Source organism: Triturus cristatus, chromosome 6 (assembly GCF_964204655.1).
Source record: "Triturus cristatus chromosome 6, aTriCri1.1, whole genome shotgun sequence".
NCBI classification, from domain to species: Eukaryota; Metazoa; Chordata; class Amphibia; order Caudata; family Salamandridae; genus Triturus; species Triturus cristatus.
The window spans coordinates 1,250,138,506-1,250,282,684 of record NC_140589.1 but is presented as its reverse complement, the minus strand read 5'-3'; positions in this window follow the sequence as shown (position 1 = coordinate 1,250,282,684).

Genomic DNA, 144,179 nt, shown 5'->3' with positions numbered 1-144,179 from the left:
ATGACATTTTGAATCAATTTTTCTACAGTCCCAAAAATCAATTTTCTGATGAAAATCGATGACTCGTGACCTGTCGAAATTTCTCCAGATGGTCAGAAATGGAATTTTTTTAATGTTTAACTTTTTGACTGCAAATGACGATTCCATGTAAATTATCACTTTTGGAACAAAAAAAGGTGTGTTTAGAGTCACTTTAATGCCTGAAATTGGTCGAAATAGAAGCTTCTGAATAGGAGAAAAAGTGTGTAATAATGGCAATTTTGGTCACATTGAGGCCTTAAAATGTAGTTATTCAACATGAGGCACAATCCAAATGAAATTTTGAATCAATTTTTCTACAGTCCCAAAAATCAATTTTCTGATGAAAATCGATGACCCGTGACCTGTCGAAATTTCTCCAGATGGTCAGAAATAGAAATTTTTTAATGTTTAATTTTTTGACTGCAAATGACTATTCCATGTAAATTATCACTTTTGGAACAAAAATAAGTGTGTTTAGAGTCACTTTAATGCCTGAAATTGTTCGAAATAGAAGCTTCTGAATAGGAGAAAAAGTGTGTAATAATGGCAATTTTGGTCACATTGAGGCTTTAAAAAGTAGCTATTCAACATGAGGCACATTCCAACTGACATTTTTAATCAATTTTTCTACGTCCAAAAAATCAATTTTCTGATGAAAAGCGATGACCCGTGACCTGTCGACATTTCTCCAGATGGTCAGAAATGGAAATTTTTTAATGTTTAATTTTTTGACTGCAAATGACTATTCCATGTAAATTATCACTTTTGGAACAAAAATAAGTGTGTTTAGAGTCACTTTAATGCCTGAAAAAGGTCGGAATAGAAGCTTCTGAATAGGAGAAAAAGTCTGTCATAATGGCAATTTTTGGTCACATTGAGGCTTTAAAAAGTAGTTATTCAACATGAGGCACAATCCAACTGACATTTTTAATCAATTTTTCTACAGTCCAAAAAATCAATTTTCTGATGAAAATCGATGACCCGTGACCTGTCGAAATTTCTCCAGATGGTCAGAAATGGAAATTTTTTAAAGTTTAATTTTTTTTACTGTAAATGACTATTCCATGTAAATTATCACTTTTGGAACAAAAATAAGTGTGTTTAGAGTCACTTTAATGCCTGAAAAAGGTCGGAATAGAAGCTTCTGAATAGGAGAAAAAGTCTGTCATAATGGCAATTTTTGGTCACATTGAGGCTTTAAAAAGTAGTTTTTCAACATGAGGCACAATCCAACTGACATTTTTAATCAATTTTTCTACAGTCCAAAAAATCAATTTTCTGATGAAAATCGATGACCCGTGACCTGTCGAAATTTCTCCAGATGGTCAGAAATGGAAATTTTTTAATGTTTAATTTTTTTACTGCAAATGACTATTCCATGTAAATTATCACTTTTGGAACAAAAACAAGTGTGTTTAGAGTCACTTTAATGCCTGAAATTGGTCGAAATAGAAGCTTCTGAATAGGAAAAAAAGTGTGTAATAATGGCAATTTTGGTCACATTGAGGTTTTAAAAAGTAGGTTTTCAACATGAGGCACATTCCAACTGACATTTTTAATCAATTTTTCTACAGTCCAAAAAAATCAATTTTCTGATGAAAATCGATGACCCGTGACCTGTCGAAACTTCTCCAGATGGTCAGAAATGGAAATTTTTTTAAGTTACATTTTGTGACTGCAAATGACTATTCCATGTAAATTATCACTTTTGGGACAAAAACAAGTGTGTTTAGAGTCACTTTAATGCCTGAAATTGGTCGAAATAGAAGCTTCTGAATAGGAGAAAAAGTGTGTAATAATGGCAATTTTGGTCAAATTGAGGCCTTAAAATGTAGTTATTCAACATGAGGCACAATCCAAATGAAATTTTGAATCAATTTTTCTACAGTCCCAAAAATCAATTTTCTGATGAAAATCGATGACCCGTGACCTGTCGAAATTTCTCCAGATGGTCAGAAATGGAAATTTTTTAATGTTTAATTTTTTGACTGCAAACGACTATCCCATGTAAATTATCACTTTTGGATCAAAAATAAGTGTGTTTAGAGTCACTTTAATGCCTGAAATTGGTCGAAATAGAAGCTTCTGAATAGGAGAAAAAGTGTGTAATAATGGCAATTTTGGTCACATTGAGGCCTTAAAATGTAGTTATTCAACATGAGGCACAATCCAAATGAAATTTTGAATCAATTTTTCTACAGTCCCAAAAATCAATTTTCTGATGAAAATCGATGACCCGTGACCTGTCGAAATGTCTCCAGATGGTCAGAAATAGAAATTTTTTAATGTTTAATTTTTTGACTGCAAATGACTATTCCATGTAAATTATCACTTTTGGAACAAAAATAAGTGTGTTTAGAGTCACTTTAATGCCTGAAATTGTTCGAAATAGAAGCTTCTGAATAGGAGAAAAAGTGTGTAATAATGGCAATTTTGTTCACATTGAGGCTTTAAAAAGTAGTTATTCAACATGAGGCACATTCCAAATGACATTTTGAATCAATTTTTCTACAGTCCCAAAAATCAATTTTCTGATGAAAATCGATGACTCGTGACCTGTCGAAATTTCTCCAGATGGTCAGAAATGGAATTTTTTTAATGTTTAACTTTTTGACTGCAAATGACGATTCCATGTAAATTATCACTTTTGGAACAAAAAAAGGTGTGTTTAGAGTCACTTTAATGCCTGAAATTGGTCGAAATAGAAGCTTCTGAATAGGAGAAAAAGTGTGTAATAATGGCAATTTTGGTCACATTGAGGCCTTAAAATGTAGTTATTCAACATGAGGCACAATCCAAATGAAATTTTGAATCAATTTTTCTACAGTCCCAAAAATCAATTTTCTGATGAAAATCGATGACCCGTGACCTGTCGAAATTTCTCCAGATGGTCAGAAATAGAAATTTTTTAATGTTTAATTTTTTGACTGCAAATGACTATTCCATGTAAATTATCACTTTTGGAACAAAAATAAGTGTGTTTAGAGTCACTTTAATGCCTGAAATTGTTCGAAATAGAAGCTTCTGAATAGGAGAAAAAGTGTGTAATAATGGCAATTTTGGTCACATTGAGGCTTTAAAAAGTAGCTATTCAACATGAGGCACATTCCAACTGACATTTTTAATCAATTTTTCTACGTCCAAAAAATCAATTTTCTGATGAAAAGCGATGACCCGTGACCTGTCGACATTTCTCCAGATGGTCAGAAATGGAAATTTTTTAATGTTTAATTTTTTGACTGCAAATGACTATTCCATGTAAATTATCACTTTTGGAACAAAAATAAGTGTGTTTAGAGTCACTTTAATGCCTGAAAAAGGTCGGAATAGAAGCTTCTGAATAGGAGAAAAAGTCTGTCATAATGGCAATTTTTGGTCACATTGAGGCTTTAAAAAGTAGTTATTCAACATGAGGCACAATCCAACTGACATTTTTAATCAATTTTTCTACAGTCCAAAAAATCAATTTTCTGATGAAAATCGATGACCCGTGACCTGTCGAAATTTCTCCAGATGGTCAGAAATGGAAATTTTTTAAAGTTTAATTTTTTTTACTGTAAATGACTATTCCATGTAAATTATCACTTTTGGAACAAAAATAAGTGTGTTTAGAGTCACTTTAATGCCTGAAAAAGGTCGGAATAGAAGCTTCTGAATAGGAGAAAAAGTCTGTCATAATGGCAATTTTTGGTCACATTGAGGCTTTAAAAAGTAGTTTTTCAACATGAGGCACAATCCAACTGACATTTTTAATCAATTTTTCTACAGTCCAAAAAATCAATTTTCTGATGAAAATCGATGACCCGTGACCTGTCGAAATTTCTCCAGATGGTCAGAAATGGAAATTTTTTAATGTTTAATTTTTTTACTGCAAATGACTATTCCATGTAAATTATCACTTTTGGAACAAAAACAAGTGTGTTTAGAGTCACTTTAATGCCTGAAATTGGTCGAAATAGAAGCTTCTGAATAGGAAAAAAAGTGTGTAATAATGGCAATTTTGGTCACATTGAGGTTTTAAAAAGTAGGTTTTCAACATGAGGCACATTCCAACTGACATTTTTAATCAATTTTTCTACAGTCCAAAAAAATCAATTTTCTGATGAAAATCGATGACCCGTGACCTGTCGAAACTTCTCCAGATGGTCAGAAATGGAAATTTTTTAATGTTTAAGTTTTTTGACTGCAAATGACTATTCCATGTAAATTATCTCTTTTGGAACAAAAATAAGTGTGTTTAGAGTCACTTTAATGCCTGAAATTGGTTGAAATAGAAGCTTCTGAATTGGAGAAAAAGTCTGTAATAATGGCAATTTTGGTCACATTGAGGCTTTAAAAAGTAGTTATTCAACATGAGGCATATTCCAAATGACATTTTGAATCAATTTTTCTACAGTCCAAAAAATCAATTTTCTGATGAAAAACGATGACCCGTGACTTGTCGAAATTTCTCCAGATGGTCAGAAATGGAATTTTTTTAATGTTTAATTTTTTGACTGCTAATTACTATTCCATGTAAATTATCACTTTTGGAACAAAAATAAGTGTGTTTAGAGTCACTTTAATGCCTGAAATAGAAGCTTCTGAATAGGAGAAAAAGTGTGTAATAATGGCAATTTTGGTCACATTGAGGCTTTAAAAAGTAGTTATTCAACATGAGGCACATTCCAACTGACATTTTTAATCAATTTTTCTACAGTCCAAAAAATCAATTTTCTGATGAAAATCAATGACCCGTGACCTGTCGAAACTTCTCCAGATGGTCAGAAATGGAAATTTTTTAAAGTTAAATTTTGTGACTGCAAATGACTATTCCATGTAAATTATCTCTTTTGGAACAAAAATAGGTGTGTTTAGAGTCACTTTAATGCCTGAAATTGGTCGACATAGAAGCTTCTGAATAGGAGAAAAAGTTTGCAATAATGGCAGTTTTGGTCACATTGAGGCTTCAAAACGTAGTTATTCAACATGAGGCATATTCCACATGACATTTTGAGTGAATTTTTCTACAGTCCAAAAAAATCAATTTTCTGATGAAATTCGATGACCCGTGACCTGTCGAAACTTCTCCAGATGGTCAGAAATGGAAATTTTTTAATGTTTAAGTTTTTTGACTGCAAATGACTATTCCATGTAAATTATCTCTTTTGGAACAAAAATAAGTGTGTTTAGAGTCACTTTAATGCCTGAAATTGGTTGAAATAGAAGCTTCTGAATTGGAGAAAAAGTCTGTAATAATGGCAATTTTGGTCACATTGAGGCTTTAAAAAGTAGTTATTCAACATGAGGCACATTCCAAATGACATTTTGAATAAAGTTTTTTTACAGTTCAAAAAATCAATTTTCTGATGAAAAACGATGACCCGTGACCTGTCGAAATTTCTCCAGATGGTCCGAAATGCAAATTTTTTAATGTTTAATTTTTTTACTGCAAATCACTATTCCATGTAAATTATCACTTTTGGAACAAAAACAAGTGTGTTTAGAGTCACTTTAATGCCTGAAATTGGTCGAAATAGAAGCTTCTGAATAGGAGAAAAAGTGTGTAATAATGGCAATTTTGGTCACATTGAGGCTTTAAAAAGTAGTTATTCAACATGAGGCACATTCCAACTGACATTTTTAATCAATTTTTCTACAGTCCAAAAAAATCAATTTTCTGATGAAAATCGATGACCCGTGACCTGTCGAAACTTCTCCAGATGGTCAGAAATGGAAATTTTTAAAGTTACATTTTGTGACTGCAAATGACTATTCCATGTAAATTATCACTTTTGGGACAAAAACAAGTGTGTTTAGAGTCACTTTAATGCCTGAAATTGGTCAAAATAGAAGCTTCTGAATAGGAGAAAAAGTGTGTTATAACGGCAATTTTGGTCACATTGAGGCTTTAAAAAGTAGCTATTCAACATGAGGCACATACCAACTGACATTTTTAATCAATTTTTCTACAGTCCAAAAAATCAATTTTCTGATGAAAAACGATGACCCGTGACCTGTCGAAATTTCTCCAGATGGTCAGAAATGGAAATTTTTTAATGTTTAATTTTTTTACTGCAAATGACTATTCCATGTAAATTATCACTTTTGGAACAAAAACAAGTGTGTTTAGGTCACTTTAATGCCTGAAATTGGTCGAAATAGAAGCTTCTGAATAGGAGAAAAAGTGTGTAATAATGGCAATTTTGGTCACATTGAGGCTTTAAAAAGTAGGTTTTCAACATGAGGCACATTCCAACTGACATTTTTAATCAATTTTTCTACAGTCCAAAAAAATCAATTTTCTGATGAAAATCGATGACCCGTGACCTGTCGAAACTTCTCCAGATGGTCAGAAATGGAAATTTTTTTAAGTTACATTTTGTGACTGCAAATGACTATTCCATGTAAATTATCACTTTTGGGACAAAAACAAGTGTGTTTAGAGTCACTTTAATGCCTGAAATTGGTCGAAATAGAAGCTTCTGAATAGGAGAAAAAGTGTGTAATAATGGCAATTTTGGTCACATTGAGGCCTTAAAATGTAGTTATTCAACATGAGGCACAATCCAAATGAAATTTTGAATCAATTTTTCTACAGTCCCAAAAATCAATTTTCTGATGAAAATCGATGACTCGTGACCTGTCGAAATTTCTCCAGATGGTCAGAAATGGAATTTTTTTAATGTTTAACTTTTTGACTGCAAATGACGATTCCATGTAAATTATCACTTTTGGAACAAAAAAAGGTGTGTTTAGAGTCACTTTAATGCCTGAAATTGGTCGAAATAGAAGCTTCTGAATAGGAGAAAAAGTGTGTAATAATGGCAATTTTGGTCACATTGAGGCCTTAAAATGTAGTTATTCAACATGAGGCACAATCCAAATGAAATTTTGAATCAATTTTTCTACAGTCCCAAAAATCAATTTTCTGATGAAAATCGATGACCCGTGACCTGTCGAAATTTCTCCAGATGGTCAGAAATAGAAATTTTTTAATGTTTAATTTTTTGACTGCAAATGACTATTCCATGTAAATTATCACTTTTGGAACAAAAATAAGTGTGTTTAGAGTCACTTTAATGCCTGAAATTGTTCGAAATAGAAGCTTCTGAATAGGAGAAAAAGTGTGTAATAATGGCAATTTTGGTCACATTGAGGCTTTAAAAAGTAGTTATTCAACATGAGGCACATTCCAAATGACATTTTGAATCAATTTTTCTACAGTCCAAAAAATCAATTTTCTGATGACAAACATTGACCCGTGACCTGTCGAAATTTCTCCAGATGGTCAGAAATTGAATTTTTTTAATGTTTAATTTTTTGACTGCAAATGACGATTCCATGTAAATTATCACTTTTGGAACAAAAATAAGTGTGTTTAGAGTCACTATAATGACAGAAATTGGTCAAAATAGAAACTTCTGAATAGGAGAAAAAGTCTGTAATTATGGCAATTTTGTACACATTGAGGCTTTAAAAAGTAGTTATTCAACATGAGGCACATTCCAAATGACATTTTGAATCAATTTTTCTACAGTCCAAAAAATCAATTTTCTGATGAAAAACTATGACTCGCGACCTGTCGAAATTTCTCCAGATGGTCAGAAATGGAAATTTTTTAATGTTTATTTTTTTGACTGCTAATGACTATTCCATGTAAATTATCACGTTTGGAACAAAAATAAGTGTGTTTAGAGTCACTTTAATGCCTGAAATTGGTCAAAATAGAAGCTTCTGAATAGGAGAAAAAGTGTGTAATAACGGCAATTTTGGTCACATTGAGGCTTTAAAAAGTAGTTATTCAACATGAGGCACATTCCAACTGACATTTTTAATCAATTTTTCTACAGTCCAAAAAATCAATTTTCTGATGAAAAACGATGACCCGTGACCTGTCAAAATTTCTCCAGATGGTCAGAAATGGAAATTTTTTAAAGTTACATTTTGTGACTGCAAATGACTATTCCATGTAAATTATCACTTTTGGGACAAAAACAAGTGTGTTTAGAGTCACTTTAATGCCTGAAATTGGTCGAAATAGAAGCTTCTGAATAGGAGAAAAAGTGTTTAATAATGGCAATTTTGGTCACATTGAGGCCTTAAAATGTCGTTATTCAACATGAGGCACAATCCAAATGAAATTTTGAATCAATTTTTCTACAGTCCCAAAAATCAATTTTCTGATGAAAATCGATGACCCGTGACCTGTCGAAATTTCTCCAGATGGTCAGAAATGGAAATTTTTTAATGTTTAATTTTTTGACTGCAAATGACGATTCCATGTAAATTATCACTTTTGGAACAAAAAAATGTGTGTTTAGAGTCACTTTAATGCCTGAAATTGGTCGAAATAGAAGCTTCTGAATAGGAGAAAAAGTGTGTAATAATGGCAATTTTGGTCACATTGAGGCCTTAAAATGTAGTTATTCAACATGAGGCACAATCCAAATGAAATTTTGAATCAATTTTTCTACAGTCCCAAAAATCAATTTTCTGATGAAAATCGATGACCCGTGACCTGTCGAAATGTCTCCAGATGGTCAGAAATAGAAATTTTTTAATGTTTAATTTTTTGACTGCAAATGACTATTCCATGTAAATTATCACTTTTGGAACAAAAATAAGTGTGTTTAGAGTCACTTTAATGCCTGAAATTGTTCGAAATAGAAGCTTCTGAATAGGAGAAAAAGTGTGTAATAATGGCAATTTTGTTCACATTGAGGCTTTAAAAAGTAGTTATTCAACATGAGGCACATTCCAAATGACATTTTGAATCAATTTTTCTACAGTCCCAAAAATCAATTTTCTGATGAAAATCGATGACTCGTGACCTGTCGAAATTTCTCCAGATGGTCAGAAATGGAATTTTTTTAATGTTTAACTTTTTGACTGCAAATGACGATTCCATGTAAATTATCACTTTTGGAACAAAAAAAGGTGTGTTTAGAGTCACTTTAATGCCTGAAATTGGTCGAAATAGAAGCTTCTGAATAGGAGAAAAAGTGTGTAATAATGGCAATTTTGGTCACATTGAGGCCTTAAAATGTAGTTATTCAACATGAGGCACAATCCAAATGAAATTTTGAATCAATTTTTCTACAGTCCCAAAAATCAATTTTCTGATGAAAATCGATGACCCGTGACCTGTCGAAATTTCTCCAGATGGTCAGAAATAGAAATTTTTTAATGTTTAATTTTTTGACTGCAAATGACTATTCCATGTAAATTATCACTTTTGGAACAAAAATAAGTGTGTTTAGAGTCACTTTAATGCCTGAAATTGTTCGAAATAGAAGCTTCTGAATAGGAGAAAAAGTGTGTAATAATGGCAATTTTGGTCACATTGAGGCTTTAAAAAGTAGCTATTCAACATGAGGCACATTCCAACTGACATTTTTAATCAATTTTTCTACGTCCAAAAAATCAATTTTCTGACGAAAAGCGATGACCCGTGACCTGTCGACATTTCTCCAGATGGTCAGAAATGGAAATTTTTTAATGTTTAATTTTTTGACTGCAAATGACTATTCCATGTAAATTATCACTTTTGGAACAAAAATAAGTGTGTTTAGAGTCACTTTAATGCCTGAAAAAGGTCGGAATAGAAGCTTCTGAATAGGAGAAAAAGTCTGTCATAATGGCAATTTTTGGTCACATTGAGGCTTTAAAAAGTAGTTATTCAACATGAGGCACAATCCAACTGACATTTTTAATCAATTTTTCTACAGTCCAAAAAATCAATTTTCTGATGAAAATCGATGACCCGTGACCTGTCGAAATTTCTCCAGATGGTCAGAAATGGAAATTTTTTAAAGTTTAATTTTTTTTACTGTAAATGACTATTCCATGTAAATTATCACTTTTGGAACAAAAATAAGTGTGTTTAGAGTCACTTTAATGCCTGAAAAAGGTCGGAATAGAAGCTTCTGAATAGGAGAAAAAGTCTGTCATAATGGCAATTTTTGGTCACATTGAGGCTTTAAAAAGTAGTTTTTCAACATGAGGCACAATCCAACTGACATTTTTAATCAATTTTTCTACAGTCCAAAAAATCAATTTTCTGATGAAAATCGATGACCCGTGACCTGTCGAAATTTCTCCAGATGGTCAGAAATGGAAATTTTTTAATGTTTAATTTTTTTACTGCAAATGACTATTCCATGTAAATTATCACTTTTGGAACAAAAACAAGTGTGTTTAGAGTCACTTTAATGCCTGAAATTGGTCGAAATAGAAGCTTCTGAATAGGAAAAAAAGTGTGTAATAATGGCAATTTTGGTCACATTGAGGTTTTAAAAAGTAGGTTTTCAACATGAGGCACATTCCAACTGACATTTTTAATCAATTTTTCTACAGTCCAAAAAAATCAATTTTCTGATGAAAATCGATGACCCGTGACCTATCGAAACTTCTCCAGATGGTCAGAAATGGAAATTTTTTTAAGTTACATTTTGTGACTGCAAATGACTATTCCATGTAAATTATCACTTTTGGGACAAAAACAAGTGTGTTTAGAGTCACTTTAATGCCTGAAATTGGTCGAAATAGAAGCTTCTGAATAGGAGAAAAAGTGTGTAATAATGGCAATTTTGGTCAAATTGAGGCCTTAAAATGTAGTTATTCAACATGAGGCACAATCCAAATGAAATTTTGAATCAATTTTTCTACAGTCCCAAAAATCAATTTTCTGATGAAAATCGATGACCCGTGACCTGTCGAAATTTCTCCAGATGGTCAGAAATGGAAATTTTTTAATGTTTAATTTTTTGACTGCAAATGACTATCCCATGTAAATTATCACTTTTGGATCAAAAATAAGTGTGTTTAGAGTCACTTTAATGCCTGAAATTGGTCGAAATAGAAGCTTCTGAATAGGAGAAAAAGTGTGTAATAATGGCAATTTTGGTCACATTGAGGCCTTAAAATGTAGTTATTCAACATGAGGCACAATCCAAATGAAATTTTGAATCAATTTTTCTACAGTCCCGAAAATCAATTTTCTGATGAAAATCGATGACCCGTGACCTGTCGAAATGTCTCCAGATGGTCAGAAATAGAAATTTTTTAATGTTTAATTTTTTGACTGCAAATGACTATTCCATGTAAATTATCACTTTTGGAACAAAAATAAGTGTGTTTAGAGTCACTTTAATGCCTGAAATTGTTCGAAATAGAAGCTTCTGAATAGGAGAAAAAGTGTGTAATAATGGCAATTTTGTTCACATTGAGGCTTTAAAAAGTAGTTATTCAACATGAGGCACATTCCAAATGACATTTTGAATCAATTTTTCTACAGTCCCAAAAATCAATTTTCTGATGAAAATCGATGACTCGTGACCTGTCGAAATTTCTCCAGATGGTCAGAAATGGAATTTTTTTAATGTTTAACTTTTTGACTGCAAATGACGATTCCATGTAAATTATCACTTTTGGAACAAAAAAAGGTGTGTTTAGAGTCACTTTAATGCCTGAAATTGGTCGAAATAGAAGCTTCTGAATAGGAGAAAAAGTGTGTAATAATGGCAATTTTGGTCACATTGAGGCCTTAAAATGTAGTTATTCAACATGAGGCACAATCCAAATGAAATTTTGAATCAATTTTTCTACAGTCCCAAAAATCAATTTTCTGATGAAAATCGATGACCCGTGACCTGTCGAAATTTCTCCAGATGGTCAGAAATAGAAATTTTTTAATGTTTAATTTTTTGACTGCAAATGACTATTCCATGTAAATTATCACTTTTGGAACAAAAATAAGTGTGTTTAGAGTCACTTTAATGCCTGAAATTGTTCGAAATAGAAGCTTCTGAATAGGAGAAAAAGTGTGTAATAATGGCAATTTTGGTCACATTGAGGCTTTAAAAAGTAGCTATTCAACATGAGGCACATTCCAACTGACATTTTTAATCAATTTTTCTACGTCCAAAAAATCAATTTTCTGATGAAAAGCGATGACCCGTGACCTGTCGACATTTCTCCAGATGGTCAGAAATGGCAATTTTTTAATGTTTAATTTTTTGACTGCAAATGACTATTCCATGTAAATTATCACTTTTGGAACAAAAATAAGTGTGTTTAGAGTCACTTTAATGCCTGAAAAAGGTCGGAATAGAAGCTTCTGAATAGGAGAAAAAGTCTGTCATAATGGCAATTTTTGGTCACATTGAGGCTTTAAAAAGTAGTTATTCAACATGAGGCACAATCCAACTGACATTTTTAATCAATTTTTCTACAGTCCAAAAAATCAATTTTCTGATGAAAATCGATGACCCGTGACCTGTCGAAATTTCTCCAGATGGTCAGAAATGGAAATTTTTTAAAGTTTAATTTTTTTTACTGTAAATGACTATTCCATGTAAATTATCACTTTTGGAACAAAAATAAGTGTGTTTAGAGTCACTTTAATGCCTGAAAAAGGTCGGAATAGAAGCTTCTGAATAGGAGAAAAAGTCTGTCATAATGGCAATTTTTGGTCACATTGAGGCTTTAAAAAGTAGTTTTTCAACATGAGGCACAATCCAACTGACATTTTTAATCAATTTTTCTACAGTCCAAAAAATCAATTTTCTGATGAAAATCGATGACCCGTGACCTGTCGAAATTTCTCCAGATGGTCAGAAATGGAAATTTTTTAATGTTTAATTTTTTTACTGCAAATGACTATTCCATGTAAATTATCACTTTTGGAACAAAAACAAGTGTGTTTAGAGTCACTTTAATGCCTGAAATTGGTCGAAATAGAAGCTTCTGAATAGGAAAAAAAGTGTGTAATAACGGCAATTTTGGTCACATTGAGGTTTTAAAAAGTAGGTTTTCAACATGAGGCACATTCCAACTGACATTTTTAATCAATTTTTCTACAGTCCAAAAAAATCAATTTTCTGATGAAAATCGATGACCCGTGACCTGTCGAAACTTCTCCAGATGGTCAGAAATGGAAATTTTTTAATGTTTAAGTTTTTTGACTGCAAATGACTATTCCATGTAAATTATCTCTTTTGGAACAAAAATAAGTGTGTTTAGAGTCACTTTAATGCCTGAAATTGGTTGAAATAGAAGCTTCTGAATTGGAGAAAAAGTCTGTAATAATGGCAATTTTGGTCACATTGAGGCTTTAAAAAGTAGTTATTCAACATGAGGCATATTCCAAATGACATTTTGAATCAATTTTTCTACAGTCCAAAAAATCAATTTTCTGATGAAAAACGATGACCCGTGACTTGTCGAAATTTCTCCAGATGGTCAGAAATGGAATTTTTTTAATGTTTAATTTTTTGACTGCTAATTACTATTCCATGTAAATTATCACTTTTGGAACAAAAATAAGTGTGTTTAGAGTCACTTTAATGCCTGAAATAGAAGCTTCTGAATAGGAGAAAAAGTGTGTAATAATGGCAATTTTGGTCACATTGAGGCTTTAAAAAGTAGTTATTCAACATGAGGCACATTCCAACTGACATTTTTAATCAATTTTTCTACAGTCCAAAAAATCAATTTTCTGATGAAAATCAATGACCCGTGACCTGTCGAAACTTCTCCAGATGGTCAGAAATGGAAATTTTTTAAAGTTAAATTTTGTGACTGCAAATGACTATTCCATGTAAATTATCTCTTTTGGAACAAAAATAGGTGTGTTTAGAGTCACTTTAATGCCTGAAATTGGTGAACATAGAAGCTTCTGAATAGGAGAAAAAGTTTGCAATAATGGCAGTTTTGGTCACATTGAGGCTTCAAAACGTAGTTATTCAACATGAGGCACATTCCAAATGACATTTTGAATAAAGTTTTTTTACAGTTCAAAAAATCAATTTTCTGATGAAAAACGATGACCCGACCTGTCGAAATTTCTCCAGATGGTCCGAAATGCAAATTTTTTAATGTTTAATTTTTTTACTGCAAATCACTATTCCATGTAAATTATCACTTTTGGAACAAAAACAAGTGTGTTTAGAGTCACTTTAATGTCTGAAATTGGTCGAAATAGAAGCTTCTGAATAGGAGAAAAAGTGTGTAATAATGGCAATTTTGGTCACATTGAGGCTTTAAAAAGTAGTTATTCAACATGAGGCACATTCCAACTGACATTTTTAATCAATTTTTCTACAGTCCAAAAAAATCAATTTTCTGATGAAAATCGATGACCCGTGACCTGTCGAAACTTCTCCAGATGGTCAGAAATGGAAATTTTTAAAGTTACATTTTGTGACTGCAAATGACTATTCCATGTAAATTATCACTTTTGGGACAAAAACAAGTGTGTTTAGAGTCACTTTAATGCCTGAAATTGGTCAAAATAGAAGCTTCTGAATAGGAGAAAAAGTGTGTTATAACGGCAATTTTGGTCACATTGAGGCTTTAAAAAGTAGCTATTCAACATGAGGCACATACCAACTGACATTTTTAATCAATTTTTCTACAGTCCAAAAAATCAATTTTCTGATGAAAAACGATGACCCGTGACCTGTCGAAATTTCTCCAGATGGTCAGAAATGGAAATTTTTTAATGTTTAATTTTTTTACTGCAAATGACTATTCCATGTAAATTATCACTTTTGGAACAAAAACAAGTGTGTTTAGAGTCACTTTAATGCCTGAAATTGGTCGAAATAGAAGCTTCTGAATAGGAAAAAAAGTGTGTAATAATGGCAATTTTGGTCACATTGAGGTTTTAAAAAGTAGGTTTTCAACATGAGGCACATTCCAACTGACATTTTTAATCAATTTTTCTACAGTCCAAAAAAATCAATTTTCTGATGAAAATCGATGACCCGTGACCTATCGAAACTTCTCCAGATGGTCAGAAATGGAAATTTTTTTAAGTTACATTTTGTGACTGCAAATGACTATTCCATGTAAATTATCACTTTTGGGACAAAAACAAGTGTGTTTAGAGTCACTTTAATGCCTGAAATTGGTCGAAATAGAAGCTTCTGAATAGGAGAAAAAGTGTGTAATAATGGCAATTTTGGTCAAATTGAGGCCTTAAAATGTAGTTATTCAACATGAGGCACAATCCAAATGAAATTTTGAATCAATTTTTCTACAGTCCCAAAAATCAATTTTCTGATGAAAATCGATGACCCGTGACCTGTCGAAATTTCTCCAGATGGTCAGAAATGGAAATTTTTTAATGTTTAATTTTTTGACTGCAAATGACTATCCCATGTAAATTATCACTTTTGGATCAAAAATAAGTGTGTTTAGAGTCACTTTAATGCCTGAAATTGGTCGAAATAGAAGCTTCTGAATAGGAGAAAAAGTGTGTAATAATGGCAATTTTGGTCACATTGAGGCCTTAAAATGTAGTTATTCAACATGAGGCACAATCCAAATGAAATTTTGAATCAATTTTTCTACAGTCCCGAAAATCAATTTTCTGATGAAAATCGATGACCCGTGACCTGTCGAAATGTCTCCAGATGGTCAGAAATAGAAATTTTTTAATGTTTAATTTTTTGACTGCAAATGACTATTCCATGTAAATTATCACTTTTGGAACAAAAATAAGTGTGTTTAGAGTCACTTTAATGCCTGAAATTGTTCGAAATAGAAGCTTCTGAATAGGAGAAAAAGTGTGTAATAATGGCAATTTTGTTCACATTGAGGCTTTAAAAAGTAGTTATTCAACATGAGGCACATTCCAAATGACATTTTGAATCAATTTTTCTACAGTCCCAAAAATCAATTTTCTGATGAAAATCGATGACTCGTGACCTGTCGAAATTTCTCCAGATGGTCAGAAATGGAATTTTTTTAATGTTTAACTTTTTGACTGCAAATGACGATTCCATGTAAATTATCACTTTTGGAACAAAAAAAGGTGTGTTTAGAGTCACTTTAATGCCTGAAATTGGTCGAAATAGAAGCTTCTGAATAGGAGAAAAAGTGTGTAATAATGGCAATTTTGGTCACATTGAGGCCTTAAAATGTAGTTATTCAACATGAGGCACAATCCAAATGAAACTTTGAATCAATTTTTCTACAGTCCCAAAAATCAATTTTCTGATGAAAATCGATGACCCGTGACCTGTCGAAATTTCTCCAGATGGTCAGAAATAGAAATTTTTTAATGTTTAATTTTTTGACTGCAAATGACTATTCCATGTAAATTATCACTTTTGGAACAAAAATAAGTGTGTTTAGAGTCACTTTAATGCCTGAAATTGTTCGAAATAGAAGCTTCTGAATAGGAGAAAAAGTGTGTAATAATGGCAATTTTGGTCACATTGAGGCTTTAAAAAGTAGCTATTCAACATGAGGCACATTCCAACTGACATTTTTAATCAATTTTTCTACGTCCAAAAAATCAATTTTCTGATGAAAAGCGATGACCCGTGACCTGTCGACATTTCTCCAGATGGTCAGAAATGGCAATTTTTTAATGTTTAATTTTTTGACTGCAAATGACTATTCCATGTAAATTATCACTTTTGGAACAAAAATAAGTGTGTTTAGAGTCACTTTAATGCCTGAAAAAGGTCGGAATAGAAGCTTCTGAATAGGAGAAAAAGTCTGTCATAATGGCAATTTTTGGTCACATTGAGGCTTTAAAAAGTAGTTATTCAACATGAGGCACAATCCAACTGACATTTTTAATCAATTTTTCTACAGTCCAAAAAATCAATTTTCTGATGAAAATCGATGACCCGTGACCTGTCGAAATTTCTCCAGATGGTCAGAAATGGAAATTTTTTAAAGTTTAATTTTTTTTACTGTAAATGACTATTCCATGTAAATTATCACTTTTGGAACAAAAATAAGTGTGTTTAGAGTCACTTTAATGCCTGAAAAAGGTCGGAATAGAAGCTTCTGAATAGGAGAAAAAGTCTGTCATAATGGCAATTTTTGGTCACATTGAGGCTTTAAAAAGTAGTTTTTCAACATGAGGCACAATCCAACTGACATTTTTAATCAATTTTTCTACAGTCCAAAAAATCAATTTTCTGATGAAAATCGATGACCCGTGACCTGTCGAAATTTCTCCAGATGGTCAGAAATGGAAATTTTTTAATGTTTAATTTTTTTACTGCAAATGACTATTCCATGTAAATTATCACTTTTGGAACAAAAACAAGTGTGTTTAGAGTCACTTTAATGCCTGAAATTGGTCGAAATAGAAGCTTCTGAATAGGAAAAAAAGTGTGTAATAACGGCAATTTTGGTCACATTGAGGTTTTAAAAAGTAGGTTTTCAACATGAGGCACATTCCAACTGACATTTTTAATCAATTTTTCTACAGTCCAAAAAAATCAATTTTCTGATGAAAATCGATGACCCGTGACCTGTCGAAACTTCTCCAGATGGTCAGAAATGGAAATTTTTTAATGTTTAAGTTTTTTGACTGCAAATGACTATTCCATGTAAATTATCTCTTTTGGAACAAAAATAAGTGTGTTTAGAGTCACTTTAATGCCTGAAATTGGTTGAAATAGAAGCTTCTGAATTGGAGAAAAAGTCTGTAATAATGGCAATTTTGGTCACATTGAGGCTTTAAAAAGTAGTTATTCAACATGAGGCATATTCCAAATGACATTTTGAATCAATTTTTCTACAGTCCAAAAAATCAATTTTCTGATGAAAAACGATGACCCGTGACTTGTCGAAATTTCTCCAGATGGTCAGAAATGGAATTTTTTTAATGTTTAATTTTTTGACTGCTAATTACTATTCCATGTAAATTATCACTTTTGGAACAAAAATAAGTGTGTTTAGAGTCACTTTAATGCCTGAAATAGAAGCTTCTGAATAGGAGAAAAAGTGTGTAATAATGGCAATTTTGGTCACATTGAGGCTTTAAAAAGTAGTTATTCAACATGAGGCACATTCCAACTGACATTTTTAATCAATTTTTCTACAGTCCAAAAAATCAATTTTCTGATGAAAATCAATGACCCGTGACCTGTCGAAACTTCTCCAGATGGTCAGAAATGGAAATTTTTTAAAGTTAAATTTTGTGACTGCAAATGACTATTCCATGTAAATTATCTCTTTTGGAACAAAAATAGGTGTGTTTAGAGTCACTTTAATGCCTGAAATTGGTGAACATAGAAGCTTCTGAATAGGAGAAAAAGTTTGCAATAATGGCAGTTTTGGTCACATTGAGGCTTCAAAACGTAGTTATTCAACATGAGGCACATTCCAAATGACATTTTGAATAAAGTTTTTTTACAGTTCAAAAAATCAATTTTCTGATGAAAAACGATGACCCGTGACCTGTCGAAATTTCTCCAGATGGTCCGAAATGCAAATTTTTTAATGTTTAATTTTTTTACTGCAAATCACTATTCCATGTAAATTATCACTTTTGGAACAAAAACAAGTGTGTTTAGAGTCACTTTAATGCCTGAAATTGGTCGAAATAGAAGCTTCTGAATAGGAGAAAAAGTGTGTAATAATGGCAATTTTGGTCACATTGAGGCTTTAAAAAGTAGTTATTCAACATGAGGCACATTCCAACTGACATTTTTAATCAATTTTTCTACAGTTCAAAAAAATCAATTTTCTGATGAAAATCGATGACCCGTGACCTGTCGAAACTTCTCCAGATGGTCAGAAATGGAAATTTTTTAAAGTTACATTTTGTGACTGCAAATGACTATTCCATGTAAATTATCAATTTTGGGACAAAAACAAGTGTGTTTAGAGTCACTTTAATGCCTGAAATTTTTCGAAATAGAAGCTTCTGAATAGGAGAAAAAGTCTGTAATAATGGCAATTTTGGTCACATTGAGGCTTTAAAAACTAGTTATTCAACATGAGGCACAATCCAAATGAAATTTTGAATCAATTTTTCTACAGTCCCAAAAATCAATTTTCTGATGAAAATCGATGACCCGTGACCTGTCGAAATTTCTCCAGATGGTCAGAAATAGAAATTTTTTAATGTTTAATTTTTTGACTGCAAATGACTATTCCATGTAAATTATCACTTTTGGAACAAAAATAAGTGTGTTTAGAGTCACTTTAATGCCTGAAATTGGTCAAAATAGAAGCTTCTGAATAGGAGAAAAAGTGTGTAATAACGGCAATTTTGGTCACATTGAGGCTTTAAAAAGTAGTTATTCAACATGAGGCACATTCCAACTGACATTTTTAATCAATTTTTCTACAGTCCAAAAAATCAATTTTCTGATGAAAAACGATGACCCGTGACCTGTCAAAATTTCTCCAGATGGTCAGAAATGGAAATTTTTTAAAGTTACATTTTGTGACTGCAAATGACTATTCCATGTAAATTATCACTTTTGGGACAAAAACAAGTGTGTTTAGAGTCACTTTAATGCCTGAAATTGGTCGAAATAGAAGCTTCTGAATAGGAAAAAAAGTGTGTAATAATGGCAATTTTGGTCACATTGAGGTTTTAAAAAGTAGGTTTTCAACATGAGGCACATTCCAACTGACATTTTTAATCAATTTTTCTACAGTCCAAAAAAATCAATTTTCTGATGAAAATCGATGACCCGTGACCTATCGAAACTTCTCCAGATGGTCAGAAATGGAAATTTTTTTAAGTTACATTTTGTGACTGCAAATGACTATTCCATGTAAATTATCACTTTTGGGACAAAAACAAGTGTGTTTAGAGTCACTTTAATGCCTGAAATTGGTCGAAATAGAAGCTTCTGAATAGGAGAAAAAGTGTGTAATAATGGCAATTTTGGTCAAATTGAGGCCTTAAAATGTAGTTATTCAACATGAGGCACAATCCAAATGAAATTTTGAATCAATTTTTCTACAGTCCCAAAAATCAATTTTCTGATGAAAATCGATGACCCGTGACCTGTCGAAATTTCTCCAGATGGTCAGAAATGGAAATTTTTTAATGTTTAATTTTTTGACTGCAAATGACTATCCCATGTAAATTATCACTTTTGGATCAAAAATAAGTGTGTTTAGAGTCACTTTAATGCCTGAAATTGGTCGAAATAGAAGCTTCTGAATAGGAGAAAAAGTGTGTAATAATGGCAATTTTGGTCACATTGAGGCCTTAAAATGTAGTTATTCAACATGAGGCACAATCCAAATGAAATTTTGAATCAATTTTTCTACAGTCCCGAAAATCAATTTTCTGATGAAAATCGATGACCCGTGACCTGTCGAAATGTCTCCAGATGGTCAGAAATAGAAATTTTTTAATGTTTAATTTTTTGACTGCAAATGACTATTCCATGTAAATTATCACTTTTGGAACAAAAATAAGTGTGTTTAGAGTCACTTTAATGCCTGAAATTGTTCGAAATAGAAGCTTCTGAATAGGAGAAAAAGTGTGTAATAATGGCAATTTTGTTCACATTGAGGCTTTAAAAAGTAGTTATTCAACATGAGGCACATTCCAAATGACATTTTGAATCAATTTTTCTACAGTCCCAAAAATCAATTTTCTGATGAAAATCGATGACTCGTGACCTGTCGAAATTTCTCCAGATGGTCAGAAATGGAATTTTTTTAATGTTTAACTTTTTGACTGCAAATGACGATTCCATGTAAATTATCACTTTTGGAACAAAAAAAGGTGTGTTTAGAGTCACTTTAATGCCTGAAATTGGTCGAAATAGAAGCTTCTGAATAGGAGAAAAAGTGTGTAATAATGGCAATTTTGGTCACATTGAGGCCTTAAAATGTAGTTATTCAACATGAGGCACAATCCAAATGAAACTTTGAATCAATTTTTCTACAGTCCCAAAAATCAATTTTCTGATGAAAATCGATGACCCGTGACCTGTCGAAATTTCTCCAGATGGTCAGAAATAGAAATTTTTTAATGTTTAATTTTTTGACTGCAAATGACTATTCCATGTAAATTATCACTTTTGGAACAAAAATAAGTGTGTTTAGAGTCACTTTAATGCCTGAAATTGTTCGAAATAGAAGCTTCTGAATAGGAGAAAAAGTGTGTAATAATGGCAATTTTGGTCACATTGAGGCTTTAAAAAGTAGCTATTCAACATGAGGCACATTCCAACTGACATTTTTAATCAATTTTTCTACGTCCAAAAAATCAATTTTCTGATGAAAAGCGATGACCCGTGACCTGTCGACATTTCTCCAGATGGTCAGAAATGGCAATTTTTTAATGTTTAATTTTTTGACTGCAAATGACTATTCCATGTAAATTATCACTTTTGGAACAAAAATAAGTGTGTTTAGAGTCACTTTAATGCCTGAAAAAGGTCGGAATAGAAGCTTCTGAATAGGAGAAAAAGTCTGTCATAATGGCAATTTTTGGTCACATTGAGGCTTTAAAAAGTAGTTATTCAACATGAGGCACAATCCAACTGACATTTTTAATCAATTTTTCTACAGTCCAAAAAATCAATTTTCTGATGAAAATCGATGACCCGTGACCTGTCGAAATTTCTCCAGATGGTCAGAAATGGAAATTTTTTAAAGTTTAATTTTTTTTACTGTAAATGACTATTCCATGTAAATTATCACTTTTGGAACAAAAATAAGTGTGTTTAGAGTCACTTTAATGCCTGAAAAAGGTCGGAATAGAAGCTTCTGAATAGGAGAAAAAGTCTGTCATAATGGCAATTTTTGGTCACATTGAGGCTTTAAAAAGTAGTTTTTCAACATGAGGCACAATCCAACTGACATTTTTAATCAATTTTTCTACAGTCCAAAAAATCAATTTTCTGATGAAAATCGATGACCCGTGACCTGTCGAAATTTCTCCAGATGGTCAGAAATGGAAATTTTTTAATGTTTAATTTTTTTACTGCAAATGACTATTCCATGTAAATTATCACTTTTGGAACAAAAACAAGTGTGTTTAGAGTCACTTTAATGCCTGAAATTGGTCGAAATAGAAGCTTCTGAATAGGAAAAAAAGTGTGTAATAACGGCAATTTTGGTCACATTGAGGTTTTAAAAAGTAGGTTTTCAACATGAGGCACATTCCAACTGACATTTTTAATCAATTTTTCTACAGTCCAAAAAAATCAATTTTCTGATGAAAATCGATGACCCGTGACCTGTCGAAACTTCTCCAGATGGTCAGAAATGGAAATTTTTTAATGTTTAAGTTTTTTGACTGCAAATGACTATTCCATGTAAATTATCTCTTTTGGAACAAAAATAAGTGTGTTTAGAGTCACTTTAATGCCTGAAATTGGTTGAAATAGAAGCTTCTGAATTGGAGAAAAAGTCTGTAATAATGGCAATTTTGGTCACATTGAGGCTTTAAAAAGTAGTTATTCAACATGAGGCATATTCCAAATGACATTTTGAATCAATTTTTCTACAGTCCAAAAAATCAATTTTCTGATGAAAAACGATGACCCGTGACTTGTCGAAATTTCTCCAGATGGTCAGAAATGGAATTTTTTTAATGTTTAATTTTTTGACTGCTAATTACTATTCCATGTAAATTATCACTTTTGGAACAAAAATAAGTGTGTTTAGAGTCACTTTAATGCCTGAAATAGAAGCTTCTGAATAGGAGAAAAAGTGTGTAATAATGGCAATTTTGGTCACATTGAGGCTTTAAAAAGTAGTTATTCAACATGAGGCACATTCCAACTGACATTTTTAATCAATTTTTCTACAGTCCAAAAAATCAATTTTCTGATGAAAATCAATGACCCGTGACCTGTCGAAACTTCTCCAGATGGTCAGAAATGGAAATTTTTTAAAGTTAAATTTTGTGACTGCAAATGACTATTCCATGTAAATTATCTCTTTTGGAACAAAAATAGGTGTGTTTAGAGTCACTTTAATGCCTGAAATTGGTGAACATAGAAGCTTCTGAATAGGAGAAAAAGTTTGCAATAATGGCAGTTTTGGTCACATTGAGGCTTCAAAACGTAGTTATTCAACATGAGGCACATTCCAAATGACATTTTGAATAAAGTTTTTTTACAGTTCAAAAAATCAATTTTCTGATGAAAAACGATGACCCGTGACCTGTCGAAATTTCTCCAGATGGTCCGAAATGCAAATTTTTTAATGTTTAATTTTTTTACTGCAAATCACTATTCCATGTAAATTATCACTTTTGGAACAAAAACAAGTGTGTTTAGAGTCACTTTAATGCCTGAAATTGGTCGAAATAGAAGCTTCTGAATAGGAGAAAAAGTGTGTAATAATGGCAATTTTGGTCACATTGAGGCTTTAAAAAGTAGTTATTCAACATGAGGCACATTCCAACTGACATTTTTAATCAATTTTTCTACAGTCCAAAAAAATCAATTTTCTGATGAAAATCGATGACCCGTGACCTGTCGAAACTTCTCCAGATGGTCAGAAATGGAAATTTTTAAAGTTACATTTTGTGACTGCAAATGACTATTCCATGTAAATTATCACTTTTGGGACAAAAACAAGTGTGTTTAGAGTCACTTTAATGCCTGAAATTGGTCAAAATAGAAGCTTCTGAATAGGAGAAAAAGTGTGTTATAACGGCAATTTTGGTCACATTGAGGCTTTAAAAAGTAGCTATTCAACATGAGGCACATACCAACTGACATTTTTAATCAATTTTTCTACAGTCCAAAAAATCAATTTTCTGATGAAAAACGATGACCCGTGACCTGTCGAAATTTCTCCAGATGGTCAGAAATGGAAATTTTTTAATGTTTAATTTTTTTACTGCAAATGACTATTCCATGTAAATTATCACTTTTGGAACAAAAACAAGTGTGTTTAGAGTCACTTTAATGCCTGAAATTGGTCGAAATAGAAGCTTCTGAATAGGAGAAAAAGTGTGTAATAATGGCAATTTTGGTCACATTGAGGCTTTAAAAAGTAGGTTTTCAACATGAGGCACATTCCAACTGACATTTTTAATCAATTTTTCTACAGTCCAAAAAAATCAATTTTCTGATGAAAATCGATGACCCGTGACCTGTCGAAACTTCTCCAGATGGTCAGAAATGGAAATTTTTTAAAGTTACATTTTGTGACTGCAAATGACTATTCCATGTAAATTATCACTTTTGGGACAAAAACAAGTGTGTTTAGAGTCACTTTAATGCCTGAAATTGGTCGAAATAGAAGCTTCTGAATAGGAGAAAAAGTGTGTAATAATGGCAATTTTGGTCACATTGAGGCCTTAAAATGTAGTTATTCAACATGAGGCACAATCCAAATGAAATTTTGAATCAATTTTTCTACAGTCCCAAAAATCAATTTTCTGATGAAAATCGATGACTCGTGACCTGTCGAAATTTCTCCAGATGGTCAGAAATGGAATTTTTTTAATGTTTAACTTTTTGACTGCAAATGACGATTCCATGTAAATTATCACTTTTGGAACAAAAAAAGGTGTGTTTAGAGTCACTTTAATGCCTGAAATTGGTCGAAATAGAAGCTTCTGAATAGGAGAAAAAGTGTGTAATAATGGCAATTTTGGTCACATTGAGGCCTTAAAATGTAGTTATTCAACATGAGGCACAATCCAAATGAAATTTTGAATCAATTTTTCTACAGTCCCAAAAATCAATTTTCTGATGAAAATCGATGACCCGTGACCTGTCGAAATTTCTCCAGATGGTCAGAAATAGAAATTTTTTAATGTTTAATTTTTTGACTGCAAATGACTATTCCATGTAAATTATCACTTTTGGAACAAAAATAAGTGTGTTTAGAGTCACTTTAATGCCTGAAATTGTTCGAAATAGAAGCTTCTGAATAGGAGAAAAAGTGTGTAATAATGGCAATTTTGGTCACATTGAGGCTTTAAAAAGTAGTTATTCAACATGAGGCACATTCCAAATGACATTTTGAATCAATTTTTCTACAGTCCAAAAAATCAATTTTCTGATGACAAACATTGACCCGTGACCTGTCGAAATTTCTCCAGATGGTCAGAAATTGAATTTTTTTAATGTTTAATTTTTTGACTGCAAATGACGATTCCATGTAAATTATCACTTTTGGAACAAAAATAAGTGTGTTTAGAGTCACTATAATGACAGAAATTGGTCAAAATAGAAACTTCTGAATAGGAGAAAAAGTCTGTAATTATGGCAATTTTGTACACATTGAGGCTTTAAAAAGTAGTTATTCAACATGAGGCACATTCCAAATGACATTTTGAATCAATTTTTCTACAGTCCAAAAAATCAATTTTCTGATGAAAAACTATGACTCGCGACCTGTCGAAATTTCTCCAGATGGTCAGAAATGGAAATTTTTTAATGTTTATTTTTTTGACTGCTAATGACTATTCCATGTAAATTATCACGTTTGGAACAAAAATAAGTGTGTTTAGAGTCACTTTAATGCCTGAAATTGGTCAAAATAGAAGCTTCTGAATAGGAGAAAAAGTGTGTAATAACGGCAATTTTGGTCACATTGAGGCTTTAAAAAGTAGTTATTCAACATGAGGCACATTCCAACTGACATTTTTAATCAATTTTTCTACAGTCCAAAAAATCAATTTTCTGATGAAAAACGATGACCCGTGACCTGTCAAAATTTCTCCAGATGGTCAGAAATGGAAATTTTTTAAAGTTACATTTTGTGACTGCAAATGACTATTCCATGTAAATTATCACTTTTGGGACAAAAACAAGTGTGTTTAGAGTCACTTTAATGCCTGAAATTGGTCGAAATAGAAGCTTCTGAATAGGAGAAAAAGTGTGTAATAATGGCAATTTTGGTCACATTGAGGCCTTAAAATGTCGTTATTCAACATGAGGCACAATCCAAATGAAATTTTGAATTAATTTTTCTACAGTCCCAAAAATCAATTTTCTGATGAAAATCGATGACCCGTGACCTGTCGAAATTTCTCCAGATGGTCAGAAATGGAAATTTTTTAATGTTTAATTTTTTGACTGCAAATGACGATTCCATGTAAATTATCACTTTTGGAACAAAAAAATGTGTGTTTAGAGTCACTTTAATGCCTGAAATTGGTCGAAATAGAAGCTTCTGAATAGGAGAAAAAGTGTGTAATAATGGCAATTTTGGTCACATTGAGGCCTTAAAATGTAGTTATTCAACATGAGGCACAATCCAAATGAAATTTTGAATCAATTTTTCTACAGTCCCAAAAATCAATTTTCTGATGAAAATCGATGACCCGTGACCTGTCGAAATGTCTCCAGATGGTCAGAAATAGAAATTTTTTAATGTTTAATTTTTTGACTGCAAATGACTATTCCATGTAAATTATCACTTTTGGAACAAAAATAAGTGTGTTTAGAGTCACTTTAATGCCTGAAATTGTTCGAAATAGAAGCTTCTGAATAGGAGAAAAAGTGTGTAATAATGGCAATTTTGTTCACATTGAGGCTTTAAAAAGTAGTTATTCAACATGAGGCACATTCCAAATGACATTTTGAATCAATTTTTCTACAGTCCCAAAAATCAATTTTCTGATGAAAATCGATGACTCGTGACCTGTCGAAATTTCTCCAGATGGTCAGAAATGGAATTTTTTTAATGTTTAACTTTTTGACTGCAAATGACGATTCCATGTAAATTATCACTTTTGGAACAAAAAAAGGTGTGTTTAGAGTCACTTTAATGCCTGAAATTGGTCGAAATAGAAGCTTCTGAATAGGAGAAAAAGTGTGTAATAATGGCAATTTTGGTCACATTGAGGCCTTAAAATGTAGTTATTCAACATGAGGCACAATCCAAATGAAATTTTGAATCAATTTTTCTACAGTCCCAAAAATCAATTTTCTGATGAAAATCGATGACCCGTGACCTGTCGAAATTTCTCCAGATGGTCAGAAATAGAAATTTTTTAATGTTTAATTTTTTGACTGCAAATGACTATTCCATGTAAATTATCACTTTTGGAACAAAAATAAGTGTGTTTAGAGTCACTTTAATGCCTGAAATTGTTCGAAATAGAAGCTTCTGAATAGGAGAAAAAGTGTGTAATAATGGCAATTTTGGTCACATTGAGGCTTTAAAAAGTAGCTATTCAACATGAGGCACATTCCAACTGACATTTTTAATCAATTTTTCTACGTCCAAAAAATCAATTTTCTGATGAAAAGCGATGACCCGTGACCTGTCGACATTTCTCCAGATGGTCAGAAATGGAAATTTTTTAATGTTTAATTTTTTGACTGCAAATGACTATTCCATGTAAATTATCACTTTTGGAACAAAAATAAGTGTGTTTAGAGTCACTTTAATGCCTGAAAAAGGTCGGAATAGAAGCTTCTGAATAGGAGAAAAAGTCTGTCATAATGGCAATTTTTGGTCACATTGAGGCTTTAAAAAGTAGTTATTCAACATGAGGCACAATCCAACTGACATTTTTAATCAATTTTTCTACAGTCCAAAAAATCAATTTTCTGATGAAAATCGATGACCCGTGACCTGTCGAAATTTCTCCAGATGGTCAGAAATGGAAATTTTTTAAAGTTTAATTTTTTTTACTGTAAATGACTATTCCATGTAAATTATCACTTTTGGAACAAAAATAAGTGTGTTTAGAGTCACTTTAATGCCTGAAAAAGGTCGGAATAGAAGCTTCTGAATAGGAGAAAAAGTCTGTCATAATGGCAATTTTTGGTCACATTGAGGCTTTAAAAAGTAGTTTTTCAACATGAGGCACAATCCAACTGACATTTTTAATCAATTTTTCTACAGTCCAAAAAATCAATTTTCTGATGAAAATCGATGACCCGTGACCTGTCGAAATTTCTCCAGATGGTCAGAAATGGAAATTTTTTAATGTTTAATTTTTTTACTGCAAATGACTATTCCATGTAAATTATCACTTTTGGAACAAAAACAAGTGTGTTTAGAGTCACTTTAATGCCTGAAATTGGTCGAAATAGAAGCTTCTGAATAGGAAAAAAAGTGTGTAATAATGGCAATTTTGGTCACATTGAGGTTTTAAAAAGTAGGTTTTCAACATGAGGCACATTCCAACTGACATTTTTAATCAATTTTTCTACAGTCCAAAAAAATCAATTTTCTGATGAAAATCGATGACCCGTGACCTGTCGAAACTTCTCCAGATGGTCAGAAATGGAAATTTTTTAATGTTTAAGTTTTTTGACTGCAAATGACTATTCCATGTAAATTATCTCTTTTGGAACAAAAATAAGTGTGTTTAGAGTCACTTTAATGCCTGAAATTGGTTGAAATAGAAGCTTCTGAATTGGAGAAAAAGTCTGTAATAATGGCAATTTTGGTCACATTGAGGCTTTAAAAAGTAGTTATTCAACATGAGGCATATTCCAAATGACATTTTGAATCAATTTTTCTACAGTCCAAAAAATCAATTTTCTGATGAAAAACGATGACCCGTGACTTGTCGAAATTTCTCCAGATGGTCAGAAATGGAATTTTTTTAATGTTTAATTTTTTGACTGCTAATTACTATTCCATGTAAATTATCACTTTTGGAACAAAAATAAGTGTGTTTAGAGTCACTTTAATGCCTGAAATAGAAGCTTCTGAATAGGAGAAAAAGTGTGTAATAATGGCAATTTTGGTCACATTGAGGCTTTAAAAAGTAGTTATTCAACATGAGGCACATTCCAACTGACATTTTTAATCAATTTTTCTACAGTCCAAAAAATCAATTTTCTGATGAAAATCAATGACCCGTGACCTGTCGAAACTTCTCCAGATGGTCAGAAATGGAAATTTTTTAAAGTTAAATTTTGTGACTGCAAATGACTATTCCATGTAAATTATCTCTTTTGGAACAAAAATAGGTGTGTTTAGAGTCACTTTAATGCCTGAAATTGGTGAACATAGAAGCTTCTGAATAGGAGAAAAAGTTTGCAATAATGGCAGTTTTGGTCACATTGAGGCTTCAAAACGTAGTTATTCAACATGAGGCACATTCCAAATGACATTTTGAATAAAGTTTTTTTACAGTTCAAAAAATCAATTTTCTGATGAAAAACGATGACCCGTGACCTGTCGAAATTTCTCCAGATGGTCCGAAATGCAAATTTTTTAATGTTTAATTTTTTTACTGCAAATCACTATTCCATGTAAATTATCACTTTTGGAACAAAAACAAGTGTGTTTAGAGTCACTTTAATGTCTGAAATTGGTCGAAATAGAAGCTTCTGAATAGGAGAAAAAGTGTGTAATAATGGCAATTTTGGTCACATTGAGGCTTTAAAAAGTAGTTATTCAACATGAGGCACATTCCAACTGACATTTTTAATCAATTTTTCTACAGTCCAAAAAAATCAATTTTCTGATGAAAATCGATGACCCGTGACCTGTCGAAACTTCTCCAGATGGTCAGAAATGGAAATTTTTAAAGTTACATTTTGTGACTGCAAATGACTATTCCATGTAAATTATCACTTTTGGGACAAAAACAAGTGTGTTTAGAGTCACTTTAATGCCTGAAATTGGTCAAAATAGAAGCTTCTGAATAGGAGAAAAAGTGTGTTATAACGGCAATTTTGGTCACATTGAGGCTTTAAAAAGTAGCTATTCAACATGAGGCACATACCAACTGACATTTTTAATCAATTTTTCTACAGTCCAAAAAATCAATTTTCTGATGAAAAACGATGACCCGTGACCTGTCGAAATTTCTCCAGATGGTCAGAAATGGAAATTTTTTAATGTTTAATTTTTTTACTGCAAATGACTATTCCATGTAAATTATCACTTTTGGAACAAAAACAAGTGTGTTTAGAGTCACTTTAATGCCTGAAATTGGTCGAAATAGAAGCTTCTGAATAGGAAAAAAAGTGTGTAATAATGGCAATTTTGGTCACATTGAGGTTTTAAAAAGTAGGTTTTCAACATGAGGCACATTCCAACTGACATTTTTAATCAATTTTTCTACAGTCCAAAAAAATCAATTTTCTGATGAAAATCGATGACCCGTGACCTATCGAAACTTCTCCAGATGGTCAGAAATGGAAATTTTTTTAAGTTACATTTTGTGACTGCAAATGACTATTCCATGTAAATTATCACTTTTGGGACAAAAACAAGTGTGTTTAGAGTCACTTTAATGCCTGAAATTGGTCGAAATAGAAGCTTCTGAATAGGAGAAAAAGTGTGTAATAATGGCAATTTTGGTCAAATTGAGGCCTTAAAATGTAGTTATTCAACATGAGGCACAATCCAAATGAAATTTTGAATCAATTTTTCTACAGTCCCAAAAATCAATTTTCTGATGAAAATCGATGACCCGTGACCTGTCGAAATTTCTCCAGATGGTCAGAAATGGAAATTTTTTAATGTTTAATTTTTTGACTGCAAATGACTATCCCATGTAAATTATCACTTTTGGATCAAAAATAAGTGTGTTTAGAGTCACTTTAATGCCTGAAATTGGTCGAAATAGAAGCTTCTGAATAGGAGAAAAAGTGTGTAATAATGGCAATTTTGGTCACATTGAGGCCTTAAAATGTAGTTATTCAACATGAGGCACAATCCAAATGAAATTTTGAATCAATTTTTCTACAGTCCCGAAAATCAATTTTCTGATGAAAATCGATGACCCGTGACCTGTCGAAATGTCTCCAGATGGTCAGAAATAGAAATTTTTTAATGTTTAATTTTTTGACTGCAAATGACTATTCCATGTAAATTATCACTTTTGGAACAAAAATAAGTGTGTTTAGAGTCACTTTAATGCCTGAAATTGTTCGAAATAGAAGCTTCTGAATAGGAGAAAAAGTGTGTAATAATGGCAATTTTGTTCACATTGAGGCTTTAAAAAGTAGTTATTCAACATGAGGCACATTCCAAATGACATTTTGAATCAATTTTTCTACAGTCCCAAAAATCAATTTTCTGATGAAAATCGATGACTCGTGACCTGTCGAAATTTCTCCAGATGGTCAGAAATGGAATTTTTTTAATGTTTAACTTTTTGACTGCAAATGACGATTCCATGTAAATTATCACTTTTGGAACAAAAAAAGGTGTGTTTAGAGTCACTTTAATGCCTGAAATTGGTCGAAATAGAAGCTTCTGAATAGGAGAAAAAGTGTGTAATAATGGCAATTTTGGTCACATTGAGGCCTTAAAATGTAGTTATTCAACATGAGGCACAATCCAAATGAAACTTTGAATCAATTTTTCTACAGTCCCAAAAATCAATTTTCTGATGAAAATCGATGACCCGTGACCTGTCGAAATTTCTCCAGATGGTCAGAAATAGAAATTTTTTAATGTTTAATTTTTTGACTGCAAATGACTATTCCATGTAAATTATCACTTTTGGAACAAAAATAAGTGTGTTTAGAGTCACTTTAATGCCTGAAATTGTTCGAAATAGAAGCTTCTGAATAGGAGAAAAAGTGTGTAATAATGGCAATTTTGGTCACATTGAGGCTTTAAAAAGTAGCTATTCAACATGAGGCACATTCCAACTGACATTTTTAATCAATTTTTCTACGTCCAAAAAATCAATTTTCTGATGAAAAGCGATGACCCGTGACCTGTCGACATTTCTCCAGATGGTCAGAAATGGCAATTTTTTAATGTTTAATTTTTTGACTGCAAATGACTATTCCATGTAAATTATCACTTTTGGAACAAAAATAAGTGTGTTTAGAGTCACTTTAATGCCTGAAAAAGGTCGGAATAGAAGCTTCTGAATAGGAGAAAAAGTCTGTCATAATGGCAATTTTTGGTCACATTGAGGCTTTAAAAAGTAGTTATTCAACATGAGGCACAATCCAACTGACATTTTTAATCAATTTTTCTACAGTCCAAAAAATCAATTTTCTGATGAAAATCGATGACCCGTGACCTGTCGAAATTTCTCCAGATGGTCAGAAATGGAAATTTTTTAAAGTTTAATTTTTTTTACTGTAAATGACTATTCCATGTAAATTATCACTTTTGGAACAAAAATAAGTGTGTTTAGAGTCACTTTAATGCCTGAAAAAGGTCGGAATAGAAGCTTCTGAATAGGAGAAAAAGTCTGTCATAATGGCAATTTTTGGTCACATTGAGGCTTTAAAAAGTAGTTTTTCAACATGAGGCACAATCCAACTGACATTTTTAATCAATTTTTCTACAGTCCAAAAAATCAATTTTCTGATGAAAATCGATGACCCGTGACCTGTCGAAATTTCTCCAGATGGTCAGAAATGGAAATTTTTTAATGTTTAATTTTTTTACTGCAAATGACTATTCCATGTAAATTATCACTTTTGGAACAAAAACAAGTGTGTTTAGAGTCACTTTAATGCCTGAAATTGGTCGAAATAGAAGCTTCTGAATAGGAAAAAAAGTGTGTAATAACGGCAATTTTGGTCACATTGAGGTTTTAAAAAGTAGGTTTTCAACATGAGGCACATTCCAACTGACATTTTTAATCAATTTTTCTACAGTCCAAAAAAATCAATTTTCTGATGAAAATCGATGACCCGTGACCTGTCGAAACTTCTCCAGATGGTCAGAAATGGAAATTTTTTAATGTTTAAGTTTTTTGACTGCAAATGACTATTCCATGTAAATTATCTCTTTTGGAACAAAAATAAGTGTGTTTAGAGTCACTTTAATGCCTGAAATTGGTTGAAATAGAAGCTTCTGAATTGGAGAAAAAGTCTGTAATAATGGCAATTTTGGTCACATTGAGGCTTTAAAAAGTAGTTATTCAACATGAGGCATATTCCAAATGACATTTTGAATCAATTTTTCTACAGTCCAAAAAATCAATTTTCTGATGAAAAACGATGACCCGTGACTTGTCGAAATTTCTCCAGATGGTCAGAAATGGAATTTTTTTAATGTTTAATTTTTTGACTGCTAATTACTATTCCATGTAAATTATCACTTTTGGAACAAAAATAAGTGTGTTTAGAGTCACTTTAATGCCTGAAATAGAAGCTTCTGAATAGGAGAAAAAGTGTGTAATAATGGCAATTTTGGTCACATTGAGGCTTTAAAAAGTAGTTATTCAACATGAGGCACATTCCAACTGACATTTTTAATCAATTTTTCTACAGTCCAAAAAATCAATTTTCTGATGAAAATCAATGACCCGTGACCTGTCGAAACTTCTCCAGATGGTCAGAAATGGAAATTTTTTAAAGTTAAATTTTGTGACTGCAAATGACTATTCCATGTAAATTATCTCTTTTGGAACAAAAATAGGTGTGTTTAGAGTCACTTTAATGCCTGAAATTGGTGAACATAGAAGCTTCTGAATAGGAGAAAAAGTTTGCAATAATGGCAGTTTTGGTCACATTGAGGCTTCAAAACGTAGTTATTCAACATGAGGCACATTCCAAATGACATTTTGAATAAAGTTTTTTTACAGTTCAAAAAATCAATTTTCTGATGAAAAACGATGACCCGTGACCTGTCGAAATTTCTCCAGATGGTCCGAAATGCAAATTTTTTAATGTTTAATTTTTTTACTGCAAATCACTATTCCATGTAAATTATCACTTTTGGAACAAAAACAAGTGTGTTTAGAGTCACTTTAATGCCTGAAATTGGTCGAAATAGAAGCTTCTGAATAGGAGAAAAAGTGTGTAATAATGGCAATTTTGGTCACATTGAGGCTTTAAAAAGTAGTTATTCAACATGAGGCACATTCCAACTGACATTTTTAATCAATTTTTCTACAGTCCAAAAAAATCAATTTTCTGATGAAAATCGATGACCCGTGACCTGTCGAAACTTCTCCAGATGGTCAGAAATGGAAATTTTTAAAGTTACATTTTGTGACTGCAAATGACTATTCCATGTAAATTATCACTTTTGGGACAAAAACAAGTGTGTTTAGAGTCACTTTAATGCCTGAAATTGGTCAAAATAGAAGCTTCTGAATAGGAGAAAAAGTGTGTTATAACGGCAATTTTGGTCACATTGAGGCTTTAAAAAGTAGCTATTCAACATGAGGCACATACCAACTGACATTTTTAATCAATTTTTCTACAGTCCAAAAAATCAATTTTCTGATGAAAAACGATGACCCGTGACCTGTCGAAATTTCTCCAGATGGTCAGAAATGGAAATTTTTTAATGTTTAATTTTTTTACTGCAAATGACTATTCCATGTAAATTATCACTTTTGGAACAAAAACAAGTGTGTTTAGAGTCACTTTAATGCCTGAAATTGGTCGAAATAGAAGCTTCTGAATAGGAGAAAAAGTGTGTAATAATGGCAATTTTGGTCACATTGAGGCTTTAAAAAGTAGGTTTTCAACATGAGGCACATTCCAACTGACATTTTTAATCAATTTTTCTACAGTCCAAAAAAATCAATTTTCTGATGAAAATCGATGACCCGTGACCTGTCGAAACTTCTCCAGATGGTCAGAAATGGAAATTTTTTAAAGTTACATTTTGTGACTGCAAATGACTATTCCATGTAAATTATCACTTTTGGGACAAAAACAAGTGTGTTTAGAGTCACTTTAATGCCTGAAATTGGTCGAAATAGAAGCTTCTGAATAGGAGAAAAAGTGTGTAATAATGGCAATTTTGGTCACATTGAGGCCTTAAAATGTAGTTATTCAACATGAGGCACAATCCAAATGAAATTTTGAATCAATTTTTCTACAGTCCCAAAAATCAATTTTCTGATGAAAATCGATGACTCGTGACCTGTCGAAATTTCTCCAGATGGTCAGAAATGGAATTTTTTTAATGTTTAACTTTTTGACTGCAAATGACGATTCCATGTAAATTATCACTTTTGGAACAAAAAAAGGTGTGTTTAGAGTCACTTTAATGCCTGAAATTGGTCGAAATAGAAGCTTCTGAATAGGAGAAAAAGTGTGTAATAATGGCAATTTTGGTCACATTGAGGCCTTAAAATGTAGTTATTCAACATGAGGCACAATCCAAATGAAATTTTGAATCAATTTTTCTACAGTCCCAAAAATCAATTTTCTGATGAAAATCGATGACCCGTGACCTGTCGAAATTTCTCCAGATGGTCAGAAATAGAAATTTTTTAATGTTTAATTTTTTGACTGCAAATGACTATTCCATGTAAATTATCACTTTTGGAACAAAAATAAGTGTGTTTAGAGTCACTTTAATGCCTGAAATTGTTCGAAATAGAAGCTTCTGAATAGGAGAAAAAGTGTGTAATAATGGCAATTTTGGTCACATTGAGGCTTTAAAAAGTAGTTATTCAACATGAGGCACATTCCAAATGACATTTTGAATCAATTTTTCTACAGTCCAAAAAATCAATTTTCTGATGACAAACATTGACCCGTGACCTGTCGAAATTTCTCCAGATGGTCAGAAATTGAATTTTTTTAATGTTTAATTTTTTGACTGCAAATGACGATTCCATGTAAATTATCACTTTTGGAACAAAAATAAGTGTGTTTAGAGTCACTATAATGACAGAAATTGGTCAAAATAGAAACTTCTGAATAGGAGAAAAAGTCTGTAATTATGGCAATTTTGTACACATTGAGGCTTTAAAAAGTAGTTATTCAACATGAGGCACATTCCAAATGACATTTTGAATCAATTTTTCTACAGTCCAAAAAATCAATTTTCTGATGAAAAACTATGACTCGCGACCTGTCGAAATTTCTCCAGATGGTCAGAAATGGAAATTTTTTAATGTTTATTTTTTTGACTGCTAATGACTATTCCATGTAAATTATCACGTTTGGAACAAAAATAAGTGTGTTTAGAGTCACTTTAATGCCTGAAATTGGTCAAAATAGAAGCTTCTGAATAGGAGAAAAAGTGTGTAATAACGGCAATTTTGGTCACATTGAGGCTTTAAAAAGTAGTTATTCAACATGAGGCACATTCCAACTGACATTTTTAATCAATTTTTCTACAGTCCAAAAAATCAATTTTCTGATGAAAAACGATGACCCGTGACCTGTCAAAATTTCTCCAGATGGTCAGAAATGGAAATTTTTTAAAGTTACATTTTGTGACTGCAAATGACTATTCCATGTAAATTATCACTTTTGGGACAAAAACAAGTGTGTTTAGAGTCACTTTAATGCCTGAAATTGGTCGAAATAGAAGCTTCTGAATAGGAGAAAAAGTGTGTAATAATGGCAATTTTGGTCACATTGAGGCCTTAAAATGTCGTTATTCAACATGAGGCACAATCCAAATGAAATTTTGAATTAATTTTTCTACAGTCCCAAAAATCAATTTTCTGATGAAAATCGATGACCCGTGACCTGTCGAAATTTCTCCAGATGGTCAGAAATGGAAATTTTTTAATGTTTAATTTTTTGACTGCAAATGACGATTCCATGTAAATTATCACTTTTGGAACAAAAAAATGTGTGTTTAGAGTCACTTTAATGCCTGAAATTGGTCGAAATAGAAGCTTCTGAATAGGAGAAAAAGTGTGTAATAATGGCAATTTTGGTCACATTGAGGCCTTAAAATGTAGTTATTCAACATGAGGCACAATCCAAATGAAATTTTGAATCAATTTTTCTACAGTCCCAAAAATCAATTTTCTGATGAAAATCGATGACCCGTGACCTGTCGAAATGTCTCCAGATGGTCAGAAATAGAAATTTTTTAATGTTTAATTTTTTGACTGCAAATGACTATTCCATGTAAATTATCACTTTTGGAACAAAAATAAGTGTGTTTAGAGTCACTTTAATGCCTGAAATTGTTCGAAATAGAAGCTTCTGAATAGGAGAAAAAGTGTGTAATAATGGCAATTTTGTTCACATTGAGGCTTTAAAAAGTAGTTATTCAACATGAGGCACATTCCAAATGACATTTTGAATCAATTTTTCTACAGTCCCAAAAATCAATTTTCTGATGAAAATCGATGACTCGTGACCTGTCGAAATTTCTCCAGATGGTCAGAAATGGAATTTTTTTAATGTTTAACTTTTTGACTGCAAATGACGATTCCATGTAAATTATCACTTTTGGAACAAAAAAAGGTGTGTTTAGAGTCACTTTAATGCCTGAAATTGGTCGAAATAGAAGCTTCTGAATAGGAGAAAAAGTGTGTAATAATGGCAATTTTGGTCACATTGAGGCCTTAAAATGTAGTTATTCAACATGAGGCACAATCCAAATGAAATTTTGAATCAATTTTTCTACAGTCCCAAAAATCAATTTTCTGATGAAAATCGATGACCCGTGACCTGTCGAAATTTCTCCAGATGGTCAGAAATAGAAATTTTTTAATGTTTAATTTTTTGACTGCAAATGACTATTCCATGTAAATTATCACTTTTGGAACAAAAATAAGTGTGTTTAGAGTCACTTTAATGCCTGAAATTGTTCGAAATAGAAGCTTCTGAATAGGAGAAAAAGTGTGTAATAATGGCAATTTTGGTCACATTGAGGCTTTAAAAAGTAGCTATTCAACATGAGGCACATTCCAACTGACATTTTTAATCAATTTTTCTACGTCCAAAAAATCAATTTTCTGATGAAAAGCGATGACCCGTGACCTGTCGACATTTCTCCAGATGGTCAGAAATGGAAATTTTTTAATGTTTAATTTTTTGACTGCAAATGACTATTCCATGTAAATTATCACTTTTGGAACAAAAATAAGTGTGTTTAGAGTCACTTTAATGCCTGAAAAAGGTCGGAATAGAAGCTTCTGAATAGGAGAAAAAGTCTGTCATAATGGCAATTTTTGGTCACATTGAGGCTTTAAAAAGTAGTTATTCAACATGAGGCACAATCCAACTGACATTTTTAATCAATTTTTCTACAGTCCAAAAAATCAATTTTCTGATGAAAATCGATGACCCGTGACCTGTCGAAATTTCTCCAGATGGTCAGAAATGGAAATTTTTTAAAGTTTAATTTTTTTTACTGTAAATGACTATTCCATGTAAATTATCACTTTTGGAACAAAAATAAGTGTGTTTAGAGTCACTTTAATGCCTGAAAAAGGTCGGAATAGAAGCTTCTGAATAGGAGAAAAAGTCTGTCATAATGGCAATTTTTGGTCACATTGAGGCTTTAAAAAGTAGTTTTTCAACATGAGGCACAATCCAACTGACATTTTTAATCAATTTTTCTACAGTCCAAAAAATCAATTTTCTGATGAAAATCGATGACCCGTGACCTGTCGAAATTTCTCCAGATGGTCAGAAATGGAAATTTTTTAATGTTTAATTTTTTTACTGCAAATGACTATTCCATGTAAATTATCACTTTTGGAACAAAAACAAGTGTGTTTAGAGTCACTTTAATGCCTGAAATTGGTCGAAATAGAAGCTTCTGAATAGGAAAAAAAGTGTGTAATAATGGCAATTTTGGTCACATTGAGGTTTTAAAAAGTAGGTTTTCAACATGAGGCACATTCCAACTGACATTTTTAATCAATTTTTCTACAGTCCAAAAAAATCAATTTTCTGATGAAAATCGATGACCCGTGACCTGTCGAAACTTCTCCAGATGGTCAGAAATGGAAAGTTTTTTAAAGTTTAAGTTTTTTTTACTGTAAATGACTATTCCATGTAAATTATCACTTTTGGAACAAATTAAGTGTGTTTAGAGTCACTTTAATGCCTGAAATTGGTCGAAATAGAAGTTTCTGAATAGGAGAAAAAGTGTGTAATAACGGCAATTTTGGTCACATTGAGGCTTTAAAAAGTAGCTATTCAACATGAGGCACATTCCAACTGACATTTTTAATCAATTTTTCTACAGTCCAAAAAATCAATTTTCTGATGAAAAACGATGACCCGTGACCTGTCGAAATTTCTCCAGATGGTCAGAAATGGAAATTTTTTAATGTTTAATTTTTTTACTGCAAATGACTATTCCATGTAAATTATCACTTTTGGAACAAAAACAAGTGTGTTTAGAGTCACTTTAATGCCTGAAAAAGGTCGGAATAGAAGCTTCTGAATAGGAGAAAAAGTCTGTCATAATGGCAATTTTTGGTCACATTGAGGCTTTAAAAAGTAGTTTTTCAACATGAGGCACAATCCAACTGACATTTTTAATCAATTTTTCTACAGTCCAAAAAATCAATTTTCTGATGAAAATCGATGACCCGTGACCTGTCGAAATTTCTCCAGATGGTCAGAAATGGAAATTTTTTAATGTTTAATTTTTTTACTGCAAATGACTATTCCATGTAAATTATCACTTTTGGAACAAAAACAAGTGTGTTTAGAGTCACTTTAATGCCTGAAATTGGTCGAAATAGAAGCTTCTGAATAGGAAAAAAAGTGTGTAATAACGGCAATTTTGGTCACATTGAGGTTTTAAAAAGTAGGTTTTCAACATGAGGCACATTCCAACTGACATTTTTAATCAATTTTTCTACAGTCCAAAAAAATCAATTTTCTGATGAAAATCGATGACCCGTGACCTGTCGAAACTTCTCCAGATGGTCAGAAATGGAAATTTTTTAATGTTTAAGTTTTTTGACTGCAAATGACTATTCCATGTAAATTATCTCTTTTGGAACAAAAATAAGTGTGTTTAGAGTCACTTTAATGCCTGAAATTGGTTGAAATAGAAGCTTCTGAATTGGAGAAAAAGTCTGTAATAATGGCAATTTTGGTCACATTGAGGCTTTAAAAAGTAGTTATTCAACATGAGGCATATTCCAAATGACATTTTGAATCAATTTTTCTACAGTCCAAAAAATCAATTTTCTGATGAAAAACGATGACCCGTGACTTGTCGAAATTTCTCCAGATGGTCAGAAATGGAATTTTTTTAATGTTTAATTTTTTGACTGCTAATTACTATTCCATGTAAATTATCACTTTTGGAACAAAAATAAGTGTGTTTAGAGTCACTTTAATGCCTGAAATAGAAGCTTCTGAATAGGAGAAAAAGTGTGTAATAATGGCAATTTTGGTCACATTGAGGCTTTAAAAAGTAGTTATTCAACATGAGGCACATTCCAACTGACATTTTTAATCAATTTTTCTACAGTCCAAAAAATCAATTTTCTGATGAAAATCAATGACCCGTGACCTGTCGAAACTTCTCCAGATGGTCAGAAATGGAAATTTTTTAAAGTTAAATTTTGTGACTGCAAATGACTATTCCATGTAAATTATCTCTTTTGGAACAAAAATAGGTGTGTTTAGAGTCACTTTAATGCCTGAAATTGGTGAACATAGAAGCTTCTGAATAGGAGAAAAAGTTTGCAATAATGGCAGTTTTGGTCACATTGAGGCTTCAAAACGTAGTTATTCAACATGAGGCACATTCCAAATGACATTTTGAATAAAGTTTTTTTACAGTTCAAAAAATCAATTTTCTGATGAAAAACGATGACCCGTGACCTGTCGAAATTTCTCCAGATGGTCCGAAATGCAAATTTTTTAATGTTTAATTTTTTTACTGCAAATCACTATTCCATGTAAATTATCACTTTTGGAACAAAAACAAGTGTGTTTAGAGTCACTTTAATGCCTGAAATTGGTCGAAATAGAAGCTTCTGAATAGGAGAAAAAGTGTGTAATAATGGCAATTTTGGTCACATTGAGGCTTTAAAAAGTAGTTATTCAACATGAGGCACATTCCAACTGACATTTTTAATCAATTTTTCTACAGTCCAAAAAAATCAATTTTCTGATGAAAATCGATGACCCGTGACCTGTCGAAACTTCTCCAGATGGTCAGAAATGGAAATTTTTAAAGTTACATTTTGTGACTGCAAATGACTATTCCATGTAAATTATCACTTTTGGGACAAAAACAAGTGTGTTTAGAGTCACTTTAATGCCTGAAATTGGTCAAAATAGAAGCTTCTGAATAGGAGAAAAAGTGTGTTATAACGGCAATTTTGGTCACATTGAGGCTTTAAAAAGTAGCTATTCAACATGAGGCACATACCAACTGACATTTTTAATCAATTTTTCTACAGTCCAAAAAATCAATTTTCTGATGAAAAACGATGACCCGTGACCTGTCGAAATTTCTCCAGATGGTCAGAAATGGAAATTTTTTAATGTTTAATTTTTTTACTGCAAATGACTATTCCATGTAAATTATCACTTTTGGAACAAAAACAAGTGTGTTTAGAGTCACTTTAATGCCTGAAATTGGTCGAAATAGAAGCTTCTGAATAGGAGAAAAAGTGTGTAATAATGGCAATTTTGGTCACATTGAGGCTTTAAAAAGTAGGTTTTCAACATGAGGCACATTCCAACTGACATTTTTAATCAATTTTTCTACAGTCCAAAAAAATCAATTTTCTGATGAAAATCGATGACCCGTGACCTGTCGAAACTTCTCCAGATGGTCAGAAATGGAAATTTTTTAAAGTTACATTTTGTGACTGCAAATGACTATTCCATGTAAATTATCACTTTTGGGACAAAAACAAGTGTGTTTAGAGTCACTTTAATGCCTGAAATTGGTCGAAATAGAAGCTTCTGAATAGGAGAAAAAGTGTGTAATAATGGCAATTTTGGTCACATTGAGGCCTTAAAATGTAGTTATTCAACATGAGGCACAATCCAAATGAAATTTTGAATCAATTTTTCTACAGTCCCAAAAATCAATTTTCTGATGAAAATCGATGACTCGTGACCTGTCGAAATTTCTCCAGATGGTCAGAAATGGAATTTTTTTAATGTTTAACTTTTTGACTGCAAATGACGATTCCATGTAAATTATCACTTTTGGAACAAAAAAAGGTGTGTTTAGAGTCACTTTAATGCCTGAAATTGGTCGAAATAGAAGCTTCTGAATAGGAGAAAAAGTGTGTAATAATGGCAATTTTGGTCACATTGAGGCCTTAAAATGTAGTTATTCAACATGAGGCACAATCCAAATGAAATTTTGAATCAATTTTTCTACAGTCCCAAAAATCAATTTTCTGATGAAAATCGATGACCCGTGACCTGTCGAAATTTCTCCAGATGGTCAGAAATAGAAATTTTTTAATGTTTAATTTTTTGACTGCAAATGACTATTCCATGTAAATTATCACTTTTGCAACAAAAATAAGTGTGTTTAGAGTCACTTTAATGCCTGAAATTGTTCGAAATAGAAGCTTCTGAATAGGAGAAAAAGTGTGTAATAATGGCAATTTTGGTCACATTGAGGCTTTAAAAAGTAGTTATTCAACATGAGGCACATTCCAAATGACATTTTGAATCAATTTTTCTACAGTCCAAAAAATCAATTTTCTGATGACAAACATTGACCCGTGACCTGTCGAAATTTCTCCAGATGGTCAGAAATTGAATTTTTTTAATGTTTAATTTTTTGACTGCAAATGACGATTCCATGTAAATTATCACTTTTGGAACAAAAATAAGTGTGTTTAGAGTCACTATAATGACAGAAATTGGTCAAAATAGAAACTTCTGAATAGGAGAAAAAGTCTGTAATTATGGCAATTTTGTACACATTGAGGCTTTAAAAAGTAGTTATTCAACATGAGGCACATTCCAAATGACATTTTGAATCAATTTTTCTACAGTCCAAAAAATCAATTTTCTGATGAAAAACTATGACTCGCGACCTGTCGAAATTTCTCCAGATGGTCAGAAATGGAAATTTTTTAATGTTTATTTTTTTGACTGCTAATGACTATTCCATGTAAATTATCACGTTTGGAACAAAAATAAGTGTGTTTAGAGTCACTTTAATGCCTGAAATTGGTCAAAATAGAAGCTTCTGAATAGGAGAAAAAGTGTGTAATAACGGCAATTTTGGTCACATTGAGGCTTTAAAAAGTAGTTATTCAACATGAGGCACATTCCAACTGACATTTTTAATCAATTTTTCTACAGTCCAAAAAATCAATTTTCTGATGAAAAACGATGACCCGTGACCTGTCAAAATTTCTCCAGATGGTCAGAAATGGAAATTTTTTAAAGTTACATTTTGTGACTGCAAATGACTATTCCATGTAAATTATCACTTTTGGGACAAAAACAAGTGTGTTTAGAGTCACTTTAATGCCTGAAATTGGTCGAAATAGAAGCTTCTGAATAGGAGAAAAAGTGTGTAATAATGGCAATTTTGGTCACATTGAGGCCTTAAAATGTCGTTATTCAACATGAGGCACAATCCAAATGAAATTTTGAATTAATTTTTCTACAGTCCCAAAAATCAATTTTCTGATGAAAATCGATGACCCGTGACCTGTCGAAATTTCTCCAGATGGTCAGAAATGGAAATTTTTTAATGTTTAATTTTTTGACTGCAAATGACGATTCCATGTAAATTATCACTTTTGGAACAAAAAAATGTGTGTTTAGAGTCACTTTAATGCCTGAAATTGGTCGAAATAGAAGCTTCTGAATAGGAGAAAAAGTGTGTAATAATGGCAATTTTGGTCACATTGAGGCCTTAAAATGTAGTTATTCAACATGAGGCACAATCCAAATGAAATTTTGAATCAATTTTTCTACAGTCCCAAAAATCAATTTTCTGATGAAAATCGATGACCCGTGACCTGTCGAAATGTCTCCAGATGGTCAGAAATAGAAATTTTTTAATGTTTAATTTTTTGACTGCAAATGACTATTCCATGTAAATTATCACTTTTGGAACAAAAATAAGTGTGTTTAGAGTCACTTTAATGCCTGAAATTGTTCGAAATAGAAGCTTCTGAATAGGAGAAAAAGTGTGTAATAATGGCAATTTTGTTCACATTGAGGCTTTAAAAAGTAGTTATTCAACATGAGGCACATTCCAAATGACATTTTGAATCAATTTTTCTACAGTCCCAAAAATCAATTTTCTGATGAAAATCGATGACTCGTGACCTGTCGAAATTTCTCCAGATGGTCAGAAATGGAATTTTTTTAATGTTTAACTTTTTGACTGCAAATGACGATTCCATGTAAATTATCACTTTTGGAACAAAAAAAGGTGTGTTTAGAGTCACTTTAATGCCTGAAATTGGTCGAAATAGAAGCTTCTGAATAGGAGAAAAAGTGTGTAATAATGGCAATTTTGGTCACATTGAGGCCTTAAAATGTAGTTATTCAACATGAGGCACAATCCAAATGAAATTTTGAATCAATTTTTCTACAGTCCCAAAAATCAATTTTCTGATGAAAATCGATGACCCGTGACCTGTCGAAATTTCTCCAGATGGTCAGAAATAGAAATTTTTTAATGTTTAATTTTTTGACTGCAAATGACTATTCCATGTAAATTATCACTTTTGGAACAAAAATAAGTGTGTTTAGAGTCACTTTAATGCCTGAAATTGTTCGAAATAGAAGCTTCTGAATAGGAGAAAAAGTGTGTAATAATGGCAATTTTGGTCACATTGAGGCTTTAAAAAGTAGCTATTCAACATGAGGCACATTCCAACTGACATTTTTAATCAATTTTTCTACGTCCAAAAAATCAATTTTCTGATGAAAAGCGATGACCCGTGACCTGTCGACATTTCTCCAGATGGTCAGAAATGGAAATTTTTTAATGTTTAATTTTTTGACTGCAAATGACTATTCCATGTAAATTATCACTTTTGGAACAAAAATAAGTGTGTTTAGAGTCACTTTAATGCCTGAAAAAGGTCGGAATAGAAGCTTCTGAATAGGAGAAAAAGTCTGTCATAATGGCAATTTTTGGTCACATTGAGGCTTTAAAAAGTAGTTTTTCAACATGAGGCACAATCCAACTGACATTTTTAATCAATTTTTCTACAGTCCAAAAAATCAATTTTCTGATGAAAATCGATGACCCGTGACCTGTCGAAATTTCTCCAGATGGTCAGAAATGGAAATTTTTTAATGTTTAATTTTTTTACTGCAAATGACTATTCCATGTAAATTATCACTTTTGGAACAAAAACAAGTGTGTTTAGAGTCACTTTAATGCCTGAAATTGGTCGAAATAGAAGCTTCTGAATAGGAAAAAAGTGTGTAATAATGGCAATTTTGGTCACATTGAGGTTTTAAAAAGTAGGTTTTCAACATGAGGCACATTCCAACTGACATTTTTAATCAATTTTTCTACAGTCCAAAAAAATCAATTTTCTGATGAAAATCGATGACCCGTGACCTGTCGAAACTTCTCCAGATGGTCAGAAATGGAAATTTTTTTAAGTTACATTTTGTGACTGCAAATGACTATTCCATGTAAATTATCACTTTTGGGACAAAAACAAGTGTGTTTAGAGTCACTTTAATGCCTGAAATTGGTCGAAATAGAAGCTTCTGAATAGGAGAAAAAGTGTGTAATAATGGCAATTTTGGTCAAATTGAGGCCTTAAAATGTAGTTATTCAACATGAGGCACAATCCAAATGAAATTTTGAATCAATTTTTCTACAGTCCCAAAAATCAATTTTCTGATGAAAATCGATGACCCGTGACCTGTCGAAATTTCTCCAGATGGTCAGAAATGGAAATTTTTTAATGTTTAATTTTTTTACTGCAAATGACTATTCCATGTAAATTATCACTTTTGGAACAAAAACAAGTGTGTTTAGAGTCACTTTAATGCCTGAAATTGGTCGAAATAGAAGCTTCTGAATAGGAAAAAAAGTGTGTAATAATGGCAATTTTGGTCACATTGAGGTTTTAAAAAGTAGGTTTTCAACATGAGGCACATTCCAACTGACATTTTTAATCAATTTTTCTACAGTCCAAAAAAATCAATTTTCTGATGAAAATCGATGACCCGTGACCTGTCGAAACTTCTCCAGATGGTCAGAAATGGAAATTTTTTTAAGTTACATTTTGTGACTGCAAATGACTATTCCATGTAAATTATCACTTTTGGGACAAAAACAAGTGTGTTTAGAGTCACTTTAATGCCTGAAATTGGTCGAAATAGAAGCTTCTGAATAGGAGAAAAAGTGTGTAATAATGGCAATTTTGGTCAAATTGAGGCCTTAAAATGTAGTTATTCAACATGAGGCACAATCCAAATGAAATTTTGAATCAATTTTTCTACAGTCCCAAAAATCAATTTTCTGATGAAAATCGATGACCCGTGACCTGTCGAAATTTCTCCAGATGGTCAGAAATGGAAATTTTTTAATGTTTAATTTTTTGACTGCAAATGACTATCCCATGTAAATTATCACTTTTGGATCAAAAATAAGTGTGTTTAGAGTCACTTTAATGCCTGAAATTGGTGGAAATAGAAGCTTCTGAATAGGAAAAAAATTCTGTCATAATGGCAATTTTGGTCACATTGAGGCTTTAAAAAGTAGTTATTCAACATGAGGCACATTCCAAATGACATTTTGAATCAATTTTTCGACAGTCCAAAAAATCAATTTTCTGATGAAAATCGATGACCCGTGACCTGTCAAAATTTCTACAGATGGTCAGAAATGGAATTTTTTTAATGTTTAATTTTTTGACTGCAAATGACGATTCCATGTAAATTATCACTTTTGGAACAAAAAAATGTGTGTTTAGAGTCACTTTAATGCCAGAAATTGGTCAAAATAGAAGCTTCTGAATAGGAGAAAAAGTCTGTAATTATGGCAATTTTAGACACATTGAGGCTTTAAAAAGTAGTTATTCAACATGAGGCATATTCCAAATGACATTTTGAATCAATTTTTCTACAGTCCAAAAAATCAATTTTCTGATGAAAAACGATGACCCGTGACTTGTCGAAATTTCTCCAGATGGTCAGAAATGGAATTTTTTTAATGTTTAATTTTTTGACTGCTAATTACTATTCCATGTAAATTATCACTTTTGGAACAAAAATAAGTGTGTTTAGAGTCACTTTAATGCCTGAAATAGAAGCTTCTGAATAGGAGAAAAAGTGTGTAATAATGGCAATTTTGGTCACATTGAGGCTTTAAAAAGTAGTTATTCAACATGAGGCACATTCCAACTGACATTTTTAATCAATTTTTCTACAGTCCAAAAAATCAATTTTCTGATGAAAATCAATGACCCGTGACCTGTCGAAACTTCTCCAGATGGTCAGAAATGGAAATTTTTTAAAGTTAAATTTTGTGACTGCAAATGACTATTCCATGTAAATTATCTCTTTTGGAACAAAAATAGGTGTGTTTAGAGTCACTTTAATGCCTGAAATTGGTCGACATAGAAGCTTCTGAATAGGAGAAAAAGTTTGCAATAATGGCAGTTTTGGTCACATTGAGGCTTCAAAACGTAGTTATTCAACATGAGGCATATTCCACATGACATTTTGAGTGAATTTTTCTACAGTCCAAAAAAATCAATTTTCTGATGAAATTCGATGACCCGTGACCTGTCGAAACTTCTCCAGATGGTCAGAAATGGAAATTTTTTAATGTTTAAGTTTTTTGACTGCAAATGACTATTCCATGTAAATTATCTCTTTTGGAACAAAAATAAGTGTGTTTAGAGTCACTTTAATGCCTGAAATTGGTTGAAATAGAAGCTTCTGAATTGGAGAAAAAGTCTGTAATAATGGCAATTTTGGTCACATTGAGGCTTTAAAAAGTAGTTATTCAACATGAGGCACATTCCAAATGACATTTTGAATAAAGTTTTTTTACAGTTCAAAAAATCAATTTTCTGATGAAAAACGATGACCCGTGACCTGTCGAAATTTCTCCAGATGGTCCGAAATGCAAATTTTTTAATGTTTAATTTTTTTACTGCAAATCACTATTCCATGTAAATTATCACTTTTGGAACAAAAACAAGTGTGTTTAGAGTCACTTTAATGCCTGAAATTGGTCGAAATAGAAGCTTCTGAATAGGAGAAAAAGTGTGTAATAATGGCAATTTTGGTCACATTGAGGCTTTAAAAAGTAGTTATTCAACATGAGGCACATTCCAACTGACATTTTTAATCAATTTTTCTACAGTCCAAAAAAATCAATTTTCTGATGAAAATCGATGACCCGTGACCTGTCGAAACTTCTCCAGATGGTCAGAAATGGAAATTTTTAAAGTTACATTTTGTGACTGCAAATGACTATTCCATGTAAATTATCACTTTTGGGACAAAAACAAGTGTGTTTAGAGTCACTTTAATGCCTGAAATTGGTCAAAATAGAAGCTTCTGAATAGGAGAAAAAGTGTGTTATAACGGCAATTTTGGTCACATTGAGGCTTTAAAAAGTAGCTATTCAACATGAGGCACATACCAACTGACATTTTTAATCAATTTTTCTACAGTCCAAAATATCAATTTTCTGATGAAAAACGATGACCCGTGACCTGTCGAAATTTCTCCAGATGGTCAGAAATGGAAATTTTTTAATGTTTAATTTTTTTACTGCAAATGACTATTCCATGTAAATTATCACTTTTGGAACAAAAACAAGTGTGTTTAGAGTCACTTTAATGCCTGAAATTGGTCGAAATAGAAGCTTCTGAATAGGAGAAAAAGTGTGTAATAATGGCAATTTTGGTCACATTGAGGCTTTAAAAAGTAGGTTTTCAACATGAGGCACATTCCAACTGACATTTTTAATCAATTTTTCTACAGTCCAAAAAAATCAATTTTCTGATGAAAATCGATGACCCGTGACCTGTCGAAACTTCTCCAGATGGTCAGAAATGGAAATTTTTTAAAGTTACATTTTGTGACTGCAAATGACTATTCCATGTAAATTATCACTTTTGGGACAAAAACAAGTGTGTTTAGAGTCACTTTAATGCCTGAAATTGGTCGAAATAGAAGCTTCTGAAGAGGAGAAAAAGTGTGTAATAATGGCAATTTTGGTCACATTGAGGCCTTAAAATGTAGTTATTCAACATGAGGCACAATCCAAATGAAATTTTGAATCAATTTTTCTACAGTCCCAAAAATCAATTTTCTGATGAAAATCGATGACTCGTGACCTGTCGAAATTTCTCCAGATGGTCAGAAATGGAATTTTTTTAATGTTTAACTTTTTGACTGCAAATGACGATTCCATGTAAATTATCACTTTTGGAACAAAAAAAGGTGTGTTTAGAGTCACTTTAATGCCTGAAATTGGTCGAAATAGAAGCTTCTGAATAGGAGAAAAAGTGTGTAATAATGGCAATTTTGGTCACATTGAGGCCTTAAAATGTAGTTATTCAACATGAGGCACAATCCAAATGAAATTTTGAATCAATTTTTCTACAGTCCCAAAAATCAATTTTCTGATGAAAATCGATGACCCGTGACCTGTCGAAATTTCTCCAGATGGTCAGAAATAGAAATTTTTTAATGTTTAATTTTTTGACTGCAAATGACTATTCCATGTAAATTATCACTTTTGGAACAAAAATAAGTGTGTTTAGAGTCACTTTAATGCCTGAAATTGTTCGAAATAGAAGCTTCTGAATAGGAGAAAAAGTGTGTAATAATGGCAATTTTGGTCACATTGAGGCTTTAAAAAGTAGTTATTCAACATGAGGCACATTCCAAATGACATTTTGAATCAATTTTTCTACAGTCCAAAAAATCAATTTTCTGATGACAAACATTGACCCGTGACCTGTCGAAATTTCTCCAGATGGTCAGAAATTGAATTTTTTTAATGTTTAATTTTTTGACTGCAAATGACGATTCCATGTAAATTATCACTTTTGGAACAAAAATAAGTGTGTTTAGAGTCACTATAATGACAGAAATTGGTCAAAATAGAAACTTCTGAATAGGAGAAAAAGTCTGTAATTATGGCAATTTTGTACACATTGAGGCTTTAAAAAGTAGTTATTCAACATGAGGCACATTCCAAATGACATTTTGAATCAATTTTTCTACAGTCCAAAAAATCAATTTTCTGATGAAAAACTATGACTCGCGACCTGTCGAAATTTCTCCAGATGGTCAGAAATGGAAATTTTTTAATGTTTATTTTTTTGACTGCTAATGACTATTCCATGTAAATTATCACGTTTGGAACAAAAATAAGTGTGTTTAGAGTCACTTTAATGCCTGAAATTGGTCAAAATAGAAGCTTCTGAATAGGAGAAAAAGTGTGTAATAACGGCAATTTTGGTCACATTGAGGCTTTAAAAAGTAGTTATTCAACATGAGGCACATTCCAACTGACATTTTTAATCAATTTTTCTACAGTCCAAAAAATCAATTTTCTGATGAAAAACGATGACCCGTGACCTGTCAAAATTTCTCCAGATGGTCAGAAATGGAAATTTTTTAAAGTTACATTTTGTGACTGCAAATGACTATTCCATGTAAATTATCACTTTTGGGACAAAAACAAGTGTGTTTAGAGTCACTTTAATGCCTGAAATTGGTCGAAATAGAAGCTTCTGAATAGGAGAAAAAGTGTGTAATAATGGCAATTTTGGTCACATTGAGGCCTTAAAATGTCGTTATTCAACATGAGGCACAATCCAAATGAAATTTTGAATCAATTTTTCTACAGTCCCAAAAATCAATTTTCTGATGAAAATCGATGACCCGTGACCTGTCGAAATTTCTCCAGATGGTCAGAAATGGAAATTTTTTAATGTTTAATTTTTTGACTGCAAATGACGATTCCATGTAAATTATCACTTTTGGAACAAAAAAATGTGTGTTTAGAGTCACTTTAATGCCTGAAATTGGTCGAAATAGAAGCTTCTGAATAGGAGAAAAAGTGTGTAATAATGGCAATTTTGGTCACATTGAGGCCTTAAAATGTAGTTATTCAACATGAGGCACAATCCAAATGAAATTTTGAATCAATTTTTCTACAGTCCCAAAAATCAATTTTCTGATGAAAATCGATGACCCGTGACCTGTCGAAATGTCTCCAGATGGTCAGAAATAGAAATTTTTTAATGTTTAATTTTTTGACTGCAAATGACTATTCCATGTAAATTATCACTTTTGGAACAAAAATAAGTGTGTTTAGAGTCACTTTAATGCCTGAAATTGTTCGAAATAGAAGCTTCTGAATAGGAGAAAAAGTGTGTAATAATGGCAATTTTGTTCACATTGAGGCTTTAAAAAGTAGTTATTCAACATGAGGCACATTCCAAATGACATTTTGAATCAATTTTTCTACAGTCCCAAAAATCAATTTTCTGATGAAAATCGATGACTCGTGACCTGTCGAAATTTCTCCAGATGGTCAGAAATGGAATTTTTTTAATGTTTAACTTTTTGACTGCAAATGACGATTCCATGTAAATTATCACTTTTGGAACAAAAAAAGGTGTGTTTAGAGTCACTTTAATGCCTGAAATTGGTCGAAATAGAAGCTTCTGAATAGGAGAAAAAGTGTGTAATAATGGCAATTTTGGTCACATTGAGGCCTTAAAATGTAGTTATTCAACATGAGGCACAATCCAAATGAAATTTTGAATCAATTTTTCTACAGTCCCAAAAATCAATTTTCTGATGAAAATCGATGACCCGTGACCTGTCGAAATTTCTCCAGATGGTCAGAAATAGAAATTTTTTAATGTTTAATTTTTTGACTGCAAATGACTATTCCATGTAAATTATCACTTTTGGAACAAAAATAAGTGTGTTTAGAGTCACTTTAATGCCTGAAATTGTTCGAAATAGAAGCTTCTGAATAGGAGAAAAAGTGTGTAATAATGGCAATTTTGGTCACATTGAGGCTTTAAAAAGTAGCTATTCAACATGAGGCACATTCCAACTGACATTTTTAATCAATTTTTCTACGTCCAAAAAATCAATTTTCTGATGAAAAGCGATGACCCGTGACCTGTCGACATTTCTCCAGATGGTCAGAAATGGAAATTTTTTAATGTTTAATTTTTTGACTGCAAATGACTATTCCATGTAAATTATCACTTTTGGAACAAAAATAAGTGTGTTTAGAGTCACTTTAATGCCTGAAAAAGGTCGGAATAGAAGCTTCTGAATAGGAGAAAAAGTCTGTCATAATGGCAATTTTTGGTCACATTGAGGCTTTAAAAAGTAGTTATTCAACATGAGGCACAATCCAACTGACATTTTTAATCAATTTTTCTACAGTCCAAAAAATCAATTTTCTGATGAAAATCGATGACCCGTGACCTGTCGAAATTTCTCCAGATGGTCAGAAATGGAAATTTTTTAAAGTTTAATTTTTTTTACTGTAAATGACTATTCCATGTAAATTATCACTTTTGGAACAAAAATAAGTGTGTTTAGAGTCACTTTAATGCCTGAAAAAGGTCGGAATAGAAGCTTCTGAATAGGAGAAAAAGTCTGTCATAATGGCAATTTTTGGTCACATTGAGGCTTTAAAAAGTAGTTTTTCAACATGAGGCACAATCCAACTGACATTTTTAATCAATTTTTCTACAGTCCAAAAAATCAATTTTCTGATGAAAATCGATGACCCGTGACCTGTCGAAATTTCTCCAGATGGTCAGAAATGGAAATTTTTTAATGTTTAATTTTTTTACTGCAAATGACTATTCCATGTAAATTATCACTTTTGGAACAAAAACAAGTGTGTTTAGAGTCACTTTAATGCCTGAAATTGGTCGAAATAGAAGCTTCTGAATAGGAAAAAAAGTGTGTAATAATGGCAATTTTGGTCACATTGAGGTTTTAAAAAGTAGGTTTTCAACATGAGGCACATTCCAACTGACATTTTTAATCAATTTTTCTACAGTCCAAAAAAATCAATTTTCTGATGAAAATCGATGACCCGTGACCTGTCGAAACTTCTCCAGATGGTCAGAAATGGAAATTTTTTTAAGTTACATTTTGTGACTGCAAATGACTATTCCATGTAAATTATCACTTTTGGGACAAAAACAAGTGTGTTTAGAGTCACTTTAATGCCTGAAATTGGTCGAAATAGAAGCTTCTGAATAGGAGAAAAAGTGTGTAATAATGGCAATTTTGGTCAAATTGAGGCCTTAAAATGTAGTTATTCAACATGAGGCACAATCCAAATGAAATTTTGAATCAATTTTTCTACAGTCCCAAAAATCAATTTTCTGATGAAAATCGATGACCCGTGACCTGTCGAAATTTCTCCAGATGGTCAGAAATGGAAATTTTTTAATGTTTAATTTTTTGACTGCAAATGACTATCCCATGTAAATTATCACTTTTGGATCAAAAATAAGTGTGTTTAGAGTCACTTTAATGCCTGAAATTGGTCGAAATAGAAGCTTCTGAATAGGAAAAAAATTCTGTCATAATGGCAATTTTGGTCACATTGAGGCTTTAAAAAGTAGTTATTCAACATGAGGCACATTCCAAATGACATTTTGAATCAATTTTTCGACAGTCCAAAAAATCAATTTTCTGATGAAAATCGATGACCCGTGACCTGTCAAAATTTCTACAGATGGTCAGAAATGGAATTTTTTTAATGTTTAATTTTTTGACTGCAAATGACGATTCCATGTAAATTATCACTTTTGGAACAAAAAAATGTGTGTTTAGAGTCACTTTAATGCCAGAAATTGGTCAAAATAGAAGCTTCTGAATAGGAGAAAAAGTCTGTAATTATGGCAATTTTAGACACATTGAGGCTTTAAAAAGTAGTTATTCAACATGAGGCATATTCCAAATGACATTTTGAATCAATTTTTCTACAGTCCAAAAAATCAATTTTCTGATGAAAAACGATGACCCGTGACTTGTCGAAATTTCTCCAGATGGTCAGAAATGGAATTTTTTTAATGTTTAATTTTTTGACTGCTAATTACTATTCCATGTAAATTATCACTTTTGGAACAAAAATAAGTGTGTTTAGAGTCACTTTAATGCCTGAAATAGAAGCTTCTGAATAGGAGAAAAAGTGTGTAATAATGGCAATTTTGGTCACATTGAGGCTTTAAAAAGTAGTTATTCAACATGAGGCACATTCCAACTGACATTTTTAATCAATTTTTCTACAGTCCAAAAAATCAATTTTCTGATGAAAATCAATGACCCGTGACCTGTCGAAACTTCTCCAGATGGTCAGAAATGGAAATTTTTTAAAGTTAAATTTTGTGACTGCAAATGACTATTCCATGTAAATTATCTCTTTTGGAACAAAAATAGGTGTGTTTAGAGTCACTTTAATGCCTGAAATTGGTCGACATAGAAGCTTCTGAATAGGATAAAAAGTTTGCAATAATGGCAGTTTTGGTCACATTGAGGCTTCAAAACGTAGTTATTCAACATGAGGCATATTCCACATGACATTTTGAGTGAATTTTTCTACAGTCCAAAAAAATCAATTTTCTGATGAAATTCGATGACCCGTGACCTGTCGAAACTTCTCCAGATGGTCAGAAATGGAAATTTTTTAATGTTTAAGTTTTTTGACTGCAAATGACTATTCCATGTAAATTATCTCTTTTGGAACAAAAATAAGTGTGTTTAGAGTCACTTTAATGCCTGAAATTGGTTGAAATAGAAGCTTCTGAATTGGAGAAAAAGTCTGTAATAATGGCAATTTTGGTCACATTGAGGCTTTAAAAAGTAGTTATTCAACATGAGGCACATTCCAAATGACATTTTGAATAAAGTTTTTTTACAGTTCAAAAAATCAATTTTCTGATGAAAAACGATGACCCGTGACCTGTCGAAATTTCTCCAGATGGTCCGAAATGCAAATTTTTTAATGTTTAATTTTTTTACTGCAAATCACTATTCCATGTAAATTATCACTTTTGGAACAAAAACAAGTGTGTTTAGAGTCACTTTAATGCCTGAAATTGGTCGAAATAGAAGCTTCTGAATAGGAGAAAAAGTGTGTAATAATGGCAATTTTGGTCACATTGAGGCTTTAAAAAGTAGTTATTCAACATGAGGCACATTCCAACTGACATTTTTAATCAATTTTTCTACAGTCCAAAAAAATCAATTTTCTGATGAAAATCGATGACCCGTGACCTGTCGAAACTTCTCCAGATGGTCAGAAATGGAAATTTTTAAAGTTACATTTTGTGACTGCAAATGACTATTCCATGTAAATTATCACTTTTGGGACAAAAACAAGTGTGTTTAGAGTCACTTTAATGCCTGAAATTGGTCAAAATAGAAGCTTCTGAATAGGAGAAAAAGTGTGTTATAACGGCAATTTTGGTCACATTGAGGCTTTAAAAAGTAGCTATTCAACATGAGGCACATACCAACTGACATTTTTAATCAATTTTTCTACAGTCCAAAAAATCAATTTTCTGATGAAAAACGATGACCCGTGACCTGTCGAAATTTCTCCAGATGGTCAGAAATGGAAATTTTTTAATGTTTAATTTTTTTACTGCAAATGACTATTCCATGTAAATTATCACTTTTGGAACAAAAACAAGTGTGTTTAGAGTCACTTTAATGCCTGAAATTGGTCGAAATAGAAGCTTCTGAATAGGAGAAAAAGTGTGTAATAATGGCAATTTTGGTCACATTGAGGCTTTAAAAAGTAGGTTTTCAACATGAGGCACATTCCAACTGACATTTTTAATCAATTTTTCTACAGTCCAAAAAAATCAATTTTCTGATGAAAATCGATGACCCGTGACCTGTCGAAACTTCTCCAGATGGTCAGAAATGGAAATTTTTTAAAGTTACATTTTGTGACTGCAAATGACTATTCCATGTAAATTATCACTTTTGGGACAAAAACAAGTGTGTTTAGAGTCACTTTAATGCCTGAAATTGGTCGAAATAGAAGCTTCTGAATAGGAGAAAAAGTGTGTAATAATGGCAATTTTGGTCACATTGAGGCCTTAAAATGTAGTTATTCAACATGAGGCACAATCCAAATGAAATTTTGAATCAATTTTTCTACAGTCCCAAAAATCAATTTTCTGATGAAAATCGATGACTCGTGACCTGTCGAAATTTCTCCAGATGGTCAGAAATGGAATTTTTTTAATGTTTAACTTTTTGACTGCAAATGACGATTCCATGTAAATTATCACTTTTGGAACAAAAAAAGGTGTGTTTAGAGTCACTTTAATGCCTGAAATTGGTCGAAATAGAAGCTTCTGAATAGGAGAAAAAGTGTGTAATAATGGCAATTTTGGTCACATTGAGGCCTTAAAATGTAGTTATTCAACATGAGGCACAATCCAAATGAAATTTTGAATCAATTTTTCTACAGTCCCAAAAATCAATTTTCTGATGAAAATCGATGACCCGTGACCTGTCGAAATTTCTCCAGATGGTCAGAAATAGAAATTTTTTAATGTTTAATTTTTTGACTGCAAATGACTATTCCATGTAAATTATCACTTTTGGAACAAAAATAAGTGTGTTTAGAGTCACTTTAATGCCTGAAATTGTTCGAAATAGAAGCTTCTGAATAGGAGAAAAAGTGTGTAATAATGGCAATTTTGGTCACATTGAGGCTTTAAAAAGTAGTTATTCAACATGAGGCACATTCCAAATGACATTTTGAATCAATTTTTCTACAGTCCAAAAAATCAATTTTCTGATGACAAACATTGACCCGTGACCTGTCGAAATTTCTCCAGATGGTCAGAAATTGAATTTTTTTAATGTTTAATTTTTTGACTGCAAATGACGATTCCATGTAAATTATCACTTTTGGAACAAAAATAAGTGTGTTTAGAGTCACTATAATGACAGAAATTGGTCAAAATAGAAACTTCTGAATAGGAGAAAAAGTCTGTAATTATGGCAATTTTGTACACATTGAGGCTTTAAAAAGTAGTTATTCAACATGAGGCACATTCCAAATGACATTTTGAATCAATTTTTCTACAGTCCAAAAAATCAATTTTCTGATGAAAAACTATGACTCGCGACCTGTCGAAATTTCTCCAGATGGTCAGAAATGGAAATTTTTTAATGTTTATTTTTTTGACTGCTAATGACTATTCCATGTAAATTATCACGTTTGGAACAAAAATAAGTGTGTTTAGAGTCACTTTAATGCCTGAAATTGGTCAAAATAGAAGCTTCTGAATAGGAGAAAAAGTGTGTAATAACGGCAATTTTGGTCACATTGAGGCTTTAAAAAGTAGTTATTCAACATGAGGCACATTCCAACTGACATTTTTAATCAATTTTTCTACAGTCCAAAAAATCAATTTTCTGATGAAAAACGATGACCCGTGACCTGTCAAAATTTCTCCAGATGGTCAGAAATGGAAATTTTTTAAAGTTACATTTTGTGACTGCAAATGACTATTCCATGTAAATTATCACTTTTGGGACAAAAACAAGTGTGTTTAGAGTCACTTTAATGCCTGAAATTGGTCGAAATAGAAGCTTCTGAATAGGAGAAAAAGTGTGTAATAATGGCAATTTTGGTCACATTGAGGCCTTAAAATGTCGTTATTCAACATGAGGCACAATCCAAATGAAATTTTGAATCAATTTTTCTACAGTCCCAAAAATCAATTTTCTGATGAAAATCGATGACCCGTGACCTGTCGAAATTTCTCCAGATGGTCAGAAATGGAAATTTTTTAATGTTTAATTTTTTGACTGCAAATGACGATTCCATGTAAATTATCACTTTTGGAACAAAAAAATGTGTGTTTAGAGTCACTTTAATGCCTGAAATTGGTCGAAATAGAAGCTTCTGAATAGGAGAAAAAGTGTGTAATAATGGCAATTTTGGTCACATTGAGGCCTTAAAATGTAGTTATTCAACATGAGGCACAATCCAAATGAAATTTTGAATCAATTTTTCTACAGTCCCAAAAATCAATTTTCTGATGAAAATCGATGACCCGTGACCTGTCGAAATGTCTCCAGATGGTCAGAAATAGAAATTTTTTAATGTTTAATTTTTTGACTGCAAATGACTATTCCATGTAAATTATCACTTTTGGAACAAAAATAAGTGTGTTTAGAGTCACTTTAATGCCTGAAATTGTTCGAAATAGAAGCTTCTGAATAGGAGAAAAAGTGTGTAATAATGGCAATTTTGTTCACATTGAGGCTTTAAAAAGTAGTTATTCAACATGAGGCACATTCCAAATGACATTTTGAATCAATTTTTCTACAGTCCCAAAAATCAATTTTCTGATGAAAATCGATGACTCGTGACCTGTCGAAATTTCTCCAGATGGTCAGAAATGGAATTTTTTTAATGTTTAACTTTTTGACTGCAAATGACGATTCCATGTAAATTATCACTTTTGGAACAAAAAAAGGTGTGTTTAGAGTCACTTTAATGCCTGAAATTGGTCGAAATAGAAGCTTCTGAATAGGAGAAAAAGTGTGTAATAATGGCAATTTTGGTCACATTGAGGCCTTAAAATGTAGTTATTCAACATGAGGCACAATCCAAATGAAATTTTGAATCAATTTTTCTACAGTCCCAAAAATCAATTTTCTGATGAAAATCGATGACCCGTGACCTGTCGAAATTTCTCCAGATGGTCAGAAATAGAAATTTTTTAATGTTTAATTTTTTGACTGCAAATGACTATTCCATGTAAATTATCACTTTTGGAACAAAAATAAGTGTGTTTAGAGTCACTTTAATGCCTGAAATTGTTCGAAATAGAAGCTTCTGAATAGGAGAAAAAGTGTGTAATAATGGCAATTTTGGTCACATTGAGGCTTTAAAAAGTAGCTATTCAACATGAGGCACATTCCAACTGACATTTTTAATCAATTTTTCTACGTCCAAAAAATCAATTTTCTGATGAAAAGCGATGACCCGTGACCTGTCGACATTTCTCCAGATGGTCAGAAATGGAAATTTTTTAATGTTTAATTTTTTGACTGCAAATGACTATTCCATGTAAATTATCACTTTTGGAACAAAAATAAGTGTGTTTAGAGTCACTTTAATGCCTGAAAAAGGTCGGAATAGAAGCTTCTGAATAGGAGAAAAAGTCTGTCATAATGGCAATTTTTGGTCACATTGAGGCTTTAAAAAGTAGTTATTCAACATGAGGCACAATCCAACTGACATTTTTAATCAATTTTTCTACAGTCCAAAAAATCAATTTTCTGATGAAAATCGATGACCCGTGACCTGTCGAAATTTCTCCAGATGGTCAGAAATGGAAATTTTTTAAAGTTTAATTTTTTTTACTGTAAATGACTATTCCATGTAAATTATCACTTTTGGAACAAAAATAAGTGTGTTTAGAGTCACTTTAATGCCTGAAAAAGGTCGGAATAGAAGCTTCTGAATAGGAGAAAAAGTCTGTCATAATGGCAATTTTTGGTCACATTGAGGCTTTAAAAAGTAGTTTTTCAACATGAGGCACAATCCAACTGACATTTTTAATCAATTTTTCTACAGTCCAAAAAATCAATTTTCTGATGAAAATCGATGACCCGTGACCTGTCGAAATTTCTCCAGATGGTCAGAAATGGAAATTTTTTAATGTTTAATTTTTTTACTGCAAATGACTATTCCATGTAAATTATCACTTTTGGAACAAAAACAAGTGTGTTTAGAGTCACTTTAATGCCTGAAATTGGTCGAAATAGAAGCTTCTGAATAGGAAAAAAAGTGTGTAATAATGGCAATTTTGGTCACATTGAGGTTTTAAAAAGTAGGTTTTCAACATGAGGCACATTCCAACTGACATTTTTAATCAATTTTTCTACAGTCCAAAAAAATCAATTTTCTGATGAAAATCGATGACCCGTGACCTGTCGAAACTTCTCCAGATGGTCAGAAATGGAAATTTTTTTAAGTTACATTTTGTGACTGCAAATGACTATTCCATGTAAATTATCACTTTTGGGACAAAAACAAGTGTGTTTAGAGTCACTTTAATGCCTGAAATTGGTCGAAATAGAAGCTTCTGAATAGGAGAAAAAGTGTGTAATAATGGCAATTTTGGTCAAATTGAGGCCTTAAAATGTAGTTATTCAACATGAGGCACAATCCAAATGAAATTTTGAATCAATTTTTCTACAGTCCCAAAAATCAATTTTCTGATGAAAATCGATGACCCGTGACCTGTCGAAATTTCTCCAGATGGTCAGAAATGGAAATTTTTTAATGTTTAATTTTTTGACTGCAAATGACTATCCCATGTAAATTATCACTTTTGGATCAAAAATAAGTGTGTTTAGAGTCACTTTAATGCCTGAAATTGGTCGAAATAGAAGCTTCTGAATAGGAAAAAAATTCTGTCATAATGGCAATTTTGGTCACATTGAGGCTTTAAAAAGTAGTTATTCAACATGAGGCACATTCCAAATGACATTTTGAATCAATTTTTCGACAGTCCAAAAAATCAATTTTCTGATGAAAATCGATGACCCGTGACCTGTCAAAATTTCTACAGATGGTCAGAAATGGAATTTTTTTAATGTTTAATTTTTTGACTGCAAATGACGATTCCATGTAAATTATCACTTTTGGAACAAAAAAATGTGTGTTTAGAGTCACTTTAATGCCAGAAATTGGTCAAAATAGAAGCTTCTGAATAGGAGAAAAAGTCTGTAATTATGGCAATTTTAGACACATTGAGGCTTTAAAAAGTAGTTATTCAACATGAGGCATATTCCAAATGACATTTTGAATCAATTTTTCTACAGTCCAAAAAATCAATTTTCTGATGAAAAACGATGACCCGTGACTTGTCGAAATTTCTCCAGATGGTCAGAAATGGAATTTTTTTAATGTTTAATTTTTTGACTGCTAATTACTATTCCATGTAAATTATCTCTTTTGGAACAAAAATAAGTGTGTTTAGAGTCACTTTAATGCCTGAAATAGAAGCTTCTGAATAGGAGAAAAAGTGTGTAATAATGGCAATTTTGGTCACATTGAGGCTTTAAAAAGTAGTTATTCAACATGAGGCACATTCCAACTGACATTTTTAATCAATTTTTCTACAGTCCAAAAAATCAATTTTCTGATGAAAATCAATGACCCGTGACCTGTCGAAACTTCTCCAGATGGTCAGAAATGGAAATTTTTTAAAGTTAAATTTTGTGACTGCAAATGACTATTCCATGTAAATTATCTCTTTTGGAACAAAAATAGGTGTGTTTAGAGTCACTTTAATGCCTGAAATTGGTCGACATAGAAGCTTCTGAATAGGATAAAAAGTTTGCAATAATGGCAGTTTTGGTCACATTGAGGCTTCAAAACGTAGTTATTCAACATGAGGCATATTCCACATGACATTTTGAGTGAATTTTTCTACAGTCCAAAAAAATCAATTTTCTGATGAAATTCGATGACCCGTGACCTGTCGAAACTTCTCCAGATGGTCAGAAATGGAAATTTTTTAATGTTTAAGTTTTTTGACTGCAAATGACTATTCCATGTAAATTATCTCTTTTGGAACAAAAATAAGTGTGTTTAGAGTCACTTTAATGCCTGAAATTGGTTGAAATAGAAGCTTCTGAATTGGAGAAAAAGTCTGTAATAATGGCAATTTTGGTCACATTGAGGCTTTAAAAAGTAGTTATTCAACATGAGGCACATTCCAAATGACATTTTGAATAAAGTTTTTTTACAGTTCAAAAAATCAATTTTCTGATGAAAAACGATGACCCGTGACTTGTCGAAATTTCTCCAGATGGTCAGAAATGGAATTTTTTTAATGTTTAATTTTTTGACTGCTAATTACTATTCCATGTAAATTATCACTTTTGGAACAAAAATAAGTGTGTTTAGAGTCACTTTAATGCCTGAAATAGAAGCTTCTGAATAGGAGAAAAAGTGTGTAATAATGGCAATTTTGGTCACATTGAGGCTTTAAAAAGTAGTTATTCAACATGAGGCACATTCCAACTGACATTTTTAATCAATTTTTCTACAGTCCAAAAAAATCAATTTTCTGATGAAAATCGATGACCCGTGACCTGTCGAAACTTCTCCAGATGGTCAGAAATGGAAATTTTTAAAGTTACATTTTGTGACTGCAAATGACTATTCCATGTAAATTATCACTTTTGGGACAAAAACAAGTGTGTTTAGAGTCACTTTAATGCCTGAAATTGGTCGAAATAGAAGCTTCTGAATAGGAGAAAAAGTGTGTAATAATGGCAATTTTGGTCACATTGAGGCCTTAAAATGTAGTTATTCAACATGAGGCACAATCCAAATGAAATTTTGAATCAATTTTTCTACAGTCCCAAAAATCAATTTTCTGATGAAAATCGATGACCCGTGACCTGTCGAAATTTCTCCAGATGGTCAGAAATGGAAATTTTTGAATGTTTAATTTTTTGACTGCAAATGATGATTCCATGTAAATTATCACTTTTGGAACAAAAAAATGTGTGTTTAGAGTCACTTTAATGCCTGAAATTGGTCGAAATAGAAGCTTCTGAATAGGAAAAAAGTGTGTAATAATGGCAATTTTGGTCACATTGAGGCCTTAAAATGTAGTTATTCAACATGAGGCACAATCCAAATGAAATTTTGAATCAATTTTTCTACAGTCCCAAAAATCAATTTTCTGATGAAAATCGATGACCCGTGACCTGTCGAAATGTCTCCAGATGGTCAGAAATAGAAATTTTTTAATGTTTAATTTTTTGACTGCAAATGACTATTCCATGTAAATTATCACTTTTGGAACAAAAATAAGTGTGTTTAGAGTCACTTTAATGCCTGAAATTGTTCGAAATAGAAGCTTCTGAATAGGAGAAAAAGTGTGTAATAATGGCAATTTTGTTCACATTGAGGCTTTAAAAAGTAGTTATTCAACATGAGGCACATTGCAAATGACATTTTGAATCAATTTTTCTACAGTCCAAAAAATCAATTTTCTGATGAAAAACTATGACTCGCGACCTGTCGAAATTTCTCCAGATGGTCAGAAATGGAAATTTTTTAATGTTTATTTTTTTGACTGCTAATGACTATTCCATGTAAATTATCACGTTTGGAACAAAAATAAGTGTGTTTAGAGTCACTTTAATGCCTGAAATTGGTCAAAATAGAAGCTTCTGAATAGGAGAAAAAGTGTGTAATAACGGCAATTTTGGTCACATTGAGGCTTTAAAAAGTAGTTATTCAACATGAGGCACATTCCAACTGACATTTTTAATCAATTTTTCTACAGTCCAAAAAATCAATTTTCTGATGAAAAACGATGACCCGTGACCTGTCAAAATTTCTCCAGATGGTCAGAAATGGAAATTTTTTAAAGTTACATTTTGTGACTGCAAATGACTATTCCATGTAAATTATCACTTTTGGGACAAAAACAAGTGTGTTTAGAGTCACTTTAATGCCTGAAATTGGTCGAAATAGAAGCTTCTGAATAGGAGAAAAAGTGTGTAATAATGGCAATTTTGGTCACATTGAGGCTTTAAAAAGTAGTTATTCAACATGAGGCACATTCCAACTGACATTTTTAATCAATTTTTCTACAGTCCAAAAAAATCAATTTTCTGATGAAAATCGATGACCCGTGACCTGTCGAAACTTCTCCAGATGGTCAGAAATGGAAATTTTTAAAGTTACATTTTGTGACTGCAAATGACTATTCCATGTAAATTATCACTTTTGGGACAAAAACAAGTGTGTTTAGAGTCACTTTAATGCCTGAAATTGGTCAAAATAGAAGCTTCTGAATAGGAGAAAAAGTGTGTTATAACGGCAATTTTGGTCACATTGAGGCTTTAAAAAGTAGCTATTCAACATGAGGCACATACCAACTGACATTTTTAATCAATTTTTCTACAGTCCAAAAAATCAATTTTCTGATGAAAAACGATGACCCGTGACCTGTCGAAATTTCTCCAGATGGTCAGAAATGGAAATTTTTTAATGTTTAATTTTTTTACTGCAAATGACTATTCCATGTAAATTATCACTTTTGGAACAAAAACAAGTGTGTTTAGAGTCACTTTAATGCCTGAAATTGGTCGAAATAGAAGCTTCTGAATAGGAGAAAAAGTGTGTAATAATGGCAATTTTGGTCACATTGAGGCTTTAAAAAGTAGGTTTTCAACATGAGGCACATTCCAACTGACATTTTTAATCAATTTTTCTACAGTCCAAAAAAATCAATTTTCTGATGAAAATCGATGACCCGTGACCTGTCGAAACTTCTCCAGATGGTCAGAAATGGAAATTTTTTAAAGTTACATTTTGTGACTGCAAATGACTATTCCATGTAAATTATCACTTTTGGGACAAAAACAAGTGTGTTTAGAGTCACTTTAATGCCTGAAATTGGTCGAAATAGAAGCTTCTGAATAGGAGAAAAAGTGTGTAATAATGGCAATTTTGGTCACATTGAGGCCTTAAAATGTAGTTATTCAACATGAGGCACAATCCAAATGAAATTTTGAATCAATTTTTCTACAGTCCCAAAAATCAATTTTCTGATGAAAATCGATGACTCGTGACCTGTCGAAATTTCTCCAGATGGTCAGAAATTGAATTTTTTTAATGTTTAACTTTTTGACTGCAAATGACGATTCCATGTAAATTATCACTTTTGGAACAAAAAAAGGTGTGTTTAGAGTCACTTTAATGCCTGAAATTGGTCGAAATAGAAGCTTCTGAATAGGAGAAAAAGTGTGTAATAATGGCAATTTTGGTCACATTGAGGCCTTAAAATGTAGTTATTCAACATGAGGCACAATCCAAATGAAATTTTGAATCAATTTTTCTACAGTCCCAAAAATCAATTTTCTGATGAAAATCGATGACCCGTGACCTGTCGAAATTTCTCCAGATGGTCAGAAATAGAAATTTTTTAATGTTTAATTTTTTGACTGCAAATGAATATTCCATGTAAATTATCACTTTTGGAACAAAAATAAGTGTGTTTAGAGTCACTTTAATGCCTGAAATTGTTCGAAATAGAAGCTTCTGAATAGGAGAAAAAGTGTGTAATAATGGCAATTTTGGTCACATTGAGGCTTTAAAAAGTAGTTATTCAACATGAGGCACATTCCAAATGACATTTTGAATCAATTTTTCTACAGTCCAAAAAATCAATTTTCTGATGACAAACATTGACCCGTGACCTGTCGAAATTTCTCCAGATGGTCAGAAATTGAATTTTTTTAATGTTTAATTTTTTGACTGCAAATGACGATTCCATGTAAATTATCACTTTTGGAACAAAAATAAGTGTGTTTAGAGTCACTATAATGACAGAAATTGGTCAAAATAGAAACTTCTGAATAGGAGAAAAAGTCTGTAATTATGGCAATTTTGTACACATTGAGGCTTTAAAAAGTAGTTATTCAACATGAGGCACATTCCAAATGACATTTTGAATCAATTTTTCTACAGTCCAAAAAATCAATTTTCTGATGAAAAACTATGACTCGCGACCTGTCGAAATTTCTCCAGATGGTCAGAAATGGAAATTTTTTAATGTTTATTTTTTTGACTGCTAATGACTATTCCATGTAAATTATCACGTTTGGAACAAAAATAAGTGTGTTTAGAGTCACTTTAATGCCTGAAATTGGTCAAAATAGAAGCTTCTGAATAGGAGAAAAAGTGTGTAATAACGGCAATTTTGGTCACATTGAGGCTTTAAAAAGTAGTTATTCAACATGAGGCACATTCCAACTGACATTTTTAATCAATTTTTCTACAGTCCAAAAAATCAATTTTCTGATGAAAAACGATGACCCGTGACCTGTCAAAATTTCTCCAGATGGTCAGAAATGGAAATTTTTTAAAGTTACATTTTGTGACTGCAAATGACTATTCCATGTAAATTATCACTTTTGGGACAAAAACAAGTGTGTTTAGAGTCACTTTAATGCCTGAAATTGGTCGAAATAGAAGCTTCTGAATAGGAGAAAAAGTGTGTAATAATGGCAATTTTGGTCACATTGAGGCCTTAAAATGTCGTTATTCAACATGAGGCACAATCCAAATGAAATTTTGAATCAATTTTTCTACAGTCCCAAAAATCAATTTTCTGATGAAAATCGATGACCCGTGACCTGTCGAAATTTCTCCAGATGGTCAGAAATGGAAATTTTTTAATGTTTAATTTTTTGACTGCAAATGACGATTCCATGTAAATTATCACTTTTGGAACAAAAAAATGTGTGTTTAGAGTCACTTTAATGCCTGAAATTGGTCGAAATAGAAGCTTCTGAATAGGAGAAAAAGTGTGTAATAATGGCAATTTTGGTCACATTGAGGCCTTAAAATGTAGTTATTCAACATGAGGCACAATCCAAATGAAATTTTGAATCAATTTTTCTACAGTCCCAAAAATCAATTTTCTGATGAAAATCGATGACCCGTGACCTGTCGAAATGTCTCCAGATGGTCAGAAATAGAAATTTTTTAATGTTTAATTTTTTGACTGCAAATGACTATTCCATGTAAATTATCACTTTTGGAACAAAAATAAGTGTGTTTAGAGTCACTTTAATGCCTGAAATTGTTCGAAATAGAAGCTTCTGAATAGGAGAAAAAGTGTGTAATAATGGCAATTTTGTTCACATTGAGGCTTTAAAAAGTAGTTATTCAACATGAGGCACATTCCAAATGACATTTTGAATCAATTTTTCTACAGTCCCAAAAATCAATTTTCTGATGAAAATCGATGACTCGTGACCTGTCGAAATTTCTCCAGATGGTCAGAAATGGAATTTTTTTAATGTTTAACTTTTTGACTGCAAATGACGATTCCATGTAAATTATCACTTTTGGAACAAAAAAAGGTGTGTTTAGAGTCACTTTAATGCCTGAAATTGGTCGAAATAGAAGCTTCTGAATAGGAGAAAAAGTGTGTAATAATGGCAATTTTGGTCACATTGAGGCCTTAAAATGTAGTTATTCAACATGAGGCACAATCCAAATGAAATTTTGAATCAATTTTTCTACAGTCCCAAAAATCAATTTTCTGATGAAAATCGATGACCCGTGACCTGTCGAAATTTCTCCAGATGGTCAGAAATAGAAATTTTTTAATGTTTAATTTTTTGACTGCAAATGACTATTCCATGTAAATTATCACTTTTGGAACAAAAATAAGTGTGTTTAGAGTCACTTTAATGCCTGAAATTGTTCGAAATAGAAGCTTCTGAATAGGAGAAAAAGTGTGTAATAATGGCAATTTTGGTCACATTGAGGCTTTAAAAAGTAGTTATTCAACATGAGGCACATTCCAAATGACATTTTGAATCAATTTTTCTACAGTCCAAAAAATCAATTTTCTGATGACAAACATTGACCCGTGACCTGTCGAAATTTCTCCAGATGGTCAGAAATTGAATTTTTTTAATGTTTAATTTTTTGACTGCAAATGACGATTCCATGTAAATTATCACTTTTGGAACAAAAATAAGTGTGTTTAGAGTCACTATAATGACAGAAATTGGTCAAAATAGAAACTTCTGAATAGGAGAAAAAGTCTGTAATTATGGCAATTTTGTACACATTGAGGCTTTAAAAAGTAGTTATTCAACATGAGGCACATTCCAAATGACATTTTGAATCAATTTTTCTACAGTCCAAAAAATCAATTTTCTGATGAAAAACTATGACTCGCGACCTGTCGAAATTTCTCCAGATGGTCAGAAATTGAAATTTTTTAATGTTTATTTTTTTGACTGCTAATGACTATTCCATGTAAATTATCACGTTTGGAACAAAAATAAGTGTGTTTAGAGTCACTTTAATGCCTGAAATTGGTCAAAATAGAAGCTTCTGAATAGGAGAAAAAGTGTGTAATAACGGCAATTTTGGTCACATTGAGGCTTTAAAAAGTAGTTATTCAACATGAGGCACATTCCAACTGACATTTTTAATCAATTTTTCTACAGTCCAAAAAATCAATTTTCTGATGAAAAACGATGACCCGTGACCTGTCAAAATTTCTCCAGATGGTCAGAAATGGAAATTTTTTAAAGTTACATTTTGTGACTGCAAATGACTATTCCATGTAAATTATCACTTTTGGGACAAAAACAAGTGTGTTTAGAGTCACTTTAATGCCTGAAATTGGTCGAAATAGAAGCTTCTGAATAGGAGAAAAAGTGTGTAATAATGGCAATTTTGGTCACATTGAGGCCTTAAAATGTCGTTATTCAACATGAGGCACAATCCAAATGAAATTTTGAATAAATTTTTCTACAGTCCCAAAAATCAATTTTCTGATGAAAATCGATGACCCGTGACCTGTCGAAATTTCTCCAGATGGTCAGAAATGGAAATTTTTTAATGTTTAATTTTTTGACTGCAAATGACGATTCCATGTAAATTATCACTTTTGGAACAAAAAAATGTGTGTTTAGAGTCACTTTAATGCCTGAAATTGGTCGAAATAGAAGCTTCTGAATAGGAGAAAAAGTGTGTAATAATGGCAATTTTGGTCACATTGAGGCCTTAAAATGTAGTTATTCAACATGAGGCACAATCCAAATGAAATTTTGAATCAATTTTTCTACAGTCCCAAAAATCAATTTTCTGATGAAAATCGATGACCCGTGACCTGTCGAAATGTCTCCAGATGGTCAGAAATAGAAATTTTTTAATGTTTAATTTTTTGACTGCAAATGACTATTCCATGTAAATTATCACTTTTGGAACAAAAATAAGTGTGTTTAGAGTCACTTTAATGCCTGAAATTGTTCGAAATAGAAGCTTCTGAATAGGAGAAAAAGTGTGTAATAATGGCAATTTTGTTCACATTGAGGCTTTAAAAAGTAGTTATTCAACATGAGGCACATTCCAAATGACATTTTGAATCAATTTTTCTACAGTCCAAAAAATCAATTTTCTGATGAAAAACATTGACCCGTGACCTGTCGAAATTTCTCCAGATGGTCAGAAATTGAATTTTTTTAATGTTTAATTTTTTGACTGCAAATGACGATTCCATGTAAATTATCACTTTTGGAACAAAAATAAGTGTGTTTAGAGTCACTATAATGACAGAAATTGGTCAAAATAGAAACTTCTGAATAGGAGAAAAAGTCTGTAATTATGGCAATTTTGTACACATTGAGGCTTTAAAAAGTAGTTATTCAACATGAGGCACATTGCAAATGACATTTTGAATCAATTTTTCTACAGTCCAAAAAATCAATTTTCTGATGAAAAACTATGACTCGCGACCTGTCGAAATTTCTCCAGATGGTCAGAAATGGAAATTTTTTAATGTTTATTTTTTTGACTGCTAATGACTATTCCATGTAAATTATCACGTTTGGAACAAAAATAAGTGTGTTTAGAGTCACTTTAATGCCTGAAATTGGTCAAAATAGAAGCTTCTGAATAGGAGAAAAAGTGTGTAATAACGGCAATATTGGTCACATTGAGGCTTTAAAAAGTAGTTATTCAACATGAGGCACATTCCAACTGACATTTTTAATCAATTTTTCTACAGTCCAAAAAATCAATTTTCTGATGAAAAACGATGACCCGTGACCTGTCAAAATTTCTCCAGATGGTCAGAAATGGAAATTTTTTAAAGTTACATTTTGTGACTGCAAATGACTATTCCATGTAAATTATCACTTTTGGGACAAAAACAAGTGTGTTAGAGTCACTTTAATGCCTGAAATTGGTCGAAATAGAAGCTTCTGAATAGGAGAAAAAGTGTGTAATAATGGCAATTTTGGTCACATTGAGGCCTTAAAATGTCGTTATTCAACATGAGGCACAATCCAAATGAAATTTTGAATCAATTTTTCTACAGTCCCAAAAATCAATTTTCTGATGAAAATCGATGACCCGTGACCTGTCGAAATTTCTCCAGATGGTCAGAAATGGAAATTTTTTAATGTTTAATTTTTTGACTGCAAATGACTATTCCATGTAAATTATCACTTTTGGAACAAAAACAAGTGTGTTTAGAGTCACTTTAATGCCTGAAATTGGTCGAAATAGAAGCTTCTGAATAGGAGAAAAAGAGTGTAATAACGGGAATTTTGGTCACATTGAGGCTTTAAAAAGTAGCTATTCAACATGAGGCACATTCCAACTGACATTTTTAATCAGTTTTTCTACGTCCAAAAAATCAATTTTCTGATGAAAAGCGATGACCCGTGACCTGTCGACATTTCTCCAGATGGTCAGAAATGGAAATTTTTTAATGTTTAATTTTTTGACTGCAAATGACTATTCCATGTAAATTATCACTTTTGGAACAAAAATAAGTGTGTTTAGAGTCACTTTAATGCCTGAAAAAGGTCGGAATGGAAGCTTCTGAATAGGAGAAAAAGTCTGTCATAATGGCAATTTTGGTCACATTGAGGCTTTAAAAAGTAGTTATTCAACATGAGGCACAATCCAACTGACATTTTTAATCAATTTTTCTACAGTCCAAAAAATCAATTTTCTGATGAAAATCGATGACCCGTGACCTGTCGAAATTTCTCCAGATGGTCAGAAATGGAAATTTTTTAAAGTTTAATTTTTTTTACTGTAAATGACTATTCCATGTAAATTATCACTTTTGGAACAAAAATAAGTGTGTTTAGAGTCACTTTAATGCCTGAAATTGGTCGAAATAGAAGCTTCTGAATAGGAGAAAAAGTGTGTTATAACGGCAATTTTGGTCACATTGAGGCTTAAAAAAGTAGCTATTCAACATGAGGCACATACCAACTGACATTTTTAATCAATTTTTCTACAGTCCAAAAAATCAATTTTCTGATGAAAAACGATGACCCGTGACCTGTCGAAATTTCTCCAGATGGTCAGAAATGGAAATTTTTTAATGTTTAATTTTTTTACTGCAAATGACTATTCCATGTAAATTATCACTTTTGGAACAAAAACAAGTGTGTTTAGAGTCACTTTAATGCCTGAAATTGGTCGAAATAGAAGCTTCTGAATAGGAAAAAAAGTGTGTAATAATGGCAATTTTGGTCACATTGAGGCTTTAAAAAGTAGGTTTTCAACATGAGGCACATTCCAACTGACATTTTTAATCAATTTTTCTACAGTCCAAAAAAATCAATTTTCTGATGAAAATCGATGACCCGTGACCTGTCGAAACTTCTCCAGATGGTCAGAAATGGAAATTTTTTTAAGTTACATTTTGTGACTGCAAATGACTATTCCATGTAAATTATCACTTTTGGGACAAAAACAAGTGTGTTTAGAGTCACTTTAATGCCTGAAATTGGTCGAAATAGAAGCTTCTGAATAGGAGAAAAAGTGTGTAATAATGGCAATTTTGGTCACATTGAGGCCTTAAAATGTAGTTATTCAACATGAGGCACAATCCAAATGAAATTTTGAATCAATTTTTCTACAGTCCCAAAAATCAATTTTCTGATGAAAATCGATGACCCGTGACCTGTCGAAATTTCTCCAGATGGTCAGAAATGGAATTTTTTTAATGTTTAATTTTTTGACTGCAAATGACGATTCCATGTAAATTATCACTTTTGGAACAAAAAAATGTGTGTTTAGAGTCACTTTAATGCCTGAAATTGGTCGAAATAGAAGCTTCTGAATAGGAGAAAAAGTGTGTAATAATGGCAATTTTGGTCACATTGAGGCCTTAAAATGTAGTTATTCAACATGAGGCACAATCCAAATGAAATTTTGAATCAATTTTTCTACAGTCCCAAAAATCAATTTTCTGATGAAAATCGATGACCCGTGACCTGTCGAAATGTCTCCAGATGGTCAGAAATAGAAATTTTTTAATGTTTAATTTTTTGACTGCAAATGACTATTCCATGTAAATTATCACTTTTGGAACAAAAATAAGTGTGTTTAGAGTCACTTTAATGCCTGAAATTGTTCGAAATAGAAGCTTCTGAATAGGAGAAAAAGTCTGTCATAATGGCAATTTTGTTCACATTGAGGCTTTAAAAAGTAGTTATTCAACATGAGGCACAATCCAACTGACATTTTTAATCAATTTTTCTACAGTCCAAAAAATCAATTTTCTGATGAAAATCGATGACCCGTGACCTGTCGAAATTTCTCCAGATGGTCAGAAATGGAAATTTTTTAAAGTTTAATTTTTTTTACTGTAAATGACTATTCCATGTAAATTATCACTTTTGGAACAAAAATAAGTGTGTTTAGAGTCACTTTAATGCCTGAAATTGGTCGAAATAGAAGCTTCTGAATAGGAGAAAAAGTGTGTTATAACGGCAATTTTGGTCACATTGAGGCTTAAAAAAGTAGCTATTCAACATGAGGCACATACCAACTGACATTTTTAATCAATTTTTCTACAGTCCAAAAAATCAATTTTCTGATGAAAAACGATGACCCGTGACCTGTCGAAATTTCTCCAGATGGTCAGAAATGGAAATTTTTTAATGTTTAATTTTTTTACTGCAAATGACTATTCCATGTAAATTATCACTTTTGGAACAAAAACAAGTGTGTTTAGAGTCACTTTAATGCCTGAAATTGGTCGAAATAGAAGCTTCTGAATAGGAAAAAAAGTGTGTAATAATGGCAATTTTGGTCACATTGAGGCTTTAAAAAGTAGGTTTTCAACATGAGGCACATTCCAACTGACATTTTTAATCAATTTTTCTACAGTCCAAAAAAATCAATTTTCTGATGAAAATCGATGACCCGTGACCTGTCGAAACTTCTCCAGATGGTCAGAAATGGAAATTTTTTTAAGTTACATTTTGTGACTGCAAATGACTATTCCATGTAAATTATCACTTTTGGGACAAAAACAAGTGTGTTTAGAGTCACTTTAATGCCTGAAATTGGTCGAAATAGAAGCTTCTGAATAGGAGAAAAAGTGTGTAATAATGGCAATTTTGGTCACATTGAGGCCTTAAAATGTAGTTGATCAACATGAGGCACAATCCAAATGAAATTTTGAATCAATTTTTCTACAGTCCCAAAAATCAATTTTCTGATGAAAATCGATGACCCGTGACCTGTCGAAATTTCTCCAGATGGTCAGAAATGGAAATTTTTGAATGTTTAATTTTTTGACTGCAAATGATGATTCCATGTAAATTATCACTTTTGGAACAAAAAAATGTGTGTTTAGAGTCACTTTAATGCCTGAAATTGGTCGAAATAGAAGCTTCTGAATAGGAGAAAAAGTGTGTAATAATGGCAATTTTGGTCACATTGAGGCCTTAAAATGTAGTTATTCAACATGAGGCACAATCCAAATGAAATTTTGAATCAATTTTTCTACAGTCCCAAAAATCAATTTTCTGATGAAAATCGATGACCCGTGACCTGTCGAAATGTCTCCAGATGGTCAGAAATAGAAATTTTTTAATGTTTAATTTTTTGACTGCAAATGACTATTCCATGTAAATTATCACTTTTGGAACAAAAATAAGTGTGTTTAGAGTCACTTTAATGCCTGAAATTGTTCGAAATAGAAGCTTCTGAATAGGAGAAAAAGTGTGTAATAATGGCAATTTTGTTCACATTGAGGCTTTAAAAAGTAGTTATTCAACATGAGGCACATTGCAAATGACATTTTGAATCAATTTTTCTACAGTCCAAAAAATCAATTTTCTGATGAAAAACTATGACTCGCGACCTGTCGAAATTTCTCCAGATGGTCAGAAATGGAAATTTTTTAATGTTTATTTTTTTGACTGCTAATGACTATTCCATGTAAATTATCACGTTTGGAACAAAAATAAGTGTGTTTAGAGTCACTTTAATGCCTGAAATTGGTCAAAATAGAAGCTTCTGAATAGGAGAAAAAGTGTGTAATAACGGCAATTTTGGTCACATTGAGGCTTTAAAAAGTAGTTATTCAACATGAGGCACATTCCAACTGACATTTTTAATCAATTTTTCTACAGTCCAAAAAATCAATTTTCTGATGAAAAACGATGACCCGTGACCTGTCAAAATTTCTCCAGATGGTCAGAAATGGAAATTTTTTAAAGTTACATTTTGTGACTGCAAATGACTATTCCATGTAAATTATCACTTTTGGGACAAAAACAAGTGTGTTTAGAGTCACTTTAATGCCTGAAATTGGTCGAAATAGAAGCTTCTGAATAGGAGAAAAAGTGTGTAATAATGGCAATTTTGGTCACATTGAGGCCTTAAAATGTCGTTATTCAACATGAGGCACAATCCAAATGAAATTTTGAATCAATTTTTCTACAGTCCCAAAAATCAATTTTCTGATGAAAATCGATGACCCGTGACCTGTCGAAATTTCTCCAGATGGTCAGAAATGGAAATTTTTTAATGTTTAATTTTTTGACTGCAAATGACTATTCCATGTAAATTATCACTTTTGGAACAAAAACAAGTGTGTTTAGAGTCACTTTAATGCCTGAAATTGGTCGAAATAGAAGCTTCTGAATAGGAGAAAAAGAGTGTAATAACGGGAATTTTGGTCACATTGAGGCTTTAAAAAGTAGCTATTCAACATGAGGCACATTCCAACTGACATTTTTAATCAGTTTTTCTACGTCCAAAAAATCAATTTTCTGATGAAAAGCGATGACCCGTGACCTGTCGACATTTCTCCAGATGGTCAGAAATGGAAATTTTTTAATGTTTAATTTTTTGACTGCAAATGACTATTCCATGTAAATTATCACTTTTGGAACAAAAATAAGTGTGTTTAGAGTCACTTTAATGCCTGAAAAAGGTCGGAATGGAAGCTTCTGAATAGGAGAAAAAGTCTGTCATAATGGCAATTTTGGTCACATTGAGGCTTTAAAAAGTAGTTATTCAACATGAGGCACAATCCAACTGACATTTTTAATCAATTTTTCTACAGTCCAAAAAATCAATTTTCTGATGAAAATCGATGACCCGTGACCTGTCGAAATTTCTCCAGATGGTCAGAAATGGAAATTTTTTAAAGTTTAATTTTTTTTACTGTAAATGACTATTCCATGTAAATTATCACTTTTGGAACAAAAATAAGTGTGTTTAGAGTCACTTTAATGCCTGAAATTGGTCGAAATAGAAGCTTCTGAATAGGAGAAAAAGTGTGTTATAACGGCAATTTTGGTCACATTGAGGCTTAAAAAAGTAGCTATTCAACATGAGGCACATACCAACTGACATTTTTAATCAATTTTTCTACAGTCCAAAAAATCAATTTTCTGATGAAAAACGATGACCCGTGACCTGTCGAAATTTCTCCAGATGGTCAGAAATGGAAATTTTTTAATGTTTAATTTTTTTACTGCAAATGACTATTCCATGTAAATTATCACTTTTGGAACAAAAACAAGTGTGTTTAGAGTCACTTTAATGCCTGAAATTGGTCGAAATAGAAGCTTCTGAATAGGAAAAAAAGTGTGTAATAATGGCAATTTTGGTCACATTGAGGCTTTAAAAAGTAGGTTTTCAACATGAGGCACATTCCAACTGACATTTTTAATCAATTTTTCTACAGTCCAAAAAAATCAATTTTCTGATGAAAATCGATGACCCGTGACCTGTCGAAACTTCTCCAGATGGTCAGAAATGGAAATTTTTTTAAGTTACATTTTGTGACTGCAAATGACTATTCCATGTAAATTATCACTTTTGGGACAAAAACAAGTGTGTTTAGAGTCACTTTAATGCCTGAAATTGGTCGAAATAGAAGCTTCTGAATAGGAGAAAAAGTGTGTAATAATGGCAATTTTGGTCACATTGAGGCCTTAAAATGTAGTTATTCAACATGAGGCACAATCCAAATGAAATTTTGAATCAATTTTTCTACAGTCCCAAAAATCAATTTTCTGATGAAAATCGATGACCCGTGACCTGTCGAAATTTCTCCAGATGGTCAGAAATGGAATTTTTTTAATGTTTAATTTTTTGACTGCAAATGACGATTCCATGTAAATTATCACTTTTGGAACAAAAAAATGTGTGTTTAGAGTCACTTTAATGCCTGAAATTGGTCGAAATAGAAGCTTCTGAATAGGAGAAAAAGTGTGTAATAATGGCAATTTTGGTCACATTGAGGCCTTAAAATGTAGTTATTCAACATGAGGCACAATCCAAATGAAATTTTGAATCAATTTTTCTACAGTCCCAAAAATCAATTTTCTGATGAAAATCGATGACCCGTGACCTGTCGAAATGTCTCCAGATGGTCAGAAATAGAAATTTTTTAATGTTTAATTTTTTGACTGCAAATGACTATTCCATGTAAATTATCACTTTTGGAACAAAAATAAGTGTGTTTAGAGTCACTTTAATGCCTGAAATTGTTCGAAATAGAAGCTTCTGAATAGGAGAAAAAGTCTGTCATAATGGCAATTTTGTTCACATTGAGGCTTTAAAAAGTAGTTATTCAACATGAGGCACAATCCAACTGACATTTTTAATCAATTTTTCTACAGTCCAAAAAATCAATTTTCTGATGAAAATCGATGACCCGTGACCTGTCGAAATTTCTCCAGATGGTCAGAAATGGAAATTTTTTAAAGTTTAATTTTTTTTACTGTAAATGACTATTCCATGTAAATTATCACTTTTGGAACAAAAATAAGTGTGTTTAGAGTCACTTTAATGCCTGAAATTGGTCGAAATAGAAGCTTCTGAATAGGAGAAAAAGTGTGTTATAACGGCAATTTTGGTCACATTGAGGCTTAAAAAAGTAGCTATTCAACATGAGGCACATACCAACTGACATTTTTAATCAATTTTTCTACAGTCCAAAAAATCAATTTTCTGATGAAAAACGATGACCCGTGACCTGTCGAAATTTCTCCAGATGGTCAGAAATGGAAATTTTTTAATGTTTAATTTTTTTACTGCAAATGACTATTCCATGTAAATTATCACTTTTGGAACAAAAACAAGTGTGTTTAGAGTCACTTTAATGCCTGAAATTGGTCGAAATAGAAGCTTCTGAATAGGAAAAAAAGTGTGTAATAATGGCAATTTTGGTCACATTGAGGCTTTAAAAAGTAGGTTTTCAACATGAGGCACATTCCAACTGACATTTTTAATCAATTTTTCTACAGTCCAAAAATATCAATTTTCTGATGAAAATCGATGACCCGTGACCTGTCGAAACTTCTCCAGATGGTCAGAAATGGAAATTTTTTTAAGTTACATTTTGTGACTGCAAATGACTATTCCATGTAAATTATCACTTTTGGGACAAAAACAAGTGTGTTTAGAGTCACTTTAATGCCTGAAATTGGTCGAAATAGAAGCTTCTGAATAGGAGAAAAAGTGTGTAATAATGGCAATTTTGGTCACATTGAGGCCTTAAAATGTAGTTATTCAACATGAGGCACAATCCAAATGAAATTTTGAATCAATTTTTCTACAGTCCCAAAAATCAATTTTCTGATGAAAATCGATGACCCGTGACCTGTCGAAATTTCTCCAGATGGTCAGAAATGGAATTTTTTTAATGTTTAATTTTTTGACTGCAAATGACGATTCCATGTAAATTATCACTTTTGGAACAAAAAAATGTGTGTTTAGAGTCACTTTAATGCCTGAAATTGGTCGAAATAGAAGCTTCTGAATAGGAGAAAAAGTGTGTAATAATGGCAATTTTGGTCACATTGAGGCCTTAAAATGTAGTTATTCAACATGAGGCACAATCCAAATGAAATTTTGAATCAATTTTTCTACAGTCCCAAAAATCAATTTTCTGATGAAAATCGATGACCCGTGACCTGTCGAAATGTCTCCAGATGGTCAGAAATAGAAATTTTTTAATGTTTAATTTTTTGACTGCAAATGACTATTCCATGTAAATTATCACTTTTGGAACAAAAATAAGTGTGTTTAGAGTCACTTTAATGCCTGAAATTGTTCGAAATAGAAGCTTCTGAATAGGAGAAAAAGTGTGTAATAATGGCAATTTTGTTCACATTGAGGCTTTAAAAAGTAGTTATTCAACATGAGGCACATTCCAAATGACATTTTGAATCAATTTTTCTACAGTCCAAAAAATCAATTTTCTGATGAAAAACATTGACCCGTGACCTGTCGAAATTTCTCCAGATGGTCAGAAATTGAATTTTTTTAATGTTTAATTTTTTGACTGCAAATGACGATTCCATGTAAATTATCACTTTTGGAACAAAAATAAGTGTGTTTAGAGTCACTATAATGACAGAAATTGGTCAAAATAGAAACTTCTGAATAGGAGAAAAAGTCTGTAATTATGGCAATTTTGTACACATTGAGGCTTTAAAAAGTAGTTATTCAACATGAGGCACATTGCAAATGACATTTTGAATCAATTTTTCTACAGTCCAAAAAATCAATTTTCTGATGAAAAACTATGATTCGCGACCTGTCGAAATTTCTCCAGATGGTCAGAAATGGAAATTTTTTAATGTTTATTTTTTTGACTGCTAATGACTATTCCATGTAAATTATCACGTTTGGAACAAAAATAAGTGTGTTTAGAGTCACTTTAATGCCTGAAATTGGTCAAAATAGAAGCTTCTGAATAGGAGAAAAAGTGTGTAATAACGGCAATTTTGTTCACATTGAGGCTTTAAAAAGTAGTTATTCAACATGAGGCACATTCCAAATGACATTTTGAATCAATTTTTCTACAGTCCAAAAAATCAATTTTCTGATGAAAAACATTGACCCGTGACCTGTCGAAATTTCTCCAGATGGTCAGAAATTGAATTTTTTTAATGTTTAATTTTTTGACTGCAAATGACGATTCCATGTAAATTATCACTTTTGGAACAAAAATAAGTGTGTTTAGAGTCACTTTAATGCCTGAAATTGTTCGAAATAGAAGCTTCTGAATAGGAGAAAAAGTGTGTAATAATGGCAATTTTGTTCACATTGAGGCTTTAAAAAGTAGTTATTCAACATGAGGCACATTCCAAATGACATTTTGAATCAATTTTTCTACAGTCCAAAAAATCAATTTTCTGATGAAAAACATTGACCCGTGACCTGTCGAAATTTCTCCAGATGGTCAGAAATTGAATTTTTTTAATGTTTAATTTTTTGACTGCAAATGACGATTCCATGTAAATTATCACTTTTGGAACAAAAATAAGTGTGTTTAGAGTCACTATAATGACAGAAATTGGTCAAAATAGAAACTTCTGAATAGGAGAAAAAGTCTGTAATTATGGCAATTTTGTACACATTGAGGCTTTAAAAAGTAGTTATTCAACATGAGGCACATTGCAAATGACATTTTGAATCAATTTTTCTACAGTCCAAAAAATCAATTTTCTGATGAAAAACTATGATTCGCGACCTGTCGAAATTTCTCCAGATGGTCAGAAATGGAAATTTTTTAATGTTTATTTTTTTGACTGCTAATGACTATTCCATGTAAATTATCACGTTTGGAACAAAAATAAGTGTGTTTAGAGTCACTTTAATGCCTGAAATTGGTCAAAATAGAAGCTTCTGAATAGGAGAAAAAGTGTGTAATAACGGCAATTTTGGTCACATTGAGGCTTTAAAAAGTAGTTATTCAACATGAGGCACATTCCAACTGACATTTTTAATCAATTTTTCTACAGTCCAAAAAATCAATTTTCTGATGAAAAACGATGACCCGTGACCTGTCAAAATTTCTCCAGATGGTCAGAAATGGAAATTTTTTAAAGTTACATTTTGTGACTGCAAATGACTATTCCATGTAAATTATCACTTTTGGGACAAAAACAAGTGTGTTTAGAGTCACTTTAATGCCTGAAATTGGTCGAAATAGAAGCTTCTGAATAGGAGAAAAAGTGTGTAATAATGGCAATTTTGGTCACATTGAGGCCTTAAAATGTCGTTATTCAACATGAGGCACAATCCAAATGAAATTTTGAATCAATTTTTCTACAGTCCCAAAAATCAATTTTCTGATGAAAATCGATGACCCGTGACCTGTTGAAATTTCTCCAGATGGTCAGAAATGGAAATTTTTTAATGTTTAATTTTTTGACTGCAAATGACTATTCCATGTAAATTATCACTTTTGGAACAAAAACAAGTGTGTTTAGAGTCACTTTAATGCCTGAAATTGGTCGAAATAGAAGCTTCTGAATAGGAGAAAAAGAGTGTAATAACGGGAATTTTGGTCACATTGAGGCTTTAAAAAGTAGCTATTCAACATGAGGCACATTCCAACTGACATTTTTAATCAGTTTTTCTACGTCCAAAAAATCAATTTTCTGATGAAAAGCGATGACCCGTGACCTGTCGACATTTCTCCAGATGGTCAGAAATGGAAATTTTTTAATGTTTAATTTTTTGACTGCAAATGACTATTCCATGTAAATTATCACTTTTGGAACAAAAATAAGTGTGTTTAGAGTCACTTTAATGCCTGAAAAAGGTCGGAATGGAAGCTTCTGAATAGGAGAAAAAGTCTGTCATAATGGCAATTTTGGTCACATTGAGGCTTTAAAAAGTAGTTATTCAACATGAGGCACAATCCAACTGACATTTTTAATCAATTTTTCTACAGTCCAAAAAATCAATTTTCTGATGAAAATCGATGACCCGTGACCTGTCGAAATTTCTCCAGATGGTCAGAAATGGAAATTTTTTAAAGTTTAATTTTTTTTACTGTAAATGACTATTCCATGTAAATTATCACTTTTGGAACAAAAATAAGTGTGTTTAGAGTCACTTTAATGCCTGAAATTGGTCGAAATAGAAGCTTCTGAATAGGAGAAAAAGTGTGTTATAACGGCAATTTTGGTCACATTGAGGCTTAAAAAAGTAGCTATTCAACATGAGGCACATACCAACTGACATTTTTAATCAATTTTTCTACAGTCCAAAAAATCAATTTTCTGATGAAAAACGATGACCCGTGACCTGTCGAAATTTCTCCAGATGGTCAGAAATGGAAATTTTTTAATGTTTAATTTTTTTACTGCAAATGACTATTCCATGTAAATTATCACTTTTGGAACAAAAACAAGTGTGTTTAGAGTCACTTTAATGCCTGAAATTGGTCGAAATAGAAGCTTCTGAATAGGAAAAAAAGTGTGTAATAATGGCAATTTTGGTCACATTGAGGCTTTAAAAAGTAGGTTTTCAACATGAGGCACATTCCAACTGACATTTTTAATCAATTTTTCTACAGTCCAAAAAAATCAATTTTCTGATGAAAATCGATGACCCGTGACCTGTCGAAACTTCTCCAGATGGTCAGAAATGGAAATTTTTTTAAGTTACATTTTGTGACTGCAAATGACTATTCCATGTAAATTATCACTTTTGGGACAAAAACAAGTGTGTTTAGAGTCACTTTAATGCCTGAAATTGGTCGAAATAGAAGCTTCTGAATAGGAAAAAAATTCTGTCATAATGGCAATTTTGGTCACATTGAGGCTTTAAAAAGTAGTTATTCAACATGAGGCACATTCCAAATGACATTTTGAATCAATTTTTCGACAGTCCAAAAAATATATTTTCTGATGAAAAACGATGACCCGTGACCTGTCGAAATTTCTCCAGATGGTCAGAAATGGAATTTTTTTAATGTTTAATTTTTTGACTGCTAATGACTATTCCATGTAAATTATCCCTTTTGGAACAAAAATAAGTGTGTTTAGAGTCACTTTAATGCCTGAAATTGGTCAAAATAGAAGCTTCTGAATAGGAGAAAAAGTGTGTAATAACGGCAATTTTGGTCACATTGAGGCTTTAAAAAGTAGCTATTCAACATGAGGCACATTCCAATTGACAATTTTAATCAATTTTTCTACAGTCCAAAAAATCAATTTTCTGATGAAAATCGATGACCCGTGACCTGTCAAAATTTCTACAGATGGTCAGAAATGGAATTTTTTTAATGTTTAATTTTTTGACTGCTAATTACTATTCCATGTAAATTATCACTTTTGGAACAAAAATAAGTGTGTTTAGAGTCACTTTAATGCCTGAAATAGAAGCTTCTGAATAGGAGAAAAAGTGTGTAATAATGGCAATTTTGGTCACATTGAGGCTTTAAAAATTAGTTATTCAACATGAGGCACATTCCAACTGACATTTTTAATCAATTTTTCTACAGTCCAAAAAATCAATTTTCTGATGAAAATCAATGACCCGTGACCTGTCGAAACTTCTCCAGATGGTCAGAAATGGAAATTTTTTAAAGTTAAATTTTGTGACTGCAAATGACTATTCCATGTAAATTATCTCTTTTGGAACAAAAATAGGTGTGTTTAGAGTCACTTTAATGCCTGAAATTGGTCGACATAGAAGCTTCTGAATAGGAGAAAAAGTTTGCAATAATGGCAGTTTTGGTCACATTGAGGCTTCAAAACGTAGTTATTCAACATGAGGCATATTCCACATGACATTTTGAGTGAATTTTTCTACAGTCCAAAAAAATAAATTTTCTGATGAAATTCGATGACCCGTGACCTGTCGAAACTTCTCCAGATGGTCAGAAATGGAAATTTTTTAATGTTTAAGTTTTTTGACTGCAAATGACTATTCCATGTAAATTATCTCTTTTGGAACAAAAATAAGTGTGTTTAGAGTCACTTTAATGCCTGAAATTGGTTGAAATAGAAGCTTCTGAATTGGAGAAAAAGTCTGTAATAATGGCAATTTTGGTCACATTGAGGCTTTAAAAAGTAGTTATTCAACATGAGGCACATTCCAAATGACATTTTGAATAAAGTTTTTTTACAGTTCAAAAAATCAATTTTCTGATGAAAAACGATGACCCGTGACCTGTCGAAATTTCTCCAGATGGTCCGAAATGCAAATTTTTTAATGTTTAAATTTTTTTACTGCAAGTCACTATATCATGTAAATTATCACTTTTGGAACAAAAACAAGTGTGTTTAGAGTCACTTTAATGCCTGAAATTGGTCGAAATAGAAGCTTCTGAATAGGAGAAAAAGTGTGTAATAATGGCAATTTTGTTCACATTGAGGCTTTAAAAAGTAGTTATTCAACATGAGGCACATTCCAACTGACATTTTTAATCAATTTTTCTACAGTCCAAAAAAATCAATTTTCTGATGAAAATCGATGACCCGTGACCTGTCGAAACTTCTCCAGATGGTCAGAAATGGAAATTTTTTAAAGTTACATTTTGTGACTGCAAATGACTATTACATGTAAATTATCACTTTTGGGACAAAAACAAGTGTGTTTAGAGTCACTTTAATGCCTGAAATTGGTTGAAATAGAAGCTTTTGAATAGGAGAACAAGTCTGTAATAATGGCAATTTTGGTCACATTGAGGCATTAAAAAGTAGTTATTCAACATGAGGCACATTCCAAATGATATTTTGAATAAATTTTTCTACAGTCCAAAAAATCAATTTTCTGATGAAAAACGATGACCCGTGACCTGTCGAAATTTCTCCAGATGGTCAGAAATGGAAATTTTTTAATGTTTAAGTTTTTTGACTGCAAAAGACTATTCCATGTAAATTATCACTTTTGGAACAAAAATAGGTGTGTTTAGAGTCACTTTAATGCCTGAAATTGGTCGAAATAGAAGCTTCTGAATAGGAGAAAAAGTCTGTCATAATGGCAATTTTGGTCACATTGAGGCTTTAAAAAGTAGTTATTCAACATGAGGCACAATCCAACTGACATTTGTAATACATTTTTCTACAGTCCAAAAAACTATTTTCTGATGAAAAACTATGACTCGTGACCTGTCGAAATTTCTCCAGATGGTCAGAAATTGAATTTTTTTAATGTTTAATATTTTGACTGCAAATGACGATTCCATGTAAATTATCACTTTTGGAACAAAAATAAGTGTGTTTAGAGTCACTATAATGACAGAAATTGGTCAAAATAGAAACTTCTGAATAGGAGAAAAAGTCTGTAATTATGGCAATTTTGTACACATTGAGGCTTTAAAAAGTAGTTATTCAACATGAGGCACATTCCAAATGACATTTTGAATCAATTTTTCTACAGTCCAAAAAATCAATTTTCTGATGAAAATCGATGACCCGTGACCTGTCGACATTTCTCCAGATGGTCAGAAATGGAAATTTTTTAATGTTTAATTTTTTGACTGCAAATGACTATTCCATGTAAATTATCCCTTTTGGAACAAAAAAAAGTGTGTTTAGAGTCACTTTAATGCCTGAAATTGGTCAAAATAGAAGCTTCTGAAAAGGAGAAAAAGTGTGTAATAACGGCAATTTTGGTCACATTGAGGCTTTAAAAAGTAGCTATTCAACATGAGGCACATTCCAACTGACAATTTTAATCAATTTTTCTACAGTCCAAAAAATCAATTTTCTGATGAAAATCAATGACCCGTGACCTGTCAAAATTTCTCCAGATGGTCAGAAATGGAAATTTTTTAATGTTTAATTTTGTGACTGCAAATGACTATTCCATGTAAATTATCACTTTTGGGACAAAAACAAGTGTGTTTAGAGTCACTTTAATGCCTGAAATTGGTCGAAATAGAAGCTTCTGAATAGGAGAAAAAGTGTGTAATAATGGCAATTTTGGTCACATTGAGGCCTTAAAATGTCGTTATTCAACATGAGGCACAATCCAAATGAAATTTTGAATCAATTTTTCTACAGTCCCAAAAATCAATTTTCTGATGAAAATCGATGACCCGTGACCTGTCGAAATTTCTCCAGATGGTCAGAAATGGAAATTTTTTAATGTTTAATTTTTTGACTGCTAATTACTATTCCATGTAAATTATCACTTTTGGAACAAAAAAATGTGTGTTTAGAGTCACTTTAATGCCAGAAATTGGTCAAAATAGAAGCTTCTGAATAGGAGAAAAAGTTTGCAATAATGGCAGTTTTGGTCACATTGAGGCTTCAAAACGTAGTTATTCAACATGAGGCATATTCCACATGACATTTTGAGTGAATTTTTCTACAGTCCAAAAAAATCAATTTTCTGATGAAATTCGATGACCCGTGACCTGTCGAAACTTCTCCAGATGGTCAGAAATGGAAATTTTTTAATGTTTAAGTTTTTTGACTGCAAATGACTATTCCATGTAAATTATCTCTTTTGGAACAAAAATAAGTGTGTTTAGAGTCACTTTAATGCCTGAAATTGGTTGAAATAGAAGCTTCTAAATTGGAGAAAAAGTCTGTAATAATGGCAATTTTGGTCACATTGAGGCTTTAAAAAGTAGTTATTCAACATGAGGCACATTCCAAATGACATTTTGAATAAAGTTTTTTTACAGTTCAAAAAATCAATTTTTTGATGAAAAACGATGACCCGTGACCTGTCGAAATTTCTCCAGATGGTCCGAAATGCAAATTTTTTAATGTTTAAATTTTTTTACTGCAAATCACTATATCATGTAAATTATCACTTTTGGAACAAAAACAAGTGTGTTTAGAGTCACTTTAATGCCTGAAATTGGTCGAAATAGAAGCTTCTGAATAGGAGAAAAAGTGTGTAATAATGGCAATTTTGGTCACATTGAGGCTTTAAAAAGTAGTTATTCAACATGAGGCACATTCCAACTGACATTTTTAATCAATTTTTCTACAGTCCAAAAAAATCAATTTTCTGATGAAAATCGATGACCCGTGACCTGTCGAAATTTCTCCAGATAGTCAGAAATGGAAATTTTTTAATGTTTAAGTTTTTTGACTGCAAAAGACTATTCCATGTAAATTATCACTTTTGGAACAAAAATAGGTGTGTTTAGAGTCACTTTAATGCCTGAAATTGGTCGAAATAGAAGCTTCTGAATAGGAGAAAAAGTCTGTCATAATGGCAATTTTGGTCACATTGAGGCTTTAAAAAGTAGTTATTCAACATGAGGCACAATCCAACTGACATTTGTAATACATTTTTCTACAGTCCAAAAAACTATTTTCTGATGAAAAACTATGACTCGTGACCTGTCGAAATTTCTCCAGATGGTCAGAAATGGAATTTTTTTAATGTTTAATATTTTGACTGCAAATGACGATTCCATGTAAATTATCACTTTTGGAACAAAAATAAGTGTGTTTAGAGTCACTATAATGACAGAAATTGGTCAAAATAGAAACTTCTGAATAGGAGAAAAAGTCTGTAATTATGGCAATTTTGTACACATTGAGGCTTTAAAAAGTAGTTATTCAACATGAGGCACATTCCAAATGACATTTTGAATCAATTTTTCTACAGTCCAAAAAATCAATTTTCTGATGAAAATCGATGACCCGTGACCTGTCGACATTTCTCCAGATGGTCAGAAATGGAAATTTTTTAATATTTAATTTTTTGACTGCAAATGACTATTCCATGTAAATTATCCCTTTTGGAACAAAAATAAGTGTGTTTAGAGTCACTTTAATGCCTGAAATTGGTCAAAATAGAAGCTTCTGAATAGGAGAAAAAGTGTGTAATAACGGCAATTTTGGTCACATTGAGGCTTTAAAAAGTAGCTATTCAACATGAGGCACATTCCAACTGACAATTTTAATCAATTTTTCTACAGTCCAAAAAATCAATTTTCTGATGAAAATCAATGACCCGTGACCTGTCAAAATTTCTCCAGATGGTCAGAAATGGAATTTTTTTAATGTTTAATTTTTTGACTGCAAATGACGATTCCATGTAAATTATCACTTTTGGAACAAAAAAATGTGTGTTTAGAGTCACTTTAATGCCAGAAATTGGTCAAAATAGAAGCTTCTGAATAGGAGAAAAAGTCTGTAATTATGGCAATTTTAGACACATTGAGGCTTTAAAAAGTAGTTATTCAACATGAGGCATATTCCAAATGACATTTTGAATCAATTTTTCTACAGTCCAAAAAATCAATTTTCTGATGAAAAACGATGACCTGTGACTTGTCGAAATTTCTCCAGATGGTCAGAAATGGAATTTTTTTAATGTTTAATTTTTTGACTGCTAATTACTATTCCATGTAAATTATCACTTTTGGAACAACAATAAGTGTGTTTAGAGTCACTTTAATGCCTGAAATAGAAGCTTCTGAATAGGAGAAAAAGTGTGTAATAATGGCAATTTTGGTCACATTGAGGCTTTAAAAAGTAGTTAGTCAACATGAGGCACATTCCAACTGACATTTTTAATCAATTTTTCTACAGTCCAAAAAATCAATTTTCTGATGAAAATCAATGACCCGTGACCTGTCGAAACTTCTAAAGATGGTCAGAAATGGACATTTTTTAAAGTTAAATTTTGTGACTGCAAATGACTATTCCATGTAAATTATCACTTTTGGAACAAAAATAGGTGTGTTTAGAGTCACTTTAATGCCTGAAATTGGTCGACATGGAAGCTTCTGAATAGGAGAAAAAGTTTGCAATAATGGCAGTTTTGGTCACATTGAGGCTTCAAAAAGTAGTTATTCAACATGAGGCATATTCCACATGACATTTTGAGTGAATTTTTCTACAGTCCAAAAAAATCAATTTTCTGATGAAATTCGATGACCCGTGACCTGTCGAAACTTCTCCAGATGGTCAGAAATGGAAATTTTTTAATGTTTAAGTTTTTTGACTGCAAATGACTATTCCATGTAAATTATCTCTTTTGGAACAAAAATAAGTGTGTTTAGAGTCACTTTAATGCCTGAAATTGGTTGAAATAGAAGCTTCTGAATTGGAGAAAAAGTCTGTAATAATGGCAATTTTGGTCACATTGAGGCTTTAAAAAGTAGTTATTCAACATGAGGCACATTCCAAATGACATTTTGAATAAAGTTTTTTTACAGTTCAAAAAATCAATTTTCTGATGAAAAACGATGACCCGTGACCTGTCGAAATTTCTCCAGATGGTCCGAAATGCAAATTTTTTAATGTTAAATTTTTTTACTGCAAATCACTATTCCATGTAAATTATCACTTTTGAAACAAAAACAAGTGTGTTTAGAGTCACTTTAATGCCTGAAATTGGTCGAAATAGAAGCTTCTGAATAGGAGAAAAAGTGTGTAATAATGGCAATTTTGGTCACATTGAGGCTTTAAAAAGTAGTTATTCAACATGAGGCACATTCCAACTGACATTTTTAATCAATTTTTCTACAGTCCAAAAAAATCAATTTTCTGATGAAAATCGATGACCCGTGACCTGTCGAAACTTCTCCAGATGGTCAGAAATGGAAATTTTTTAAAGTTACATTTTGTGACTGCAAATGACTATTACATGTAAATTATCACTTTTGGGACAAAAACAAGTGTGTTTAGAGTCACTTTAATGCCTGAAATTGGTCAAAATAGAAGCTTCTGAATAGGAGAAAAAGTGTGTAATAATGGCAATTTTGGTCACATTGAGGCTTTAAAAAGTAGTTATTCAACATGAGGCACATTCCAACTGACATTTTTAATCAATTTTTCTACAGTCCAAAAAAATCAATTTTCTGATGAAAATCGATGACCCGTGACCTGTCGAAACTTCTCCAGATGGTCAGAAATGGAAATTTTTTAATGTTTACGTTTTTTGACTGCAAATGACTATTCCATGTAAATTATCTCTTTTGGATCAAAAATAAGTGTGTTTAGAGTCACTTTAATGCCTGAAATTGGTTGAAATAGAAGCTTCTGAATAGGAGAACAAGTCTGTAATAATGGCAATTTTGGTCACATTGAGGCATTAAAAAGTAGTTATTCAACATGAGGCACATTCCAAATGACATTTTGAATAAATTTTTCTACAGTCCAAAAAATCTATTTTCTGATGAAAAACATTGACCGTGACCTGTCGAAATTTCTCCAGATGGTCAGAAATGGAAATTTTTTAATGTTTAATTTTTTGACTGCAAATGACAATTCCATGTAAATTATCAATTTGGATCAAAAATAAGTGTGTTTAGAGTCACTTTAATGCCTGAAATTGGTCGAAATAGAAGCTTCTGAATAGGAGAAAAAGTCTGTCATAATGGCAATTTTGGTCACATTGAGGCTTTAAAAAGTAGTTATTCAACATGAGGCACATTCCAACAAACAGTTTTAATCAATTTTTCTACAGTCCAAAAAATCAATTTTCTGATGAAAATCAATGACCCGTGACCTGTCGAAACTTCTCCAGATGGTCAGAAATGGAAATTTTTTAAAGTTAAATTTTGTGACTGCAAATGACTATTCCATGTAAATTATCACTTTTGGAACAAAAATAAGTGTGTTTAGAGTCACTTTAATGCCTGAAATTGGTCGACATAGAAGCTTCTGAATAGGAGAAAAGTATGCAATAATGGCAGTTTTGGTCACATTGAGGCTTCAAAAAGTAGTTATTCAACATGAGGCATATTCCACATGACATTTTGAGTCAATTTTTCTACAGTCCAAAAAATCAATTTTCTGATGAAAAACGATGACCCGTGACCTGTCGAAATTTCTCCAGATGGTCAGAAATGGAAATTTTTTAATGTTTAATTTTTTGACTGCAAATGACTATTCCATGTAAATTATCACTTTTGGAACAAAAATAGGTGTGTTTAGAGTCACTTTAATGCCTGAAATTGGTCGAAATAGAAGCTTCTGAATAGGAGAAAAAGTCTGTCATAATGGCAATTTTGGTCACATTGAGGCTTTAAAAAGTAGTTATTCAACATGAGGCACAATCCAACTGACATTTGTAATACATTTTTCTACAGTCCAAAAAACTATTTTCTGATGAAAAACTATGACTCGTGACCTTTCGAAATTTCTCCAGATGGTCAGAAATGGAAATTTTTTAATGTTTAATATTTTGACTGCTAATGACTATTCCATGTAAATTATCACTTTTGGAACAAAAATAAGTGTGTTTAGAGTCACTTTAATGCCTGAAATTGTTCGAAATAGAAGCTTCTGAATAGGAGAAAAAGTGTGTAATAATGGCAATTTTGGTCACATTGAGGCTTTAAAAAGTAGTTATTCAACATGAGGCACATTCCAAATGACATTTTGAATCAATTTTTCTACAGTCCAAAAAATCAATTTTCTGATGAAAAACATTGACCCGTGACCTGTCGAAATTTCTCCAGATGGTCAGAAATGGAATTTTTTTAATGTTTAATTTTTTGACTGCAAATGACGATTCCATGTAAATTATCACTTTTGGAACAAAAATAAGTGTGTTTAGAGTCACTATAATGACAGAAATTGGTCAAAATATAAACTTCTGAATAGGAGAAAAAGTCTGTAATTATGGCAATTTTTTACACATTGAGGCTTTAAAAAGTAGTTATTCAACATGAGACACATTCCAAATGACATTTTGAATCAATTTTTCTACAGTCCAAAAAATCAATTTTCTGATGAAAATCGATGACCCGTGACCTGTCGACATTTCTCCAGATGGTCAGAAATGGAAATTTTTTAATGTTTAATTTTTTGACTGCAAATGACTATTCCATGTAAATTATCACTTTTGGATCAAAAATATGTGTGTTTAGAGTCACTTTAATGCCTGAAATTGGTCGAAATAGAAGCTTCTGAATAGGAAAAAAATTCTGTCATAATGGCAATTTTGGTCACATTGAGGCTTTAAAAAGTAGTTATTCAACATGAGGCACATTCCAAATGACATTTTGAATCAATTTTTCGACAGTCCAAAAAATATATTTTCTGATGAAAAACGATGACCCGTGACCTGTCGAAATTTCTCCAGATGGTCAGAAATGGAATTTTTTTAATGTTTATTTTTTGACTGCTAATGACTATTCCATGTAAATTATCCCTTTTGGAACAAAAATAAGTGTGTTTAGAGTCACTTTAATGCCTGAAATTGGTCAAAATAGAAGCTTCTGAATAGGAGAAAAAGTGTGTAATAACGGCAATTTTGGTCACATTGAGGCTTTAAAAAGTAGCTATTCAACATGAGGCACATTCCAACTGACAATTTTAATCAATTTTTCTACAGTCCAAAAAATCAATTTTCTGCTGAAAATCGATGACCCGTGACCTGTCAAAATTTCTCCAGATGGTCAGAAATGGAATTTTTTTAATGTTTAATTTTTTGACTGCAAATGACGATTCCATGTAAATTATCACTTTTGGAACAAAAAAATGTGTGTTTAGAGTCACTTTAATGCCAGAAATTGGTCAAAATAGAAGCTTCTGAATAGGAGAAAAAGTTTGCAATAATGGCAGTTTTGGTCACATTGAGGCTTCAAAACGTAGTTATTCAACATGAGGCATATTCCACATGACATTTTGAGTGAATTTTTCTACAGTACAAAAAAATCAATTTTCTGATGAAATTCGATGACCCGTGACCTGTCGAAACTTCTCCAGATGGTCAGAAATGGAAATTTTTTAATGTTTAAGTTTTTTGACTGCAAATGACTATTCCATGTAAATTATCTCTTTTGGAACAAAAATAAGTGTGTTTAGAGTCACTTTAATGCCTGAAATTGGTTGAAATAGAAGCTTCTGAATTGGAGAAAAAGTCTGTAATAATGGCAATTTTGGTCACATTGAGGCTTTAAAAAGTAGTTATTCAACATGAGGCACATTCCAAATGACATTTTGAATAAAGTTTTTTTACAGTTCAAAAAATCAATTTTCTGATGAAAAACGATGACCCGTGACCTGTCGAAATTTCTCCAGATGGTCCGAAATGCAAATTTTTTAATGTTTAAATTTTTTTACTGCAAATCACTATATCATGTAAATTATCACTTTTGGAACAAAAACAAGTGTGTTTAGAGTCACTTTAATGCCTGAAATTGGTCGAAATAGAAGCTTCTGAATAGGAGAAAAAGTGTGTAATAATGGCAATTTTGGTCACATTGAGGCTTTAAAAAGTAGTTATTCAACATGAGGCACATTCCAACTGACATTTTTAATCAATTTTTCTACAGTCCAAAAAAATCAATTTTCTGATGAAAATCGATGACCCGTGACCTGTCGAAACTTCTCCAGATGGTCAGAAATGGAAATTTTTTAAAGTTACATTTTGTGACTGCAAATGACTATTACATGTAAATTATCACTTTTGGGACAAAAACAAGTGTGTTTAGAGTCACTTTAATGCCTGAAATTGGTTGAAATAGAAGCTTCTGAATAGGAGAACAAGTCTGTAATAATGGCAATTTTGGTCACATTGAGGCATTAAAAAGTAGTTATTCAACATGAGGCACATTCCAAATGACATTTTGAATAAATTTTTCTACAGTCCAAAAAATCAATTTTCAGATGAAAAACGATGACCCGTGACCTGTCGAAATTTCTCCAGATGGTCAGAAATGGACATTTTTTAATGTTTAAGTTTTTTGACTGCAAAAGACTATTCCATGTAAATTATCGCTTTTGGAACAAAAATAGGTGTGTTTAGAGTCACTTTAATGCCTGAAATTGGTCGAAATAGAAGCTTCTGAATAGGAGAAAAAGTCTGTCATAATGGCAATTTTGGTCACATTGAGGCTTTAAAAAGTAGTTATTCAACATGAGGCACAATCCAACTGACATTTGTAATAAATTTTTCTACAGTCCAAAAAACTATTTTCTGATGAAAAACTATGACTCGTGACCTGTCGAAATTTCTCCAGATGGTCAGAAATTGAATTTTTTTAATGTTTAATATTTTGACTGCAAATGACGATTCCATGTAAATTATCACTTTTGGAACAAAAATAAGTGTGTTTAGAGTCACTATAATGACAGAAATTGGTCAAAATAGAAACTTCTGAATAGGAGAAAAAGTCTGTAATTATGGCAATTTTGTACACATTGAGGCTTTAAAAAGTAGTTATTCAACATGAGGCACATTCCAAATGACATTTTGAATCAATTTTTCTACAGTCCAAAAAATCAATTTTCTGATGAAAATCGATGACCCGTGACCTGTCGACATTTCTCCAGATGGTCAGAAATGGAAATTTTTTAATGTTTAATTTTTTGACTGCAAATGACTATTCCATGTAAATTATCCCTTTTGGAACAAAAATAAGTGTGTTTAGAGTCACTTTAATGCCTGAAATTGGTCAAAATAGAAGCTTCTGAATAGGAGAAAAAGTGTGTAATAACGGCAATTTTGGTCACATTGAGGCTTTAAAAAGTAGCTATTCAACATGAGGCACATTCCAACTGACAATTTTAATCAATTTTTCTACAGTCCAAAAAATCAATTTTCTGATGAAAATCGATGACCCGTGACCTGTCGACATTTCTCCAGATGGTCAGAAATGGAAATTTTTTAATGTTTAATTTTTTGACTGCAAATGACTATTCCATGTAAATTATCACTTTTGGATCAAAAATATGTGTGTTTAGAGTCACTTTAATGCCTGAAATTGGTCGAAATAGAAGCTTCTGAATAGGAAAAAAATTCTGTCATAATGGCAATTTTGGTCACATTGAGGCTTTAAAAAGTAGTTATTCAACATGAGGCACATTCCAAATGACATTTTGAATCAATTTTTCGACAGTCCAAAAAATATATTTTCTGATGAAAAACGATGACCCGTGACCTGTCGAAATTTCTCCAGATGGTCAGAAATGGAATTTTTTTAATGTTTATTTTTTGACTGCTAATGACTATTCCATGTAAATTATCCCTTTTGGAACAAAAATAAGTGTGTTTAGAGTCACTTTAATGCCTGAAATTGGTCAAAATAGAAGCTTCTGAATAGGAGAAAAAGTGTGTAATAACGGCAATTTTGGTCACATTGAGGCTTTAAAAAGTAGCTATTCAACATGAGGCACATTCCAACTGAAAATTTTAATCAATTTTTCTACAGTCCAAAAAATCAATTTTCTGCTGAAAATCGATGACCCGTGACCTGTCAAAATTTCTCCAGATGGTCAGAAATGGAATTTTTTTAATGTTTAATTTTTTGACTGCAAATGACGATTCCATGTAAATTATCACTTTTGGAACAAAAAAATGTGTGTTTAGAGTCACTTTAATGCCAGAAATTGGTCAAAATAGAAGCTTCTGAATAGGAGAAAAAGTTTGCAATAATGGCAGTTTTGGTCACATTGAGGCTTCAAAACGTAGTTATTCAACATGAGGCATATTCCACATGACATTTTGAGTGAATTTTTCTACAGTACAAAAAAATCAATTTTCTGATGAAATTCGATGACCCGTGACCTGTCGAAACTTCTCCAGATGGTCAGAAATGGAAATTTTTTAATGTTTAAGTTTTTTGACTGCAAATGACTATTCCATGTAAATTATCTCTTTTGGAACAAAAATAAGTGTGTTTAGAGTCACTTTAATGCCTGAAATTGGTTGAAATAGAAGCTTCTGAATTGGAGAAAAAGTCTGTAATAATGGCAATTTTGGTCACATTGAGGCTTTAAAAAGTAGTTATTCAACATGAGGCACATTCCAAATGACATTTTGAATAAAGTTTTTTTACAGTTCAAAAAATCAATTTTCTGATGAAAAACGATGACCCGTGACCTGTCGAAATTTCTCCAGATGGTCCGAAATGCAAATTTTTTAATGTTTAAATTTTTTTACTGCAAATCACTATATCATGTAAATTATCACTTTTGGAACAAAAACAAGTGTGTTTAGAGTCACTTTAATGCCTGAAATTGGTCGAAATAGAAGCTTCTGAATAGGAGAAAAAGTGTGTAATAATGGCAATTTTGGTCACATTGAGGCTTTAAAAAGTAGTTATTCAACATGAGGCACATTCCAACTGACATTTTTAATCAATTTTTCTACAGTCCAAAAAAATCAATTTTCTGATGAAAATCGATGACCCGTGACCTGTCGAAACTTCTCCAGATGGTCAGAAATGGAAATTTTTTAAAGTTACATTTTGTGACTGCAAATGACTATTACATGTAAATTATCACTTTTGGGACAAAAACAAGTGTGTTTAGAGTCACTTTAATGCCTGAAATTGGTTGAAATAGAAGCTTCTGAATAGGAGAACAAGTCTGTAATAATGGCAATTTTGGTCACATTGAGGCATTAAAAAGTAGTTATTCAACATGAGGCACATTCCAAATGACATTTTGAATAAATTTTTCTACAGTCCAAAAAATCAATTTTCTGATGAAAAACGATGACCCGTGACCTGTCGAAATTTCTCCAGATGGTCAGAAATGGACATTTTTTAATGTTTAAGTTTTTTGACTGCAAAAGACTATTCCATGTAAATTATCGCTTTTGGAACAAAAATAGGTGTGTTTAGAGTCACTTTAATGCCTGAAATTGGTCGAAATAGAAGCTTCTGAATAGGAGAAAAAGTCTGTCATAATGGCAATTTTGGTCACATTGAGGCTTTAAAAAGTAGTTATTCAACATGAGGCACAATCCAACTGACATTTGTAATAAATTTTTCTACAGTCCAAAAAACTATTTTCTGATGAAAAACTATGACTCGTGACCTGTCGAAATTTCTCCAGATGGTCAGAAATGGAATTTTTTTAATGTTTAATATTTTGACTGCAAATGACGATTCCATGTAAATTATCACTTTTGGAACAAAAATAAGTGTGTTTAGAGTCACTATAATGACAGAAATTGGTCAAAATAGAAACTTCTGAATAGGAGAAAAAGTCTGTAATTATGGCAATTTTGTACACATTGAGGCTTTAAAAAGTAGTTATTCAACATGAGGCACATTCCAAATGACATTTTGAATCAATTTTTCTACAGTCAAAAAAATCAATTTTCTGATGAAAATCGATGACCCGTGACCTGTCGACATTTCTCCAGATGGTCAGAAATGGAAATTTTTTAATGTTTAATTTTTTGACTGCAAATGACTATTCCATGTAAATTATCCCTTTTGGAACAAAAATAAGTGTGTTTAGAGTCACTTTAATGCCTGAAATTGGTCAAAATAGAAGCTTCTGAATAGGAGAAAAAGTGTGTAATAACGGCAATTTTGGTCACATTGAGGCTTTAAAAAGTAGCTATTCAACATGAGGCACATTCCAACTGACAATTTTAATCAATTTTTCTACAGTCCAAAAAATCAATTTTCTGATGAAAATCGATGACCCGTGACCTGTCAAAATTTCTCCAGATGGTCAGAAATGGAATTTTTTTAATGTTTAATTTTTTGACTGCAAATGACGATTCCATGTAAATTATCACTTTTGGAACAAAAAAATGTGTGTTTAGAGTCACTTTAATGCCAGAAATTGGTCAAAATAGAAGCTTCTGAATAGGAGAAAAAGTCTGTAATTATGGCAATTTTAGACACATTGAGGCTTTAAAAAGTAGTTATTCAACATGAGGCATATTCCAAATGACATTTTGAATCAATTTTTCTACAGTCCAAAAAATCAATTTTCTGATGAAAAACGATGACCTGTGACTTGTCGAAATTTCTCCAGATGGTCAGAAATGGAATTTTTTTAATGTTTAATTTTTTGACTGCTAATTACTATTCCATGTAAATTATCACTTTTGGAACAAAAATAAGTGTGTTTAGAGTCACTTTAATGCCTGAAATAGAAGCTTCTGAATAGGAGAAAAAGTGTGTAATAATGGCAATTTTGGTCACATTGAGGCTTTAAAAAGTAGTTAGTCAACATGAGGCACATTCCAACTGACATTTTTAATCAATTTTTCTACAGTCCAAAAAATCAATTTTCTGATGAAAATCAATGACCCGTGACCTGTCGAAACTTCTCCAGATGGTCAGAAATGGACATTTTTTAAAGTTAAATTTTGTGACTGCAAATGACTATTCCATGTAAATTATCACTTTTGGAACAAAAATAGGTGTGTTTAGAGTCACTTTAATGCCTGAAATTGGTCGACATGGAAGCTTCTGAATAGGAGAAAAAGTTTGCAATAATGGCAGTTTTGGTCACATTGAGGCTTCAAAAAGTAGTTATTCAACATGAGGCATATTCCACATGACATTTTGAGTGAATTTTTCTACAGTCCAAAAAAATCAATTTTCTGATGAAATTCGATGACCCGTGACCTGTCGAAACTTCTCCAGATGGTCAGAAATGGAAATTTTTTAATGTTTAAGTTTTTTGACTGCAAATGACTATTCCATGTAAATTATCTCTTTTGGAACAAAAATAAGTGTGTTTAGAGTCACTTTAATGCCTGAAATTGGTTGAAATAGAAGCTTCTGAATTGGAGAAAAAGTCTGTAATAATGGCAATTTTGGTCACATTGAGGCTTTAAAAAGTAGTTATTCAAAATGAGGCACATTCCAAATGACATTTTGAATAAAGTTTTTTTACAGTTCAAAAAATCAATTTTCTGCTGAAAAACGATGACCCGTGACCTGTCGAAATTTCTCCAGATGGTCAGAAATGGAAATTTTTTAAAGTTCAATTTTGTGACTGCAAATGACTATTCCATGTAAATTATCACTTTTGGAACAAAAATAAGTGTGTTTAGAGTCACTTTAATGCCTGAAATTGGTCAAAATAGAAGCTTCTGAATAGGAGAAAAAGTGTGTAATAATGGCAATTTTGGTCACATTGAGGCTTTAAAAAGTAGTTATTCAACATGAGGCACATTCCAACTGACATTTTTAATCAATTTTTCTACAGTCCAAAAAAATCAATTTTCTGATGAAAATCGATGACCCATGACCTGTCGAAACTTCTCCAGATGGTCAGAAATGGAAATTTTTTAATGTTTACGTTTTGTGACTGCAAATGACTATTCCATGTAAATTATCTCTTTTGGAACAAAAATAAGTGTGTTTAGAGTCACTTTAATGCCTGAAATTGGTTGAAATAGAAGCTTCTGAATAGGAGAACAAGTCTGTAATAATGGCAATTTTGGTCACATTGAGGCTTTAAAAAGTAGTTATTCAACATGAGGCACATTCCAAATGACATTTTGAATAAATTTTTCTACAGTCCAAAAAATCTATTTTCTGATGAAAAACATTGACCCGTGACCTGTCGAAATTTCTCCAGATGGTCAGGAATGGAAATTTTTTAATGTTTAATTTTTTGACTGCAAATGACAATTCCATGTAAATTATCACTTTTGGATCAAAAATAAGTGTGTTTAGAGTCACTTTAATGCCTGAAATTGGTCGAAATAGAAGCTTCTGAATAGGAGAAAAAGTCTGTCATAATGGCAATTTTGGTCACATTGAGGCTTTAAAAAGTAGTTATTCAACATGAGGCACATTCCAACTGACAGTTTTAATCAATTTTTCTACAGTCCAAAAAATCAATTTTCTGATGAAAATCAATGACCCGTGACCTGTCGAAACTTCTCCAGATGGTCAGAAATGGAAATTTTTTAAAGTTCAATTTTGTGACTGCAAATGACTATTCCATGTAAATTATCACTTTTGGAACAAAAATAGGTGTGTTTAGAGTCACTTTAATGCCTGAAAAAGGTCGGAATAGAAGCTTCTGAATAGGAGAAAAAGTCTGTCATAATGGCAATTTTGGTCACATTGAGGCTTTAAAAAGTAGTTATTCAACATGAGGCACAATCCAACTGACATTTTTAATCAATTTTTCTACAGTCCAAAAAATCAATTTTCTGATGAAAATCGATGACCCGTGACCTGTCGAAATTTCTCCAGATGGTCAGAAATGGAAATTTTTTAAAGTTTAATTTTTTTTACTGTAAATGACTATTCCATGTAAATTATCACTTTTGGAACAAAAATAAGTGTGTTTAGAGTCACTTTAATGCCTGAAATTGGTCGAAATAGAAGCTTCTGAATAGGAGAAAAAGTGTGTTATAACGGCAATTTTGGTCACATTGAGGCTTTAAAAAGTAGCTATTCAACATGAGGCACATACCAACTGACATTTTTAATCAATTTTTCTACAGTCCAAAAAATCAATTTTCTGATGAAAAACGATGACCCGTGACCTGTCGAAATTTCTCCAGATGGTCAGAAATGGACATTTTTTAATGTTTAATTTTTTTACTGCAAATGACTATTCCATGTAAATTATCACTTTTGGAACAAAAACAAGTGTGTTTAGAGTCACTTTAATGCCTGAAATTGGTCGAAATAGAAGCTTCTGAACAGGAGAAAAAGTGTGTAATAATGGCAATTTTGGTCACATTGAGGCTTTAAAAAGTAGGTTTTCAACATGAGGCACATTCCAACTGACATTTTTAATCAATTTTTCTACAGTCCAAAAAAATCAATTTTCTGATGAAAATCGATGACCCGTGACCTGTCGAAACTTCTCCAGATGGTCAGAAATGGAAATTTTTTTAAGTTACATTTTGTGACTGCAAATGACTATTCCATGTAAATTGTCACTTTTGGGACAAAAACAAGTGTGTTTAGAGTCACTTTAATGCCTGAAATTGGTCGAAATAGAAGCGTCTGAATAGGAGAAAAAGTGTGTAATAATGGAAATTTTGGTCACATTGAGGCCTTAAAATGTAGTTATTCAACATGAGGCACAATCCAAATGAAATTTTGAATCAATTTTTCGACAGTCCAAAAAATATATTTTCTGATGAAAAACGATGACCCCGTGACCTGTCGAAATTTCTCCAGATGGTCTGAAATGAAATTTTTTTAATGTTTAATTTTTTGACTGCTAATGACTATTCCATGTAAATTATCCCTTTTGGAACAAAAATAAGTGTGTTTAGAGTCACTTTAATGCCTGAAATTGGTCAAAATAGAAGCTTCTGAATAGGAGAAAAAGTGTGTAATAACGGCAATTTTGGTCACATTGAGGCTTTAAAAAGTAGCTATTCAACATGAGGCACATTCCAACTGACAATTTTAATCAATTTTTCTACAGTCCAAAAAATCAATTTTCTGATGAAAATCGATGACCCGTGACCTTTCAAAATTTCTCCAGATGGTCAGAAATTGAATTTTTTTAATGTTTAATTTTTTGACTGCAAATGACGATTCCATGTAAATTATCACTTTTGGAACAAAAAAATGTGTGTTTAGAGTCACTTTAATGCCAGAAATTGGTCAAAATAGAAGCTTCTGAATAGGAGAAAAAGTCTGTAATTATGGCAATTTTAGACACATTGAGGCTTTAAAAAGTAGTTATGCAACATGAGGCATATTCCAAATGACATTTTGAATCAATTTTTCTACAGTCCAAAAAATCTATTTTCTGCTGAAAAACGATGACCCGTGACTTGTCGAAATTTCTCCAGATGGTCAGAAATGGAATTTTTTTAATGTTTAATTTTTTGACTGCTAATTACTATTCCATGTAAATTATCACTTTTGGAACAAAAATAAGTGTGTTTAGAGTCACTTTAATGCCTGAAATAGAAGCTTCTGAATAGGAGAAAAAGTGTGTAATAATGGCAATTTTGGTCACATTGAGGCTTTAAAAAGTAGTTATTCAACATGAGGCACATTCCAACTGACATTTTTAATCAATTTTTCTACAGTCCAAAAAATCAATTTTCTGATGAAAATCAATGACCCGTGATCTGTCGAAACTTCTCCAGATGGTCAGAAATGGAAATTTTTTAAAGTTAAATTTTGTGACTGCAAATGACTATTCCATGTAAATTATCACTTTTGGAACAAAAATAGGTGTGTTTAGAGTCACTTTAATGCCTGAAATTGGTCGACATAGAAGCTTCTGAATAGGAGAAAAAGTTTGCAATAATGGCAGTTTTGGTCACATTGAGGCTTTAAAAAGTAGTTATTCAACATGAGGCACATTCCAAATGACATTTTGAATAAAGTTTTTTTACAGTTCAAAAAATCAATTTTCTGATGAAAAACATTGACCCGTGACCTGTCGAAATTTCTCCAGATGGTCAGAAATGGAAATTTTTTAATGTTTAATTTTTTTACTGCAAATGACGATTCCATGTAAATTATCACTTTTGGGACAAAAACAAGTGTGTTTAGAGTCACTTTAATGCCTGAAATTGGTCAAAATAGAAGCTTCTGAATAGGAGAAAAAGTGTGTAATAATGGCAATTTTGGTCACATTGAGGCCTTAAAATGTAGTTAATCAACATGAGGCACAATCCAAATGAAATTTTGAATCAATTTTTCTACAGTCCCAAAAATCAATTTTCTGATGAAAATCGATGACGCGTGACCTGTCGAAATTTCTCCAGATGGTCAGAAATGGAAATTTTTTAATGTTTAATTTTTTGACTGCAAATGACTATTCCACGTAAATTATCACTTTTGGATCAAAAATAAGTGTGTTTAGAGTCACTTTAATGCCTGAAATTGGTCGAAATAGAAGCTTCTGAATAGGAAAAAAATTCTGTCATAATGGCCATTTTGGTCACATTGAGGCTTTAAAAAGTAGTTATTCAACATGAGGCACGTTCCAAATGACATTTTGAATCAATTTTTCGACAGTCCAAAAAATATATTTTCTGATGAAAAACGAGGACCCGTGACCTGTCGAAATTTCTCCAGATGGTCAGAAATGGAATTTTTTTAATGTTGAATTTTTTGACTGCTAATGACTATTCCATGTAAATTATCCCTTTTGGAACAAAAATAAGTGTGTTTAGAGTCACTTTAATGCCTGAAATTGGTCAAAATAGAAGCTTCTGAATAGGAGAAAAAGTGTGTAATAACGGCAATTTTGGTCACATTGAGGCTTTAAAAAGTAGCTATTCAACATGAGGCACATTCCAACTGACAATTTTAATCAATTTTTCTACAGTCCAAAAAATCAATTTTCTGATGAAAATCGATGACCCGTGACCTGTCAAAATTTCTCCAGATGGTCAGAAATGGAATTTTTTTAATGTTTAATTTTTTGACTGCAAATGACGATTCCATGTAAATTATCACTTTTGGAACAAAAAAATGTGTGTTTAGAGTCACTTTAATGCCAGAAATTGGTCAAAATAGAAGCTTCTGAATAGGAGAAAAAGTCTGTAATTATGGCAATTTTAGACACATTGAGGCTTTAAAAAGTAGTTATTCAACATGAGGCATATTCCAAATGACAGTTTTAATCAATTTTTCTACAGTCCAAAAAATCAATTTTCTGATGAAAATCAATGACCCGTGACCTGTCGAAACTTCTCCAGATGGTCAGAAATGGAAATTTTTTAAAGTTCAATTTTGTGACTGCAAATGACTATTCCATGTAAATTATCACTTTTGGAACAAAAATAAGTGTGTTTAGAGTCACTTTAATGCCTGAAATTGGTCAAAATAGAAGCTTCTGAATAGGAGAAAAAGTGTTAATAATGGCAATTTTGGTCACATTGAGGCTTTAAAAAGTAGTTATTCAACATGAGGCACATTCCAACTGACATTTTTAATCAATTTTTCTACAGTCCAAAAAAATCAATTTTCTGATGAAAATCGATGACCCATGACCTGTCGAAACTTCTCCAGATGGTCAGAAATGGAAATTTTTTAATGTTTACGTTTTTTGACTGCAAATGACTATTCCATGTAAATTATCTCTTTTGGAACAAAAATAAGAGTGTTTAGAGTCACTTTAATGCCTGAAATTGGTTGAAATAGAAGCTTCTGAATAGGAGAACAAGTCTGTAATAATGGCAATTTTGGTCACATTGAGGCTTTAAAAAGTAGTTATTCAACATGAGGCACATTCCAAATGACATTTTGAATAAATTTTTCTACAGTCCAAAAAATCTATTTTCTGATGAAATTTCTCCAGATGGTCAGGAATGGAAATTTTTTAATGTTTAATTTTTTGACTGCAAATGACAATTCCATGTAAATTATCACTTTTGGATCAAAAATAAGTGTGTTTAGAGTCACTTTAATGCCTGAAATTGGTCGAAATAGAAGCTTCTGAATAGGAGAAAAAGTCTGTCATAATGGCAATTTTGGTCACATTGAGGCTTTAAAAAGTAGTTATTCAACATGAGGCACAATCCAACTGACATTTTTAATCAATTTTTCTACAGTCCAAAAAATCAATTTTCTGATGAAAATCGATGACCCGTGACCTGTCGAAATTTCTCCAGATGGTCAGAAATGGAAATTTTTTAAAGTTTAATTTTTTTTACTGTAAATGACTATTCCATGTAAATTATCACTTTTGGAACAAAAATAAGTGTGTTTAGAGTCACTTTAATGCCTGAAATTGGTCGAAATAGAAGCTTCTGAATAGGAGAAAAAGTGTGTTATAACGGCAATTTTGGTCACATTGAGGCTTTAAAAAGTAGCTATTCAACATGAGGCACATACCAACTGACATTTTTAATCAATTTTTCTACAGTCCAAAAAATCAATTTTCTGATGAAAAACGATGACCCGTGACCTGTCGAAATTTCTCCAGATGGTCAGAAATGGAAATTTTTTAATGTTTAATTTTTTTACTGCAAATGACTATTCCATGTAAATTATCACTTTTGGAACAAAAACAAGTGTGTTTAGAGTCACTTTAATGCCTGAAATTGGTCGAAATAGAAGCTTCTGAATAGGAGAAAAAGTGTGTAATAATGGCAATTTTGGTCACATTGAGGCTTTAAAAAGTAGGTTTTCAACATGAGGCACATTCCAACTGACATTTTTAATCAATTTTTCTACAGTCCAAAAAAATCAATTTTCTGATGAAAATCGATGACCCGTGACCTGTCAAAACTTCTCCAGATGGTCAGAAATGGAAATTTTTTTAAGTTACATTTTGTGACTGCAAATGACTATTCCATGTAAATTATCACTTTTGGGACAAAAACAAGTGTGTTTAGAGTCACTTTAATGCCTGAAATTGGTCGAAATAGAAGCGTCTGAATAGGAGAAAAAGTGTGTAATAATGGAAATTTTGGTCACATTGAGGCCTTAAAATGTAGTTATTCAACATGAGGCACAATCCAAATGAAATTTTGAATCAATTTTTCGACAGTCCAAAAAATATATTTTCTGATGAAAAACGATGACCCCGTGACCTGTCGAAATTTCTCCAGATGGTCTGAAATGAAATTTTTTTAATGTTTAATTTTTTGACTGCTAATGACTATTCCATGTAAATTATCCCTTTTGGAACAAAAATAAGTGTGTTTAGAGTCACTTTAATGCCTGAAATTGGTCAAAATAGAAGCTTCTGAATAGGAGAAAAAGTGTGTAATAACGGCAATTTTGGTCACATTGAGGCTTTAAAAAGTAGCTATTCAACATGAGGCACATTCCAACTGACAATTTTAATCAATTTTTCTACAGTCCAAAAAATCAATTTTCTGATGAAAATCGATGACCCGTGACCTTTCAAAATTTCTCCAGATGGTCAGAAATTGAATTTTTTTAATGTTTAATTTTTTGACTGCAAATGACGATTCCATGTAAATTATCACTTTTGGAACAAAAAAATGTGTGTTTAGAGTCACTTTAATGCCAGAAATTGGTCAAAATAGAAGCTTCTGAATAGGAGAAAAAGTCTGTAATTATGGCAATTTTAGACACATTGAGGCTTTAAAAAGTAGTTATGCAACATGAGGCATATTCCAAATGACATTTTGAATCAATTTTTCTACAGTCCAAAAAATCTATTTTCTGATGAAAAACGATGACCCGTGACTTGTCGAAATTTCTCCAGATGGTCAGAAATGGAATTTTTTTAATGTTTAATTTTTTGACTGCTAATTACTATTCCATGTAAATTATCACTTTTGGAACAAAAATAAGTGTGTTTAGAGTCACTTTAATGCCTGAAATAGAAGCTTCTGAATAGGAGAAAAAGTGTGTAATAATGGCAATTTTGGTCACATTGAGGCTTTAAAAAGTAGTTATTCAACATGAGGCACATTCCAACTGACATTTTTAATCAATTTTTCTACAGTCCAAAAAATCAATTTTCTGATGAAAATCAATGACCCGTGACCTGTCGAAACTTCTCCAGATGGTCAGAAATGGAAATTTTTTTAAGTTACATTTTGTGACTGCAAATGACTATTCCATGTAAATTATCACTTTTGGGACAAAAACAAGTGTGTTTAGAGTCACTTTAATGCCTGAAATTGGTCGAAATAGAAGCGTCTGAATAGGAGAAAAAGTGTGTAATAATGGAAATTTTGGTCACATTGAGGCCTTAAAATGTAGTTATTCAACATGAGGCACAATCCAAATGAAATTTTGAATCAATTTTTCGACAGTCCAAAAAATATATTTTCTGATGAAAAACGATGACCCCGTGACCTGTCGAAATTTCTCCAGATGGTCTGAAATGAAATTTTTTTAATGTTTAATTTTTTGACTGCTAATGACTATTCCATGTAAATTATCCCTTTTGGAACAAAAATAAGTGTGTTTAGAGTCACTTTAATGCCTGAAATTGGTCAAAATAGAAGCTTCTGAATAGGAGAAAAAGTGTGTAATAACGGCAATTTTGGTCACATTGAGGCTTTAAAAAGTAGCTATTCAACATGAGGCACATTCCAACTGACAATTTTAATCAATTTTTCTACAGTCCAAAAAATCAATTTTCTGATGAAAATCGATGACCCGTGACCTTTCAAAATTTCTCCAGATGGTCAGAAATTGAATTTTTTTAATGTTTAATTTTTTGACTGCAAATGACGATTCCATGTAAATTATCACTTTTGGAACAAAAAAATGTGTGTTTAGAGTCACTTTAATGCCAGAAATTGGTCAAAATAGAAGCTTCTGAATAGGAGAAAAAGTCTGTAATTATGGCAATTTTAGACACATTGAGGCTTTAAAAAGTAGTTATGCAACATGAGGCATATTCCAAATGACATTTTGAATCAATTTTTCTACAGTCCAAAAAATCTATTTTCTGATGAAAAACGATGACCCGTGACTTGTCGAAATTTCTCCAGATGGTCAGAAATGGAATTTTTTTAATGTTTAATTTTTTGACTGCTAATTACTATTCCATGTAAATTATCACTTTTGGAACAAAAATAAGTGTGTTTAGAGTCACTTTAATGCCTGAAATAGAAGCTTCTGAATAGGAGAAAAAGTGTGTAATAATGGCAATTTTGGTCACATTGAGGCTTTAAAAAGTAGTTATTCAACATGAGGCACATTCCAACTGACATTTTTAATCAATTTTTCTACAGTCCAAAAAATCAATTTTCTGATGAAAATCAATGACCCGTGATCTGTCGAAACTTCTCCAGATGGTCAGAAATGGAAATTTTTTAAAGTTAAATTTTGTGACTGCAAATGACTATTCCATGTAAATTATCACTTTTGGAACAAAAATAGGTGTGTTTAGAGTCACTTTAATGCCTGAAATTGGTCGACATAGAAGCTTCTGAATAGGAGAAAAAGTTTGCAATAATGGCAGTTTTGGTCACATTGAGGCTTTAAAAAGTAGTTATTCAACATGAGGCACATTCCAAATGACATTTTGAATAAAGTTTTTTTACAGTTCAAAAAATCAATTTTCTGATGAAAAACATTGACCCGTGACCTGTCGAAATTTCTCCAGATGGTCAGAAATGGAAATTTTTTAATGTTTAATTTTTTTACTGCAAATGACGATTCCATGTAAATTATCACTTTTGGGACAAAAACAAGTGTGTTTAGAGTCACTTTAATGCCTGAAATTGGTCAAAATAGAAGCTTCTGAATAGGAGAAATAGTGTGTAATAATGGCAATTTTGGTCACATTGAGGCCTTAAAATGTAGTTAATCAACATGAGGCACAATCCAAATGAAATTTTGAATCAATTTTTCTACAGTCCCAAAAATCAATTTTCTGATGAAAATCGATGACGCGTGACCTGTCGAAATTTCTCCAGATGGTCAGAAATGGAAATTTTTTAATGTTTAATTTTTTGACTGCAAATGACTATTCCACGTAAATTATCACTTTTGGATCAAAAATAAGTGTGTTTAGAGTCACTTTAATGCCTGAAATTGGTCGAAATAGAAGCTTCTGAATAGGAAAAAAATTCTGTCATAATGGCCATTTTGGTCACATTGAGGCTTTAAAAAGTAGTTATTCAACATGAGGCACATTCCAAATGACATTTTGAATCAATTTTTCGACAGTCCAAAAAATATATTTTCTGATGAAAAACGAGGACCCGTGACCTGTCGAAATTTCTCCAGATGGTCAGAAATGGAATTTTTTTAATGTTGAATTTTTTGACTGCTAATGACTATTCCATGTAAATTATCCCTTTTGGAACAAAAATAAGTGTGTTTAGAGTCACTTTAATGCCTGAAATTGGTCAAAATAGAAGCTTCTGAATAGGAGAAAAAGTGTGTAATAACGGCAATTTTGGTCACATTGAGGCTTTAAAAAGTAGCTATTCAACATGAGGCACATTCCAACTGACAATTTTAATCAATTTTTCTACAGTCCAAAAAATCAATTTTCTGATGAAAATCGATGACCCGTGACCTGTCAAAATTTCTCCAGATGGTCAGAAATGGAATTTTTTTAATGTTTAATTTTTTGACTGCAAATGACGATTCCATGTAAATTATCACTTTTGGAACAAAAAAATGTGTGTTTAGAGTCACTTTAATGCCAGAAATTGGTCAAAATAGAAGCTTCTGAATAGGAGAAAAAGTCTGTAATTATGGCAATTTTAGACACATTGAGGCTTTAAAAAGTAGTTATTCAACATGAGGCATATTCCAAATGACATTTTGAATCAATTTTTCTACAGTCCAAAAAATCAATTTTCTGATGAAAAACGATGACCCGTGACTTGTCGAAATTTCTCCAGATGGTCAGAAATGGAATTTTTTTAATGTTTAATTTTTTGACTGCTAATTACTATTCCATGTAAATTATCACTTTTGGAACAAAAATAAGTGTGTTTAGAGTCACTTTAATGCCTGAAATAGAAGCTTCTGAATAGGAGAAAAAGTGTGTAATAATGGCAATTTTGGTCACATTGAGGCTTTAAAAAGTAGTTATTCAACATGAGGCACATTCCAACTGACATTTTTAATCAATTTTTCTACAGTCCAAAAAATCAATTTTCTGATGAAAATCAATGACCCGTGACCTGTCGAAACTTCTCCAGATGGTCAGAAATGGAAATTTTTTAAAGTTACATTTTGTGACTGCAAATGACTATTCCATGTAAATTATCACTTTTGGAACAAAAATAGGTGTGTTTAGAGTCACTTTAATGCCTGAAATTGGTCGACATAGAAGCTTCTGAATAGGAGAAAAAGTTTGCAATAATGGCAGTTTTGGTCACATTGAGGCTTCAAAAAGTAGTTATTCAACATGAGGCATATTCCACATGACATTTTGAGTGAATTTTTCTACAGTCCAAAAAAATCAATTTTCTGATGAAATTCGATGACCCGTGACCTGTCGAAACTTCTCCAGATGGTCAGAAATGGAAATTTTTTAATGTTTAAGTTTTTTGACTGCAAATGACTATTCCATGTAAATTATCTCTTTTGGAACAAAAATAAGTGTGTTTAGAGTCACTTTAATGCCTGACATTGGTTGAAATAGAAGCTTCTGAATTGGAGAAAAAGTCTGTAATAATGGCAATTTTGGTCACATTGAGGCTTTAAAAAGTAGTTATTCAACATGAGGCACATTCCAAATGACATTTTGAATAAAGTTTTTTTACAGTTCAAAAAATCAATTTTCTGATGAAAAACGATGACCCGTGACCTGTCGAAATTTCTCCAGATGGTCCGAAATGCAAATTTTTTAATGTTTAATTTTTTTACTGCAAATCACTATTCCATGTAAATTATCACTTTTGGAACAAAAACAAGTGTGTTTAGAGTCACTTTAATGACTGAAATTGGTCGAAATAGAAGCTTCTGAATAGGAGAAAAAATGTGTAATAATGGCAATTTTGGTCACATTGAGGCTTTAAAAAGTAGTTATTCAACATGAGGCACATTCCAACTGACATTTTTAATCAATTTTTCTACAGTCCAAAAAAATCAATTTTCTGATGAAAATCGATGACCCGTGACCTGTCGAAACTTCTCCAGATGGTCAGAAATGGAAATTTTTTAATGTTTAAGTTTTTTGACTGCAAATGACTATTCCATGTAAATTATCTCTTTTGGAACAAAAATAAGTGTGTTTAGAGTCACTTTAATGCCTGAAATTGGTTGAAATAGAAGCTTCTGAATAGGAGAACAAGTCTGTAATAATGGCAATTTTGGTCACATTGAGGCTTTAAAAAGTAGTTATTCAACATGAGGCACATTCCAAATGACATTTTGAATAAATTTTTCTACAGTCCAAAAAATCTATTTTCTGATGAAAAACATTGACCCGTGACCTGTCGAAATTTCTCCAGATGGTCAGAAATGGAAATTTTTTAATGTTTAATTTTTTGACTGCAAATGACAATTCCATGTAAATTATCACTTTTGGATCAAAAATAAGTGTGTTTAGAGTCACTTTAATGCCTGAAATTGGTCGAAATAGAAGCTTCTGAATAGGAGAAAAAGTCTGTCATAATGGCAATTTTGGTCACATTGAGGCTTTAAAAAGTAGTTATTCAACATGAGGCACAATCCAACTGACATTTTTAATCAATTTTTCTACAGTCCAAAAAATCAATTTTCTGATGAAAATCGATGACCCGTGACCTGTCGAAATTTCTCCAGATGGTCAGAAATGGAAAGTTTTGTAAAGTTTAAGTTTTTTTTACTGTAAATGACTATTCCATGTAAATTATCACTTTTGGAACAAATTAAGTGTGTTTAGAGACACTTTAATGCCTGAAATTGGTCGAAATAGAAGCTTCTGAATAGGAGAAAAAGTGTGTAATAACGGCAATTTTGGTCACATTGAGGCTTTAAAAAGTAGCTATTCAACATGAGGCACATACCAACTGACATTTTTAATCAATTTTTCTACAGTCTAAAAAATCAATTTTCTGATGAAAAACGATGACCCGTGACCTGTCGAAATTTCTCCAGATGGTCATACATGGAATTTTTTTAATGTTTAATATTTTGACTGCAAATGACGATTCCATGTAAATTATCACTTTTGGAACAAAAATAAGTGTGTTTAGAGTCACTATAATGACAGAAATTGGTCAAAATAGAAACTTCTGAATAGGAGAAAAAGTCTGTAATTATGGCAATTTTGGACACATTGAGGCTTTAAAAAGTAGTTATTTATCATGAGGCACATTCCAAATGACATTTTGAATCAATTTTTCTACAGTCCAAAAAATCAATTTTCTGAAGAAAAACTATGACTCGTGACCTGTCGAAATTTCTCCAGATGGTCAGAAATGGAAATTTTTTAATGTTTAATATTTTGACTGCTAATGACTATTCCATGTAAATTATCACTTTTGGAACAAAAATAAGTGTGTTTAGAGTCACTTTAATGCCTGAAATAGAAGCTTCTGAATAGGAGAAAAAGTGTGTAATAATGGCAATTTTGGTCACATTGAGGCTTTAAAAAGTAGTTATTCAACATGAGGCACATTCCAAATGACATTTTGAATCAATTTTTCTACAGTCCAAAAAATCTATTTTCTGATGAAAAACGATGACCCGTGACCTGTCGAAATTTCTCCAGATGGTCATACATGGAATTTTTTTAATGTTTAATATTTTGACTGCAAATGACGATTCCATGTAAATTATCACTTTTGGAACAAAAATAAGTGTGTTTAGAGTCACTTTAATGCCTGAAATTGGTCGACATAGAAGCTTCTGAATAGGAGAAAAAGTTTGCCATAATGGCAGTTTTGGTCACATTGAGGCTTCAAAAAGTAGTTATTCAACATGAGGCATATTCCACATGACATTTTGAGTCAATTTTTCTACAGTCCAAAAAATCAATTTTCTGATGAAAAACGATGACCCGTGACCTGTCGAAATTTCTCCAGATGGTCAGAAATGGAAATTTTTTAATGTTTAATTTTTTGACTGCAAATGACTATTCCATGTAAATTATCACTTTTGGAACAAAAATAGGTGTGTTTAGAGTCACTTTAATGCCAGAAATTGGTCGAAATAGAAGCTTCTGAATAGGAGAAAAAGTCTGTCATAATGGCAATTTTGGTCACATTGAGGCTTTAAAAAGTAGTTATTCAACCTGAGGCACAATCCAACTGACATTTTTAATAAATTTTTCTACAGTCCAAAAAACAATTTTCTGATGAAAAACTATGACTCGTGACCTTTCGAAATTTCTCCAGATGGTCAGAAATGGAAATTTTTTAATGTTTAATATTTTGACTGCTAATGACTATTCCATGTAAATTATCACTTTTGGAACAAAAATAAGTGTGTTTAGAGTCACTTTAATGCCTGAAATTGTTCGAAATAGAAGCTTCTGAATAGGAGAAAAAGTGTGTAATAATGGCAATTTTGGTCACATTGAGGCTTTAAAAAGTAGTTATTCAACATGAGGCACATTCTAAATGACATTTTGAATCAATTTTTCTACAGTCCAAAAAATCAATTTTCTGATGAAAAACATTGACCCGTGACCTGTCGAAATTTCTCCAGATGGTCAGAAATGGAATTTTTTTAATGTTTAATTTTTTGACTGCAAATGACGATTCCATGTAAATTATCACTTTTGGAACAAAAATAAGTGTGTTTAGAGTCACTATAATGACAGAAATTGGTCAAAATGGAAACTTCTGAATAGGAGAAAAAGTCTGTAATTATGGCAATTTTGTACACATTGAGGCTTTAAAAAGTAGTTATTCAACATGAGGCACATTCCAAATGACATTTTGAATCAATTTTTCTACAGTCCAAAAAATCAATTTTCTGATGAAAAACTATGACTCGCGACCTGTCGAAATTTCTCCAGATGGTCAGAAATGGAAATTTTTTTATGTTTATTTTTTTGACTGCTAATGACTATTCCATGTAAATTATCACGTTTGGAACAAAAATAAGTGTGTTTAGAGTCACTTTAATGCCTGAAATTGGTCAAAATAGAAGCTTCTGAATAGGAGAAAAAGTCTGTCATAATGGCAATTTTGGTCACATTGAGGCTTTAAAAAGTAGTTATTCAACCTGAGGCACAATCCAACTGACATTTTTAATAAATTTTTCTACAGTCCAAAAAACAATTTTCTGATGAAAAACTATGACTCGTGACCTTTCGAAATTTCTCCAGATGGTCAGAAATGGAAATTTTTTAATGTTTAATATTTTGACTGCTAATGACTATTCCATGTAAATTATCACTTTTGGAACAAAAATAAGTGTGTTTAGAGTCACTTTAATGCCTGAAATTGTTCGAAATAGAAGCTTCTGAATAGGAGAAAAAGTGTGTAATAATGGCAATTTTGGTCACATTGAGGCTTTAAAAAGTAGTTATTCAACATGAGGCACATTCTAAATGACATTTTGAATCAATTTTTCTACAGTCCAAAAAATCAATTTTCTGATGAAAAACATTGACCCGTGACCTGTCGAAATTTCTCCAGATGGTCAGAAATGGAATTTTTTTAATGTTTAATTTTTTGACTGCAAATGACGATTCCATGTAAATTATCACTTTTGGAACAAAAATAAGTGTGTTTAGAGTCACTATAATGACAGAAATTGGTCAAAATGGAAACTTCTGAATAGGAGAAAAAGTCTGTAATTATGGCAATTTTGTACACATTGAGGCTTTAAAAAGTAGTTATTAAACATGAGGCACATTCCAAATGACATTTTGAATCAATTTTTCTACAGTCCAAAAAATCAATTTTCTGATGAAAAACAATGACTCGCGACCTGTCGAAATTTCTCCAGATGGTCAGAAATGGAAATTTTTTTATGTTTATTTTTTTGACTGCTAATGACTATTCCATGTAAATTATCACGTTTGGAACAAAAATAAGTGTGTTTAGAGTCACTTTAATGCCTGAAATTGGTCAAAATAGAAGCTTCTGAATAGGAGAAAAAGTGTGTAATAACGGCAATTTTGGTCACATTAAGGCTTTAAAAAGTAGCTATTCAACATGAGGCACATTCCAACTGACAATTTCAATCAGTTTTTCTACAGTCCAAAAAACCAATTTTCTGAAGAAAATCGATGACCCGTGACCTGTCAAAATTTCTCCAGATGGTCAGAAATGGAAATTTTTTAAAGTTTCATTTTTTTACTGTAAATAACTATTCCATGTAAATTATCACTTTTGGAACAAAAACAAGTGTGTTTAGAGTCACTTTAATGCCTGAAATTGTTCGAAATAGAAGCTTCTGAATAGGAGAAAAAGTGTGTAATAACGGCAATTTTGGTCACATTGAGGCTTTAAAAAGTAGTTATTCAACATGAGGCACATTCCAACTGACATTTTTAATCAATTTTTCTACAGTCCAAAAAATCAATTTTCTGATGAAAAACGATGACCCGTGACCTGTCGAAATTTCTCCAGATGGTCAGAAATGGAAATTTTTTAAAGTTACATTTTGTGACTGCAAATGACTATTCCATGTAAATTATCACTTTTGGGACAAAAACAAGTGTGTTTAGAGTCACTTTAATGCCTGAAATTGGTCGAAATAGAAGCTTCTGAATAGGAGAAAAAGTGTGTAATAATGGCAATTTTGGTCACATTGAGGCCTTAAAATGTAGTTATTCAACATGAGGCACAATCCAAATGAAATTTTGAATCAATTTTTCTACAGTCCCAAAAATCAATTTTCTGATGAAAATCGATGACCCGTGACCTGTCGAAATTTCTCCAGATGGTCAGAAATGGAAATTTTTTCATGTTTAATTTTTTGACTGCAAATGACTATTCCATGTAAATTATCACTTTTGGATCAAAAATAAGTGTGTTTAGAGTCACTTTAATGCCTGAAATTGGTCGAAATAGAAGCTTCTGAATAGGAAAAAAATTCTGTCATAATGGCAATTTTGGTCACATTGAGGCTTTAAAAGTAGTTATTCAACATGAGGCACATTCCAAATGACATTTTGAATCAATTTTTCGACAGTCCAAAAAATCAATTTTCTGATGAAAATCGATGACCCGTGACCTGTCGAAATTTCTCCAGATGGTCAGAAATGGAATTTTTTTAATGTTTAATTTTTTGACTGCAAATGACGATTCCATGTAAATTATCACTTTTGGAACAAAAAAATGTGTGTTTAGAGTCACTTTAATGCCAGAAATTGGTCAAAATAGAAGCTTCTGAATAGGAGAAAAAGTCTGTAATTATGGCAATTTTAGACACATTGAGGCTTTAAAAAGTAGTTATTCAACATGAGGCATATTCCAAATGACATTTTGAATCAATTTTTCTACAGTCCAAAAAATCAATTTTCTGATGAAAAACGATGACCCGTGACTTGTCGAAATTTCTCCAGATGGTCAGAAATGGAATTTTTTTAATGTTTAATTTTTTGACTGCTAATTACTATTCCATGTAAATTATCACTTTTGGAACAAAAATAAGTGTGTTTAGAGTCACTTTAATGCCTGAAATAGAAGCTTCTGAATAGGAGAAAAAGTGTGTAATAATGGCAATTTTGGCCACATTGAGGCTTTAAAAAGTAGTTATTCAACATGAGGCACATTCCAACTGACATTTTTAATCAATTTTTCTACAGTCCAAAAAATCAATTTTCTGATGAAAATCAATGACCCGTGACCTGTCGAAACTTCTCCAGATGGTCAGAAATGGAAATTTTTTAAAGTTACATTTTGTGACTGCAAATGACTATTCCATGTAAATTATCACTTTTGGAACAAAAATAGGTGTGTTTAGAGTCACTTTAATGCCTGAAATTGGTCAACATAGAAGCTTCTGAATAGGAGAAAAAGTTTGCAATAATGGCAGTTTTGGTCACATTGAGGCTTCAAAAAGTAGTTATTCAACATGAGGCATATTCCACATGACATTTTGAGTGAATTTTTCTACAGTCCAAAAAAATCAATTTTCTGATGAAAAACGATGACCCGTGACCTGTCGAAATTTCTCCAGATGGTCCGAAATGCAAATTTTTTAATGTTTAATTTTTTTACTGCAAATCACTATTCCATGTAAATTATCACTTTTGGAACAAAAACAAGTGTGTTTAGAGTCACTTTAATGACTGAAATTGGTCGAAATAGAAGCTTCTGAATAGGAGAAAAAATGTGTAATAATGGCAATTTTGGTCACATTGAGGCTTTAAAAAGTAGTTATTCAACATGAGGCACATTCCAACTGACATTTTTAATCAATTTTTCTACAGTCCAAAAAAATCAATTTTCTGATGAAAATCGATGACCCGTGACCTGTCGAAACTTCTCCAGATGGTCAGAAATGGAAATTTTTTAATGTTTAAGTTTTTTGACTGCAAATGACTATTCCATGTAAATTATCTCTTTTGGAACAAAAATAAGTGTGTTTAGAGTCACTTTAATGCCTGAAATTGGTTGAAATAGAAGCTTCTGAATAGGAGAACAAGTCTGTAATAATGGCAATTTTGGTCACATTGAGGCTTTAAAAAGTAGTTATTCAACATGAGGCACATTCCAAATGACATTTTGAATAAATTTTTCTACAGTCCAAAAAATCTATTTTCTGATGAAAAACATTGACCCGTGACCTGTCGAAATTTCTCCAGATGGTCAGAAATGGAAATTTTTTAATGTTTAATTTTTTGACTGCAAATGACAATTCCATGTAAATTATCACTTTTGGATCAAAAATAAGTGTGTTTAGAGTCACTTTAATGCCTGAAATTGGTCGAAATAGAAGCTTCTGAATAGGAGAAAAAGTCTGTCATAATGGCAATTTTGGTCACATTGAGGCTTTAAAAAGTAGTTATTCAACATGAGGCACAATCCAACTGACATTTTTAATCAATTTTTCTACAGTCCAAAAAATCAATTTTCTGATGAAAATCGATGACCCGTGACCTGTCGAAATTTCTCCAGATGGTCAGAAATGGAAAGTTTTGTAAAGTTTAAGTTTTTTTTACTGTAAATGACTATTCCATGTAAATTATCACTTTTGGAACAAATTAAGTGTGTTTAGAGTCACTTTAATGCCTGAAATTGGTCGAAATAGAAGCTTCTGAATAGGAGAAAAAGTGTGTAATAACGGCAATTTTGGTCACATTGAGGCTTTAAAAAGTAGCTATTCAACATGAGGCACATACCAACTGACATTTTTAATCAATTTTTCTACAGTCTAAAAAATCAATTTTCTGATGAAAAACGATGACCCGTGACCTGTCGAAATTTCTCCAGATGGTCATACATGGAATTTTTTTAATGTTTAATATTTTGACTGCAAATGACGATTCCATGTAAATTATCACTTTTGGAACAAAAATAAGTGTGTTTAGAGTCACTATAATGACAGAAATTGGTCAAAATAGAAACTTCTGAATAGGAGAAAAAGTCTGTAATTATGGCAATTTTGGACACATTGAGGCTTTAAAAAGTAGTTATTTATCATGAGGCACATTCCAAATGACATTTTGAATCAATTTTTCTACAGTCCAAAAAATCAATTTTCTGATGAAAAACTATGACTCGTGACCTGTCGAAATTTCTCCAGATGGTCAGAAATGGAAATTTTTTAATGTTTAATATTTTGACTGCTAATGACTATTCCATGTAAATTATCACTTTTGGAACAAAAATAAGTGTGTTTAGAGTCACTTTAATGCCTGAAATAGAAGCTTCTGAATAGGAGAAAAAGTGTGTAATAATGGCAATTTTGGTCACATTGAGGCTTTAAAAAGTAGTTATTCAACATGAGGCACATTCCAAATGACATTTTGAATCAATTTTTCTACAGTCCAAAAAATCTATTTTCTGATGAAAAACGATGACCCGTGACCTGTCGAAATTTCTCCAGATGGTCATACATGGAATTTTTTTAATGTTTAATATTTTGACTGCAAATGACGATTCCATGTAAATTATCACTTTTGGAACAAAAATAAGTGTGTTTAGAGTCACTTTAATGCCTGAAATTGGTCGACATAGAAGCTTCTGAATAGGAGAAAAAGTTTGCCATAATGGCAGTTTTGGTCACATTGAGGCTTCAAAAAGTAGTTATTCAACATGAGGCATATTCCACATGACATTTTGAGTCAATTTTTCTACAGTCCAAAAAATCAATTTTCTGATGAAAAACGATGACCCGTGACCTGTCGAAATTTCTCCAGATGGTCAGAAATGGAAATTTTTTAATGTTTAATTTTTTGACTGCAAATGACTATTCCATGTAAATTATCACTTTTGGAACAAAAATAGGTGTGTTTAGAGTCACTTTAATGCCAGAAATTGGTCGAAATAGAAGCTTCTGAATAGGAGAAAAAGTCTGTCATAATGGCAATTTTGGTCACATTGAGGCTTTAAAAAGTAGTTATTCAACCTGAGGCACAATCCAACTGACATTTTTAATACATTTTTCTACAGTCCAAAAAACAATTTTCTGATGAAAAACTATGACTCGTGACCTTTCGAAATTTCTCCAGATGGTCAGAAATGGAAATTTTTTAATGTTTAATATTTTGACTGCTAATGACTATTCCATGTAAATTATCACTTTTGGAACAAAAATAAGTGTGTTTAGAGTCACTTTAATGCCTGAAATTGTTCGAAATAGAAGCTTCTGAATAGGAGAAAAAGTGTGTAATAATGGCAATTTTGGTCACATTGAGGCTTTAAAAAGTAGTTATTCAACATGAGGCACATTCTAAATGACATTTTGAATCAATTTTTCTACAGTCCAAAAAATCAATTTTCTGATGAAAAACATTGACCCGTGACCTGTCGAAATTTCTCCAGATGGTCAGAAATGGAATTTTTTTAATGTTTAATTTTTTGACTGCAAATGACGATTCCATGTAAATTATCACTTTTGGAACAAAAATAAGTGTGTTTAGAGTCACTATAATGACAGAAATTGGTCAAAATGGAAACTTCTGAATAGGAGAAAAAGTCTGTAATTATGGCAATTTTGTACACATTGAGGCTTTAAAAAGTAGTTATTCAACATGAGGCACATTCCAAATGACATTTTGAATCAATTTTTCTACAGTCCAAAAAATCAATTTTCTGATGAAAAACTATGACTCGCGACCTGTCGAAATTTCTCCAGATGGTCAGAAATGGAAATTTTTTTATGTTTATTTTTTTGACTGCTAATGACTATTCCATGTAAATTATCACGTTTGGAACAAAAATAAGTGTGTTTAGAGTCACTTTAATGCCTGAAATTGGTCAAAATAGAAGCTTCTGAATAGGAGAAAAAGTCTGTCATAATGGCAATTTTGGTCACATTGAGGCTTTAAAAAGTAGTTATTCAACCTGAGGCACAATCCAACTGACATTTTTAATAAATTTTTCTACAGTCCAAAAAACAATTTTCTGATGAAAAACTATGACTCGTGACCTTTCGAAATTTCTCCAGATGGTCAGAAATGGAAATTTTTTAATGTTTAATATTTTGACTGCTAATGACTATTCCATGTAAATTATCACTTTTGGAACAAAAATAAGTGTGTTTAGAGTCACTTTAATGCCTGAAATTGTTCGAAATAGAAGCTTCTGAATAGGAGAAAAAGTGTGTAATAATGGCAATTTTGGTCACATTGAGGCTTTAAAAAGTAGTTATTCAACATGAGGCACATTCTAAATGACATTTTGAATCAATTTTTCTACAGTCCAAAAAATCAATTTTCTGATGAAAAACATTGACCCGTGACCTGTCGAAATTTCTCCAGATGGTCAGAAATGGAATTTTTTTAATGTTTAATTTTTTGACTGCAAATGACGATTCCATGTAAATTATCACTTTTGGAACAAAAATAAGTGTGTTTAGAGTCACTATAATGACAGAAATTGGTCAAAATGGAAACTTCTGAATAGGAGAAAAAGTCTGTAATTATGGCAATTTTGTACACATTGAGGCTTTAAAAAGTAGTTATTAAACATGAGGCACATTCCAAATGACATTTTGAATCAATTTTTCTACAGTCCAAAAAATCAATTTTCTGATGAAAAACTATGACTCGCGACCTGTCGAAATTTCTCCAGATGGTCAGAAATGGAAATTTTTTTATGTTTATTTTTTTGACTGCTAATGACTATTCCATGTAAATTATCACGTTTGGAACAAAAATAAGTGTGTTTAGAGTCACTTTAATGCCTGAAATTGGTCAAAATAGAAGCTTCTGAATAGGAGAAAAAGTGTGTAATAACGGCAATTTTGGTCACATTAAGGCTTTAAAAAGTAGCTATTCAACATGAGGCACATTCCAACTGACAATTTCAATCAGTTTTTCTACAGTCCAAAAAACCAATTTTCTGAAGAAAATCGATGACCCGTGACCTGTCAAAATTTCTCCAGATGGTCAGAAATGGAAATTTTTTAAAGTTTCATTTTTTTACTGTAAATAACTATTCCATGTAAATTATCACTTTTGGAACAAAAACAAGTGTGTTTAGAGTCACTTTAATGCCTGAAATTGTTCGAAATAGAAGCTTCTGAATAGGAGAAAAAGTGTGTAATAACGGCAATTTTGGTCACATTGAGGCTTTAAAAAGTAGTTATTCAACATGAGGCACATTCCAACTGACATTTTTAATCAATTTTTCTACAGTCCAAAAAATCAATTTTCTGATGAAAAACGATGACCCGTGACCTGTCGAAATTTCTCCAGATGGTCAGAAATGGAAATTTTTTAAAGTTACATTTTGTGACTGCAAATGACTATTCCATGTAAATTATCACTTTTGGGACAAAAACAAGTGTGTTTAGAGTCACTTTAATGCCTGAAATTGGTCGAAATAGAAGCTTCTGAATAGGAGAAAAAGTGTGTAATAATGGCAATTTTGGTCACATTGAGGCCTTAAAATGTAGTTATTCAACATGAGGCACAATCCAAATGAAATTTTGAATCAATTTTTCTACAGTCCCAAAAATCAATTTTCTGATGAAAATCGATGACCCGTGACCTGTCGAAATTTCTCCAGATGGTCAGAAATGGAAATTTTTTCATGTTTAATTTTTTGACTGCAAATGACTATTCCATGTAAATTATCACTTTTGGATCAAAAATAAGTGTGTTTAGAGTCACTTTAATGCCTGAAATTGGTCGAAATAGAAGCTTCTGAATAGGAAAAAAATTCTGTCATAATGGCAATTTTGGTCACATTGAGGCTTTAAAAGTAGTTATTCAACATGAGGCACATTCCAAATGACATTTTGAATCAATTTTTCGACAGTCCAAAAAATCAATTTTCTGATGAAAATCGATGACCCGTGACCTGTCGAAATTTCTCCAGATGGTCAGAAATGGAATTTTTTTAATGTTTAATTTTTTGACTGCAAATGACGATTCCATGTAAATTATCACTTTTGGAACAAAAATAAGTGTGTTTAGAGTCACTATAATGACAGAAATTGGTCAAAATAGAAACTTCTGAATAGGAGAAAAAGTCTGTAATTATGGCAATTTTGGACACATTGAGGCTTTAAAAAGTAGTTATTCAACATGAGGCACATTCCAAATGACATTTTGAATCAATTTTTCTACAGTCCAAAAAATCAATTTTCTGATGAAAAACTATGACTCGTGACCTGTCGAAATTTCTCCAGATGGTCAGAAATGGAAATTTTTTAATGTTTAATTTTTTGACTGCTAATGACTATTCCATGTAAATTATCCCTTTTTGAACAAAAATAAGTGTGTTTAGAGTCACTTTAATGCCTGAAATTGGTCAAAATAGAAGCTTCTGAATAGGAGAAAAAGTGTGTAATAACGGCAATTTTGGTCACATTGAGGCTTTAAAAAGTAGCTATTCAACATGAGGCACATTCCAACTGACAATTTCAATCAGTTTTTCTACAGTCCAAAAAACCAATTTTCTGAAGAAAATCGATGACCCGTGACCTGTCAAAATTTCTCCAGATGGTCAGAAATGGAAATTTTTTAAAGTTTCATTTTTTTACTGTAAATAACTATTCCATGTAAATTATCACTTTTGGAACAAAAACAAGTGTGTTTAGAGTCACTTTAATGCCTGAAATTGTTCGAAATAGAAGCTTCTGAATAGGAGAAAAAGTGTGTAATAACGGCAATTTTGGTCACATTGAGGCTTTAAAAAGTAGTTATTCAACATGAGGCACATTCCAACTGACATTTTTAATCAATTTTTCTACAGTCCAAAAAATCAATTTTCTGATGAAAAACGATGACCCGTGACCTGTCGAAATTTCTCCAGATGGTCAGAAATGGAAATTTTTTAAAGTTACATTTTGTGACTGCAAATGACTATTCCATGTAAATTATCACTTTTGGGACAAAAACAAGTGTGTTTAGAGTCACTTTAATGCCTGAAATTGGTCGAAATAGAAGCTTCTGAATAGGAGAAAAAGTGTGTAATAATGGCAATTTTGGTCACATTGAGGCCTTAAAATGTAGTTATTCAACATGAGGCACAATCCAAATGAAATTTTGAATCAATTTTTCTACAGTCCCAAAAATCAATTTTCTGATGAAAATCGATGACCCGTGACCTGTCGAAATTTCTCCAGATGGTCAGAAATGGAAATTTTTTCATGTTTAATTTTTTGACTGCAAATGACTATTCCATGTAAATTATCACTTTTGGATCAAAAATAAGTGTGTTTAGAGTCACTTTAATGCCTGAAATTGGTCGAAATAGAAGCTTCTGAATAGGAAAAAAATTCTGTCATAATGGCAATTTTGGTCACATTGAGGCTTTAAAAGTAGTTATTCAACATGAGGCACATTCCAAATGACATTTTGAATCAATTTTTCGACAGTCCAAAAAATCAATTTTCTGATGAAAATCGATGACCCGTGACCTGTCGAAATTTCTCCAGATGGTCAGAAATGGAATTTTTTTAATGTTTAATTTTTTGACTGCAAATGACGATTCCATGTAAATTATCACTTTTGGAACAAAAATAAGTGTGTTTAGAGTCACTATAATGACAGAAATTGGTCAAAATAGAAACTTCTGAATAGGAGAAAAAGTCTGTAATTATGGCAATTTTGGACACATTGAGGCTTTAAAAAGTAGTTATTCAACATGAGGCACATTCCAAATGACATTTTGAATCAATTTTTCTACAGTCCAAAAAATCAATTTTCTGATGAAAAACTATGACTCGTGACCTGTCGAAATTTCTCCAGATGGTCAGAAATGGAAATTTTTTAATGTTTAATTTTTTGACTGCTAATGACTATTCCATGTAAATTATCCCTTTTTGAACAAAAATAAGTGTGTTTAGAGTCACTTTAATGCCTGAAATTGGTCAAAATAGAAGCTTCTGAATAGGAGAAAAAGTGTGTAATAACGGCAATTTTGGTCACATTGAGGCTTTAAAAAGTAGCTATTCAACATGAGGCACATTCCAACTGACAATTTTAATCAATTTTTCTACAGTCCAAAAAATCAATTTTCTGATGAAAATCGATGACCCGTGACCTGTCGAAATTTCTCCAGATGGTCAGAAATGGAATTTTTTTAATGTTTAATTTTTTGACTGCAAATGACGATTCCATGTAAATTATCACTTTTGGAACAAAAATATGTGTGTTTAGAGTCACTTTAACCCCTTCGGTGCTCATGACGGAACGGTTCCGTCATGAGCCACGGTTGAGCTGTGCTCATGACGGAACCGTTCCGTCATGACCACGCCCGCGCAAGATTCCGTCAGCACAGCGGCGGAATTTGCGCAGCATCGAAGGGGTTAATGCCAGAAATTGGTCAAAATAGAAGCTTCTGAATAGGAGAAAAAGTCTGTAATTATGGCAATTTTAGACACATTGAGGCTTTAAAAAGTAGTTATTCAACATGAGGCACATTCCAACTGACATTTTTAATCAATTTTTCTACAGTCCAAAAAATCAATTTTCTGATGAAAATCAATGACCCGTGACTTGTCGAAACTTCTCCAGATGGTCAGAAATGGAAATTTTTTAAAGTTACATTTTGTGACTGCAAATGACTATTCCATGTAAATTATCACTTTTGGAACAAAAATAGGTGTGTTTAGAGTCACTTTAATGCCTGAAATTGGTCGACATAGAAGCTTCTGAATAGGAGAAAAAGTTTGCAATAATGGCAGTTTTGGTCACATTGAGGCTTCAAAAAGTAGTTATTCAACATGAGGCATATTCCACATGACATTTTGAGTGAATTTTTCTACAGTCCAAAAAAATCAATTTTCTGATGAAATTCGTTGACCCGTGACCTGTCGAAACTTCTCCAGATGGTCAGAAATGGAAATTTTTTAATGTTTAAGTTTTTTGACTGCAAATGACTATCCCATGTAAATTATCTCTTTTGGAACTAAAATAAGTGTGTTTAGAGTCACTTTAATGCCTGAAATTGGTTGAAATAGAAGCTTCTGCATTGGAGAAAAAGTCTGTAATAATGGCAATTTTGGTCACATTGAGGCTTTAAAAAGTAGTTATTCAACATGAGGCACATTCCAAATGACATTTTGAATAAAGTTTTTTTACAGTTCAAAAAATCAATTTTCTGATGAAAAACGATGACCCGTGACCTGTCGAAATTTCTCCAGATGGTCCGAAATGCAAATTTTTTAATGTTTAATTTTTTTACTGCAAATCACTATTCCATGTAAATTATCACTTTTGGAACAAAAACAAGTGTGTTTAGAGTCACTTTAATGCCTGAAATTGGTCGAAATAGAAGCTTCTGAATAGGAGAAAAAGTGTGTAATAATGGCAATTTTGGTCACATTGAGGCTTTAAAAAGTAGTTATTCAACATGAGGCACATTCCAACTGACATTTTTAATCAATTTTTCTACAGTCCAAAAAAATCAATTTTCTGACGAAAATCGATGACCCGTGACCTGTCGAAACTTCTCCAGATGGTCAGAAATGGAAATTTTTTAAAGTTACATTTTGTGACTGCAAATGACTATTCCATGTAAATTATCACTTTTGGGACAAAAACAAGTGTGTTTAGAGTCACTTTAATGCCTGAAATTGGTCAAAGTAGAAGCTTCTGAATAGGAGAACAAGTCTGTAATAATGGCAATTTTGGTCACATTGAGGCTTTAAAAAGTAGTTATTCAACATGAGGCACATTCCAAATGACATTTTGAATAAATTTTTCTACAGTCCAAAAAATCTATTTTCTGATGAAAAACATTGACCCGTGACCTGTCGAAATTTCTCCAGATGGTCAGAAATGGAAATTTTTTAATGTTTAATTTTTTGACTGCAAATGACAATTCCATGTAAATTATCACTTTTGGATCAAAAATAAGTGTGTTTAGAGTCACTTTAATGCCTGAAATTGGTCGAAATAGAAGCTTCTGAATAGGAGAAAAAGTCTGTCATAATGGCAATTTTGGTCACATTGAGGCTTTAAAAAGTAGTTATTCAACATGAGGCACAATCCAACTGACATTTTTAATCAATTTTTCTACAGTCCAAAAAATCAATTTTCTGATGAAAATCGATGACCCGTGACCTGTCGAAATTTCTCCAGATGGTCAGAAATGGAAAGTTTTTTAAAGTTTAAGTTTTTTTTACTGTAAATGACTATTCCATGTAAATTATCACTTTTGGAACAAATTAAGTGTGTTTAGAGTCACTTTAATGCCTGAAATTGGTCGAAATAGAAGCTTCTGAATAGGAGAAAAAGTGTGTAATAACGGCAATTTTGGTCACATTGAGGCTTTAAAAAGTAGCTATTCAACATGAGGCACATTCCAACTGACATTTGTAATCAATTTTTCTACAGTCCAAAAAATATATTTTCTGATGAAAAACGATGACCCGTGGCCTGTCGAAATTTCTCCAGATGGTCAGAAATGGAAATTTTTTAATGTTTACATTTTTTTACTGCAAATGACTATGCCATGTAAATTATCACTTTTGGATCAAAAATAAGTGTGTTTAGAGTCACTTTAATGCCTGAAATTGGTCGAAATAGAAGCTTCTGAATAGGAAAAAAATTCTCTCATAATGGCAATTTTGGTCACATTGAGGCTTTAAAAAGTAGTTATTCAACATGAGGCACATTCCAAATGACATTTTGAATCAATTTTTCTACAGTCCAAAAAATCTATTTTCTGATGAAAAACGATGACCCGTGACCTGTCGAAATTTCTCCAGATGGTCATACATGGAATTTTTTTAATGTTTAATATTTTGACTGCAAATGACGATTCCATGTAAATTATCACTTTTGGAACAAAAATAAGTGTGTTTAGAGTCACTATAATGACAGAAATTGGTCAAAATAGAAACTTCTGAATAGGAGAAAAAGTCTGTAATTATGGCAATTTTGGACACATTGAGGCTTTAAAAAGTAGTTATTTAACATGAGGCACATTCCAAATGACATTTTGAATCAATTTTTCTACAGTCCAAAAAATCAATTTTCTGATGAAAAACTATGACTCGTGACCTGTCGAAATTTCTCCAGATGGTCAGAAATGGAATTTTTTTAATGTTTAATATTTTGACTGCTAATGACTATTCCATGTAAATTATCACTTTTGGAACAAAAATAAGTGTGTTTAGAGTCACTTTAATGCCTGAAATTGGTCGAAATAGAAGCTTCTGAATAGGAGAAAAAGTCTGTCATAATGGCAATTTTGGTCACATTGAGGCTTTAAAAAGTAGTTATTCAACATGAGGCACAATCCAACTGACATTTTTAATAAATTTTTCTACAGTCCAAAAAACAATTTTCTGATGAAAAACTATGACTCGTGACCTTTCGAAATTTCTCCAGATGGTCAGAAATGGAAATTTTTTAATGTTTAATATTTTGACTGCTAATGACTACTCCATGTAAATTATCACTTTTGGAACAAAAATAAGTGTGTTTAGAGTCACTTTAATGCCTGAAATTGTTCGAAATAGAAGCTTCTGAATAGTAGAAAAAGTGTGTAATAATGGCAATTTTGTTCACATTGAGGCTTTAAAAAGTAGTTATTCAACATGAGGCACATTCTAAATGACATTTTGAATCAATTTTTCTACAGTCCAAAAAATCATTTTTCTGATGAAAAACATTGACCCGTGACCTGTCGAAATTTCTCCAGATGGTCAGAAATGGAATTTTTTTAATGTTTAAGTTTTTTGACTGCAAATGACGATTCCATGTAAATTATCACTTTTGGAACAAAAATAAGTGTGTTTAGAGTCACTATAATACAGAAATTGGTCAAAATGGAAACTTCTGAATAGGAGAAAAAGTCTGTAATTATGGCAATTTTGTACACATTGAGGCTTTAAAAAGTAGTTATTCAACATGAGGCACATTCCAAATGACATTTTGAATCAATTTTTCTACAGTCCAAAAAATCAATTTTCTGATGAAAAACTATGACTCGCGACCTGTCGAAATTTCTCCAGATGGTCAGAAATGGAAATTTTTTTTTTTTTTTTTTTTTTGACTGCTAATGACTATTCCATGTAAATTATCACGTTTGGAACAAAAATAAGTGTGTTTAGAGTCACTTTAATGCCTGAAATTGGTCAAAATAGAAGCTTCTGAATAGGAGAAAAAGTGTGTAATAACGGCAATTTTGGTCACATTAAGGCTTTAAAAAGTAGCTATTCAACATGAGGCACATTCCAACTGACAATTTCAATCAGTTTTTCTACAGTCCAAAAAACCAATTTTCTGAAGAAAATCGATGACCCGTGACCTGTCAAAATTTCTCCAGATGGTCAGAAATGGAAATTTTTTAAAGTTTCATTTTTTTACTGTAAATAACTATTCCATGTAAATTATCACTTTTGGAACAAAAACAAGTGTGTTTAGAGTCACTTTAATGCCTGAAACTGTTCGAAATAGAAGCTTCTGAATAGGAGAAAAAGTGTGTAATAACGGCAATTTTGGTCACATTGAGGCTTTAAAAAGTAGTTATTCAACATGAGGCACATTCCAACTGACATTTTTAATCAATTTTTCTACAGTCCAAAAAATCAATTTTCTGATGAAAAACGATGACCCGTGACCTGTCGAAATTTCTCCAGATGGTCAGAAATGGAAATTTTTTAAAGTTACATTTTGTGACTTCAAATGACTATTCCATGTAAATTATCACTTTTGGGACAAAAACAAGTGTGTTTAGAGTCACTTTAATGCCTGAAATTGGTCGAAATAGAACCTTCTGAATAGGAGAAAAAGTGTGTAATAATGGCAATTTTGGTCACATTGAGGCCTTAAAATGTAGTTATTCAACATGAGGCACATTCCAAATGACATTTTGAATCAATTTTTCTACAGTCCAAAAAATCAATTTTCTGATGAAAAACTATGACTCGTGACCTGTCGAAATTTCTCCAGATGGTCAGAAATGGAAATTTTTTTATGTTTAATTTTTTGACTGCTAATGACTATTCCATGTAAATTATCCCTTTTGGAACAAAAATAAGTGTGTTTAGAGTCACTTTAATGCCTGAAATTGGTCAAAATAGAAGCTTCTGAATAGGAGAAAAAGTGTGTAATAACGGCAATTTTGGTCACATTGAGGCTTTAAAAAGTAGCTATTCAACATGAGGCACATTCCAACTGACAATTTTAATCAATTTTTCTACAGTCCAAAAAATCAATTTTCTGATGAAAATCGATGACCCGTGACCTGTCGAAATTTCTCCAGATGGTCAGAAATGGAATTTTTTTAATGTTTAATTTTTTGACTGCAAATGACGATTCCATGTAAATTATCACTTTTGGAACAAAAATATGTGTGTTTAGAGTCACTTTAATGCCAGAAATTGGTCAAAATAGAAGCTTCTGAATAGGAGAAAAAGTCTGTAATTATGGCAATTTTAGACACATTGAGGCTTTAAAAAGTAGTTATTCAACATGAGGCATATTCCAAATGACATTTTGAATCAATTTTTCTACAGTCCAAAAAATCAATTTTCTGATGAAAAACGATGACCAGTGACCTGTCGAAATTTCTCCAGATGGTCAGAAATGGAAATTTTTTAAAGTTTAAGTTTTTTTACTGTAAATAACTATTCCATCTAAATTATCTCTTTTGGAACAAAAATAAGTGTGTTTAGAGTCACTTTAATGCCTGAAATTGGTTGAAATAGAAGCTTCTGAATAGGAGAACAAGTCTGTAATAATGGCAATTTTGGTCACATTGAGGCTTTAAAAAGTAGTTATTCAACATGAGGCACATTCCAAATGACATTTTGAATAAATTTTTCTACAGTCCAAAAAATCTATTTTCTGATGAAAAACATTGACCCGTGACCTGTCGAAATTTCTCCAGATGGTCAGAAATGGAAATTTTTTAATGTTTATTTTTTTGACTGCAAATTACAATTCCATGTAAATTATCACTTTTGGATCAAAAATAAGTGTGTTTAGAGTCACTTTAATGCCTGAAATTGGTCGAAATAGAAGCTTCTGAATAGGAGAAAAAGTCTGTCATAATGGCAATTTTGGTCACATTGAGGCTTTAAAAAGTAGATATTCAACATGAGGCACAATCCAACTGACATTTTTAATCAATTTTTCTACAGTCCAAAAAATCAATTTTCTGATGAAAATCGATGACCCGTGACCTGTCGAAATTTCTCCAGATGGTCAGAAATGGAAAGTTTTTTAAAGTTTAAGTTTTTTTACTGTAAATGACTATTCCATGTAAATTATCACTTTTGGAACAAATTAAGTGTGTTTAGAGTCACTTTAATGCCTGAAATTGGTCGAAATAGAAGCTTCTGAATAGGAGAAAAAGTGTGTAATAACGGCAATTTTGGTCACATTGAGGCTTTAAAAAGTAGCTATTCAAAATGAGGCACATTCCAACTGATATTTGTAATCAATTTTTCTACAGTCCAAAAAATCAATTTTCTGATGAAAAACGATGACCCGTGGCCTGTCGAAATTTCTCCAGATGGTCAGAAATGGAAATTTTTTAATGTTTACATTTTTTTACTGCAAATGACTATGCCATGTAAATTATCACTTTTGGATCAAAAATAAGTGTGTTTAGAGTCACTTTAATGCCTAAAATTGGTCGAAATAGAAGCTTCTGAATAGGAAAAAAATTCTCTCATAATGGCAATTTTGGTCACATTGAGGCTTTTAAAAGTAGTTATTCAACATGAGGCACATTCCAAATGACATTTTGAATCAATTTTTCTACAGTCCAAAAAATCTATTTTCTGATGAAAAACGATGACCCATGACCTGTCGAAATTTCTCCAGATGGTCATACATGGAATTTTTTTAATGTTTAATATTTTGACTGCAAATGACGATTCCATGTAAATTATCACTTTTGGAACAAAAATAAGTGTGTTTAGAGTCACTATAATGACAGAAATTGGTCAAAATAGAAACTTCTGAATAGGAGAAAAAGTCTGTAATTATGGCAATTTTGGACACATTGAGGCTTTAAAAAGTAGTTATTTAACATGAGGCACATTCCAAATGACATTTTGAATCAATTTTTCTACAGTCCAAAAAATCAATTTTCTGATGAAAAACTATGACTCGTGACCTGTCGAAATTTCTCCAGATGGTCAGAAATGGAAATTTTTTAATGTTTAATATTTTGACTGCTAATGACTATTCCATGTAAATTATCACTTTTGGAACAAAAATAAGTGTGTTTAGAGTCACTTTAATGCCTGAAATAGAAGCTTCTGAATAGGAGAAAAAGTGTGTAATAATGGCAATTTTGGTCACATTGAGGCTTTAAAAAGTAGTTATTCAACATGAGGCACATTCCAAATGACATTTTGAATCAATTTTTCTACAGTCCAAAAAATCTATTTTCTGATGAAAAACGATGACCCGTGACCTGTCGAAATTTCTCCAGATGGTCATACATGGAATTTTTTTAATGTTTAATATTTTGACTGCAAATGACGATTCCATGTAAATTATCACTTTTGGAACAAAAATAAGTGTGTTTAGAGTCACTTTAATGCCTGAAATTGGTCGACATAGAAGCTTCTGAATAGGAGAAAAAGTTTGCAATAATGGCAGTTTTGGTCACATTGAGGCTTCAAAAAGTAGCTATTCAACATGAGGCACATTCCAACTGACATTTGTAATCAATTTTTCTACAGTCCAAAAAATCAATTTTCTGATGAAAAACGATGACCCGTGGCCTGTCGAAATTTCTCCAGATGGTCAGAAATGGAAATTTTTTAATGTTTACATTTTTTTACTGCAAATGACTATGCCATGTAAATTATCACTTTTGGATCAAAAATAAGTGTGTTTAGAGTCACTTTAATGCCTGAAATTGGTCGAAATAGAAGCTTCTGAATAGGAAAAAAATTCTCTCATAATGGCAATTTTGGTCACATTGAGGCTTTAAAAAGTAGTTATTCAACATGAGGCACATTCCAAATGACATTTTGAATCAATTTTTCTACAGTCCAAAAAATCTATTTTCTGATGAAAAACGATGACCCGTGACCTGTCGAAATTTCTCCAGATGGTCATACATGGAATTTTTTTAATGTTTAATATTTTGACTGCAAATGACGATTCCATGTAAATTATCACTTTTGGAACAAAAATAAGTGTGTTTAGAGTCACTATAATGACAGAAATTGGTCAAAATAGAAACTTCTGAATAGGAGAAAAAGTCTGTAATTATGGCAATTTTGGACACATTGAGGCTTTAAAAAGTAGTTATTTAACATGAGGCACATTCCAAATGACATTTTGAATCAATTTTTCTACAGTCCAAAAAATCAATTTTCTGATGAAAAACTATGACTCGTGACCTGTCGAAATTTCTCCAGATGGTCAGAAATGGAAATTTTTTAATGTTTAATATTTTGACTGCTAATGACTATTCCATGTAAATTATCACTTTTGGAACAAAAATAAGTGTGTTTAGAGTCACTTTAATGCCTGAAATAGAAGCTTCTGAATAGGAGAAAAAGTGTGTAATAATGGCAATTTTGGTCACATTGAGGCTTTAAAAAGTAGTTATTCAACATGAGGCACATTCCAAATGACATTTTGAATCAATTTTTCTACAGTCCAAAAAATCTATTTTCTGATGAAAAACGATGACCCGTGACCTGTCGAAATTTCTCCAGATGGTCATACATGGAATTTTTTTAATGTTTAATATTTTGACTGCAAATGACGATTCCATGTAAATTATCACTTTTGGAACAAAAATAAGTGTGTTTAGAGTCACTTTAATGCCTGAAATTGGTCGACATAGAAGCTTCTGAATAGGAGAAAAAGTTTGCAGTAAAGGCAGTTTTGGTCACATTGAGGCTTCAAAAAGTAGTTATTCAACATGAGGCATATTCCACATGACATTTTGAGTCAATTTTTCTACAGTCCAAAAAATCAATTTTCTGATGAAAAACGATGACCCGTGACCTGTCGAAATTTCTCCAGATGGTCAGAAATGGAAATTTTTTAATGTTTAATTTTTTGACTGCAAATGACTATTCCATGTAAATTATCACTTTTGGAACAAAAATAGGTGTGTTTAGAGTCACTTTAATGCCTGAAATTGGTCGAAATAGAAGCTTCTGAATAGGAGAAAAAGTCTGTCATAATGGCAATTTTGGTCACATTGAGGCTTTAAAAAGTAGTTATTCAACATGAGGCACAATCCAACTGACATTTTTAATAAATTTTTCTACACTCCAAAAAACAATTTTCTGATGAAAAACTATGACTCGTGACCTTTCGAAATTTCTCCAGATGGTCAGAAATGGAAATTTTTTAATGTTTAATATTTTGACTGCTAATGACTACTCCATGTAAATTATCACTTTTGGAACAAAAATAAGTGTGTTTAGAGTCACTTTAATGCCTGAAATTGTTCGAAATAGAAGCTTCTGAATAGTAGAAAAAGTGTGTAATAATGGCAATTTTGGTCACATTGAGGCTTTAAAAAGTAGTTATTCAACATGAGGCACATTCTAAATGACATTTTGAATCAATTTTTCTACAGTCCAAAAAATCATTTTTCTGATGAAAAACATTGACCCGTGACCTGTCGAAATTTCTCCAGATGGTCAGAAATGGAATTTTTTTAATGTTTAAGTTTTTTGACTGCAAATGACGATTCCATGTAAATTATCACTTTTGGAACAAAAATAAGTGTGTTTAGAGTCACTATAATACAGAAATTGGTCAAAATGGAAACTTCTGAATAGGAGAAAAAGTCTGTAATTATGGCAATTTTGTACACATTGAGGCTTTAAAAAGTAGTTATTCAACATGAGGCACATTCCAAATGACATTTTGAATCAATTTTTCTACAGTCCAAAAAATCAATTTTCTGATGAAAAACTATGACTCGCGACCTGTCGAAATTTCTCCAGATGGTCAGAAATGGAAATTTTTTAATGTTTAATTTTTTGACTGCAAATGACAATTCCATGTAAATTATCACTTTTGGAACAAAAATAAGTGTGTTTAGAGTCACTTTAATGCCTGAAATTGGTCGACATAGAAGCTTCTGAATAGGAGAAAAAGTTTGCAATAATGGCAGTTTTGGTCACATTGAGGCTTCAAAAAGTAGCTATTCAACATGAGGCACATTCCAACTGACATTTGTAATCAATTTTTCTACAGTCCAAAAAATCAATTTTCTGATGAAAAACGATGACCCGTGGCCTGTCGAAATTTCTCCAGATGGTCAGAAATGGAAATTTTTTAATGTTTACATTTTTTTACTGCAAATGACTATGCCATGTAAATTATCACTTTTGGATCAAAAATAAGTGTGTTTAGAGTCACTTTAATGCCTGAAATTGGTCGAAATAGAAGCTTCTGAATAGGAAAAAAATTCTCTCATAATGGCAATTTTGGTCACATTGAGGCTTTAAAAAGTAGTTATTCAACATGAGGCACATTCCAAATGACATTTTGAATCAATTTTTCTACAGTCCAAAAAATCTATTTTCTGATGAAAAACGATGACCCGTGACCTGTCGAAATTTCTCCAGATGGTCATACATGGAATTTTTTTAATGTTTAATATTTTGACTGCAAATGACGATTCCATGTAAATTATCACTTTTGGAACAAAAATAAGTGTGTTTAGAGTCACTATAATGACAGAAATTGGTCAAAATAGAAACTTCTGAATAGGAGAAAAAGTCTGTAATTATGGCAATTTTGGACACATTGAGGCTTTAAAAAGTAGTTATTTAACATGAGGCACATTCCAAATGACATTTTGAATCAATTTTTCTACAGTCCAAAAAATCAATTTTCTGATGAAAAACTATGACTCGTGACCTGTCGAAATTTCTCCAGATGGTCAGAAATGGAAATTTTTTAATGTTTAATATTTTGACTGCTAATGACTATTCCATGTAAATTATCACTTTTGGAACAAAAATAAGTGTGTTTAGAGTCACTTTAATGCCTGAAATAGAAGCTTCTGAATAGGAGAAAAAGTGTGTAATAATGGCAATTTTGGTCACATTGAGGCTTTAAAAAGTAGTTATTCAACATGAGGCACATTCCAAATGACATTTTGAATCAATTTTTCTACAGTCCAAAAAATCTATTTTCTGATGAAAAACGATGACCCGTGACCTGTCGAAATTTCTCCAGATGGTCATACATGGAATTTTTTTAATGTTTAATATTTTGACTGCAAATGACGATTCCATGTAAATTATCACTTTTGGAACAAAAATAAGTGTGTTTAGAGTCACTTTAATGCCTGAAATTGGTCGACATAGAAGCTTCTGAATAGGAGAAAAAGTTTGCAGTAAAGGCAGTTTTGGTCACATTGAGGCTTCAAAAAGTAGTTATTCAACATGAGGCATATTCCACATGACATTTTGAGTCAATTTTTCTACAGTCCAAAAAATCAATTTTCTGATGAAAAACGATGACCCGTGACCTGTCGAAATTTCTCCAGATGGTCAGAAATGGAAATTTTTTAATGTTTAATTTTTTGACTGCAAATGACTATTCCATGTAAATTATCACTTTTGGAACAAAAATAGGTGTGTTTAGAGTCACTTTAATGCCTGAAATTGGTCGAAATAGAAGCTTCTGAATAGGAGAAAAAGTCTGTCATAATGGCAATTTTGGTCACATTGAGGCTTTAAAAAGTAGTTATTCAACATGAGGCACAATCCAACTGACATTTTTAATAAATTTTTCTACAGTCCAAAAAACAATTTTCTGATGAAAAACTATGACTCGTGACCTTTCGAAATTTCTCCAGATGGTCAGAAATGGAAATTTTTTAATGTTTAATATTTTGACTGCTAATGACTACTCCATGTAAATTATCACTTTTGGAACAAAAATAAGTGTGTTTAGAGTCACTTTAATGCCTGAAATTGTTCGAAATAGAAGCTTCTGAATAGTAGAAAAAGTGTGTAATAATGGCAATTTTGGTCACATTGAGGCTTTAAAAAGTAGTTATTCAACATGAGGCACATTCTAAATGACATTTTGAATCAATTTTTCTACAGTCCAAAAAATCATTTTTCTGATGAAAAACATTGACCCGTGACCTGTCGAAATTTCTCCAGATGGTCAGAAATGGAATTTTTTTAATGTTTAAGTTTTTTGACTGCAAATGACGATTCCATGTAAATTATCACTTTTGGAACAAAAATAAGTGTGTTTAGAGTCACTATAATACAGAAATTGGTCAAAATGGAAACTTCTGAATAGGAGAAAAAGTCTGTAATTATGGCAATTTTGTACACATTGAGGCTTTAAAAAGTAGTTATTCAACATGAGGCACATTCCAAATGACATTTTGAATCAATTTTTCTACAGTCCAAAAAATCAATTTTCTGATGAAAAACTATGACTCGCGACCTGTCGAAATTTCTCCAGATGGTCAGAAATGGAAATTTTTTTATGTTTATTTTTTTGACTGCTAATGACTATTCCATGTAAATTATCACGTTTGGAACAAAAATAAGTGTGTTTAGAGTCACTTTAATGCCTGAAATTGGTCAAAATAGAAGCTTCTGAATAGGAGAAAAAGTGTGTAATAACGGCAATTTTGGTCACATTAAGGCTTTAAAAAGTAGCTATTCAACATGAGGCACATTCCAACTGACAATTTCAATCAGTTTTTCTACAGTCCAAAAAACCAATTTTCTGAAGAAAATCGATGACCCGTGACCTGTCAAAATTTCTCCAGATGGTCAGAAATGGAAATTTTTTAAAGTTTCATTTTTTTACTGTAAATAACTATTCCATGTTAATTATCACTTTTGGAACAAAAACAAGTGTGTTTAGAGCAGAGGTCTTCAAACTTTTGGATGCCGAGACCCCCCTGTCAAAAAATTTCAGGCATGAGGACCCCCTCCTTACGAAAATTTCTAGAACTTAATTCTCCTCATAATTGGTGCTCCCTGTTTTCCATTTTCACAGATTTTTACAGATAACTACAGACAGAAATCATTGTATATCCTGTCTGTATCTACTTTTGAAAGTGGAAAAATGCTGATAATTGGCTTCTTTTGGGTGACTATGCTGAGTTTATTGACTTTCAGGCCAGTAGTTGCACAGATTGCCAGCATAGGGAGTTATAAAGCTCACTGAGATTTGCTTAAATTAATTGTTGCATTTCTCAACAGGTATTTGTGCTATCATGCCAATTGTTTGATGTGTGTATTATATTATTTTGGCAGTGTAATTTGCTAAACCGCGACAGGCATGAAAGTATGAGTGCACGTCTATCTGTTAAGTAAATGTGGAAATATACGGGTTATCACATCTATTCACAAAACAAAATAAATATGGATAAATACAGACAGCAAGAGACTGGTTTGAGGAGAAAATGTTTCTCAGCAATTCTTTTTAAGCAAGGCCCACTCTCCTACTACCCTCCTTTAGCCTCACTGCTGCAGGTGAAACCTGCCTCCTAGTCCTTACTTTCTCTGTCTCAGGGTTGCTACCCTCAGAGATCAGGACCTGGACCACAGCCCACAAGGCAACCACAGACAATGCAGTATCTAGGATAGACTCACCAACCCATCTCTGTTTCTCAGGGTCCATGCCAACTGCCACTGCTTCTTGCCCTCCCCAGGTTTCATTCTGCCCCATCAATAAAAATTGGGATGCAAACCACCACCTGCTTACTCCTCATGGACAACCTCCATACTACCAGGGGGTGCTATGGAGCAGACCACCCTGTCCTGCCTCTTCAGGGTCACACCTTACTTACCTTTTCCAGGGAACCACATTGCATCCCTCTTTACCGAGAGGCCAGGCTCTGAAGCCAGTCTTAGAGCGCCGCAAAGAACCCTAGTTTGCTTAGGGACGCTATATTACACTATGCTACCAGGTCACTATGGATCTAGATCTCAGAATAAAGGCCAAACACCATGGCATTTATTTACTAAAGTATATATTGGAGGGTGCATAACAATGCAATAAAGCATACAGGTCTTTCAAAAGTAAGTAGATTGACACTAACTTTTGTGTAGCCTTTCAGAGTGCAAGCGCCCATGCAAAACATTAGTAAAAGAGGATGGAAGAGAATGGGAATGTGTGAAAATTGTACTTTAACACAGAAACACAGTATCAGCTCATGTACTAATAACATATTTAGAGAATGTTTAAATAGTCATAAAACACAGTGCAGAGTTTTTGGTGATATCAAGCAAAGTATAAAAGATCTGAAAGCACAGCCAAGGCATGTCGGCAGGTGCCTGGCTGAACCTATGAGAAATGCTATCCAGCCTGCGTTCACTATTCCAACCTCGTGTTATTGTTGTGTGACTTACTTTAGCAGAGGAATCCCAAAGACAGCAGTGGGGAAAGGGTGGGCGTAAATTTTTGGAGTTAAGAATGTGTGTGTGCGCGTGCGTGTATGCTTGTGTGTAGGTCTGAGGGGTAAAAAGCCAGGGAATGGTGGAGGAGGTGGGGCAGAGGCAACCTACTTACAAGTTCCACGAAGTTCCGGTTGCCGCGGAAACCAGGAAACAGCCACGGGATCGTATTTCAGAGGCAGCCGCGAAGAAGAAGCACGAAAAGGACACCAGCTGCTGGAAAAACACAGCAGCAGCAAGGACAACAAGGAAGTCCAGGAGATGCAGCAGGAGTGCATGGCAGCAGCAATGACAAAAACATTGAAGCACTCCAGACGCTTCGCCAGAGCATATTTATGGCCCCAGTTCCCGGCATTTCCTGATGTTAAATCTGCAATTTCTCTGATTGGAGGACAATCACCGATGACGCTGTATGCTTTCACGATGTCCTCCAATCAGAAAGCGCCTGAAGATGCCACTATTTGAAATCCAAACGAAGAGCAAACGTTTTGGATTGCAGCTTCAGGCAGTTCCAGGCAAAAGTGCGATGGGAATGCGCGACCCCCTTTCTAGGACTCCACGCCCCCCCTGGGGGTTGCGCCCCACAGATTGAAGACCCCTGCTCTAGAGGTACTCAGAAAGAAATAATTCAGGGATATCTGTGTGAAATCATTTACGAACTCTCTCCACTTTTTCATTATTTGAGAGTCAGCACATGGATTATTTTTGTGAAAGAAAAGATAATGGCCATCTTTGTTACACTTGGAGGGTGGCCTTTGAAATACATTTTGTACAGGACCAAATACAGAAGAGGAGAATAGGTTTTCAGAGCTTCCAGTGTGTACAGAAAAATGGCAATTCCTTATTTGACTTTTCTGCTCATTTTTTCCTCTCTGTCCCAACCTTCCCTCCAAATGTACCTCATTATTCTCGACCTTGGCCTTTACAGTGGACCATTTTCTCCTCCACCTCCCACCCCCACCCCCCGAAGCTATTCTCTCCCACACTGCGTCCTTCCCTGCCATTCTGCAAACATGCCTGCCACCTATCCTCCACCTCAGGCACTCTGCACCTTCGCCCACTGCTCACTTTTCTCTTCCGCTATCCCTCTCTATCCATGTGCTTATCACGCCTCCTGTATCCTCTCTCCATCCCTGGTTTTGTCTTTCTTTGTCCTGATTGATCACCCTGTTTCCTCTCACCTTCAGTCTCGCTCTCTCTTTCTCCCCGTTTCTGTTCCTCCCACTCTTTCATTCATATAAACACTTGGGCCTAAAATATCTTTGTGGTTAATACAAGAAAAAATTGAAATACAAGGAGTAATGAAGAAAGATATTAGATGGAAACAAGAACGGGGAGAGAAAGTAAGAATGGACTTGATTTAGGGGAGAGAGAAACTATTTAATAGCAAAGGACACGAAATGTGATCTAAAAACACTGGCAGCGTTGCTTGCTTGTGAGGCACCCGATCTCAATAAAACATCTGCTCTCGTTAGTTGTGTATTTGTCAAGGTTTTACTGTAACTACTGGCAGTGTACGTGCCATATAAATCCTGTTTGTTAGTGCCTCCAAATCCAGACATGTCAACACTCCAGATTCAGGCGGGAGACTACCGATTTCAAGGCTAGTCTCCCGCTCCCGATTCCTGCAAGCAAAAACCCGATTCCTCGGGGTTTCAGCTGACAGGGCTTGGTATTGTGTAACATGCTAATTCTTCCAGCAATAGTCAGAGTGGCGCGACAGGGGCTCTAGAAGGGGTGAAGTACCAACACAGCCTCGTAAGCAAGTAAATGGTCTTTTAAAGACCTGTGAAGTCTTTAAAACCATATCCAGGGCTGTGTGTGTGCCCTGGAAACGGTTTCAGCCCAAGCTACCACAGGGGAGAGGGGGGGTATGCACTGCCAGCAAAATGCTAGGCCAGTGCCAAACACTTGCATCGCCCTCTCTCTGCCTACCAATGCGCTCCATGCTTCTGAAAGGTAAGAAAAAACACGTGCATTTCAAATGTCCGATCCTGCAGCAGCACACTTCCAAAGCCCATACATGACAGAAACCCGATTCACGGCCCCATTCTCCCGATTTTTTTTTTTTTTTAAATCTCCCACTTTGCTTTTTTGAAATGTTCGCATGTATGTCCAAATCAAATAAATGTGAAAGAGAAACATTGTTCTCTAAAGAAAATCCTATTATCTAACACAAAGTTTCGGTTGCCGCGGAAACCAGGAAACAGCCAAGGGATCCTATTTCAAAGGCAGCCACGAAGAAGCACGAAAATGACACCAGCTGCTGGAAAAACACAGCAGCAGCAAGGACAACGAGGAAGTGCAGGAAATGCAGCAGGAGTGCAAGGCAGCAGCAGCAACAACAAACATTGAAGCACTTCAGACGCTTCGCCAGAGCAGTTCCCGGCCGGCATTTCCTGATGTTAAATCTGCAATTTCTCTGATTGGAGGACAATCACCGATGACGCTGTATGCTTTCACGATGTCCTCCAATCAGAGAGCGCCTGAAGCTGCCACTATTCGGAATCCAAAACAAAGAGCGAACGTTTTGGAATGCAGCTTCAGGCAGTTCCAGGCGAAAGTGCGATGGGAAGGCGCGACCCCCTTTCTGGGACTCCACGCCCCCCCTGGGGGTCGCGCCCCACAGATTGAAGACCCCTGGTTTAGAGTCACTTTAATGCCTGAAATTGTTCGAAATAGAAGCTTCTGAATAGGAGAAAAAGTGTGTAATAACGGCAATTTTGGTCACATTGAGGCTTTAAAAAGTAGTTATTCAACATGAGGCACATTCCAACTGACATTTTTAATCAATTTTTCTACAGTCCAAAAAATCAATTTTCTGATGAAAAACGATGACCCGTGACCTGTCGAAATTTCTCCAGATGGTCAGAAATGGAAATTTTTTAAAGTTACATTTTGTGACTGCAAATGACTATTCCATGTAAATTATCACTTTTGGGACAAAAACAAGTGTGTTTAGAGTCACTTTAATGCCTGAAATTGGTCGAAATAGAAGCTTCTGAATAGGAGAAAAAGTGTGTAATAATGGCAATTTTGGTCACATTGAGGCCTTAAAATGTAGTTATTCAACATGAGGCACAATCTAAATGAAATTTTGAATCAATTTTTCTACAGTCCCAAAAATCAATTTTCTGATGAAAATCGATGACCCGTGACCTGTCGAAATTTCTCCAGATGGTCAGAAATGGAAATTTTTTCATGTTTAATTTTTTGACTGCAAATGACTATTCCATGTAAATTATCACTTTTGGATCAAAAATAAGTGTGTTTAGAGTCACTTTAATGCCTGAAATTGGTCGAAATAGAAGCTTCTGAATAGGAGAAAAAGTGTGTAATAACGGCAATTTTGGTCACATTGAGGCTTTAAAAAGTAGTTATTCAACATGAGGCACATTCCAACTGACATTTTTAATCAATTTTTCTACAGTCCCAAAAATCAATTTTCTGATGAAAATCGATGACCCGTGACCTGTCGAAATTTCTCCAGATGGTCAGAAATGGAAATTTTTTCATGTTTAATTTTTTGACTGCAAATGACTATTCCATGTAAATTATCACTTTTGGATCAAAAATAAGTGTGTTTAGAGTCACTTTAATGCCTGAAATTGGTCGAAATAGAAGCTTCTGAATAGGAAAAAAATTCTGTCATAATGGCAATTTTGGTCACATTGAGGCTTTAAAAGTAGTTATTCAACATGAGGCACATTCCAAATGACATTTTGAATCAATTTTTCGGCAGTCCAAAAAATCAATTTTCTGATGAAAATCGATGACCCGTGACCTGTCGAAATTTCTCCAGATGGTCAGAAATGGAATTTTTTTAATGTTTAATTTTTTGACTGCAAATGACGATTCCATGTAAATTATCACTTTTGGAACAAAAATAAGTGTGTTTAGAGTCACTATAATGACAGAAATTGGTCAAAATAGAAACTTCTGAATAGGAGAAAAAGTCTGTAATTATGGCAATTTTGGACACATTGAGGCTTTAAAAAGTAGTTATTCAACATGAGGCACATTCCAAATGACATTTTGAATCAATTTTTCTACAGTCCAAAAAATCAATTTTCTGATGAAAAACTATGACTCGTGACCTGTCGAAATTTCTCCAGATGGTCAGAAATGGAAATTTTTTAATGTTTAATTTTTTGACTGCTAATGACTATTCCATGTAAATTATCCCTTTTGGAAGAAAAATAAGTGTGTTTAGAGTCACTTTAATGCCTGAAATTGGTCAAAATAGAAGCTTCTGAATAGGAGAAAAAGTGTGTAATAACGGCAATTTTGGTCACATTGAGGCTTTAAAAAGTAGCTATTCAACATGAGGCACATTCCAACTGACAATTTTAATCAATTTTTCTACAGTCCAAAAAATCAATTTTCTGATGAAAATCGATGACCCGTGACCTGTCGAAATTTCTCCAGATGGTCATACATGGAATTTTTTTAATGTTTAATATTTTGACTGCAAATGACGATTCCATGTAAATTATCACTTTTGGATCAAAAATAAGTGTGTTTAGAGTCACTTTAATGCCTGAAATTGGTCGACATAGAAGCTTCTGAATAGGAGAAAAAGTTTGCAATAATGGCAGTTTTGGTCACATTGAGGCTTCAAAAAGTAGTTATTCAACATGAGGCATATTCCACATGACATTTTGAGTCAATTTTTCTACAGTCCAAAAAATCAATTTTCTGATGAAAAACGATGACCCGTGACCTGTCGAAATTTCTCCAGATGGTCAGAAATGGAAATTTTTTAATGTTTAATTTTTTGACTGCAAATGACTATTCCATGTAAATTATCACTTTTGGAACAAAAATAGGTGTGTTTAGAGTCACTTTAATGCCTGAAATTGGTCGAAATAGAAGCTTCTGAATAGGAGAAAAAGTCTGTCATAATGGCAATTTTGGTCACATTGAAGCTTTAAAAAGTAGTTATTCAACATGAGGCACAATCCAACTGACATTTTTAATAAATTTTTCTACAGTCCAAAAAACAATTTTCTGATGAAAAACTATGACTCGTGACCTTTCGAAATTTCTCCAGATGGTCAGAAATGGAAATTTTTTAATGTTTAATATTTTGACTGCTAATGACTACTCCATGTAAATTATCACTTTTGGAACAAAAATAAGTGTGTTTAGAGTCACTTTAATGCCTGAAATTGTGCGAAATAGAAGCTTCTGAATAGTAGAAAAAGTGTGTAATAATGGCAATTTTGGTCACATTGAGGCTTTAAAAAGTAGTTATTCAACATGAGGCACATTCTAAATGACATTTTGAATCAATTTTTCTACAGTCCAAAAAATCATTTTTCTGATGAAAAACATTGACCCGTGACCTGTCGAAATTTCTCCAGATGGTCAGAAATGGAATTTTTTTAATGTTTAAGTTTTTTGACTGCAAATGACGATTCCATGTAAATTATCACTTTTGGAACAAAAATAAGTGTGTTTAGAGTCACTATAATACAGAAATTGGTCAAAATGGAAACTTCTGAATAGGAGAAAAAGTCTGTAATTATGGCAATTTTGTACACATTGAGGCTTTAAAAAGTAGTTATTCAACATGAGGCACATTCCAAATGACATTTTGAATCAATTTTTCTACAGTCCAAAAAATCAATTTTCTGATGAAAAACTATGACTCGCGACCTGTCGAAATTTCTCCAGATGGTCAGAAATGGAAATTTTTTTATGTTTATTTTTTTGACTGCTAATGACTATTCCATGTAAATTATCACGTTTGGAACAAAAATAAGTGTGTTTAGAGTCACTTTAATGCCTGAAATTGGTCAAAATAGAAGCTTCTGAATAGGAGAAAAAGTGTGTAATAACGGCAATTTTGGTCACATTAAGGCTTTAAAAAGTAGCTATTCAACATGAGGCACATTCCAACTGACAATTTCAATCAGTTTTTCTACAGTCCAAAAAACCAATTTTCTGAAGAAAATCGATGACCCGTGACCTGTCAAAATTTCTCCAGATGGTCAGAAATGGAAATTTTTTAAAGTTTCATTGTTTTACTGTAAATAACTATTCCATGTAAATTATCACTTTTGGAACAAAAACAAGTGTGTTTAGAGTCACTTTAATGCCTGAAATTGTTCGAAATAGAAGCTTCTGAATAGGAGAAAAAGTGTGTAATAACGGCAATTTTGGTCACATTGAGGCTTTAAAAAGTAGTTATTCAACATGAGGCACATTCCAACTGACATTTTTAATCAATTTTTCTACAGTCCAAAAAATCAATTTTCTGATGAAAAACGATGACCAGTGACCTGTCGAAATTTCTCCAGATGGTCAGAAATGGAAATTTTTTAAAGTTTAAGTTTTTTTACTGTAAATAACTATTCCATGTAAATTATCTCTTTTGGAACAAAAATAAGTGTGTTTAGAGTCACTTTAATGCCTGAAATTGGTTGAAATAGAAGCTTCTGAATAGGAGAACAAGTCTGTAATAATGGCAATTTTGGTCACATTGAGGCTTTAAAAAGTAGTTATTCAACATGAGGCACATTCCAAATGACATTTTGAATAAATTTTTCTACAGTCCAAAAAATCTATTTTCTGATGAAAAACATTGACCCGTGACCTGTCGAAATTTCTCCAGATGGTCAGAAATGGAAATTTTTTAATGTTTTTTTTTTTGACTGCAAATTACAATTCCATGTAAATTATCACTTTTGGATCAAAAATAAGTGTGTTTAGAGTCACTTTAATGCCTGAAATTGGTCGAAATAGAAGCTTCTGAATAGGAGAAAAAGTCTGTCATAATGGCAATTTTGGTCACATTGAGGCTTTAAAAAGTAGTTATTCAACATGAGGCACAATCCAACTGACATTTTTAATCAATTTTTCTACAGTCCAAAAAATCAATTTTCTGATGAAAATCGATGACCCGTGACCTGTCGAAATTTCTCCAGATGGTCAGAAATGGAAAGTTTTTTAAAGTTTAAGTTTTTTTACTGTAAATGACTATTCCATGTAAATTATCACTTTTGGAACAAATTAAGTGTGTTTAGAGTCACTTTAATGCCTGAAATTGGTCGAAATAGAAGCTTTTGAATAGGAGAAAAAGTGTGTAATAACGGCAATTTTGGTCACATTGAGGCTTTAAAAAGTAGCTATTCAACATGAGGCACATTCCAACTGACATTTGTAATCAATTTTTCTACAGTCCAAAAAATCAATTTTCTGATGAAAAACGATGACCCGTGGCCTGTCGAAATTTCTCCAGATGGTCAGAAATGGAAATTTTTTAATGTTTACATTTTTTTACTGCAAATGACTATGCCATGTAAATTATCACTTTTGGATCAAAAATAAGTGTGTTTAGAGTCACTTTAATGCCTAAAATTGGTCGAAATAGAAGCTTCTGAATAGGAAAAAAATTCTCTCATAATGGCAATTTTGGTCACATTGAGGCTTTAAAAAGTAGTTATTCAACATGAGGCACATTCCAAATGACATTTTGAATCAATTTTTCTACAGTCCAAAAAATCTATTTTCTGATGAAAAACGATGACCCATGACCTGTCGAAATTTCTCCAGATGGTCATACATGGAATTTTTTTAATGTTCAATATTTTGACTGCAAATGACGATTCCATGTAAATTATCACTTTTGGAACAAAAATAAGTGTGTTTAGAGTCACTATAATGACAGAAATTGGTCAAAATAGAAACTTCTGAATAGGAGAAAAAGTCTGTAATTATGGCAATTTTGGACACATTGAGGCTTTAAAAAGTAGTTATTTAACATGAGGCACATTCCAAATGACATTTTGAATCAATTTTTCTACAGTCCAAAAAATCAATTTTCTGATGAAAAACTATGACTCGTGACCTGTCGAAATTTCTCCAGATGGTCAGAAATGGAAATTTTTTAATGTTTAATATTTTGACTGCTAATGACTATTCCATGTAAATTATCACTTTTGGAACAAAAATAAGTGTGTTTAGAGTCACTTTAATGCCTGAAATAGAAGCTTCTGAATAGGAGAAAAAGTGTGTAATAATGGCAATTTTGGTCACATTGAGGCTTTAAAAAGTAGTTATTCAACATGAGGCACATTCCAAATGACATTTTGAATCAATTTTTCTACAGTCCAAAAAATCTATTTTCTGATGAAAAACGATGACCTGTGACCTGTCGAAATTTCTCCAGATGGTCATACATGGAATTTTTTTAATGTTTAATATTTTGACTGCAAATGACGATTCCATGTAAATTATCACTTTTGGAACAAAAATAAGTGTGTTTAGAGTCACTTTAATGCCTGAAATTGGTCGACATAGAAGCTTCTGAATAGGAGAAAAAGTTTGCAATAATGGCAGTTTTGGTCACATTGAGGCTTCAAAAAGTAGCTATTCAACATGAGGCACATTCCAACTGACATTTGTAATCAATTTTTCTACAGTCCAAAAAATCAATTTTCTGATGAAAAACGATGACCCGTGGCCTGTCGAAATTTCTCCA